The 138,234-nt window shown below is 52.2% G+C and overlaps 8 protein-coding genes and 1 pseudogene across 12 annotated transcripts in view; 4 read left to right on the top strand and 5 right to left on the bottom strand.

Moving 5' to 3' along the window:
- Positions 1–6,599, top strand: part of kdelr3 (KDEL endoplasmic reticulum protein retention receptor 3) — an 8,040-nt gene extending 1,441 nt beyond the window's left edge. The window contains exons 1-5 of one of the 2 annotated variants that reach the window (XM_088930946.1): positions 982–1,485; positions 3,461–3,561; positions 4,173–4,331; positions 4,434–4,686; positions 5,507–6,599. In XM_088930946.1, the coding sequence (XP_088787072.1) occupies positions 1,395–1,485; positions 3,461–3,561; positions 4,173–4,331; positions 4,434–4,686; positions 5,507–5,550 (648 nt within the window). In that variant the 5' untranslated portion in view covers positions 982–1,394 and the 3' untranslated portion in view covers positions 5,551–6,599. Of the gene's footprint in view, positions 1–981; positions 1,486–3,460; positions 3,562–4,172; positions 4,332–4,433; positions 4,687–5,506 lie in introns of those variants that run through there. The other variant, XM_088930947.1, reaches the window with a different exon arrangement.
- Positions 6,600–9,011: 2,412 nt separating this feature from the next.
- Positions 9,012–20,804, bottom strand: LOC148821530 (uncharacterized). Its single transcript, XM_088930753.1, has 9 exons — positions 20,074–20,804; positions 18,754–19,810; positions 17,499–17,685; positions 16,755–16,811; positions 16,189–16,387; positions 14,289–15,298; positions 13,736–13,847; positions 12,566–13,543; positions 9,012–10,568 (listed from the first exon to the last, which is right to left on the bottom strand). Exons 1-9 carry the CDS (start codon positions 20,201–20,203, stop codon positions 9,658–9,660), a joined length of 4,641 nt encoding a protein of 1,546 aa, XP_088786879.1. The 5' UTR covers positions 20,204–20,804; the 3' UTR covers positions 9,012–9,657.
- A 23,027-nt stretch (positions 20,805–43,831) lies between these two features.
- Positions 43,832–48,786, bottom strand: LOC148821529 (GTPase IMAP family member 8-like). The gene is made up of 3 exons (XM_088930842.1): positions 48,745–48,786; positions 47,259–48,023; positions 43,832–46,647 (listed from the first exon to the last, which is right to left on the bottom strand). Exons 1-3 carry the CDS (start codon positions 48,764–48,766, stop codon positions 45,677–45,679), a joined length of 1,758 nt encoding a protein of 585 aa, XP_088786968.1. The 5' UTR covers positions 48,767–48,786; the 3' UTR covers positions 43,832–45,676.
- A 17-nt stretch (positions 48,787–48,803) lies between these two features.
- LOC148821528 (GTPase IMAP family member 8-like) lies at positions 48,804–55,977 on the top strand (annotated as a pseudogene). Its single transcript, XR_016093918.1, has 5 exons — positions 48,804–48,942; positions 49,756–49,836; positions 50,271–51,053; positions 51,487–52,296; positions 54,620–55,977. The product of XR_016093918.1 is annotated as a GTPase IMAP family member 8-like (transcript).
- A 2,090-nt stretch (positions 55,978–58,067) lies between these two features.
- On the bottom strand, positions 58,068–64,191 carry ccdc134 (coiled-coil domain containing 134). The gene is made up of 6 exons (XM_088930941.1): positions 63,650–64,191; positions 62,004–62,125; positions 61,299–61,383; positions 60,707–60,888; positions 59,789–59,860; positions 58,068–59,710 (listed from the first exon to the last, which is right to left on the bottom strand). Exons 1-6 carry the CDS (start codon positions 63,756–63,758, stop codon positions 59,585–59,587), a joined length of 696 nt encoding a protein of 231 aa, XP_088787067.1. The 5' UTR covers positions 63,759–64,191; the 3' UTR covers positions 58,068–59,584.
- mei1 (meiotic double-stranded break formation protein 1) lies at positions 63,783–83,124 on the bottom strand. Its single transcript, XM_088930752.1, has 30 exons — positions 83,116–83,124; positions 82,766–82,871; positions 82,624–82,683; positions 80,590–80,610; positions 80,016–80,219; positions 79,678–79,811; positions 79,343–79,457; positions 77,680–77,796; positions 77,097–77,196; positions 76,720–76,854; positions 75,877–76,044; positions 75,257–75,406; positions 74,452–74,593; positions 73,747–73,858; positions 73,371–73,431; positions 72,683–72,777; positions 71,585–71,765; positions 71,072–71,219; positions 70,506–70,793; positions 70,090–70,261; positions 69,666–69,773; positions 69,073–69,183; positions 68,731–68,885; positions 68,453–68,537; positions 68,032–68,210; positions 67,458–67,539; positions 66,877–66,983; positions 66,448–66,579; positions 65,969–66,328; positions 63,783–63,810 (listed from the first exon to the last, which is right to left on the bottom strand). Exons 1-29 carry the CDS (start codon positions 83,122–83,124, stop codon positions 66,074–66,076), a joined length of 3,732 nt encoding a protein of 1,243 aa, XP_088786878.1. The 3' UTR covers positions 63,783–63,810; positions 65,969–66,073.
- A 7,584-nt stretch (positions 83,125–90,708) lies between these two features.
- Positions 90,709–107,364, top strand: LOC148821525 (ankyrin repeat and fibronectin type-III domain-containing protein 1). 2 transcript variants are annotated; one of them, XM_088930822.1, is made up of 18 exons: positions 90,709–90,944; positions 94,747–94,973; positions 95,200–95,386; positions 96,158–96,349; positions 96,740–96,853; positions 99,594–99,691; positions 99,952–100,042; positions 100,417–100,524; positions 100,789–100,888; positions 101,214–101,343; positions 101,649–101,687; positions 102,667–102,882; positions 103,690–103,856; positions 103,961–104,108; positions 104,756–104,915; positions 105,482–105,648; positions 106,124–106,313; positions 106,613–107,364. In XM_088930822.1, the coding sequence occupies exons 2-18, from the start codon at positions 94,812–94,814 to the stop codon at positions 107,200–107,202; spliced, it is 2,859 nt and encodes a 952-aa protein (XP_088786948.1). In that variant the 5' UTR covers positions 90,709–90,944; positions 94,747–94,811; the 3' UTR covers positions 107,203–107,364. The 2 variants fall into 2 exon arrangements, with proteins under 2 accessions (XP_088786948.1, XP_088786947.1); XM_088930821.1 differs by having other exon boundaries at positions 101,568–101,687.
- A 255-nt stretch (positions 107,365–107,619) lies between these two features.
- Positions 107,620–119,769, bottom strand: LOC148821524 (GTPase IMAP family member 8-like). The gene is made up of 10 exons (XM_088930751.1): positions 119,694–119,769; positions 118,960–119,183; positions 116,221–116,562; positions 115,176–115,281; positions 114,931–115,105; positions 113,250–113,399; positions 112,732–112,845; positions 112,198–112,264; positions 110,308–110,958; positions 107,620–109,608 (listed from the first exon to the last, which is right to left on the bottom strand). The coding sequence occupies exons 2-10, from the start codon at positions 119,144–119,146 to the stop codon at positions 108,719–108,721; spliced, it is 2,682 nt and encodes an 893-aa protein (XP_088786877.1). The 5' UTR covers positions 119,147–119,183; positions 119,694–119,769; the 3' UTR covers positions 107,620–108,718.
- A 3,420-nt stretch (positions 119,770–123,189) lies between these two features.
- LOC148821523 (GTPase IMAP family member 7-like) lies at positions 123,190–136,036 on the top strand. Of its 2 annotated transcripts, XM_088930933.1 has the most exons (4): positions 123,190–123,276; positions 123,914–123,943; positions 126,774–127,441; positions 134,954–136,036. In XM_088930933.1, the coding sequence occupies exons 1-4, from the start codon at positions 123,252–123,254 to the stop codon at positions 135,761–135,763; spliced, it is 1,533 nt and encodes a 510-aa protein (XP_088787059.1). In that variant the 5' UTR covers positions 123,190–123,251; the 3' UTR covers positions 135,764–136,036. The 2 variants fall into 2 exon arrangements, with proteins under 2 accessions (XP_088787059.1, XP_088787058.1); XM_088930932.1 differs by lacking the exons at positions 123,190–123,276; positions 123,914–123,943; positions 126,774–127,441 and adding an exon at positions 133,544–134,055 and having other exon boundaries at positions 134,943–136,036.
- The last annotated feature ends 2,198 nt before the right edge of the window (positions 136,037–138,234 follow it).

The following is a 138,234-nucleotide window of genomic DNA, read 5'->3' as shown; positions in this document are numbered from 1 at the left end:
AGGGGGGGTTACTGGTGCAGAATGAGCACTGTGTGTCTCCCAGGTCGGGCTGCTGGTGCAGAACGATCATTGTGTGTCCCCCAGGTGGGGTTACTGGTGTAGAACGAGCACTGTGTGTCTCCCAGCTGGGGTTACTGGTGCAGAACGATCACTGTGTGTCTCCCAGGTGGGGTTACTGGTGTAGAACGATCACTGTGTGTCTCCCAGGAGGGGTTACTGGTGCAGAATGAGCACTGTGTGTCTCCCAGGTGGGGTCACTGGTGCAGAATGATCACTGTGTGTCTCCCAGCTGGGGTTACTGGTGCAGAACGATCACTGTGTGTCTCCCAGGGGGGGTTACTGGTGCAGAATGAGCACTGTGTCTCCCAGGTGGGGCTCCAATTCAGTGGTGGGTGAAGTCGGTCCCCTCTTGTCTGTAAAACCCTTTAGGATCCTTTTATATAAGTAATATAAATATGAATTTCTTGGAACTTGAAGACTGAAGCATCTCTTAAAGACACAGCGAATACATCGGGTATGTAACACACATACTTATGATATTCCTGTCTGATTCTACACAGTCTTATGCCTTTCGGTTCGGTGCAGTGCCTGTTCAGGGAACTGTAGACACTTGCGGATCAGAATCACACGAGCCAGTCTGTCCAGAGATGCCTGTGCGCCTTACTGCTTGGGCGATCACCTCGTTAACACACACACACACGAAGTCGACCTCAGAGGTCTGGATTCTCCAGGATGCGCTCGAAGAGGGACAAAAAAAAATGAGCAGTCCTGTAAACAAAGCACTCGAGCGTTTAAACCGGACGGCGAAATAAGCTTGACATCTCAAACCGTGTGAAAGAAATCTTTCCGTGCCACTCCCCTTTAAAACCCGGAGCGCGGGGTTTCTGTCGGCGGATCCCGGAGCTGTAACCCGACCCGCGCCGCGAGCGCGCGCGCGTCCCTGCCGGAGCCCACAGCCCTACTGCGCCTGTGAGCCACGTCACCCACTGTGGCCGAGGCACTGGCCGGGCAGGGATGCGCACGACGAGTCGGCAAACTCCTGCAGCGCTGTGTTAGGGGGGAAACGGGGCAGAACTCCTTCGAGCAGACGGCGCGCAAGTTCCGGGCGGCTGTGCATCTCGACACCGGGGGACGGACAGGACTGGTTCGGCAGGACAGAGTCGGACTCCCAGCTCGCGAAACTGCGTGCGGAGCTGCTGCAGTCTTTTCAGATGCACTTTTTCAACTACTTGTGCCAACAAACTTCTGCCACAGTCCGGTGTGATTGAGACAGATACACTCACTCACACACACACACACATATATATATTTGCGGTTCGCTCGAAAAGTGGAGTTTCAAATAAATAAGAGGAAACGCGTGTCTGGACAGAAGGTGGAAGAGATCGAGCAACACGATGAATGTCTTTCGGCTCCTAGGCGACCTGTCGCATCTCCTGGCCATAATCATTCTGTTCATGAAGATCTGGAGGTCCAAGTCGTGCGCAGGTACGTGTCGTGCGCAGGGTGGGGGGTGGGGGGGCGGCTGTCTCGGGGTTCGAGCATGCCCGGGCGCGAGGGCGAGATTACAGGCGTGGGTGCGGGACCGTCGCCCCCGGGGGGTCGCGCATTCCTCAGGTCCAGGTCGCTGTCGGACAGCCCGGCGGAGGGCCAGACGGCAGGGGGTCGGGCGAAAAAGTTTCTGTCGCTTCGAAAGCGCTTCTGCAGAATTTAAAAGACGACTTTTTAAAGAAGGAGGGAGGTTCTGAGAACGAAGATTCCCGTGGATACTGACGAGGGACAGCAGCTTTGTGATGAGGGGGTGCTGAGCTCAGAGGCAAGCGGGCTCTTCCGACCCGAGCGCCGTCTGTGTGTTCACAGCGCGCAGACAGCTCTTCCACAGTTACAGCTCCGGCCCTCAGGAGTCGGGTTTCTGAGTTTAGAAGCGGTTTTCAGCTCGTTTAGGTCCGGCGAACAGCGGGCTTGACTCTCAGGCTTGATTCGCGTCTTGGGATCCGGGGACCCCCGGGACAGACGCGGCTGGAGTTGTCTGTTCCTGGGTCACTGGGTTCTGGGCTGGACCCGGACCCCCAGCCGTGCTCGGAGCTGCGCAGCTGCAGCGCAGGCTGTGAACAGATGTTCAACAGAGCGCTGCTACAGCTCTCTGGACGAAGAACAAAGACGCGTGGACGGAACTACTGTCCTGCGTTTCAGAGAGCCTTGAAAAACAAAACACAAGAGCTTTCAGAGCCTGTAAACACGCGGGCAGGACAGGTGTGAGTGGGAGCAGAGCGACAGGTTTACGACAGGTAGACAGACTCGATCTGACTGCGACGTCCCAGCCGGGAGCCTGCACTGTCTCTACAACAACCAAAAATAAATAAAAGAATCCTGTCATGACGTCACTCCGACTCGAACCAGGATGCTCGTGTCCTCCTTGAGATTATGACGTGGCAGCGGCCGAGGGTTCGCCCTCCGCGCGCCCGCGGTGGAAGTTCCGGGGGATGACGTCGCTGCGGAGCGGCGTGCCCCCCGGGCGGTGGGACCTCCACACCACCCCTTGGAACCTGGAGGTCAGGGGTCGGGATAACGATTAACTGACATGGGGGCTAATTTGCGTGACCCCAGCGTCCCTCTGAGGGCTGTTCCTGACCGCAGTCTCTCTCAACCGCCGCCAGCGGGTCAGAACAGGACCGGTGCAGGACTGGGATGTGAAACAGGAACATCAGAGCAGAGAGACGTTTGTTTAGGAAAGCAGATCTGAGCCTGCTGGGACACAATAGGCCATTAAGAGTCCTGTGTGTTTGTGTGTGTCTGTGTGCACTTGTCTGCGTGTGCAGCTGTGTGTCTGTGTGCACTTGTCTGCGTGTGCAGGTGTGTGTCTGCGTGTTTGTGTGTATCTGTGTGTGCGTGTGTTTGTGTGCACCTGTCTGCGTGTGCAAGTGTGTGTCTGTTGTGCACATGCATCTGTGCACTGTGGGGCTCTGCGCATGTGTCTGTAGAAAAGTGACTCTTTTTGCATGTTAGTGCAGAGTCATGTTAGCACAGCTCATACCAGTGGTCTCCAGCTCTTCAGATTTTGTAGGCGTCCTCAATCAGTAGCTAAACGTTGCCAATTAAGCCGCTAATAAATAATTAATAATCAAGGGAATCATTTACCCATCATTCCTGTTCTAACCACTTCATCCAGTTCAGAGTCGAGGGGGGCTGAAGTCTATCCCAGCAAGCACCGGGCACAAGGCAGGGTACATCCTGGACGGGACGCCAGTCCATCACAGGGCACACACAGACACACACTCACACCAGGGACAGTTTTCCCAGAAGCCAGTTAACCTACCGGTATGTCTTTGGATAGTGGGAGGAAACCAGAGTACCAGGAGGAAACCCAGGTGGGCATGAGGAGAACATGCAAACTCCACGCAGACAGCACCCCGGGGCCGCAGTTCTGTGAGGGGACAGTGCTGACCACTGTGTGTGTCTGCAGGTATTTCAGGGAAGAGCCAGGTGCTGTTCGCTCTGGTCTTCACTACCAGATACCTGGACCTGTTCACCAGCTTCATCTCCATCTACAACACTGTGATGAAGGCGAGTGCAGCACCCCGGTCCTGTCTGCTCCTGACGTGCTCTGTGTCCTGCTCCTGTGTCTGTGATCCCGTGTCTGTGATCCCGTGTCTGTGATCCTGGTGTCTGTGATCCCGTGTTTGTGATCCCGGTGTCTGTGGTCCTGGTGTCTGTGATCCTGGTGTCTGTGGTCCTGGTGTCTGTGATCCCGGTGTCTCTGACCCCGGTGTCTGTGATCCCGGTGTCTGTGATCCCGGTGTCTCTGATCCCGGTGTCCGTGGTCCCGGTGTCTGTGATCCCGGTGTCTGTGATCCCGGTGTCTGTGATCCCGTGTCTCTGATCCTGGTGCCTGTGATCCCGTGTCTGTGATCCCGGTGTCTGTGGTCCCGGTGTCTGTGATCCCGTGTCTCTGATCCCGGTGCCTGTGGTCCCGGTGTCTGTGATCCCGTGTCTGTGATCCCGGTGTCTGTGATCCCGGTGTCTGTGATCCCGGTGTCTGTGGTCCCGGTGTCTGTGGTCCCGGTGTCTGTGATCCCGTGTCTCTGATCCCGGTGCCTGTGGTCCCGGTGTCTGTGATCCCGGTGTCTGTGATCCTGTGTCTCTGATCCCAGTGTCTTTCATCCGGTTGTTTCCAGGTGGTGTTTCTGATCCTGGCGTACGCCACGGTCTACCTGATCTACATGCGATTCCGCGGCTCCTATGACTCAGAGAATGACTCGTTCCGTGTGGAGTTCCTGCTGGTGCCGGTGGCCGGCCTGTCCTTCCTGGAGAACAGCGAGTTCACCCCCCTGGAGGTACGGCTCAGTGCAGACAGGTGTTTCCCAGATCAGACAGACAGACAGGTGTATCTCAGATCACTCAGACAGACAGACAGGTGTTTCTCTCTCCGGCCCCAGATCCTGTGGACCTTCTCCATCTACCTGGAGTCGGTGGCCATCCTGCCGCAGCTCTTCATGATCACCAAGACGGGCGAGGCTGAGTCCATCACCACGCACTACCTGTTCTTCCTGGGCCTGTACCGCGCGCTCTACATCGCCAACTGGGTCTGGCGCTACCAGACGGAGGGCTTCTTCGACCAGATCGCCGTGGTGTCGGGCGTGGTGCAGACCATCTTCTACTGCGACTTCTTCTACCTCTACTTCACCAGAGGTGAGGGCAGCGCGTGTGTGGTCAGGCGTGTGGAGTGCGTGTGCGGTCAGGCGTGTGGAGTGCGCGTGCGGTCAGGCGTGTGGAGTGGGCCTGTGGTCAGGCGTCGGCAGCACGTGTGCGGTCAGGCGTGTGGAGCGCGTGTGCGGTCAGGCGTGTGGAGCGCGTGTGCGGTCAGGCGTGTGGAGCGCGTGTGCGGTCAGGCGTGTGGAGTGCGCGTGCGGTCAGGCGTGTGGAGTGGGCCTGTGGTCAGGCGTGGGCAGCATGTGTGCGGTCAGGCGTGTGGAGCGCGTGTGCGGTCAGGCGTGTGGAGTGCGCGTGCGGTCAGGCGTGTGGAGTGGGCCTGTGGTCAGGCGTGGGCAGCATGTGTGCGGTCAGGCGTGTGGAGCGCGTGTGCAGTCAGGCGTGTGGAGCGCGTGTGCGGTCAGGCGTGTGGAGTGCGTGTGTGGTCAGGCGTGGGCAGCGCGTGTGCGGTCAGGCGTGTGGAGCGCGCGTGCGGTCAGGCGTGTGGAGCGGGCCTGTGGTCAGGCGTGGGCAGCACGTGTGCGGTCAGGCGTGTGGAGCGCGTGTGCGGTCAGGCGTGTGGAGCGCGTGTGCGGTCAGGCGTGTAGAGTGCGTGTCCTGCGATGGCCTGCTGCCCGTTGCTTGCTGGGATAGGCTCCGGCTGCCCTGTGCCCCTGACCTGCACAAAGAGGTGAGAAGAGGGAGGATGGATGTATCTGAGAGCACCGAGCATACCTCAGGCTTGTTGCCAGTTTCGGGGCGCACTGACGTTTCTGGGCGACCGAGTAACCTCACCCGTCTTTTTCCTCTCTCTCCGCAGTGCTGAGGGGCAGTGGGAAGATGAGTCTGCCCATGCCAGTGTGAACTCTGCCACCTGCCCCCACCCCCTCTGCCCCCTCTCCCCCCCACGCCTGGACCAGCACGGCAGGGACCCCCCTCCCGACCCCCCTCGCCACATTCCGGTGACTCTGCCACACTACGACACCCCTCCTTCGCCAGCTGTGCCACCACTGTCCTGTGTGTGCGTGTGCGACCTTCACTCTCAGACCAGAGCTGCTTCACGGAGCCCCCCCAAACCCGTGACAGGGGCAAGCGGACCACCCAGAACTGGGGGACAAGGGGAGCCCACAATCAGTTCCCAGAAGGGTCTCTCCTGCGCCCTCAGTGCCTTGCCCAGTGGGGACGCCTCTGAGTTTGTCTGTGTGTGTGAAGGAGCGTTAAAGGGATTCTTCTCAATATATGCCTGTGGTGCTTTAGCCTGTACTCAGCAGCTGCCAGCAGGGGTCAGTGCCCCTTATTTGCCCCAGGGTGGTTGGTGCTGGGAGAGGGCCTGCTCACTGTTACCAGAGCCAACAGCCGCAGAAGTCTGAAGCTCTGGTCCTGTCCTCTCTCTACAGTGCCTTGTACAAAGAGATGCAGGGAGTCTGCCTCCTCCTGGGGTAAAGGTGGAAGACAAGGGGAGACTCTGGGTGTTTTGAGAGGAGAGTTTTACAAGTTACATGTTAATTGGTTAATTGTGCGAGCTTGTTCAATGGCTGAAATCTGTCACGTTTCCTCCCCCCGTCTGCGCGAGAGTGGGTGCTGCTGAGCCCCCTGCCCCGGCACTCCCAGTGCTGTTTCTTAGAGGTGCTTTTCTTGTATGCGTTTTTAAACTCGTCGGCTGGCGGCTTTCTTCCGCCCTGCCCCTCGATTTTGCGTCGCAGAAAGTATCGCGGGATCTGTTCCTCGCACGATAAGGGAGGGGGAGGAGACTAACCCAGAGCCCCGCCCCCTCGCCTGCTGGGCGGGGTCTGTCCCCGCCCGCCAGCGGAAGGGGCGGGGTCCCCGCGGTCTCTCCGTCTCCCGCGGCTTGCGTGTGAGGTGTCTTACTGCCACTGTGCGTCAATAAAGGTACAGACAGCGTTTCAACCGCCTCCGAAAGCTGGCTTCTTTTTTCTCTGGCTGTGCGGGTATGAAGAGGGAGACGTTCAAGGAGGGAGCTGCGTCAGCGAAGGAACAGGTAAAGTTTTATTCCCTGCTGGAGAGAAGAGACGCAACCGGAACAAGGGCTCCACAGCCGAAAAGCTGTGTCTCTGTTCTTTTCAGCCCGATATAAAGCTTTACGTGTTCCTCCGAAGGGGGCACGCTTGTTTTCATTTCTCCTGATGGCATCTCTGCGGAACACTCACTCAAAAGTATCGCGGCAGGGAGACGTTTCAGCAAGGGCGGCCGTGCGCACCACACTTACAAGTCTGGGTTTAGAGCGCGGCACATGAGGATGAGGTCCCCAGGACAGACACGCGTGTGAGTGCTCAGGCAGCAGGCCAGAGGACAGCGATCAGACGCTCTCCCGTGCTGATCAGAACGTCCCGCGCTGACGAACGGTAGACACTAAAGAGAGCGAGTCTCAGACAGACCGCTGCGAGGAAAAGTTATTTAGGTTTTCAGAATCTTCAGTGGACTTCAGAACCAGGGGTGAAGCCCAACAGACAACACAAGTAGTTAAAGTCAAGGGAAGAATGTTTAAAACCAAGGACAGGAGGTGCTTCCTTTACACCAAGGGTCGCAGGGATGTGGAGCAAAAACACCAGGTTCCAGTACTCATAATGCCAAAGGAGCTGCCAAAGTCAGCGCTAAAGTCTGGACAAAACTCACCTGTTATCTCTAAATACACACCACAGTACGGAACGGATGTGCATTTTGTAAGAACGGCGTTGTGTAAGAATCTGATATCACTGATAGGAATAAAAAAAGGCAGAAGTGACATCAGTGTAGTTTCTGTAGTTTTGCCCACCCCCAGTCAACGCAGAGCCCAGAATCACCGTGCCTGAAAACATTTACCACCGATTTCTGCCCGGCTGCAGGACAGCTTCCCCTGGTGACTGGGCTAGAGTCCTGTAGAGCAGTGGTCTCGAGTCCTGCCCCAGGAGAGCCCAGACTCTGGGAATGATCGCATTCCAAAGTCCTGCAACTATTGAGCTGTGATCAGTTCATTAAGCTCGTCTGCCAGACAGGGTTAACCCCTGTGCCCAGTCAACGCTGAGCTGACTGGATAAGACGAGCACTGTAAAAAGTGTCCCCCGAAATCGCACTTCAGAACAAATCGGGAATATTGATCATTCGTGCACGAGGTCTGATCAATGTCAGGAATAGTGAACATGTGATCAGAAGCATGCGGGGATCTCTGCCCCGCTCGGCGGTAATGAAGAGTTGATTGGCTGTCGGTGTATGGGCCCCTCATCGTCAGAGGGTCCCCTGCGATATCTCACGGGTCCTTTCTCTCCCGAGACGTCACGCTGGTCCCCTGAGCAGCGAAGATCAACCGAGCGCCTTCGTTCTGAGAATCGGCAGCTCGCTCTGCAGTACTTCTCCGGCTCGGGGTTTAAATCAGTCTGGTCCCATCAACCCAGGAAGGAGCTGAGCTGAACTGAAAACCTGCAGGTCAGCGTCTCCGAACCCGACCCGGGCGGTTCTGTCGCCCGTGTAGCCTGACTTTCGGAGCACCTGGAGCAGCGGAACCGGGCTCAGTGTGGCTGGTGAGGCACAGAGAGGATTACTCGATTGTTCCTCGGAGCTGCACAGGTGGCCTGGCTATAAGACCGGCTCGACTGGGGCTCTGCGGAGATCCCCCCACCCTCCCTGGACCTGGGCTGGCGACCCCCAGGGGTTCAGGCGGTGAGCCCGTATGATGAACTCGCGGGTACAGCGGCCTGTGAGGTGCCCGAGGCGGGCGAGTGTCGAGTCGGTGGGCGCAGCAGCAGGACCTGCGCCAGCGCCCGTACGAGGTCTTTGCCGCGGCGCCTCGGGCTGTTACGCTGTCACAGGGACGGTGTCCTGCGCTGGAAACCGCCGGTCTCTCTCCCTCGGAGAGCTCAGGCGGAGGAGAGTCGGGAGTCCACGTCGCTCTGCGCCTGAAACCCGCACAGCGGGACCTTCCAAGGAATAAACTTCCTCCCCGCAGGAAGATCATTTTCCCCTCTGACTGTCAGATCTTCACACGCGTTGGAGCGGGGTAGGTCCTCAGCAGCGCCTCCCGCAGGTTACCCGCGATCACACCTGCGCTCGCTCCGGGGTCGGTCGAGCGGGTTGAGAACGGAACCTCCGGTCCTGCCCGGGTCCGCTCTGCCGCTGGCCATGCCCGTCCGGCCGGTTCGCTGACTTCCCTGTAAACCGGGACGGCGAGGTCCGCTTCAGGAGGGCGGACCGAGTTTCAGCCCACAGACACACCGGTGCCGGTCCTGACGGTTCGGACCCGCACGGGACCGGAATTTTAACCCCAGAAGATGAGTTTTTATCATAGTCGCAATATAAAACCAAACTCGTCAGTGAGACTCTCCCTGTGTCGACACACATCTGCGTACCTTTTAATTGACAACCGTTTTGAAACTCATTCCCACCTTCGATATTAAAATCGATTTCCAAAGATTTCCTCTGAGCGGTTTAACCTCTTTTTACTGTAATCTTAAAATATTTATTATAGCGAAAAGTTCTATATTGCTTCATTAGCGTATCAACCCGTTCTTAGTCTGGGTACCAGCAGATTCACCCAGTACAGTACCTCTCACGTGTCTGCGGAGATGCGATTGTGAATTATTTCGCCCTGAACTTTCTGTGGGCTCTGCGTGCTTGCCTGAAGGTGTCGCGCAATTATCCACCAGCGTCGATTCGTCCCGTCTGTCCGGAAGCGATATCGGGGTGTTTATCGATGTCATGAGTATCGACTATAATATAATAACCCTCTTTCACCTGCAGACCGAATCTGAAGGAGCTGTACTCTCTGCGCAGGGGTGACTACAGGAACGGAGGGCGAGAGGCGGTTTCTGTCCAGCCCCCAGTGCAGGAGGGGGGGGGCTGCAGCAGGACTCCAGCGTCTGCTCGGCTCAGGGCCGCCTGTACTCCTCCCGCCAGCCCCGAGAGGCTGGAGCTTCAGGCAGCGCTGGCGTGTGTCCACCGGGGGGCGCTGGGGAGCCCTCCTCCGGGCGGTCCCGCCCCTCACCGCGCCGCCCGGGTGAGCGGATTGCTCTGCTCCGCCTCCTCCCTGGCCCGCTCCCCCTCCCGGCGCCAGAGCTCCGCCAGCACCTCCCCCTGGACCCGCCCCAGGAAGATGCCCCTCCGCTCCTGCTCCAGCCGCCGGATCTCGGGGCCCCGCTCCCGCAGGATCCTCTCCTGCTCCCAGCGCACCGCCGCCTCCGCCTCCCGGAACGCCGCGCCGGCGTAGCAGCCGCCCCCGTTCTCCCGCAGCAGCGCGTCGACCTTCTCCAGCAGCTCCGCCGCCTGGGCCCTGCTGCCGGCCCGCCGGAGGTCCAGGGCGTGGTAGCGCCCCCCGCAGAGGTGGACGAGGTGGGCCAGGCCCCCGCCCGTCTCGGCGATGGCGTCCTCGAGCAGCCGGCCGCCCAGCTCGCCCTCGTGGGTGAACAGCACCACGGCGTGCCGCACAGCTCCGCTGCCGAAGGTCCTGCACGCCAGCTCCAGCGTCTCCCAGTCGTGCCGAGAGAACCGCCCCAGCCGGAGCACCAGCAGGAACGCGTGGGGCCCCGGAGCGCCCAGGCAGAAGCACCTCACCACCTCGCGCCCCGCCCCTCCCCAGGGGGAGCCCCTCGTCCGGGACAGGGCCGGGGTGTCGATCACGGCGACGGGCCGCCCGCGCACCTCCGCCTTCCCCTTCCGGCAGGCCGCGGTCGCCCCGCGCGGGAACTCCTCCCGGCCCAGGATGGCGTTGCCTGCCGCGCTCTTCCCCGCGCCGGCCCTCCCCAGCAGGACGAGCCGCAGCGCGGACCCCGAGCTCGGGCCGCTCGGCGCCACGGCCCGATCCCGATCCCGATCCCGGAGGAAGTCCGCGGAGGCTCCTGGCCCCGCGCCTGCCGTTCCGGTCCCATCCTGCCTCCGCTCTGGAGACTCACAGCCTGCAACGGGGAGGAAGAACACCTCGCTGTTGTTGTGGAAGCGTTACGGAGGCCGTGTTTCTGGAATTCCCCCCCCCCCCCCCCGCGGAGCCTGAGGAGGAGAGGAGGCCGGGCGAGGCTGCGGCTCCCGTCCGGATTGCGGACACGCCTGCTTTCATCGCTCTCTTCCCAGAATCTCCGGCACCTCCCAGCCCTGGGGGAGAGTCCGCGTGTGTACTGCCCGCGTTCCCTGCGGACGCCTGCGCGGCGCTCGTCTCCCTTCCCTCCGGTCCTCGTGTCCGTTGGCAGCAGGGGCCCGAGACCTCCCGCTCCGTCACGCGGACGCAGACCTCGCGCTACGTGAAGATCCGGCCCGTTTTACGCCGATGTCCCTTTTTAAATAACGGATCGTTTACGTCTCGGCAGCTACCCTGCCATTCCGGTCTCCAGGTTTCCTGAAGGCAGGGCGGCTCTGAAAATCAGCTCTTCTCAGACAGAAGGCAAGCAACGCTATTCAGGCTGATCCACTTCCCGAAGAGCTCACTGGGTCCTATTGATCCAAGGAGCTTATCTGGCCACTTGTCAGCGGACCCCAAGCAATCAATCCATCAATCAATAATTAAGATAGCTACTAATTCTCAAACGAGGTGGGTGGGCTGTATGGCCTCCTCTCATTAGTAACTTTTATCAGCATCAAATGTACAGTTTGTGGAGCAGGAGAACGTTTACACTCCTTCCTCTTCAGAAAGCGTTGGAGTTCTGGTCTCTAGTTTTAAAACTGAGCCCGTGTCAACAGCATTAACACCGTCCTCGCCTGGATCCATCATCCCAATCCCGGATCGTCCCCAACCCTCTGTGGCGCGCAGCAGGTGCTTTCTGGGATAGCACCTGGAAAACTCCACGGTACCTCCTACACCTCCGCCTTCACGCGGAGCCCTTGAGCTCAGGGTGCGAGCGTTGTGCCACCTGCTCCAAGGGAACTGTGAGTTCAGCAGTGAGGCCATGAAACTCAGGACAGACAGCAGACATGTGTTGAAGGAGTCTTTATTCACCAGGTATCTTTAACCACAGACCTGCTCTAAAACAACCCACCACCCAGTTCCGGCCTTTATAGCCCAAATCCTCTGAAATCATCCCCCTGTGAGAATGAGGCTCACATCCCACCACCGATAAACTAGACAATGCCCTTCAGGTGAAACTCCAGGCAGACGTTAGCGGCCTCTAGTGGCAGCTCTGCTGTAACTACAATTCTCATTGCCATGCAGGGATATAAAAATCATCTTGTAGATAAAAATAAAACATACTGCAACACAGAGAAGTGCAGTGGTTGTCACACTCTTGCATGTCACTCAACACACCCACACCCTGCCCTGAAACTCACTCCTATTCTGTTCTTTGGGTCTCCTGGGTGTCCCGTGTTAACGTGCGTGGCGAAGGGGAGTTCGTGCTGATCCCTATATCCTGTGAGCAGAGAGCGCGTCTCGCTCATCTGTATTTTCATCTATCATTAATCTTATCTATAGCGTGTCTTTATCTTATCCCCGCGGGGGAGACACGCGGGCAGGGCTTGCTCCTGTATCTGCAGCCCATCGTTTTCAAGACGCCTGGTCCGTCTCCTTGGAGACGCGCTAGGTACACGCCTTCTCTGCGGCTCCAACCGCAGGGGCGCCGGCGCCGAAAAACAGCCCGTGGGCCGGCGCCCCTGCGGTTGGAGTCCCGCAGCGCGCCGGTCCAGCGGTCCGGGCGGTCCGAGCCCTACTGGATGCTGCAGGCTGCCTTCCGCAGCTGTGCGGCCGCCAGGGGGACCAAGCAGTCCACCAGCTCGCCCAGGTAGGGGCCCGCTGCCCTGGCGGCCGGCGGCCCCACGAAGAACGCCAAGGCCGCGTTGATGGCCAGCTTGGCGAGCTTCCTGACGACTTGGGCGATGACCGCCGGGGACGTCTCGGCCTCCTGCCTGGCCCTCAGGCTCAGCTGCTTCCTGCTCTCCTGCTGCGCCTGCTGTGTCCTGTGCAGCTCACCTCTCAGCTGCTCCAGCTCCGCCTCTCGCTCCCGGAGCGCGGCCTCTGCCTCCCTCCTGCGCTCCTCCTCCTTCTGCCGCCTCTCCTCCTCTCTCCTCCGCTGGCTCTCCTCCCACTCCCTCCTCTCCGCCTCCCTCTGGCTCCTGCCCCGCTCCTCCAGCTCCCCGCGCACCCGCTCCTCGATCTGCCTCATCATCTCCTCCCTCTCCTGCCTCTCGGCCTCCATTTTCTGCCTCTCCTCCAGCAGCCGGGCCTCACGCTCCTGGACCTGGCTCCGGTACCGGGCCAGCTGGAGCGTCTCCTCCCGGGCCGCCTCGTCCTCCCTCTCCTGCAGGATGAGGGCCTGCTCCCGCTGGATGGCCGCCTCCACCTCCCGGAACATCTCGCTGGTGTAGCAGCTGCCGCCGTTGCCCTCCACCATCGCCCCGACGAGCTCCAGCAGCCCCCCGACCTGGGCGCGGGGCCCCGAGGGGCTGTTGTCCAGGACGTGGTAGCGCTGGCCGCACTCCGCCACGAGCTCCCGCAGGTGGGGGTCCCCCCGGCGGAGGTAGTCCTCGATCGGCTCGCCCCGCAGGTCGTCGCCCCGGGTGAAGAGGACCGCGGTGTAGCGCCCGGCCGCCTCGCCGAAGGTGGCCCGGATCAGCCGGACGGCCTCCCTCTCCTCCCGGGTGAAGCGGCCCACGCTGACCACCAGCAGGAAGGCGTGGGGCCCCGGCGCGGCCAGGGCCACGCAGCGGGCCAGCTCGCGCCGCGTGTCCTCCGGGGGCAGCTCCGTGTCGAACAGGCCCGGCGTGTCCACCACCGCCACCCGCCGGCCGGCCGCCACGCCCCGCTCCTTCTGGCACGCCCTCGTCTCCGAGGCCGAGCCCGCCTGGGAGGCGAACGCCGTCCGGCCCAGGATGGTGTTCCCGGCTGCGCTCTTCCCCGCGCCGGTCTTCCCCACGAGCACGATCCGCAGGCAGTCCTCCAGGGGCTCCTCTGGGAAGGGGAAAGAGGGAGAAGGAGCGGTGAGCAGGGATGCCGGAGCGCAGGAACCGAACCGTGAGGGAGATGAAGGATCAGGAAACTCCTCTCTGGACCCGATGTTCGGATTTTCCTGTTCCAATGTTCGGATTCCTGGTAGCCAGGGTGCGGAGTGAAATGATGTGGATGAGGATCGACGTCCCTTACCTGGTAGCTCCCCGCTCGGGGTGTCCTCCGGATTCTCCTTTCTCCGCTCCGGCTCGGCGGGACCAGACTCGTCTGGCCCTCCCTCGGCCCCTGAGGGCCCTGGGGACCCCTCCTGTGAAAGACGGGGAGACAGAGACAGGGGATCAAAACCGCAGAACTCCGGTCAGGGGGAGGTCACGTGTCGTACACTTTCAGCAGACGGACGATTCCGCTCGGGAATCCTCCTAGAGAAGAGCAGCCCGATGCTGTCCTGGGTTTGCCTGGGTGTCCCGCACTGACGGGCTGAAGGAACCGGGTCTCTTTCGTTTGGAACAGAGAAGATTAAAGAGGGTGGCCTGAACAAGCTGCCCAGCCGTGTTGTTGGAGCCGATACCCTGGCTTCTCTCCAGACACAGCTGGGTGAGCTCCTCCAGTCAGGACAGGAGGCGCTACTGTACACAGAGGGTGGTGGGAGTGGGGAACTAGCTGCTCAGCCTGTTTGACAGCCATGTCTGGCCCATGTACATGAAACATAAAAACATGTTGAACATGTTCATGTTGTTGAAGCCCATACCCTGGCTCGGACACAGCCGGATGAGACCCCTCCGAGAGCCAGCTGGCCGAAAAGCTGCGTCACCTCTGCGCTGGCGTCGCCCGGCGCCCCCGGACTCTCCCCTGCGCTGGCGTCGCCCGGCGCCCTCGGACTCTCCCCTGCGCTGGCGTCGCCCGGCGCCCTCGGACTCTCCCCTGCGGCGGCGTCGCCCGGCGCCCTCGGACTCTCCCCTGCGCTGTAGCAGCCCCCGCCGCCCTCCCGCACGACGGCCTCGACCTTCTCCAGCAGCCGCCGGACCTGGCCGCAGCGGCTGGTCCTGCGGTTGTCCAGGGCGTGGTACCTGCCCCCGCAGCGCTGCACGGCCCTCCGCGCGCCCTCCTCGCCGCGCAGGACCTCCTCCACGCCGCGGCCCCCCAGCCGGTCCGCCCCGGTGAACAGGACCAGGGTGCGGGCCAGCGCCCCCTCCCCGAGGGCGGCGCCGAGCCGCTCGGCGGCCTGGCCGTCCTGCGCGCTGACCCGCCCCAGCGGCACGGCCAGCAGGAGGGCGTGGGGGCCCGGCTCGCAGAGGGCCAGGCCCCGCCGGAGCTCGTCCGCCTCGCGCGCGGGCGGGACGTCCCCGCTGAGGAGCCCCGGCGTGTCCACCGCCACCAGGCGCCGCCCCGCCACCGTCGCCTTCCTCTTCCGGCACATGGGCGTGGCCGCGCCCTCCCGGAACAGGCTCCGGCCCAGGATGGTGTTCCCCGAGCTGCTCTTCCCGCTGCCCGGCCTCCCCACCAGCAGCAGCCTCAGCTCCTCCGGGCCGGGCCGGGCCGCCGCCTCGCCTGCAGGCAACACCTCCGGGCCGGGCCGGGCCCCTGCCTCGCCTGCAGGCAACACCTCCGGGCCGGGCCGGGCCGCCGCCTCGCCTGCAGGCAACACCTCCGGGCCGGGCTGGGCCGCCGCCTCGCCTGCAGGCAACACCTCCGGGCCAGGCCGGGCCGCCGCCTCGCCTGCAGGCAACACCTCCGGGCCGGGCCGGGCCGCCGCCTCGCCTGCAGGGAACCACACGGGCAGCCGGTCACTCCGTGTTTACACACGTTTATACATCTACTACTGTATATAGCCTGAACATGACTATATACTGAACACTACAGAGTGTGGGTATTTACTGTATAGCCTGAACATGACTGTATATACTGAACACCACAGAGTTTAGGTATTTACTACTGTATATAGCCTGAACATGACTGTATATACTGAACACCACCGAGTTTAGGTATTTACTATATATCAATCAAAGTTGATTTATCAACTGCACAACAATACAGCAGCAGCAGTAGCAGTTGCAGGCAGTGAAACGTCTTTTCTACGAGCTCAGCGGGAGGGATAAAAATCACAAAATACTGCCTGAACAGGTCTGTCTAGACTGTACCCCCACACACGGAGAAGGCCCCGACCCCGAAACTCACTTCTCTTTTCAGCAGGAATGAACTTTACTGGTTCCTATACTGTTCACTATAGAGTTTAGGTACAGTATTTTCAGAGCCTGATCATGTCTGGATGTAGACTATAGAGTTAAAGTCTCTATAGTCAAACGTGTCTGTTTATAGAGGGCAGAGGTGAAGTGTTTCCGTGTCGGTATGGACCCTATAGAGTATCCACAACTTCCTTGTCTGCAGCTAGATGGGAACACACGGCTCAGTACTCTGTACTGTACTGTACTGTACTCTGCCCTGGAGCGCTGTCTCTCTCTCGCTCGGTCTCTTACTCTGGCAGCGACATTCCGGCCGGTGAACTATAATAATAATGATAATGATAATGTTTCTTTATCAGCCCTATACAATTTCTTGCATTAGGAATTTGTCTTTTCGCAAATCTTTTCGGTTTTTTTTTGTCTTTTTGTCTTTTCGCAAGTCTGTCTTTTCGCAGACTAGCCCCTTACCTCCCGCTGCTGTCCCCTCCGCTGGCCGCAGCGACGCCATGGCTGTGTCCGGCGGTACGGCGGTGCGGAGAGAGCGGACGGCACACAGCTCGACGGCTCCCCGAGTGTGAGCGCCCCTCGGTCTGCCCTGCCCGCAGCGCAGGCAGGAGAGCGCGTCCAGGGGGCGGCGCTGGGCTGACGTCAGCCTTAGGCCGCTGCCCTGTAACTATAGCGACCCTGGGACTGTTTGATGACAGCCGCTCCCCGGGGGTCACGCGCTCCTCCGCCGAGCCGGGCTGTGCAGCCGGTGGGACCGGTGGGACCGGCGTCCTCATTCATCGCAGTTTCTCCCCCCTCCTCACCCTCCTCACTCCTGCATGCCGTTACCAGTCACCGTGCACGGGCTTCACTCGTACCAGGGGCTCAGGAAAGGGAACTTTAAAGCGCTTTGAGAAGCCACCTTTAAAGGCGCTATATAAAGTAACGTTTATTATTATTATTGTAACTGCACCGGCGCAGAGGCGTTCATTTCCAGTAGCTCACCCACACAGGGAGACGCTGCAGTCCCCAGCGCCGTACACTCTCACCCGGTCAAGAGGCACGGGGCGCGGGTAACACCCGCTTGTCTGGACCCTGGGTGGACACTTGACCACCGGGGCAAAAACCGCAGGACACAGCATGCAAACTCCCCCACAGACCGCTGCCCACGTCAGAGCGGAGCCCCAGCGGCCGTGAGCCCGGCGCGTTAACGTCACCCCGCCCGGTGAGATCATGGGACAACATTAAATACACAGCACCCGCTGTTTGTCAGCCTCGGCCCAAGTCATTTACTTTCGCAGTCAAGTGTTTGGAGTGTTTGGAGAGGTGCGCAGCCGCTGAAGACTGAAGCAAAGAAGCGACTGCTTTATTTTCTGCAGTGCAGGGGCGACTCGGCGTGCCTCCTCTGTGTAAGCGCGTTCGTGTCGTGCTGAATGTGTTGTTTACAGTGTTGTACCTGCCTGTACACTTCCCATCCAGGACAATAAAGGGAGCAAAAAGTTTCTTTTTATATTTTTTTTTATTGAAACGATAACAGATAACAAATACACACAAGAGTCCATATAACTCAATCAGGGGTACAGGACAGTTACACATGACAAAAAAGTTAAATGGGGGGTGCACAAAGATGAGGTGCGCACAGCTCTCACAGTCCTGCATTGGGTGACGCGCCCTTGGGTCTGTTTTACAGACCGCTTCTTTTAATGCGCATCCTAACGAGCAAGTATCATGGTCGAAGCCACAACGAGCGATGCAGGCTTAAGTATCGTTTTCAGCCTTTCCGTGAAAGAAACGGAAGTGTAAAAAGAGGAGGATGAAGGGAGGAGCAGTTTCTGCCCGTGTGCTGGCAGGGTGCGCCCAGCGGCCTGCGCCAGTGATGGCCGCGGCGCGCCCCCCCGTGGCCGCCGGTGGAACTGCGCTCCTGCGGCCGGCGGCGGGAATGGCGCCAGAATGGCCACGAAAAGAGGAAAAAGCGAGCGGCTGACGCAGACGAGAAGAAGGGGGAACAGTAAGTCCCTTCTGCCTTTTTTTTCTTTAGCTTGCGAAGAGGGTTTGGATTGGGATGGGATAAACTGGCGCTTTGAGGCGATCGTATGATGACTTTTCTGTGAGCGTCTGGAGAGATTGAGCCGATCAGTGAGGTCAAAAGCAGACGCGAGTTTCTGTGTTTTCAGCACGTTGCTGTTTTATATGCAGTATCCCATGTCTGTATTAGTGATTTTTTTGTATTTTTTTGTTTAAAAAGTGGCAAAACTCCCCCAATTCGCGCCAATGCCCCCCCCCTCCTTGGGGGAACGGCGCGAGGCCCGCCGGGTGCGCTTCAAAAATTAAAAATGAGCGAATAAAAACCAAAAATAAACGAACGAGTCTGTGAAATTTTAGTTTTTTTTGTAACAACGAAGGGAAGGGTCCTATGAGTCCCTCAGTCCAGAACCGACCGGCTGGGTTCGGGATATGTGTTACCCGAGTGGTGTATCGGTTCCGGTTCCGTGTTTGGGCTCTGTAGTCGATGTTTTATTCTTAAAAAAAAACTTTAAATGTGGTCCAATGGGTCTCCAGTGTACGATGGAGGACGATGGAGTTTTTTTATAACGGTGTTTAAACACGTCCCTGTGTAACTTTCTACCTAAATCGTGTACTATTCTGTGTCTTTTCAAAATGCACGTTTACTGCATTGCTATAGCGATACAACTGTGAATTCAAACCTTATATATGTATATTTTAATTTAACAAGTGACTACAGTAACATCCGCACGCTTATAATGCAGACCTACACACTTAAGGTGCTAAAATACTTGGACCAGAACTGCCTGGGCCGTCGATAATGTTTTGTATAGTTTTACTTGTTCGAGATGGTGCAGGTTGTCCTAAACCACACAGGTGGGGTGATATTGATCTGTTCAGAGTGGTTCGTGTCTTTTACAAGTGCCCGTGTGTAGAGAATTACCTGTTGTAACGTGCTGTGGGGCTGAAGAACTTCAATCTGCCTCAGATGTTCGGAGCTAAGCGGTTTGCCGACCTGTGACTGGAGCGGGAGTCGTGCTTTACTGTATAACGCACAGGCTTACCACCGTGAATCTCACATCTGTTTTGATCGATTTCTGCTCCGCTCTTTGCCCGGCCTCGGCGGTTCTCTCTCCTCCTCCAGCTCTGTTCGCCTCCTTCCCGTATTCGTCCTTGAAGGCGTTGAACTCCTCGGCCCGTCTCCGGGCCTCGTCCTCGTATTTCCTGTGGATCTCCTCCATCTGTCTCCGCAGCGCCTGCAGGCTCTCCTCCAGCTGCCGCCTCTCCTGCTCCCTCCTCTCCCGGTCGCCCTCCAGCTCCTGGATCCGCTCGCGCCCCAGGAGGTGCTCCTCCTCCAGCCTCCGCCGGGTCTCCTCGTACCGGGCCCGCATCTCCTCCCTCTCCCGGCCCATCTCCTCCTCCCGCTCCCTCAGCTTCCGCTCCTGCTCCCGCCGGATGGCCGCCTCCGCCCGCCGGAACATCTCGCTGGTGTAGCAGCCGCCGCCGTTGGCCGCCACCATCTGGTCGACCTTCCCCAGGAGCTCCCGGGCCTGGGCGCGGCCGCCGGTCCGGTTGTCGAAGACGTGGTACCTTCCTCCGCAGCGCAGGATGAAGTCGCGGAGGCCGGGGTCCGCCGCGCGGACGTACTCCGCGACGGCCTTGCCGCCCAGGTCGTCCCCTCGGGTGAACGTGCAGATGGTGTACCGCCCGGCCTCCTCGCCGAAGATGCCCTTGATCACCTCCAGCGTCTCCCGCTCCTCCTGGGTGAAGCGCCCCACCTGGATCACCACGAGGAACGCGTGGGGCCCCGGCGCCGACAGGGAGACGCAGCTGGCGATCTCCCTCTGGATCTCCTCGCCGGACAGCTGCGTGTCGAACAGCCCCGGGGTGTCCACCACCGCTATCGGCCTCCCCGCCACCTCTCCCGTCCCCTTCCGGCAGGTCCGCGTGACCGAGGCCGGGCTGGCGTCGGATTCGAACTCCGCCCTGCCCAGGAGGGTGTTCCCCGTGGCGCTCTTCCCGGCCCCCGTCTTCCCCACCAGCACGATCCGCAGGCGCTCGTCTCGCTCCCCCTGGGCTGCGCCTGACAAACAGCGGTCGTCTATTTAATGAGAAAACAATTCAAAACTTTCTGTCTAACAAACAAAACAACTGACTGCATCTTTCTATTCTCTTATCTATTCGAATCCACGTTTTCCAACAAGCTAACTTGTATGAGTGTCGGGGCTTTAATTCTGTATCATGTGAAGGAATTCTGTATCTTTTGATTTAAAGCTGTTGCCCCATGCTGTTTGTCTTGGAGCCCTCCCATCTGCACTAAATTGACACACATAGCAAGAACTCCTGCTCGATTTTATAACCTACCTTTATTATAACTGTAGGTAGGCAGTTCTTCAATGACTGGCTTTTCTCTCATCGATCGGTTTTTGCCAACTTCTGCGTCTCTTCTCTGGCTCTCGGAGAAGACAAAGAAGCCCATGTTGTCGGTGGCCATCCTGTCTATCAGATTCAGCAGCTCTCTGACCTGGGCGCGGTCACTCCTGCTCTTGTTGTTGAAGAGGTGACACCTGCCCCCGCACTGCTGGACCAGCAGCTGGAGGTCTCTGTTCCCCCGGACAAACTCCTCCAGGCTCTGCTGCTCCAGGTCGTCTCCCCGGGTGAACAGAACCACGGTGAACCTCAGAGCCTCCTCTCCAAACAGCTCCCGGACCCTGTCTGCCGCCCTCCTGTCCTTGTCTGAGAACGGCCCCACCTTCACCACCAGGAGGAGCGCGTGGGGGCCGGGGTCACTCAGGGAGAGGCAGCGGTCCCTGAGGAACCGAGTCTCCTCCGGGGAGAGCCGAGTGTCCAGCAGTCCAGGCGTGTCCACCACAGTGATGCGCCTCCCCTTGATCTTCACCGATCCCCTCTGGCAGTGCCGCGTCGTGCCGGAGGCGCTGGTGCGAGATGGGAACTCCTCTGCTCCCAGGATGGTGTTCCCTGTGGCACTCTTCCCCACTCCGGTCTGTCCCAGCAGGACGAGCCGCAGCTCCGACGGGTGACTGGGATCTGAAAGACAAGCGCTCTGTTGTTCCTCCAGAACACGTTCTACGCACCTCTAACAGACGAAGAAATCTCGTTCATCTTCACCTGGTTAAATCTAATTCAAATGGGGAGACATCTAAGAACGGTCCATAGCAGAATATTTTAGTCAATAAAAAAAACAACAAAACATATTGGCAAAGAAGGGAATCACATTCTCTGAACATTTACAAGCACAATTCTCTCATCGTTCCTGTTGAGGGCTTCAAGGACAATTCAAGGACAAAACATGGAACCAAAGAAAACTTGTCAGGACAGAAATGAAGGTCTGTCCCTTTAAGGGCAAAAAGGAAAAACCAGCACTGTGGCCTTGATCAGAGCACAAGCCCGAGAGATCTGATTTCGGCTGTTATCTGTAACCAGGGGGTGCGGACTCAGCACTGTAAGGCATCCACCCAGCACAGCAACTCATTCTGCAATTGTGGCACAGCTCAGGGTGTGATACTGCATGTTCACAGACTGCTGGCGCCCTGTTTGTCACTCGGAACCCCTTCCTACAGGTGTGCAGGTGGTGGGAGGAGAGGCCGGGGCTGGTGCGGTGCTCTGCAGGCGTCGGCCCCGATGCCCGCTCCTCTAGAGGAGGTTGGAGCGTGCTGACTAAAGAAAAAACAGCCCCCTTAGCTTAGCTGAGCTTTTTATTTTTATTTCTGGCTGGAGCGAGATATATAAGCAGGTTAACCTGATTGTACAGAAAGGCATGTCTAATCTTGCCTCGCCTGGTTTCAGGAGCGGGAAAAAAAATTGTAGCCATGGGGGGAGCATTTTTTTAAAAATAAACTTTATTCTACAATATCCATCAATTGCCTTTCAGAGTACAGCCGAGCATCGGTGATGCCGACCGGCTCCTCGCACCCGGGTTTGCCTGAATGCTCTGTCCATTCATGACTCGCCTTAATGCGCCGTGTCTGTTTTTAACTATTCGCACCTCCCGGGATTGGGTTTCAAATTCTCAGCACGAAACCGGGCAGAAGCCTGTCTCTGCTCAAGGGGAGGAGGAGTGTACGACGTTGTCATCTTGATCAATTGTCCAGGCCCTCCAAACTGGGCCCGTTCACACTCGGACTGGGACATCTCGCCCGCTGAGCAGCGTCTCTTTAAACTGGTACAGCCCTGTGCCGGATGTCAGAGCAGCCATTTCTGAATCTGATTCTGCTTTGAGATCGGCAGATGTCGAGCCCAATGCAGGAACCCCCCCAGAACCTGGCGGAGCGTCCAGTGTGGCTGTAATCTCTCTGCACACCTCCTCTCTGCGATTATATTCTCTGCAGCGTCTGTGTAAACTTTAACCGAATCCCCTGTGAGACAGGCAGGAAGAAAAACAGGAGAGCTTGTGGCTCTCACTTCCTTCCTGGAACAGCGCTGTTTTCAGTACCTAAGCACACAGAACTTTGAATGTAGCAGGGACTTCACACTTTTTAATGACTCATTGCTCTGCATGCAGGGATGTTTTATTGTGTGCTAATCAATAGTGTGTGCCAGGCTGTGCCCTGTGCAACTAGTTCTCAATCTGCACTCACAAGCTGTTCCTGTAGAATGATCTAAAGACTGATCCTTATTATTCTAGAATCGTCCTATAACTCTTCTGCATATCTGTGTTATTTGATTTCTCGCCTCGGATCTCCTACTGTCATTCTGAAGCATCGAGCGTCATTCTGTGGCGTCAATCTCTGTCATGTCTTTCTCCTTCTCGGGACACACAGAAGAATGCGTGTGACGTGTTCTTGTTTTGTAGTGTTTATTTTGCCTGTTGCGGGAATGTTGTTAAAAGGAGTGGCACAGGTGAATTATAATCTGCGACATGACGGCTTTTGTTCTGCTGAATTACTTTCGCTTTCGCAACATCACCCCCAACGACCCAGCCCCCCTCTCCCCTTGCAGCTTCGTCCCTTTAGGTGCGAAAGACCTAAATGTTTAAAAATACTCACCCATTGTCGGCGGGATCTGGGCAGAGACGCTCGCAGTCGCCTCTTCAGAAGCTGAGCAGAGGGAAGTCTGCCCCAGGGCGCGAGTCGAGCAGTTAGGCGGGTTCCTGGAATCGGCTGCCGGCCCGGACAGCGCAGACACGCTTTCGGTCTTGCTGTGCGTGCGAGCGGCACAGCTCCTGCCCTCGTGTGCGGTGAGGGCTGGGTGTGAGCCGACTTGCGGCAGGGTCACAGCTTCCTGATAGAACTGCGCTGTGCCTCTCGGAGACAGAAGCTTTCGCTTTCGAAGGCGCGGCATAAAACAGTTGATTGTGTCTGGGGTCTTCAGGACTTGTGCGGTCGTTATCAGATTGCAGCACTGGGTTCTGGGTGGGGCTGTGGAAAAGTAGCCCTAGCAGCACGGGTTATCAGAGCCTTGTTACGACAGGGTGGAAGAAGCAGAGGGCCGAACTGCCTCACCTCACAACACCACGCAGGTCCTCATGTGCTGTTTGCGAAGCACAGTGTAACTCACTTTACACCTTCAGTAGGGTCTTCAGCGAGTGGACCTGGTCAAGTGGCCCGTGACTCCTGACGACAGTGTGAGAACGAGCTCTCGGTCTCGGATTGTCGGCACCACTGAACCGCACCTGCAGCTGCCTGCAGCGCGGCTAGGTTATAATTCAGAGGCCCTTGTGCAAAGACTAACCAGCCGGATCTTGCAGAACGTCCTTTTCCATTCAGTGCTGCGAGGTCTCTCGTGTCACTGGTGACACCGCTTCTTGTACATGCAGTTCTGCAGTGCAGACTTCTCCAGTTGTCCTTTTCTTTGAGAGTTTTTATACTCTGTTTGGGTTCAGTAGCCTTACAAAATAAGATCAGATAAGATCACTTTATTGGCCATATACTGTTCAGTTTCTTGCATTAGGAATTCGTCTTTTCGCATGTGTGTCTCGTGTGTCTCTCCATGAGACACACAGACAGGGAGAGAAGCTGGGGGTCAGAGCACAGGGTCAGCCATTGTACAGCACCCCTGGAGCAGCTGGGGTTAAGGGCCTTGCTCAGGGGCCCAACGGAGTAGGATTCCTCTGCCGGCCTCAGGATACGAACCGGCAACCTTCCAGCCCCAGGCGCAGATCCTGAGCCACAGGACCACCGCTCTGCCCCTCAATAACTGGGTTGCTTTACAGGGTATGTTCATGTATCCCCCTTTGCTAAAGAAGGTGTTTATCGCTGTGCTCTGGAGGGATTTAACGCCCCTCCTCCGCGTCAGACAAGGGTCTACTGTACAAAAATATTGCTCAGTAGAAAAGGGCTTGGGACATTGCAGCCTGTAACAGGGGTGGTTAAAATAAATCTGTTCCCATCACCGTGAGATCAAGGACAGGAGCGCCCCATTTCTCCCATTTCCTACACAGCTGTCCTTAGCACACGCGTGTGCGCCGAGGCTGTGCTGGGTGTAAATGGGCGAGGAACGTGTTTTGGGTTTGGCCGACCGAACTGGTTAGGAACAGCCAATTGGCATCCCCAGATTAAAAGGCCAGGGTCTTACTGTTGTGTGTTTGGCAAAAATATAAGCATGGAAAGGGCGCAGGGAGCAGGAAGAAGGCCTGCATTCGTGTTTTATTTAACAACTGCCGAACTTCCTCTGCTTAGAACCGGGACTCCTGTTTCAAGCCCAGCTGGGTGGCTGAGAGGACAGAAGGCCGTTCGGTTCTGACTGCAGTGGAAAAACAGAAGAACGTGTCAGCGTCGCAAAGGAGAGGAGCCACCAGATTCAGCCCACTGAGCCTCTTGGGTAGTCAGTTAGAAACAGATTGATCCCAAGATCTTGTACAGCTGTGTTCTGAAAGAAACCAGGGTGTCGGCTTGTTCCACCCTCTCACCGCCCTTTGTGTAAAGGCGCGTTTCCTGAGCCGATCGGAAGGTCTCATCCAGCTCTTTCTCGAAAGAATCCGGGGTATCAACTTCTACAGCAAGGCTGAGCAACTTGTGCCACGCTCCCGCCCCTATTTGTGTATAGACACACCCATTCATCGTCCTTGTACTCGCTGGAATGCCGTTTGTCATAGTTAAATGCATGCGATGTATGACGCAAATGTGAATGTGATGTTTGCCTGGGGAGAGCCTGACGTAAAAGAGAAAGATATTTTCATGCCTTAAAACAGGTTTTTGCAGTTGGTGCTCACCTGGCAGAGTTGCTCACTCCTGTTGCTAAAATGCCAGCTGTTGCCTCAAGGGGACAACAAACGTTTTTTGCTAGAGATGTTACAATGGGTCCGAAAAAAAACAACTCATGCCTTTTTTTCCCCAGAGATACTAGACTGGGACGCGTAGATTTGGAAACCAAAGGGTCTTAATGTCTCTAAAAACATGACAGTGTCTATGTTCACCACAAAAAAATCCCTATCGGTTTGTAAAGTATTTTTTTTCTGACATCTCTGCAGTCTTATTCTTTCTGGTTATAGGACCTGAAAAGACTCTTGACAGTTCGTCAGACTCTGACAGCTCACTGGGACCCTGTCTGGGCTGAGCAGTTACTGAAGATGGAGGAGTGAAAGGCCTCATTGGCGGCCTCTAGTGGTCAAGCCGTTGTAATTACACTCCACTGCGGGGAGTTCCACTACAGCACAGAACTACAACCCTTAATTCAGTCATCTGCCCTCCCCTCCCCCACCAGTGTTCATGGTGTTTTGATTGCCTTTCCTCCACCTTTATTAAGGTGGACGAACAGATCAGTCCGCGTTCCCGCAGTAAGTGTATCACTGTGCATGGCTTGCACATCTGCAAAAAAAACTTCTATCACCAACTCGTTTCTGGTTTCTGTCACACACACTGACGGCAGACACACGGAGTGCAGACAGCACTGCCCCCTCTCCCCCAGAGCCCAGTCAGGAGCTCGTAAGCCCAGCGGTAGAACTGTGTTTAAATAATTCCTGTTTCAGTGGAAGAGGTCACCTTGTGGGGAATATTCATGGAACTCCAGGATCGAAGGAAAGTATTTCCTGGATATTATTTATGTGTGATTCAAGTATTATTATTATTATTATTATTATTGTAGTTGTGCAGTGAAGAGGGTCAGTCTGTGGATCAATAATGATTGTTATATATATTCTGTATGTTTCCAGTAACTTAACGAAGTCCTCCTGAAATTCACTTCTCACGGTGCAGTTTAATACTGTCAGTCTGCTGTTTCACATTCCTGCCCAGTCCCACATAGTGGGCTAAATGTAATAGTCTACTGCAGCAATCTTAAATAACAGACAAGCAAAGGCCATCTTAGTTCTCACAAATTTTATTCATCCCAGTTCACATTTACAACATTGACAACAATTAACCAAGGAATACTAGTATGTCTTTCTTACCTGTTGGGCTGTAAGATTCGGCCGCACGTATACTGGACCCAGCCCATCCTACACGGGCCCGCTGTGGTTCTGCTGTGGGTCCGCTGGGACTCAGGCCGGGTCATCAGTGAGGGGATGATGGGACAGACCAGGAGAGCCAATCCGGTCCTCCAGGGCCGCTGTCCAGCCTGAAGGATCCAGCCTGTCTAATTAAGAACATAATAAGTTCAAAGAGGCAAATGCAGAATGGGCTCATGCAGAAGGGAAACCAGAAACGTTTGGCCGTCCAGCGCTGGCACTGTAGCCCTGGTCTAGAAGGAAACTGGTCTTCGTTCTTCGGGATGAAGACGACACCTGACCTCTGACCTCTGGCCTGCAGCGGAGCTCCTTCTCTGTAAGACACTGGTACAGCAGGGCTCACTCAGCACTCAGGGCTCTGTGTGCAGGAGAGAGACTGAGCCCTGCTGAGACACCAGCAGGACTGTGGGGAAGACCACAGCAGGGCTCTATGTGCTCTGTGTGCTCTGTGTGCAGGAGAGAGACTGAGCCCTGCTGAGACACCAGCAGGACTGTGGGGAAGACCACAGCAGGGCTCTGTGTGCTCTGTGTGCTCTGTGTGCAGGAGAGAGACTGAGCCCTGCTGAGACACCAGCAGGACTGTGGGGAAGACCACAGCAGGGCTCTGTGTGCTCTGTGTGCTCTGTGTGCAGGAGAGAGACTGAGCCCTGCTGAGACACCAGCAGGACTGTGGGGAAGACCACAGCAGGGCTCTGTGTGCTCTGTGTACTCTGTGTGCTCTGTGTGCAGGAGAGAGACTGTGGGGAAGACCACAGCAGGGCTCTGTGTGCTCTGTGTGCTCTGTGTGCAGGAGAGAGACTGAGCCCTGCTGAGACACCAGCAGGACTGTGGGGAAGACCACAGCAGGGCTCTGTGTGCTCTGTGTGCTCTGTGTGCAGGAGAGAGACTGAGCCCTGCTGAGACACCAGCAGGACTGTGGGGAAGACCACAGCAGGGCTCTGTGTGCTCTGTGTGCAGGAGAGAGACTGAGCCCTGCTGAGACACCAGCAGGACTGTGGGGAAGACCACAGCAGGGCTCTGTGTGCTCTGTGTGCTCTGTGTGCAGGAGAGAGACTGAGCCCTGCTGAGACACCAGCAGGACTGTGGGGAAGACCACAGCAGGGCTCTGTGTGCTCTGTGTGCAGGAGAGAGACTGAGCCCTGCTGAGACACCAGCAGGACTGTGGGGAAGACCACAGCAGGGCTCTGTGTGCTCTGTGTGCTCTGTGTGCAGGAGAGAGACTGAGCCCTGCTGAGACACCAGCAGGACTGTGGGGAAGACCACAGCAGGGCTCTGTGTGCTCTGTGTGCTCTGTGTGCAGGAGAGAGACTGAGCCCTGCTGAGACACCAGCAGGACTGTGGGGAAGACCACAGCAGGGCTCTGTGTGCTCTGTGTGCAGGAGAGAGACTGAGCCCTGCTGAGACACCAGCAGGACTGTGGGGAAGACCACAGCAGGGCTCTATGTGCTCTGTGTGCTCTGTGTGCAGGAGAGAGACTGAGCCCTGCTGAGACACCAGCAGGACTGTGGGGAAGACCACAGCAGGGCTCTGTGTGCTCTGTGTGCTCTGTGTGCAGGAGAGAGACTGAGCCCTGCTGAGACACCAGCAGGACTGTGGGGAAGACCACAGCAGGGCTCTGTGTGCTCTGTGTGCTCTGTGTGCAGGAGAGAGACTGAGCCCTGCTGAGACACCAGCAGGACTGTGGGGAAGACCACAGCAGGGCTCTGTGTGCTCTGTGTGCAGGAGAGAGACTGAGCCCTGCTGAGACACCAGCAGGACTGTGGGGAAGACCACAGCAGGGCTCTATGTGCTCTGTGTGCTCTGTGTGCAGGAGAGAGACTGAGCCCTGCTGAGACACCAGCAGGACTGTGGGGAAGACCACAGCAGGGCTCTGTGTGCTCTGTGTGCTCTGTGTGCAGGAGAGAGACTGAGCCCTGCTGAGACACCAGCAGGACTGTGGGGAAGACCACAGCAGGGCTCTGTGTGCTCTGTGTGCTCTGTGTGCAGGAGAGAGACTGAGCCCTGCTGAGACACCAGCAGGACTGTGGGGAAGACCACAGCAGGGCTCTGTGTGCTCTGTGTGCTCTGTGTGCAGGAGAGAGACTGAGCCCTGCTGAGACACCAGCAGGACTGTGGGGAAGACCACAGCAGGGCTCTGTGTGCTCTGTGTGCAGGAGAGAGACTGAGCCCTGCTGAGACACCAGCAGGACTGTGGGGAAGACCACAGCAGGGCTCTGTGTGCTCTGTGTGCTCTGTGTGCAGGAGAGAGACTGAGCCCTGCTGAGACACCAGCAGGACTGTGGGGAAGACCACAGCAGGGCTCTGTGTGCTCTGTGTGCAGAAGAGGGACTGTGGGGAAGACCACAGCAGGGCTCTGTGTGCTCTGTGTGCAGAAGAGGGACTGTGGGGAAGACCACAGCAGGGCTCTGTGTGCTCTGTGTGCTCTGTGTGCAGGAGAGAGACTGTGGGGAAGACCATAGCAGGGCTCTGTGTGCTCTGTGTGCAGGAGAGAGACTGTGGGGAAGACCACAGCAGGGCTCTGTGTGCTCTGTGTGCTCTGTGTGCTCTGTGTGCAGGAGAGAGACTGTGGGGAAGACCACAGCAGGGCTCTGTGTGCTCTGTGTGCTCTGTGTGCTCTGTGTGCAGGAGAGAGACTGTGGGGAAGACCACAGCAGGGCTCTGTGTGCTCTGTGTGCTCTGTGTGCAGGAGAGAGACTGAGCCCTGCTGAGACACCAGCAGGACTGTGGGGAAGACCACAGCAGGGCTCTGTGTGCTCTGTGTGCAGAAGAGGGACTGTGGGGAAGACCACAGCAGGGCTCTGTGTGCTCTGTGTGCAGAAGAGGGACTGTGGGGAAGACCACAGCAGGGCTCTGTGTGCTCTGTGTGCTCTGTGTGCAGGAGAGAGACTGTGGGGAAGACCATAGCAGGGCTCTGTGTGCTCTGTGTGCAGGAGAGAGACTGTGGGGAAGACCACAGCAGGGCTCTGTGTGCTCTGTGTGCTCTGTGTGCTCTGTGTGCAGGAGAGAGACTGTGGGGAAGACCACAGCAGGGCTCTGTGTGCTCTGTGTGCTCTGTGTGCTCTGTGTGCAGGAGAGAGACTGTGGGGAAGACCACAGCAGGGCTCTGTGTGCTCTGTGTGCTCTGTGTGCTCTGTGTGCAGGAGAGAGACTGTGGGGAAGACCACAGCAGGGCTCTGTGTGCTCTGTGTGCTCTGTGTGCTCTGTGTGCAGGAGAGAGACTGAGCCCTGCTGAGACACCAGCAGGACTGTGGGGAAGACCACAGCAGGGCTCTGTGTGCTCTGTGTGCTCTGTGTGCAGGAGAGAGACTGAGCCCTGCTGAGACACCAGCAGGACTGTGGGGAAGACCACAGCAGGGCTCTGTGTGCTCTGTGTGCAGGAGAGAGACTGTGGGGAAGACCACAGCAGGGCTCTGTGTGCTCTGTGTGCAGGAGAGAGACTGTGGGGAAGACCACAGCAGGGCTCTGTGTGCTCTGTGTGCAGGAGAGAGACTGTGGGGAAGACCACAGCAGGGCTCTGTGTGCTCTGTGTGCTCTGTGTGCAGGAGAGAGACTGTGGGGAAGACCACAGCAGGGCTCTGTGTGCTCTGTGTGCTCTGTGTGCAGGAGAGAGACTGTGGGGAAGACCACAGCAGGGCTCTGTGTGCTCTGTGTGCTCTGTGTGCAGGAGAGAGACTGAGCCCTGCTGAGACACCAGCAGGACTGTGGGGAAGACCACAGCAGGGCTCTGTGTGCTCTGTGTGCAGGAGAGAGACTGAGCCCTGCTGAGACACCAGCAGGACTGTGGGGAAGACCACAGCAGGGCTCTGTGTGCTCTGTGTGCAGGAGAGAGACTGAGCCCTGCTGAGACACCAGCAGGACTGTGGGGAAGACCACAGCAGGGCTCTGTGTGCTCTGTGTGCAGGAGAGAGACTGTGGGGAAGACCACACAGCTCCAGCTGAACAGCAGGGCTCAGTTTGCTCTGCAGGCAGTTGTAGCGGCGAGGCTTAATAATAAGGCAGAATTAAGTGTTTCTGAGCTTCCCAAATGAGGCCCCATTTCTCTGTTCATCTCTGTGGTGCAGCCACAGAGAGACCATTAGGGTGATTTAAGGTTTCCTAGGACAGCTCCCAAAGGGGGGTGCACTTAGCTAAGCCTGGCTATCATGATCAATGGTCATCCACTGGCGCCTATCAGTCTAGGGAGTGCCGGATGGACATCTGGACTGCATTACTAAGTGTCAGGACTAAGTGACTCATATCTCACCTTGATCAACCAATCAGGGACTGGTAGGGCTGAGTAACCCACGTGGGACTCTGATGCCCATGGAACTTTCAGCCAATCAACGAGCTGAAGTTCCTCCAGGTAAAAACAGGCAACACAGAGAGCCTGTAAGATTCAGATTGAGATTCAGATTCAGTAAGATTCTGGAGAGGATTCTGTGGACTGTTCTAAAGGGAATTCAAAGGAGAATTCCAGGGCAGGACGGCCCAGGAGCAGAAGGCTCCCAAGGGCAGGACATTCTCGCAGCGCGCCTCCTGACCATCCTGAGACTCAGCCCGGACAACCACGGAACGGCCAGTGTGTCCGAGTGCCAGAACTTTCCTTTGTTCTAAGAGTCTAGAGTGGAGGTTGCCAGAGAGTAACCAGCAGCAGGCCTCGTGAACAGATCGGAACTGTGGACAGCTGAATCACTATTCAGAACTAGTCTTCATCAGGAACGAACCGGTCCTCTTCCTGACTTGCTGGGACCCACAGTCATCTTTTCTCCTGTGCACAAACTTTGCTAGTTAAAGCCAACACTAACTAGCCGGTCAGTGAGCATCTGCAGCGCACCGTCGCAAGCCGCACAGCACAGCCTGGCACCGAGCCAGACAGCGCGGATTGGACAGCAACAGCCTGCAACTGTTTCTTTGTGCCCGCAGGAGATCTGAATCCCCAGAGATTGGATGAGTATTCAACTTCAATGCATTACAGCTCGAGGATTCAATTGTTATCCCAACCAGTTGATATCAATTTAATTCCTAAGAGTTATGTACTTGTTTTGAGTATCTAATGTAGAAGTTGTAACCAAGTTCACTTTACGAAACGGTCTTAATGAATGATATACTGAACGTATGTCCTCTTGATGTGTAACACTTCGTAACTGATTGAATATATACCTTTTGTATTCTGATAACCCTCACGATAAGATCTGTTAGGTTTACATGCATATTCTATGTATTAATAAATGTATCCTCGTGTATTAGTACCTGTGTGTGTGCGTTGTTTGAGTTATATCGCATGGTTGGATTCTAAAGCCATCAAAAGAATCAACTTTGTGATTTACTGCTACAATTGATAATTGTCTCAGTAAATGCCCCAAACCCTACAGAACTGGTGCCTTCAGAGAGCCACTATGATTACATATTTGGCGTCCCTGAACGGCTATGAAACACTACATTTATGGCGTCCCTGGGTGGGCGTGGCAAGACTGAAATGAATCAACCAAGCGGAATAATTCAATATAAAACGCCGCGGGTTTCATACACGACAATACAGTGTGCTGAAAGCCGAAAGGAAAAAAGTTCCCCTTGCTCTTTAAGCAGTGCTTGATTGTTTTGTGATCTTTTGCAATCTACCGGGTTGATTGCATACTTGATCTTGTGGTTTTCTGTGGTAAAACTGTGATTTCGTACTTAAAAGTAATACTCTTTAAGTTTAACGATGGTTGCTAAAAGGTCTGAATTCGAGTCGCTATTAAGCACTCTCTCTAGCAGCGGCAAGTCTGACCACGATCTCTTCCATATCTCCGTCAGCGGAGAAGCTAGAAGGATAAATCTCCATTCTCTGAGAGAGCTAGCGAAGGACATAGAGAGATTTGACCCCGCAGTGTCAGAGAATAATATCGAGAGTTATATTCAGGACCTCAGGTATACCCTGCAGTACCTGCCAAACGCCACAGAACAGGAGAAAGTGTTTCTGGTCAGGAAAACTACCAGCAGAGCTGTACATGAGTGGATGGCTAGGCAGATGAAAGAAGTCTGTAATGACTTTGAGCAGCTATGTCAAGCACTTATCGAAGAATACAGTGCGTTTATTGACCCGACTGCCGCGATAGCCGCCGCCCTTAACATTAAGCACGAGAGAGCAGAGTCCCCTCGCGAATATTACGAGAGACTTAGACGAACTTATTTTGCAGGGCGAAATGATGAGGGTTGCGAAGAGAACACACATTTCAAGGGTTTATTCATTGCGAATCTCCACCCATCAGTCAGAAAGATGATCTTAATGCATACAGATGCACAGACCATGAAAATGACTGATATTAAGAGATTCGTGCAGAAAGCCTGGGAGTATGATGTCCAAAGTCGCTCTGAGCAAAAAGCTGCTAAAGCGACCGTGTTCGCCGTCAGAGCCAGCAGGGTTAATTCCCTCCTGCTCGAAGGAGCACAGGCTCCTGAGCTGGCTAAGCCCCGTTCCAAAGCACTCACACAGGACCGCACCCAGCGTCCTAAGTACCATGAGAACACCGGGGGAGGGAAAGGGCTAGAAAAAGCTGAACAAAAGGATTCAGTAGCCGCCCGCCTGGCCAGGCTTGAACAAGCTTTATTAGGACAGGGACAACCGCTCCCCAAGGCTGCCGGAAGCGTGAATGAGCTGATACTCTCCACTGGAGGAGGCGGAGACCCGCCCCCTCTCCCTCCCTCAGTCTATCTGATTGAGCGGAAGGGTTCCTGCCTGGATGAGGTCAGCCACTCCCAAGTGAGTGCTGACTCCACCCCTGAAGTCACAGAGCAGGCAGTAAAACACAGAGGAAAAGCAGGAAGCTTTTACCTCAAGGCTGCCATGGGAGATGTCTTACCCAGTGAGACACTGATTGACACTGAGGTTGAAAGGTGTTTGATGTCACACGGCAAGCTCAAACGGGTTGAAAAAGAAAAGGGCATGCGACTCAGAGTGGAACCTTTGGTGGATCACCAGAAAGGCAAAGTGTGGAAACAGGTCAAGGCTCCTAAGCCTTCTGTACAGAAGGAAAGGGGGGCCAAGAGGCAGACTGTGCTCACACAGTGCCCACCGAACACAGAAGCCTATGTGGAGATTCCTTCTGTTCCCTCTGGACAAGAAATAAAAATATTTTCTTGTTCCCCGGATATACAGGGAAGTCGTGCCCTGGCCAAGGTCCCAACAGCCTCCATGCCACAGGAGCAGTGCTCCGAGCAGCCGCCTGATCCACCAGGTAAAGCACACACCTTTTACATCCCTAAAGAGGAGCAGATCTCCCCACCTGGCGATGAAAAGGAGCTTTCCCTGTGCACCCTGGCACCCAAGAGGGGTCAGGACCACCACCCTGCGGTGGTGGAAGGGATCCAGATGGCAGGAGAGCAGGTTGGTGATGTAGCCCTCACCCTTAGCCCTGAGAGGTCCTCTATTAGTGAGGATCTGCTTGAGCAGCTGTCACGGGGCCACCGCCAGGTGCCCCTGGTGCAACATTCACAGGTTAGACAGGAGGTCCAGCTGGACGCTGAGACTACTGCGCTGTGGACACACCTGATCCCAGATGCCGATTCCCTCTGCTGTGACCCAGGGAACCTGCAGTCAGGTAACATTATTTCTCACAACTACCAGGTAGTGAGTGAGACTGACCTGATTGTTCCTGCCTCGACAGCAGGGTTGCCAACACACCCAGTCCCCCAGAAGGGACAGGGAATGAAAGCCGAGCCGGTTTTCTTACAGCCACCAGCTCAGTCTGTCAGTCTGAGTCTGACCAACAGTGGTTCACCCAGACTGGAGCTGGATGGTCAAGTCACCCGCCTGCCAGTGCAGGACATCGCAAAGAGGGGTGTCAGAATCCCCGCCTGCACTGACATGGGCCTGGTGGGTGATAGCGAGTTCGAAGACAGTGAACTAGCTATCCCAGTGCTGGGGCAGCTCCCTGAACCCCTAGCGAGGGAAGGGGGGAGCGAGCAGGTGTCCTACACCCACGCCCAGCGAACGATTGTAAACATGCCAATAGAGGGATTCCTCAATCAGGAAGTGTGCAGGGTGGACCTGAACAGTGAGAATGGGATAACAATCCCAGATCACTCAGGTGCTCCAGATGACCACTCAGCCGAGGGTCAGGTATGCTCCACCGCTGCACCGCCCCCTGCAGGGTTCCTAGAGCACAGGCATGAACAAATCGAAAAAGCAGATGCCCTGGAAAAGGAGGAGCAGCATCAGCAGCTGTGTCAGATCTCCCCAGATTTCCAGGATGTTGGTGCCCAAGATGCCACATGGCATACTGAGAAAGACACCATGTACACGCTGCGCCAGCTTAGAAAGGCAACAGTCACTCAGAAGGAGATGACTGGGATCAGCCACCCGAAAAGACTTTTGGGAAGACTGATTGCTGCCGCCACTGTTGCACGTTTGCTTTTTCTGGTAGGTTTGTGTGCTGCTGGCACTCTCATCCTGACTGCCCCAAGAAGGCAGGTGTCAGAGATACCAGAGGGTAGTGACAGACTGTATCGACAGCATCAAAAGTTGGAAAGCTTAGGGAAAACCCTACAGGCAATTTCCTATGCAACAGGGTTAAACCTTATTCCCCAACCAGTGGACATGATTGTTGGTGTTATACAGTGGGTTTATGCTTGTGTGCAACAGGCCAGAATGTTGACACAAGACCTGTTAAGGGAGCTTAGTGCCACTGTAGCCAGTCTAACCACGGCACAATTCCCAACCCACTTGATTCCACTCTTCTCAGTAGAGGAGTGTGTGACATTAACCCCATCGTTCATAGCTCACCCAGAAGGCAAACCAAGATTGAATTCGGTTCCAAATCTTGAGATGGGTATGGCTACCAAAGCTATCCATTGGCTGTGTCTAAACGATTCACCAATGAAGGGTGTAAAGCTACTAACGAGCAGAGGAAGGTTAATGAACCCCATGAAGAGCAGGTGGGAAGTAAATGGCTGGTCAGCACACCACGTTTAACTGACACTGTGACTTGTGACAGGCATGATGCAGCTACCTAATAAAACAGTTCCTTTAAGTTCCTGAGGAGGCCATAGTACAGCATGGTAACTTAACACTGTACGGTCTAGAACCAGACAACATAAGACCAAACTTGAGGTCATGGATGCCTTCAGATGCCACACTAAGGAATTGGATAGAAATCCAAGAAACAGTAAGCCCTGAAGAGGTACAGGTAGTTTAGTTTGCTTTAATGGAACAAACCTCCAAACCACCCTAGCAGATACCCAACACAGGTGTTGTGGTTTATCGGGGGGCTGGGAACAGGAACTGTTGTTATTGTAACACTACTGCCAGGTAGCTGGATCATGACTGACAGTGTACTCTGAATGATGTACTCTCACATCAAGATGTACTCCGGGTAGCATGAATGAGTCAAAGGTAGCATGACAAAAGAAAGGAAGTGACTTCTCCCCAAATATCTACCACAGAGGTATCAGATATTGACAGTGAACTTCCTGATGTGTAATTCCTAGACTTAGATAATGTCTCCTACCGTGTTTATACATACTCCAGATGTTATTCATCCTGTTTGTATCCAATGCTGGTTCTGGTATGAATTCTCGAGGAGTAATGTGGACATTTAAGATTAATGTTCTAATGGCAAGGGACATCACTTAACTCTGTTTTTGTTTTGAAGGCAACAACGCCTCAGGACCTCGTGACCTTCAAAAAGGGGGGATATGTAGCGGCGAGGCTTAATAATAAGGCAGAATTAAGTGTTTCTGAGCTTCCCAAATGAGGCCCCATTTCTCTGTTCATCTCTGTGGTGCAGCCACAGAGAGACCATTAGGGTGATTTAAGGTTTCCTAGGACAGCTCCCAAAGGGGGGTGCACTTAGCTAAGCCTGGCTATCATGATCAATGGTCATCCACTGGCGCCTATCAGTCTAGGGAGTGCCGGATGGACATCTGGACTGCATTACTAAGTGTCAGGACTAAGTGACTCATATCTCACCTTGATCAACCAATCAGGGACTGGTAGGGCTGAGTAACCCATGTGGGACTCTGATGCCCATGGAACTTTCAGCCAATCAACGAGCTGAAGTTCCTCCAGGTAAAAACAGGCAACACAGAGAGCCTGTAAGATTCAGATTGAGATTCAGATTCAGTAAGATTCTGGAGAGGATTCTGTGGACTGTTCTAAAGGGAATTCAAAGGAGAATTCCAGGGCAGGACGGCCCAGGAGCAGAAGGCTCCCAAGGGCAGGACATTCTCGCAGCGCGCCTCCTGACCATCCTGAGACTCAGCCCGGACAACCACGGAACGGCCAGTGTGTCCGAGTGCCAGAACTTTCCTTTGTTCTAAGAGTCTAGAGTGGAGGTTGCCAGAGAGTAACCAGCAGCAGGCCTCGTGAACAGATCGGAACTGTGGACAGCTGAATCACTATTCAGAACTAGTCTTCATCAGGAACGAACCGGTCCTCTTCCTGACTTGCTGGGACCCACAGTCATCTTTTCTCCTGTGCACAAACTTTGCTAGTTAAAGCCAACACTAACTAGCCGGTCAGTGAGCATCTGCAGCGCACCGTCGCAAGCCGCACAGCACAGCCTGGCACCGAGCCAGACAGCGCGGATTGGACAGCAACAGCCTGCAACTGTTTCTTTGTGCCCGCAGGAGATCTGAATCCCCAGAGATTGGATGAGTATTCAACTTCAATGCATTACAGCTCGAGGATTCAATTGTTATCCCAACCAGTTGATATCAATTTAATTCCTAAGAGTTATGTACTTGTTTTGAGTATCTAATGTAGAAGTTGTAACCAAGTTCACTTTACGAAACGGTCTTAATGAATGATATACTGAACGTATGTCCTCTTGATGTGTAACACTTCGTAACTGATTGAATATATACCTTTTGTATTCTGATAACCCTCACGATAAGATCTGTTAGGTTTACATGCATATTCTATGTATTAATAAATGTATCCTCGTGTATTAGTACCTGTGTGTGTGCGTTGTTTGAGTTATATCGCATGGTTGGATTCTAAAGCCATCAAAAGAATCAACTTTGTGATTTACTGCTACAATTGATAATTGTCTCAGTAAATGCCCCAAACCCTACAGAACTGGTGCCTTCAGAGAGCCACTATGATTACATATTTGGCGTCCCTGAACGGCTATGAAACACTACACAGTCAAGCAGAGGAAGTATTGTCAACTTTCTCTGGGAACAGGAACTGCACTGCTCTTGTAATGACATGATTGCATGAAATCATTGTATCTAAAATCAGCTGCACACACAAATACAAACACACACACAAATACATATACATATTCACACATAATATACATATATACATAAATAAATACATTAAATATAAAACTAGAACTTTCTCCAATCACAGCACTAATAAGGCAATCTCAGCTTGCACGTTCAAAGTGTTTAATTTTTAATTTCCTTTCTGCACAGCAACAAAGCGAAATGTACACGATAGGCTACCTCAAACTGTCGAGCCCACACGTATTATGTGTGGAGAAAAAGCTGCTAAACAGCTCGACCTGCTGCCCCCCTCCCCCTGAAAGACACAGTCACTCGCAGAATTATCGATATGGCGGATGATGTCAAAAGTACGCTGATAGAGCACGTTAATATGAGCAGACGCTTTTCACTGCAATTAGATGAGTCTGTAGTCGATTTGGCCAATTTGCTCGTTTACGTTAGGTATGAGTTTGAGGGCACGTCCCGTGAGGACTTTCTGTTCTGTAAACCGCTACCAACAGGAACTACAGGAGAGCACGTATTTCAGCTTCTGAATGAATTTATCGCAGAGAATGGCATCGACTGGATAAAATGCGTCTGAGTTTGTACAGGCGGTGCTAGAGCAATGACAAGCCGACATAACGGTGTAGTTGCACGAATTAGAGAGGTTTGCTCCAGAAATTAATGTACGCATTACAACATCCACCGCGAGACCTTTGCCGTCAAGAAAATGCCTGACGATTTAATATCTGTTAGACTCTGTTGTGAATTGTATCAAGGCTCGAAAAATTAATTCACATCTGCTTTGCTCGACTAAACAGGCTCACCCCTCTCACTGAAATGGTGCTTTTTTATTAGTTGTTGTTACTGTTTTTTTTCTGTAAAACACTTTGAGAAGCCACCTTTAAAGGCGCTATATGAAATAACGTTTATAATTATAATATTTATTATATGTATGTGTGAGTGTGTGTGCACGCGCGCTCATGTTGGTCATTGAGACTTTCTGGGGTTCCTATGAGATGATGACTTGTAGGTGGTACTTGGATGCTTTGGTTGGATTAGGGGTGGTGCTTGGTCCAAAAAGTTTGAGAACTACTGAAGTACAGTAATGCGGTGATCAATAATAACAGTTGTAGGACAAGAAACAAAAGATAGAGAAAACTGAAGCTTTTTAAGGCTAAAACTCAAATTAATTCTACAAATTAAGGCAAATGAAAATTCAGGACGTTGAAGTGTATTTTAAACGTTTATTAAGAAGTAAAAACCTTACAGTGTACACAAAGATTCTGAGCTGATCACGATGAAGAAAAATCACCCATTTTTTGCTCATAAAAAGTGGTTTTTAACTCTCGAAACCTGTTTTTATAGGGTTTAAAGTCGTGCAATGTCTAAGTTAAGCCGGAACACATCATTATATCTCATTTTTTATTTCTTTTTAAAAAATGTTAAAAATCGTTTGCCCAGCCTACCTCTAGTGGTGAACAAGGAGGTGGACATGAGGATAAGACCTGATGACTGATGACTTCAGTTAAACAGATGCATTTTTAATGATTCATTATTAAATGATTAAATGTTAAATGACAACATGATGCACATTTTAACTTTTTTTTATTTGACTCGGCTTCAATAAAATCGAACATGTAATCGGTTAATTCCTTGCTGAAAACGTGAGAAAAAAACGTTTCGGCCGTTGAGCCTTCTTCAGTTATCGTAAAAGGTGTGAGCCAGACCGGCTTTCGAGCATGAGAAATGTATTCTTTGTCAGGAAACTCCAGATATTGTACTGTGGGAAAGTTACCATTCCTCTCCAGATTTCACTGATGTTTCTGTTATTGATATAAGATGGCTCTAAAACTAGATATGTGGCTCCCAAAATCAGAGCTGCAATCCAAACTCGCATACGTAATATTTTGATCATTGCGTTTAACCAACGAAACAGGGCGAAAAATCATTCACATGTCTTTGGGGCAGAGTTTCGAAAGCTTAACCTATCAGCAACAAAGCGAAATTTACACGATAGGCTACCTCAAACTGTCAGTTTGGGTCACTTCCCAAACTGTCAGGACCACGGTATCATAACACTCCGGATATTGTACTGTGGAGGGCTACCATTCCTCTCCAGATTTCACTGATGTTTCTGTTATTGATATAAGATGGCTCTAAAACTAGATATGTGGCTCCCAAAATCAGAGCTGCAATCCAAACTCCAGTCTCCTTATATAGAAATGCAAGGACTATAACTGCTAGGACACACAGGCATTTCAACACAGGATGATCAATAATAGAGCTCATCTCCATCGGTAATTTTATCAGCCACGAATTAGTTGTATTTTTTATGTAAATCTCAGCTCCTGCCATTGCCCACCACATAAATCTAGTTATTACTCCTCTCCAGATATTGTTGTGTGGGCTTCTCCTTGACTCCTGGCTGAGTGTCTCATGTGTGACTACTGAGGAATCTGCTACATCACTGCTCTCTTCCTCTATATCTATCACAACATGTCCTACCTGACCGCACCCCAACTCTGACTGCCTCTGAACATCTGATCCAGTGGCAACCATTCTTGTTCTATCAATCTGTAATCTGTTATTGATATAAGCTGGCAATAAAACTAGATTTGTGGCTCCCAAAATAAGAGCTGCAATCCCAACTCCAGTCTCCTTATATAGAAATGCAAGGACTATAACTGCTAGGACACACAGGCATTTAAACACACGATTATCAATAATAGAGCTCATCTCCATCAGTAATTTTATCAGCCACGAATTAGTTGTATTTTTTATGTAAATCTCAGCTCCTGCCATTGCCCACCACATAAATGTAGTTATCACTCCTCTCCAGATATTGTTGTGTGGGCTTCTCCTTGACTCCTGGCTGAGTGTCTCATGTGTGACTACTGAGGAATGTGCTACATCACTGCTCTCTCCCTCTGTATCTATCACATGTCCTACCTGACCGTACCCCAACTCTGACGGCCTCTGAACATCTGATCCAGGGGCAACCATTCTTGTTCTATCAATCAGTAAAAGAGCACAGAGACAGTCAAACATGTACTGTATACCTCACTCCAGCAGTGAGATCTGTTCATTTACTGTATAAGTGATTTTTGTGGACTAATTTGTAGATCATGTTTGAAATGCAGTTATTACCAACACACAACGAACAAAATTAATTGAATTTGTGGATCGAGCCTCATAGGGAGAATGAGTGTTAAACTGTCCTGTCAGGCAGGCATTCATAAGTGCATCATATTATTATTATTATTATTATTATTATTATTATTATAATAACAACAATGATTATAATAAAAGTTCAGTTTTGTTTCATCTCTATTGATTGACATTGCAATATATATTGACACTCCAAATTGTGTTTCTCTATCACAGATTGTGTGCAGAGGTTATTTTGTGTTAGTTTTAAAAATTATAATTAGTGTTATTAACCTTATTACTCTTCGAGTATAGTCCTGTACTGTCCCCCTGTTCTCCACATAAATTCAAAAGGCAATTTAACTCCTTTTTGGCACTTTACTTTAAAAACAAATATAACAGAATAAATTGTGTTTGTGTGCCCCTCTTTATACTGTATATAGGACAACATTTTCGAAATTCAGTTATTGGTTATTGTGATGGGTGCATTTCTGTGATACATTGAAGTTTGCGGTGTGTGACGCACAGCAGCGCGTTTCTTCTGGAATGTCCCTGACGTTGTGACAGCACTGTTACCAGAACAGCTGAAACAGCTACTTCTTCCATCAAACTAGCTCACAAACACCGCAAATCGCGATTTATCATTATTTTGTGTAATTAAAGTTAGTTTTAAAAGAAAACAAGTTGAAAACTTGTTCAAAATGGATAAGCACAGGTTCATCTTAAGATAAGAAGTTGTGTGGTTTTTCCAGCGTTCATAAGTTTTGGTTCTTGTTTTTTTTTGGATTGGTTTCACATGTAGTTCGCTACAGCAAAGAGTTGCAGGAAATCAGAAAAGTTACAATGAATTCAACTCACCAATGGGGTCTAGTCTTTCGGAGATCAGAATTCAGATAATTTGGGAGAATTGTTGATGGGAGGTTGTGTGTGTGTCGGAGACTGAGCTCAGCCTGTCCGCCTCCTGCTCTTTATACAGGTGCAGACACAGCTGGGTCAGCCCCCTCCCAGCTGCGCAGTGCAGACACAGCTAGGACAGCCCCCTCACAGCTGCGCAGTGCAGACACAGCTAGGACAGCCCCCTCCCAGCTGCGCAGTGTAGACACAGCTAGGACAGCCCCCTCACAGCTGTGCAGTGCAGACACAGCTAGGACAGCCCCCTCACAGCTGCGCAGTGCAGACACAGCTAGGACAGCCCCCTCCCAGCTGCTCTAGTTTTTTGGGGTTCCTAGGCAAGACCTTGGAAAGGATCCCCTCCAGATCACAATTTGCGCATTCACTGTTATTATCAGCTCCAACACATCCTTATTTTACTGCTTAGAACAATTAAATACATGAATTCTATAAGAAGAAAACTTATTAATCAGCTTTGATGAACACCTAATAAAAAAGTTACAAACAGGAACACAAGGCACGTTCTACAATGAGGACGTATTTTAACACTGAAAGTATTAGAAAAGAGCATCGATAATAATAAATAGTGATACATAGGGTCTGTTACTTCAGAATTATAGCAAATCATGACTTAAAAAGTACTGCGCTGAAACCTTTGGAATTGGAGAAATAAGTATGACATTAAGTAAGGAAATAAGTGCACTCAGTAGCAAGAGAGATGAGATCAGTAAGACTGAGCAGATGGGAAACATTTTCTAAATGTTCACTGATCGATGGTAATGCACAGCGTGCCCTGTGTGCGAATCCTACCATGAGTCTGCAGGGGTGGACGCCTTGAACTCACAGCACTTGCTAGTGAGAGGAACATACATACTGTACATACATTCCAGCAACACTCTGAGCCTGCTGGAAACCCAGTCTCCTTCACACACAAGAATCCAAAGTAAAGTGCAATCTGACATACTATGGAAAACATACAGGCAGTTAAGGAAAGGAGACTGTGATAATAGCAGAATCGATGCTGGAACTGTTTTTGTGGTACAGGAGACCTTTGGAGGGCTTTAGAGAGCTCTCCACAGGAACAGCAGCCTGTCTTCAGCGCAACTTCCTCATTCCTTGCTATCTGGCCTGAGCTGAACTGTAGTTGCGATTTCTGCTGTGCAGCTCGCCGTAGGTTTCGATTTCCCAGAGTGGGAGCCGTGTTAACAACCCTATTGCTTCTCTGCTGCTCTGAGATGAACAAACACTCACTGCTCTCAAGCTAAGCAATCTACAGTCTGGGTAAAGGCTCATATACTGTCTGTGAAAAATATCCAAATAAGTTTAACATTTTTGTTTAAAATTAGTAGGCAGCACAGTAGTCAGCATTGCTGCTTCACAGAGCTGGGGCCCCAGGTTTGATTCTGGACTTGCAGTGCTGTCTGTGTGGAGTTTGCATGCTCTCCCCATGTCCTGTGGGATTCCACTGGGTGCTCTGGTTTCCTCCCACAGTCCAGGGACATGCTGGTTCAGTTCTGCTTGTCAGTGCTGCTCTGGGGTTCAGGGTAAAAAAAAATTGCTGAAAAAAAGATTGCTGTGTAACGGTGGGTCAAATGGCTCAATTTACAAAAAGGTTTCGCTTATTGGTCACTCAGAGACACTGGACCGGGACACATCAATTTGGAAAGAGTATCTCTACAAAAAGTTTAGTGTCTATGTTCTACACAAAACCTCATGGTCTTCAATGCATCCGTTTCACTACTTCAAAACCAGTTTAGGTTAGTTTTGCGGTTGCTAGCATCCTCCAAATAAGGAGTTGTTTTTCAGCTGCACAGAGCTGGTACTTCCTCCTGTTGTCTTATGGAAACCCCCCGACTCGCACTTTGTCTAGTATTCTTAAACGCAATATAATAATTTCTTTTACATAGTCTGTTACATTCATTAAGCAGTAAAAAGATCTGTAATAAAATTCTTAATGTATGCAGATGCATATAATTAAGCATTTTAGAACTTGCTAACATTTTGCTTTGAAGTAGCTCCATACACTTGTTTCTAATCATGCAGTTTCTTCAATTCTTCAAAGAAGAATTATTATTACTATTATTAGGCCTGCCTATTCCCCCTCTCCTGCCCCTCATTTCGGTCTGGGAGCTCTGCCCAGGAAGGGGAGATATGGGCACAGGAGGGGACCTGGGGACGAGGCAGGAACAGCAGAGGAAGGCTCAGGCATCGTCTTCCTCCCCCCTGCAGTTGTAGACGGAGAGACAGGGCAGGGGGCAGCAGAGCAAGAACATGAGCAAGAGGCTGCTTGGCTCTGACGCAGGTGAGGAAGAGGAGTTTCGTTTCTCTGCCCTCTGGGCCAGCAGGAGGCGAGTCAGGAGACCGGAGCGCGGCTGGGTCTCTTTTCCTGGGACAGTGGTTTCGGGTTACTGGACACTGCCAACCTCATTGGGGTCTGAGTGTGCCCCCCTCATGGATGACTTTCTGTTCTTGTGTTAAAAGACTCCCTTAAAAGACAGGAGTCCGTCTCAGAAGTTAGAAGAAGTTTTAATTTCGTGTGTGTGGGAGCGAAACACACAGAGACGCGTTGTGTATTTTTCTCAAGGTGATTAAAACGTCTTAGTGCAAACGTGGCCACATGCGGTTACTGTCTGAGAAACTTGACTTAAAGGGAGCATCTCACTTCATCGTTTTACGTCGCCAAAACCACAAAACCCTTTATAAATCGAAAAAGGTTCAACTAGAGCTTCACAAAATCGTTTTCAGAACCGAAAAAAAAACGTTCATTTCATCAAACCTGGCCTGTGCTTGGCGTAGTCGCAAGCATCCATGGTGTAAATCAATATTTACTTTTGATTCCTGCATCATATTTAATTGTTTTTTTTACCAACAAAACCACAAAAACTTGTTATCAATTGAAAAAGGACAACCGGAGCTTAAAAAAAAACATTTTAATTTTAAAAACAAGACATTCAATCACAAAGTCACTTTTTATCTGATGATGCACTTCCAAACTTCCAAAGTGCATCGATAAGGTAATCAATAAGCCAGCAAAACAAGACCGCAAAAGCAAAAACCAGCAAAAAATATATATTCCATGTTTTTACCTTGTTCTGAAGAACGATATATTGTATATCCACAAAAGGCTAGACTAACCCACCTCCAGACCTGGAGGAAACTGAACGTTATTGACTTGAAGCAGGACCGCCAGAAAACAGGCGATCTGATTGGTAAAAAGCGCCGTCATTCATTGAATTTTCAGGGTGAAACCTCCTCTAGAAGCCTCAGTCTGCATTCGCCTGCCTTCTAGCTGTCAGTCATTGACTCAGAAGGGTAATCAATCAGTTTCTTATCAGTGCTCCTTTTTCACACCAGAAGGCAACTCTGAGGTTTTTTTTCCAATGCCTAACAGCAGAAAAAGGCTCTCTAGCAGTGTCTAAAGGTTTTTATAGCAATTGCAATGGTTTTTATTGTTATTGCTTTCCATATTTTTTATGATTTATTTATTATATGCGAGAAATTTCTTTCCAGGTCCAGTCTTCACAAAACATTATGTAGAATTTTTTCAAATTGATCAATTTGTCCCAGATTGTTATCCAAGCTAGTAGACACTTTGAACAAGCTTTTCAAATCATTTCTACCTGACAGGCCTAGAATAGAAAATTCTGACCTCTGAAGACCAAAACAAAATTTCCGCCTGCTGTTTTGTTTTTTTCCATATGTTTGTCTGCTGAGGTGACACATTAAGAAATACAAGAAATCTGACTCACACTCAAAGCCAAGGGGGTTTGCCTTCAATTTAAGACCTGAACCAGGCTCCCGCTATGTTCTGCTGCAGAGATATAACAAAATGTTTAAGGGGGAAAATTCCAGGCGGACACTGGCTAAAGGGGTCTTTGACAACATAGAACAGTCCTTAAATATTTTCCTGTCATCATTAACACTTCCCTGTGCTTACAAGACTGGCAGGATTCAAAAATCACGCACATCTTCCTACCTCCCTTTTGCTTTTAATACAAGTGGTTACGTAGGTTCGTAGCACACATTACTATGTGACAGAATAGAATTACAAAGTACCCTTGTGCCCAGCATTCTTCCAATCCACTTCAAAGCAGTTCTGGATGTCCACCTCATGAAATATGACATCTTCTGCAAGGAAAGTGTGTACAAAGTTCCCAGAGACCCTCTCAACAGGACTGCCCTGTGCTGGTGGCTCTGGGAGATGCAACAACCTGTCTGTGGGGACAGGGCTCCTAGCAGCCTTAGAACTGGTAGATGGCAGAGGCGCCAGCCATCCAAGTTACCTAATGTCAAGACAGGACACGTTTACATGGCTCAGCTTGCTGTGTGCTGCTGTGAGCAGTCCTGGATCTACTCTACGCACGGACCCCCAATCACCATCTTCCTGAACTGCTCCCACATGCCCACGATGAAGCTGTAGGTGAAGCCCGAGTTCTCGGCCTCTTCCCGGGCGCTCTTCCTCTTCTCATTGTAGAAGCGCTCGAACTCCGCCCGCTCCCTCCTGTGCTTCTCCTCCAGCTCCTTCATCCTGGCGTCCCTCTGCCTCCCCTCCTCCTCCAGAGTCTCCAGCTTCTGCTCCAGGCTCCTCCGCAGCTCCTCCACCTCCCGCTGGAACCTGGCCCGGAGCTCCTGCTCTTTCTGGCGCATCGCCGCCTCGTACTGGTGCCTCAGCTGCCGCTCTCGGTGCTGGATCATGCGCTCCACCTCGCTGTACATGTCGTTGGTGTAGCAGCCGCCCCCGTTGGCCGTCACCATGGCGTCGACCTTGTCCAGCAGGCTGGTGACCTGGCCGCGCTCCTCCGGGCTCTTGTTGTTGAGCACGTGGTACCTGCCCCCGCACTGAGCCAGCAGCTGCTGCAGGTCACCGCCGGCCTCCCCAAAGCACTCCTCCAAGCTCGTGTCCCCCAGCTCGTCGCCCCGGGTGAACAGGACCAGGACGTAGCGGGACGCCCCCCCCCCGAAAATCTCCTGGATCTTCTCCACCGCGCGCCGCTCCTCCTGCGTGAAGCGGTCGGGCTTGACCACCAGCAGGAAGGCGTGCGGCCCCGGCGACGAGAGGTTGACGCACTTCCCGATCTCCCGCCGGATGTCCTCGTCCCTCTGCTTGGTGTCGAAGAGGCCCGGCGTGTCCACCACCGCCACGCTGCGCCCGGCGATCAACCCCCGCTGCTTCTCGCACCCCGCGGTCACCGAGGCGAAGCCCAGGACAGACCTGAAGGCCGGGCGCCCCAGCAGGGTGTTCCCCGAGGCACTCTTCCCCACGCCTGTCTTGCCCACCAGGACCAGCCTGAGCTCCGGGGGCCCAGGCAGGGGCTCCCCCACTGCAACACGAAGGAGGACATGTCGAGATCAGTGACCGTTAACACCGACAGGCAGGGAGCTTCACTCGCCACACGGCACACCACACACATGCCGACGGGCCGAAGAAAACTAAGGTGAAGTCAACCAGCAGACTTCTTCAGCACCAAGAGTGAATCACGGACCAGGAGAGGCTCAGGTGGAAACTGTGAGGAAACGCATGGAATACTGAGAGCAGGGGGCACTTCTGTACACAGAGGGGGGCGGGGGTGTGGAATAGGCTGGCCAGCCATGTTGTTGAAGCCACAATCCTGGCTTTGCTCAAGCAACAGCTGGATGAGTTTCTGGAATTAATGAAGTACTAATTACCAGACCGGCCAGATGTTCATACCGTGGAGACTGGGCCTCACATTAAAACATCTGTCCAGCTTTTAAGCTGTTAATGCTTTTATGAGCATGTGTGACGTACAACTACATGGTTGCTGTCAATGTTAAATTTGTCCAGCCAATCAAAGGTTTTTAGTGAAATTGAAAGCAGGTGACAGTATTTCAGACATGAGGACTCGGTGCTTCTGAGACTTCTGATCTCCTGTCCTGCCGTCCTGCAACGAAAGCACTGTTCTCAGGGACTTACGGTTTGGGGGTGTAAATGGATTGCTGTTTCTCCTCTTGGCTGGAAGTGAAGATCCATCTGCTCCCTGGCCTTCACCCTCCTCAGCCTGCGTGGTCTGTGTTCCCTGACTCATTGCTCTGGTGTAGAAGCCTCCACTCTCCTGCACCACCCCGTCGATCTTGTCCAGCAGCTCTGTGACCTGGGAGCGGTCTCCTGGGGTGTCCCTGTTGCTGAAGAGGTGGTGCCGGTCTCCACACTCCCTCACCAGCTGGCGCAGCTCGGGGTCGGCACTGTGCAGGAAGGACTCCACACCCTGCCCCTCCAGGTCCTCTCCGCGGGTGAACAGCACCAGGGTGTGCCGGACCGCTGCCTCCCCGAACAGCCTCCGCAGGGTGTCCAGCGCCCCCCTGTCCTGGTCGGAGAAGCGCGTGACGGGCAGGACGAGCAGGAAGGCGTGTGGCCCCGGGGCCGACAGCTGGACGCAGCGCAGGGCCTGCTGGGCCGCAGCGTCGGGGGGGCACAGCCGGGTGTCCAGCAGGTCGGGGGTGTCGATCACGACCAGTCTCCGGCCCCCCAGCTCCGCCTCGGCCCTCTCGCAGGCCCGCGTCACGGCGCGGGCGCCCAGCCGCGTCTCGAAGTGCCTGCGGCCCAGCAGGGTGTTCCCCGAGGCGCTCTTCCCAGAGCCCGTCCGGCCCAGCAGCACCAGGCGCAGCTCAGGGGGGGCAGGGGGTGCCCGGGTCCGGCCCGCAGAGTCAGGAGAGCCCTTTTCGTCATCCCGTCCGCCTGCTGGAGAGACACAGCCACTGCCTACTCTCCCCGTACAGTACTGCCGCTCCTGCGGGTGCTACCCATGACTCCCAGTGCCGTTCAGGGAGAGCTCTCGCTCAGAGCGGCGGCATCCAGTGCTCATCGAAGTCGTGTCGGGACCCCTTTCGTATTTTCTGATTTTTTGCAATTTTTTGCCACTGGGTGTTTTCAGGGCTTCGGGGGGTTCCAGCGGTATATACTGTAGAAGGAGTCGGACTGAACCAATAATACTGAGGTGATGTGCTTGGTTTACTTATTTCAGAAACAAAGTCATCCAGTCAGTTCAGACAGTTCATTTAAAGAGATAAGTAAGGCCCGCTGTGAGGATATTTTATTAAACACTCAGGGCTGATTTGCGCCTGCCCTGCGCTATGTAAAATCACAAAGTTCGGCTCTCACCACCCCAGAGAAGTTCTCATCACAAAAGAATGGTGTTTTAAGGAAGCACACTACGTGTTGACGACTTAAAATACGAGTTTATAATATAGTTTTTTTTTATTAATTCCTGATATATAATATCGTCCGTAGTTGAAAGTGAAAGTATTTTTTTTTCTTAATAAAATCAACGTGTACAACGGTGTTTTTTCTTTGATTTTAATTGATCAAATTCCGTAAATACATACTTTGAAGTTAAAACAGTTTTGAATCGGAGAATAAAACAAAGGAAAAATTCTGGAAGAAAATGAACTCTGTAACTCACCAGAATGGACGTCGGTCTCCATCTTGTCATCTGTCACAATCGATGTGCAAGACGAATTCAGAAGTGCGGAAGCACTCTAGAGAGCCCATTGCGTGCTTCACTGTGCGTCTGGAGAAGAGGAGTGATGTGCACAGGACAGTACTCTCACGGCGAGCGTCAGAGTACTCAGTTACATTACTTCATGTTTTATTGGTTCAGGTGTGTTTGATATCTTTATTCGTTATATATTCTTATGTATTATACCTGTATTTAATTTGTTTCTCGATGGCGAATGTTAGCACACGTCTTTAATGTTTTACTTTCGTTTTCAGCGGAGGGTAAGTTTTTTTGTTTTTCGGTCGGTAAAGATATCACAGCGGCACTTTTAACAAATTTTATTTCTGTAAGGACAACTTTAGAATCATGTTTTTCGGACGGCGACGCTCCAGCGTTGCTAATTGGAAGCTGAGAGTACGAGTTTGTGTAGCGTTTGGGAGGTCGTGCTCCTACTTCATGTTAAAACCTTTTATTCCAAAGTGTGTGTACGTATACGTCTCCCTAATATTGGCAGGTATACTGCAGCTGTGGCCTCCTTTTGGTTTTTAATGAAATGTGGTATAATATAACGTGGTAATTCTCGACACTTATTAGTGATCTCTCAGTGGCGTGAGACCGTTGATTTGTGTGAAGAGATGTGCAGTATTCAATGCAACGCATTGACTTCATAGTCATTATAATGAACTTCGTCCATTATAATGGAGAGAAATGAGCAAACAAGATTGCACATCTCAATCAGCAATTTAGTTAAGGTGAATCGGCTACAATATCGTGTATTTCTGGTTTGATAGCCTGAGGTTCAATGCTTTGAATTGACAGTGTTAATAGTAGTAATAATAGTCTTTTGGAGGTGGGTTATCCAAATGTGTACTACAGTTCTTTTGTTAACTTTCCGAATAGAGAAGCACTGCGCTGCTATGATACGCTAAATGGTTTTGTGAGGTGTGTTTATATTAAGAGACTTTATCCCCCCAGGTGCCCCCAGGTGCGAGACTGAGACGAGGCTGGAGGAACAGAAGTCACGTCAGTCACTGTGAATGGAGATCGGTGTATACTGTGAGTCACGGCCACTACTGCTCCTCACAATGCCTCTAACACTCCTCAAACACCCCAAAACTCCACCCAGCTGGTGTGTCAGACACTGCAGTGTGATTCAAGTAGGTACTGTAGCTGTGTCAGCATGCGTAGGGTGAAGAAACATTTCTTTTCTTCTCTTCTCTGCATGGAAAAAGCCGTTACCTGTTCCTTCACGGCGATGTGATGTCATATACATGTAGAGTACACATTGGAGCTGTCAATCGGATATTCATTGTCAGGTGAAATGGTCAGAGAGTTCCAAGTTATTCTAAATTGTCAGCTTTTATGTGACCCAGAAGGGCCCCACCAGTGCTGATGAAACTGTGTGTCTTGTACAGTAGGTACAGTATCTGCCTGCGTGTCTGGGTGTGTCTGTCCTCACTCCTTCCTGTCTGTCTCCCGTGTCCCTGCAGTATGTGAGAGTGGCAGCAGGCGGCCAGTGTCCACAGAGGAGGCTGCTGCCCCCCCTGAGCTGCGCCTGGTGCTGCTGGGCCGGACGGGCTCTGGGAAGAGCGCCTCGGGGAACACCCTGCTGGGCCGCAGGCACTTCGAGACGCGGCTGGGCGCCCGCGCCGTGACGCGGGCCAGCGAGAGGGCCGAGGCGGAGCTGGGGGGCCGGAGACTGGTCGTGATCGACACCCCCGACCTGCTGGACACCCGGCTGTGCCCCCCCGACGCTGCGGCCCAGCAGGCCCTGCGCTGCGTCCAGCTGTCGGCCCCGGGGCCACACGCCTTCCTGCTCGTCCTGCCCGTCACGCGCTTCTCCGACCAGGACGGGGGGGCGCTGGACACCCTGCGGAGGCTGTTCGGGGAGGCAGCTGTCCGGCACACCCTGGTGCTGTTCACCCGCGGAGAGGACCTGGAGGGGCAGGGTGTGGAGTCCTTCCTGCACAGTGCCGACCCCGAGCTGCGCCAGCTGGTGAGGGAGTGTGGAGACCGGCACCACCTCTTCAGCAACAGGGACACCCCAGGAGACCGCTCCCAGGTCACAGAGCTGCTGCAGAAGGTTGACTCCATGGTTGCTGAGCTCGGGGGGGGCTGCTGTGTGTGCGCTGTGCTGCAGGAGGCACTGCAGGAGCTCAAACAGAAGGAGCAGACGCTGCAGAGGGAGTTTGCTGAGTTCTGGAGGCGGAAGACCGAGGAGCTGCAGTCACAGCTGGAGGAGTGTCATCAGCTGGGGGGAGCAAGCTTCAAGAGTGAGAAAGATAGCTGGCACTCATCTCCATCAGTGTGTGACTTGTCCAGCGGAGCACAGTTCGCTCTGCTGTGCAGACAGGAAAGGATCATCTAAGTTCAACAGGTGTTCAAACATGGCACCTGCCAGTCTGGGATTAACCCAAAGTCTGGAATTCTGGATCCAGTTTGCAAAATTCCTCAGTCCAGATCGTTCTAACTGGTTTCCATTTGGTGTACATGATGGTGTATGAAATTTGACTTAAGGACTAAATCTATGTAAAATAGACTAAAAACCTTGATTTTGGCTTTAATACAACAGGAATGCTTGACTAGTAAATGACAGTAATAAGCATTTCAGTACAAGCAAGCTGATTCAGGTGTACAGTATGTGCCGTCATTGCTGTGTGGCATCTTGATTCAGGTGTATCGAACCCGTTTTCCCCTGTTTTTCAGAGGCTCCCAGGTCTTGTCTGAGGATCGTGCTCCTGGGGAAGACGGGATCAGGGAAGAGCTCCACAGGGAACATCATTCTGGGCAGAGTGGAGTTCAGAGCTGCACGGGGTCATTCCTCCCGGACTGCTCAGTGCCAGAGAGCAGAGAGACAGGTGTGTGGCAGGGCGGTCACTGTGGTGGACACGCCGGGCCTGTTCCACACGGGACTGTCCCAGGAGGAGGTGCTGAGGGAGACTGGGAGTAGTGTCTCACTCTGCGCCCCGGGACCCCACGTCTTCCTCCTGGTGCTGCCCCTGGGCAGGTTCACCAATGAAGAGAAGGCAATTCCTGAGCTGTTCCAGGAGCTTCTGGGAAAGAGCTCGCTGAGACACACCATGATTCTGTTCACTCGAGGAGACGAACTGGGCAGCCAGACAGTGGCAGAGCTGATTCAGGACTCTCAAGAGCTGCTTAAACTCACGGACAAGTACGGGAGCAGGCATCATGTTTTCAATAACAGAAATCCGAGCGATCGCACCCAGGTGAGGGAGCTGCTGGAGAAGATCGACAGCCTGGTGAGAGAGAACGGAGGAGGATTCTACACCAGCCAGATGTTCCAGGAGGCAGAAGATGCCATCAGACAAGAGCAGGAGAGGATCCTGAGGGAGAGAGAGGAGGAGATTCAGAGACAGGAGGAGGAGATGAGGAACACGTTCATGAAGGAAGCAGAGGAGATGAAGAGGAGGATGGAAAAGCAAATAAGAGAACGAGAGGAGCAGAATACAAAGAAGAAAATGAAGATCAGAGAGCTGGAGGAAGAGAAGAGGAGAGGTAAGTGTTGAAATACCTTTACCAGCTCTCCCGAGAGTATACTACAGATCTTTCCCTGGTGCGGGTTTACAGCTTTATGCACTGTGACGCGCTCTGAGCTGCTGAGTTAAACATTTGTATTTGACAAAAATAATGACTGCTTCCTTATACCGAATAGTTTGTTATAGTGCCTACTAGAGTGATACCTGTACTGATCTTATCTTTCCGAAGAAAGTAGAGTGAGGAAAAAGTAAAGGTCAGGAAAACAGCCCGAATTGTTTAATAATTTAGTCACATATACAGAAAAAGGCACTTGATGAAATGATCCAAGTAAAGTAAAGCAGTTTAATAAATTCTAAGCAGCAGTAGAAAATATTAGAAAGGGTGAGAGAGAGACAGATACGTTGCTATTGGGGGTAAAATGAAAAGTTTTTTTCCAGTATTAAAACAACAAGTGAACTGTAAAGAGTGAAATATGGTGTCTCAAAGATGGGAAAAGTTTAGGTGATTAATGTGGCTTATATTAAAATAATATATCATTTAATGTATTACATATGAATTTAATATGATGACATTAACTTCTTCCTCAGTGAACACCTGAGTGAAATACAGAACATATTTAGCATATCAGTCATTTCTCTTGCATTGTCTACAAGTCTTGCATTATTGTCCCAGACACGTTTTGCTTCACTTTGCTTCGTCCATTACTGTTCTTGTGCTTTTGCAGTGTTACCGTTTTTATTTTTGTTTCCATTGCAATATTTCTTCCCAGTCTCTTCTTGGCCTAAGTCTGCCTATCAAAAGAAAACCCATATTAAAAGCTTCTTAAGTCCTTTTTATCTCGTCCAGTTGTATTTTTCACTACTGTCTGAATTTCCTGTGCAAACGAAGCCATTCCCAGTCAGGAGTGCACCTGCTCCTCAAGCCCACTGCAGATCTGGCTCATACTGACCCCTAGTGGCCCATCAGGGCATCTTCACTCCCGGTATGCAGCCTGGTTTCCACACTGTGCTGTAACCTGAGGGCAGAGCTGCAGAGCTCCTCCCAGAACCCCAGCAGTGTCTGTAGAACCACATCGCCCCCCTCTGGGTCACCCTGGAGCTGCACTAGAGTCCTCCTGCTCCAGTGGTTCAGGAGTCACACCGAGTCCTGCTCCTGATCCTCCTGTCAGTCTCTCTGGACACGTCCCCTCCTGCCAGCTGGCCCAGTTACTGACCAGCAGCACGGAGAAGCTCAGAGCATCAGACATGCTGCTCCAGGACAGGGAAGAGTTCCATTACTGTTTACTCTGTTTCTGAACAAGCGACAGTGAAATGTATATATTGTCACTGTTGTAACGTCTAAACTAAGCAATAAACAACATTGCTTCATTCAGTATTTTTTAAAGATACACCAAATAGTGGATCCTTTCTCACAGCAAAGGGTATCTGTATTTGTTTTTCTCATTTTCCAAATATAAATAAGATTTCATATCACCAGTGGTCAGCGTTGCTGCCTCGCAGCGCTGGGCCCTGGGTTCAGTTCCTGGGTGCTGTCTGTGTGGAGTTTGCATGTTTTCCTCCCACAGTCCGAAGACATGCTGGTAGGCTAATTGTCTTCTAGGAAAACCGGCCCCAGTGTGTGTGCGTGCGTGCGTGCGCTCTCCAATGGACTGGTGTCCTGTCCCAGGTGTATCCTGCCTTGCGCCTGTTGCTTCATGGGACCGGCTCTGGCTCTCCTGCGACCCTGACTTGTATAAAGTGGTTAGAAAATGGATGGATGGTTCTTGTAAGAGTGTGACTGTGGTGACAGGCAGGCAGATCACAGACAGAGAAGGGATGTTTAAAGATCTGGGGAGACAAATTCACCTACACAAAACTACAAGAAACAGGATTCCTTCATTCCTTCTCACTGGGCTTCTAACCTCATGACTACAGTAACACAAACTGAGAAAGTTACACAGCCCCTGGGATGAGGAAACAGTGTCTGATGATCAGTTTCTCATCTGTTTCCACATCTGTCTTGACTCTGAGCTTTCAGTCAGTTTCCCTCTGTCTCTTCTGCCTCTTCTCTCACTACTGGAGGAAAAAAAGTTTAAACAGTTATCACCCTGAACACATATTGTACAATGATGTATTTTCCACATATTTTTTTAATTAGTCCTTAGAAAACTATATTTAATTTGACTGAATGTGTATATATAGGTTTTCCATCTGTACGTTTTCTTGGTAAAACAGTTTGACAATAATACTCACACACATCCCTGAACAGCTGTAACTGTTCTATTTCAATTTATCAGCCAACATCTGACTGGCATGAGGACACCAGCAATCATGAGTCACAATCATTCATGTTTTCTCATCAGGACAAAACTCAGAGCTGAGGATCCTGCTGCTGGGGAAGCATGGAGTGGGGAAGAGTGCAGCAGGAAACACCATCCTGGGCAGAGAGGCGTTCAGATCTAAGCTCTCTCCCTCCACAGTGACTAAACAGTGTGAGAAGGGGAAAGGAGAGGTGTCTGGGAGGCGTGTTGCTGCGATCGACATTCCAGGCCTGTTTGACACAGAGCTGTCCAATGACAAGGTCATAGATGAGATAATGAAGTCTATGTTTCTGTCCTCCCCGGGACCCCATGTGTTCCTGGTGGTCCTCCAGCTGGACACAAGGTTTACACAGGAGGAGAAGGAGACAGTGAAGCTGATCCAGAAGACCTTTGGAGAGAGAGCCTGTAAATACACCATGGTGCTCTTCACACATGGAGACACACTGAGTGGAATAACTATTGAGAGTTATATTGAGGAAAACAAAAACCTCAATGACTTTGTCAAACAATGTAACAATAGACACCAAGTCTTTAACAATAAGAATAAGGAAGACCGCTCCCAGGTCACAGCTCTGATCAACAAGAGAGCAGATGGTGAGAGAGAACGGAGGAGGCTACTTCACCAATGACATGTACCAGGAAGCAGAGAGGGCCATCAGGGAAGAGAAGGAGAGAATCCTGAGGGAGGGGAATTGGGATTGGCATTCAGATGAGGAAAGGCTTCTCTGTGAGGAGAACGCCAGAGATCGAGCAGAGAGAAACAACTCATTTCTGCGGAGACTGGGTATTGTGGCTGGTGCAGGAGTAGGAACAGCAGGGATAAGAGCAGAAGCTGCAGCAGGAGTAGAAATAGGAGCAGCAGTGGGAATACTGGGGGGGCCAGTAGGAATAGCAGTAGGAGCAGCTGTAGGACTGGCTGCAGGGACAGCAGCAGGAGCTGTGAAAGCCAACATAGAGAAACTGAAAGAAGAAGCAAGGAAGTGCAGAGTGCAGTGAGAGGAGACAGAGACACAGAGTCCCTATTATTATTTATTAAAGGGAAACTGCAGTACTGATTTCTCAGATGGAATATTAATTCTCGACAACAAAGGTTACAAAATTCAAACTGAGTGTAAAATCCTGAGCTCTGTGCAAGAACTGTATGGTTGCCAAGTTGTTGCAGAGAGATGAGAAACTGCTGGTCGGCCCACAGGCAAGAGCTTGCATGAATTGTGATCATTATCATGTCTTTAACAATGTGAATCCAGAGAGCTGCTGGAGAAGATCGACAGGTTGGTGGAGAGGAATGGAGGAGGTCAATATACTAATAAAATGTACCAAGAATCTCAATTTGAACACAGAGTCCAGTGGAGGAGGGTAATCCTGCTGAGAGAGTCTTCATGTTTCCCCCATACCGTTACCTCCTGTGGACGCCCTGTGCCCCCTGTGGACTAGCTGTGGACGCCCTGTGCCCACTCCACTGCCTGTGTACACACTCACATGCGTCTGTGACAGTCTGGAGTTCCATCTAGGGTGCAGTCTCACCTGATCCTCTCAATGTCTGGGATAGTCCCCATGTTGCCATGATCCTTACCAGGAGAAGCAGGCTTCTGATGAGAGATGGGTGATTATGATGAAAATTGCTCTGCTCCTTTATTACAGACTGAGAGGAGGATCAGGACAGCAGCCCAGAGGTCCAGCTCTAAACTGACAGTTCCTCTGCTCACAGCGTCTCCTTCTCTGTCTCTGGGAACACTGTCTGTCACCTGGTCAGCTGTCTGTCTCCCCCTGGTGTTCAGGCAGGGAAAGGGCTGCTCATGCAGCAGAGCACTCTGGGGGGCTCTGCTCCAGCAGGTGGGGTGATGAGCTGGGAGGATGATGGGACAGCGATCACAGTCAGGGGCTGGTGCTTCAGCTAATGAGGACTAATTCAGACAGGTAGACAAGCACCAGACTGTGTACAGCACACCTTGTCTGCAGTACAGCTCCCTGACAGAACCATCGTTTCATAAATTTGGCATGCAGTGAACTTCAGCACAGGGAAAACTGAGTAAATTAAACTGGGTACATTTGGAGATGTAAAATGTTTTATGGAAAACGTTAAAGGTCAGGAACAAAAGTCAGACATTGTTAAATGAAAAATCTCAGTGTACGTGAATCAGAAACTGTACCTTTACTGAAGGTACACTGATGAAAATATTTCAAATAAGCACATGATGAACAGAAGGAATTATCATTAAGGGTTTCATCAATACACACAGACATACATCCCTATTATAAAACTCACACGATGTATGTGTATAATAACACAACTGTATAATACTGTAAATGTAAAGGTTGTTCAAGTGAAATAAAAGCACAGAGGAAAAGACACTTCACTGCATGAGTTGGGTTGTGTTCAAGCTCTCCACCTGTGTTTCTGACTGTGAGAATGGGTATGCTCCCAGACAGCTCTGTGTCTGCTCGTAAAACACAGCAGCCCTACAGGAGGTCAGGTGTCTTGTGGAGCCAGCAGCTTGATTCCCAACAGCATCTGCTGTTTCCACTGCAGCATCCCTTGGCCTCTTAGTGAATGTGGTAAGTACCCCTCTCCCAGCCCCTCCTGAGACTCTGCCTTAACCTGCACTGAGCTCACCTGCTCTCCTCCCGAGACTCAGCCTTAACCTGCACTGAGCTCACCTGCTCTCCTCCCGAGACTCAGCCTTAACCTGCACTGAGCTCACCTGCTCTCCTCCCGAGACTCAGCCTTAACCTGCACTGAGCTCATCTGCTGAACTCCTGAGCCTTAGCCTTAACCTGCACTGAGCTCACCTGCTCTCCTCCCGAGACTCAGCCTTAACCTGCACTGAGCTCACCTGCTCTCCTCCCGAGACTCAGCCTTAACCTGCACTGAGCTCACCTGCTCTCCTCCCGAGACTCAGCCTTAACCTGCACTGAGCTCACCTGCTCTCCTCCTGAGACTCAGCCTTAACCTGCACTGAGCTCACCTGCTCTCCTCCCGAGACTCAGCCTTAACCTGCACTGAGCTCACCTGCTCTCCTCCTGAGACTCAGCCTTAACCTGCACTGAGCTCACCTGCTCTCCTCCGGAGACTCAGCCTTAACCTGCACTGAGCTCACCTGCTCTCCTCCCGAGACTCAGCCTTAACCTGCACTGAGCTCACCTGCTCTCCTCCCGAGACTCAGCCTTAACCTGCACTGAGCTCACCTGCTCTCCTCCTGAGACTCAGCCTTAACCTGCACTGAGCTCACCTGCTCTCCTCCGGAGACTCAGCCTTAACCTGCACTGAGCTCACCTGCTCTCCTCCCGAGACTCAGCCTTAACCTGCACTGAGCTCACCTGCTCTCCTCCTGAGACTCAGCCTTAACCTGCACTGAGCTCACCTGCTGAACTCCTGAGACTCAGCCTTAACCTGCACTGAGCTCACTTGCTGAGCATTGTACCTGTTAAAAGAGGAACATTTTATGAATATACCATAAGTACAAGAAGCATAAGAGCACAGTGCTTTTCAGTTTAAATGTTATTTAATAAGTATGTGTTTTTCTTCCTCCTCTTTGAATTCAAGTAAACAGTAAGGTCCCACAATACACATCATGGTATACAATAACAGTCAAGGTTAGAAGACAATCCATATTTTACCTTTAAAATATACAAGAATGAACCAAACAACAAGTACCTGTGCTGAACTCCCATGAAAAGAGTACAGTACTGTGACCCCTAAATAAACCATTTCTGCCCAAGAGTCTCAGCAGTGTCACCTGGTGGACAGGTAAGGTAAAAACAGGCACTGCAGTAGGATACAGTGCAGGGACTTGATCACATTCTTATGATAATGTCACATTGCTGCTATTTTCCTCAAAGTGCCTGCAATGGACACTGCACTTCTGCCAGCAATACACTGCCGAGAGCCACTCAGGATTACTGCTGGGGTTTACAGAGCCGGACACTGCTGTCCGTCCACCTCTGGCCAAAGATGCCACAGGCTCATCGTTAATCACAGTTAAGAATCAAAGGTATGACAAAGTAAAAAAATAAAAAAAGCAAAATCAAAACGGCAGATTCTAGAGCATGGGGACTGGTTTGTCTGTGTTAATTTACAATTAAGAGAAAAAACACAACATTTTGAATCCTCAGGAAGTGCCGCACCTTGAAGTTCTGGTCAGTAAAGCAGGTTTGTTGATTCTGTCTGTTAAACAGCCAGTAACGGGCCAATCTTCCACACGACAGCCTTGTCGCTCTGCGTCGGCCCGTCTGTACGGGTCTTCAGCAGCCCTACAGACCCGGCCCCTGCTGGGTCGAGACAGCAGGCCCGGTGTGGGGGCCGCAGCTGGATCAGAACCACACAGATCGAGTCCAGCTCCGCTCTCTGGGCAAGCGCTGGGGCTCGTGAAGGCCTCCCCGGGGCCTGCGACGTGCTCACCTTTCCGACAGCCTCGTCTTCGCGGTCTCGGTGAATCGATTTCTCCGAGACTTAGCGGCGTGGCAGCAGTCTGTCAGCCCTGTCACGGGTGACGAGTACAATCTGCGCTTGTGAGAAGGATGACGGGGCGTGTTGTTCTGCAAGGTGCTCTTGTGTTTCCGGTCGTCGGTGGTCATGGGTTCCAGTGTCCGTCCAGGAGCAGCTTCAGTCACCACCTCTGCGTCCGGCTGGAGCAGAATTCCAGCGGCAGGAACAGCACCGGGACTGCCGCCACTGAGAACTGGATCAGTTCTGTTCAGCCCTACACACTGCCCTGCCCATCTGTCCCCTCCCTCTGTCCCCGCCCACAGTCCCCACCCACAGCCCCCCCAACGCTCTGTCCCCACCTACTCTCTGTCCCTGCCCCTGTTCCCACCCACAGCCCCCCGCTCTCTGTCCCGGCCCACAGCCTTCCCCAACACTCTGTGGTCTCTCCCCTCCCTCCATCTCCACACAGCGTGCTGTCTCCCCTCCCTCCATCTCCACACAGCGTGCTGTCTCCCCTCCCTCCATCTCCACACAGCGTGCTGTCTCCCCTCCCTCCCGGTGCCCCAGTGCCAGTCTGTGCGCTATAGCTCCGAGCGGGAGCGAGAGATGCGCGGCCCCTTCCTGATCTCTTTCCTCTTCTCCTCTTTCCTCCGGCGCTTCTCCTCCTCCCTCAGCACCCTCTGGAAGGCCTCGGCCGTGTGCAGGACCTGCAAGAGGGAGCACCGTCACAGCTCCCCGCCCCACAGGGCTCTCCACAGCCTGCACAATGTGTGTCCTGTACTCACATCGTCTCTCTCGGTGCGGTAGGGGTTGGTAAAGTCAGGAGACTTCTCGATGATGCCCAGCTCCTGAGCCATCTGAAACACACAAGACAAGTGTGAGCTCACAGCAGAGTCCCACTGACTGGAGGAGAGACCCAGCTCTCACAGAGTCCCACTGACTGGAGGAGAGACCCAGCTCTCACTGAGAGCTCACAGCAGAGTCCCACTGACTGGAGGAGAGACCCAGCTCTCACAGAGTCCCACTGACTGGAGGAGAGACCCAGCTCTCACTGAGAGCTCACAGCAGAGTCCCACTGACTGGAGGAGAGACCCAGCTCTCACAGAGTTCCACTGACTGGAGGAGAGACCCAGCTCTCACAGAGTCCCACTGACTGGAGGAGAGACCCAGCTCTCACAGAGTCCCACTGACTGGAGGAGAGACCCAGCTCTCACAGAGAGCTCTCACAGAGTCCCACTGACTGGAGGAGAGACCCAGCTCTCACAGAGAGCTCACAGCAGAGTCCCACTGACTGGAGGAGAGACCCAGCTCTCACAGAGTCCCACTGACTGGAGGAGAGACCCAGCTCTCACAGAGAGCTCACAGCAGAGTCCCACTGACTGGAGGAGAGACCCAGCTCTCACAGAGAGCTCTCACAGAGTCCCACTGACTGGAGGAGAGACCCAGCTCTCACAGAGAGCTCACAGCAGAGTCCCACTGACTGGAGGAGAGACCCAGCTCTCACAGAGTCCCACTGACTGGAGGAGAGACCCAGCTCTCACAGAGTCCCACTGACTGGAGGAGAGACCCAGCTCTCACAGAGTCCCACTGACTGGAGGAGAGACCCAGCTCTCACAGAGTCCCACTGACTGGAGGAGAGACCCAGCTCTCACAGAGTCCCATGCCTCAGTGTGGTTACGGAGGCTGTGTGTGCCCAGGCTCACCAGTGTCAGGACGTGCTGGTGGGCGCCCCCAGTGAAGACCCCGGTCTGGTTGCAGAAGCTGAGCCCCCAGCGCAGCAGCAGGTTCCAGTTGGCGTTGCGGTCGAAGTAGTGGTGCACGATGCGCGGGAAGCGCAGGGCCACGTCGCCGAAGAAAGCCGTGTTCTCCACCACGTGGGAGTACGCTGTGGGCAGAGCCGCAGGGGGTTAGCGCCAGGCCGCGCGGCTCGGGGCGCACAGCGCTGGGAGCACCCCGCGATTTACTGCCAGCTGCTCAGACAGGACCCGGCACCGCCGGCCGGGCAGCAGGGCAGCCCCCACCCCGAGACCCCCGACACGCCCGAGACACCGACAACCCGAGACCCCTGACACCCTGACACCCAGAGACCTCTGACATCCAGAGACCCAACTCCGAGACCCTTGCACCACGAGACCTGATACCCCAAGACCCTAACACCCTGCCACCCCAAGACCCAGAGACCTTGAGACCCCAGCACCCTGAGACCCGGTACATCTGACACCCAGAGGCCCCGAGACCCCAATACAATGACAACCTGTCACCCCGAGACGGCGCCCTGCGCAGGTGGCGTCTGACCTTCCTTGAGCTTGTCGTCCAGGGGGAAGGGGTCGTCAGGCTGCATGTTGGCGGCCATGAGGACAGCCCTGGAGTCCTCCAGCACCTGCAGGAACAGGGGACTTGTGTCCACATGCGCGTGTGGGTACAGCACCCCACCTCTCACGTCACGCATCTCCCCGACCTCACACATTTCACAAATTGAATAAAGACAGAGCTCTTTACTGACTGTCCCTACAGTCTCATTCTCAGTGTCTATACAGGCTGTGTGTCAGTGTGTCAGTGTCGATACTGTCTATACAGGCTGTGTGTCAGTGTGTCAGTGTCGATACTGTCTATACAGGCTGTGTGTCAGTGTGTCAGTGTCTCTACAGGCATTGTGTGTCAGTGTCGATACTGTCTATACAGGCTGTGTGTCAGTGTGTCAGTGTCTCTACAGGCATTGTGTGTCAGTGTGTCAGTGTCTATACTGTCTATACAGGCATTGTGTGTCAGTGTGTCAGTGTCTATACTGTCTATACAGGCATTGTGTGTCAGTGTGTCAGTGTCTCTACAGGCATTGTGTGTCAGTGTGTCAGTGTCTCTACAGGCATTGTGTGTCAGTGTTTATACTGTCTATGCAGGCTGTGTGTCAGTGTCTCTACAGGCATTGTGTGTCAGTGTTTATACTGTCTATGCAGGCTGTGTGTCAGTGCCTATACTGTCTATGCAGGCTGTGTCTTATACCTTGAACAGGCCTTTCAGCATGATGTCAATGATCTTGTACTGCTGGTTAATGTCATTGAGCTCCACCAGGTTCTTGAGGGCCGTCAGCTGATCCTTCCTCTTCGTCTCAAACAGACGCTTATCTGAGCAGGTGGGTCAGGAGCACCAATACCCTTATATATATACACACACACACAGACAAACACACTGGTGCACCAATACCCTTATACACACACAGACAAACACACTGGTGCACCAGTACCCTTATACACACACACAGACAAACACACTGGTGCACCAGTACCCTTATACACACACAGACAAACACACTGGTGCACCAGTACCCTTATACACACACAGACAAACACACTGGTGCACCAAGACTCATATACACACACAGACAAACACACTGGTGCACCAAGACTCTTATACACACACAGACAAACACACTGGTGCACCAAGACTCATATACACACACAGACAAACACACTGGTGCACCAAGACTCATATACACACACAGACAAACACACTGGTGCACCAAGACTCATATACACACACAGACAAACACACTGGTGCACCAAGACTCATATACACACACAGACAAACACACTGGTGCACCAAGACTCATATACACACACAGACAAACACACTGGTGCACCAAGACTCATATACACACACAGACAAACACACTGGTGCACCAAGACTCATATACACACACAGACAAACACACTGGTGCACCAAGACTCATATACACACACAGACAAACACACTGGTGCACCAAGACTCATATACACACACACAGACAAACACACTGGTGCACCAAGACTCATATACACACACACAGACAAACACACTGGTGCACCAAGACTCATATACACACACAGACAAACACACTGGTGCACCAAGACTCATATACACACACAGACAAACACACTGGTGCACCAAGACTCTTATACACACACAGACAAACACACTGGTGCACCAAGACTCTTATACACACACAGACAAACACACTGGTGCACCAAGACTCATATACACACACAGACAAACACACTGGTGCACCAGTACCCTTATACACACAGACAAACACACTGGTGCACCAAGACTCATATACACACACAGACAAACACACTGGTGCACCAGTACCCTTATACACACACAGACAAACACACTGGTGCACCAAGACTCTTATACACACACAGACAAACACACTGGTGCACCAAGACTCATATACACACACAGACAAACACACTGGTGCACCAAGACTCATATACACACACAGACAAACACACTGGTGCACCAAGACTCATATACACACACAGACAAACACACTGGTGCACCAAGACTCATATACACACACAGACAAACACACTGGTGCACCAAGACTCATATACACACACAGACAAACACACTGGTGCACCAGTACCCTTATACACACACAGACAAACACACTGGTGCACCAAGACTCTTATACACACACAGACAAACACACTGGTGCACCAGTACCCTTATACACACACACACAGACAAACACACTGGTGCACCAGTACCCTTATACACACACAGACAAACACACTGGTGCACCAAGACTCATAAACACACACACTTGTCACTACGCAGAGACAGCTCTAGTTGTGCTGAGAGACACAGACCACTCGAGAGGATACAGATCTCCAGGTTGGAGTCATGCCTCTGCCTTTGTGACTCTGAGGAAGAGGAGGAGAGGGCAGTCCCCACCAGGCCCAGCAGCACAGCGCACAGGCACAGCACGTCCATCAGGGGGCGCTGATGAGCACACGGTCAGGGACACAGGCAGGAAGGACCGGTCCTGCAGTAACACAACAGAGCACAGAGGAGACAGACTCAACCGCCGACCTCACTGGTCCAGAACCTCCCAGCTTCTCTTCCAGTCGTCAGCACACTGGTACAGGAGGCTCCCGGTGCACAGCAGTCTGATCCGCTCCAGGTTTTACTACCAGCTGGAGGATCACTATATATATATGGTATATACAGGGCAACACCAGGGCCTGCAGATTTCACTCTTTATACCTGCTTTTGCTTGTAGGCAGACGTGTAGCTAGAACAATACTAAGTGCACTTGCTCGGATTCTGAGCTGGCGAACCCGCACAGGAGTTCTAGCCAGGAAAACACGAAACAGATCAGACTGCAGATTATGAGAGAGAGGGAGAATTATCCTCGATAAACAGAATCACTTGAGTTCAAGTCTGTACCGACAGACTTTGCCAAGGGAAAACGCAATATCTTGCGTTCGGCCTGCAGAATCAACACCAGAGCAGGAGAGAGGCGGAAACAGACGCTGCACAGACAAAGAGGCCCGACCAGCGAGAGCGGCTCTGGGGCTCGGTGAGTTTTTTAATCTTCCACCAGGTGACAACAGGTGCCCGCGGTCTCCTGCACACACACACGCTGCTCGCTCCCCCTGGCGGAGAGGAGTGGTACTGGGTTTCCGGCGGCTGCTCAGCCGACACGGTGAGAGAATTTCAAAGAGATTCATTCTGATGGTTCAACTGCTGTCGCGCAGCCAGCGAAAATATGAGGGGCTCATTCAATATCTCATCACGGTGTCCCCCAAGACACCACAGCTCATGCACAGACACACATCCTAAATATTTTCAGCAACAACTCACAGTCCTGTCTGCCCCTGTGCTGAGCGCTTTCTGCATTTTTTCCCTCAAAGTCGGAAGACTCGGTCTGAGACATTCAAGCCCGCAAACCCCACTACAGCTCAAATGATGTGCTTTTATTGTACCCACCTACCGCTTTCAAATCAACGAGACGTCAACGAGAAACGAATGCATTTCGAAACTCACAATCTCCCCCTGCCCACAAGCTCTGCCTGAGCATATCTGAACCCAAAACAGTACAGCAGCCAACGTCCCTGAACACCATCAGCCTACACGACCTGCAGTAAATATCCGAACACAAACACGCATTCATACACGAATACTCACGGGGGGGGTCATCTCATCTATACCTCTTCATACGAAGTCGGTCTCATTCATTGGCCGCAGGCGTGAGACTCGCTTTGAACTCGACGCCGGGTTTCTGCTCGTCCGTGATGATCGATTCCCGCAGGACACCGCATCGCGCTCCGCGGATTTTTGAGGACGTCGTGCAAATTCTGACACGCGTGATAGCGGGTTTTGTAATGCAAGAAGCCACCTCACAGAGGAAAAGGACGATCGGAGCCGAAACCGTGCGGCGGTCAGGTCAATGCGAGCCGAGACAGTTTCGGCTCTCATCGGGTCAGGAATTAAAGCAACGACACGGCTTCTCCTGCGGGACTAATCTCGCACATTTACACTTCCACCAGCCGGCTTCCCGACCGAGCAAGATGCATGAGAAGGCATTGTAACTGCATTACAGGAACCAGGCACAAACTCACCTTCTCCGAGCCGGGGGGGACGCAGGGCGAACAAAACTGAAGAGCCGATATTCAGATTCGCAGATGCAGTATCGCCGTCTCTGCATCCAACCTCGTGTTAGAGTATCATGTATAATTGATACTTATGAATCTTCGCCCCAGGCGCTACTGTACTGCCGAGACTAGAAAATGACAGCTCAGAGGTAAATGATGACGCGGTTTCCACACGGAACATTAATAGTGGTACGCAGCTCTTAGGGACCCGGTGCGCGACAAAATACTTCCCCCGGAAACACACAAGTGCGTAGGATTCATTGCTTCACGGACAGACAGATGGAACGACAGATTTTTATTGTGCACAAAAAAAATTTGTCATAAATGATACAAATGTAGTATATAAATAAGAAAATGGCAGGAGCCACAAAGTGGAAAAACAGGTATAAAACCTGAAAAAACAGAAATACAGAGCAAAGCAAATAACAGCCCCCTCCCCTCCTCCTACACATTTTCAGAACAGTTTTACAGAACAGAGAGAGGAATAAAAAGGTGAAAGTTCTGTTCTGAACGGACAGTGGACTGACGGGGCACACAGGTCCTTACAGCCAGCAGCACACTGTGGAAATCAGCAGTCCGATGGTGGACCAGCCAGAGTCGATTTCAGATCTCACCGGCCAGCTCTGCTCCCCCCTCAGCGCGCGCGGGTCTTCACCTGGAAGTGGGACAGGCAGACGGACACCCCCCCGACACAGCTGGAGCAGGCGGGTTAAGGACAGGGAGAGAGGGGAGAGGCCTGCTCACAGGCGGACGGGAGGCACGGTGTGTCGGTGCGTCAGTGAAAGGATACAGCGTCTCCCTGCGGCTCCTCTGTGAGGGAGCCAGCGCCTGCAGAGTCTCCAGCAGACTGCGGACCGCCTGCTGCTCCTTCGGGCCCGGAGGCTGTGGAGATCCTGAGCTCTGCAGCTGAACACAGACACGCCGTCACACTTCAGTCAGTGTGAATGTCAGTGCTCGAGCACAAACACACCCTGCAGCCTCCGGCTCCCTCACTCCTGTGTGTGTGTGTGTGAGTGTGTGTGTACCTGTATTATCAGGCCTGTCAGAGCCTGTGCAGTACAGTCTCCCAGCTCCCTCACTCCCCTCCTCTCCACGGCCTCGAAGATCCGAGCCAGGTCTGGCTGCCACACCACGTTCGTGCTCCCGTGCTTCAGCAGCTGTGACACAGGTGGGCAGAACACACCCCCCTGCTTTACCACTGAGTCGAGCGCAGGCTGGTCTTTCAGCTGAGCTGACGACATTAGAGGAGGGTGTAAACGCCCTCAGCTGTTGCAGCCCAGTGGGGTCTAGGCAACACTGCCCACACACAAGCCCTGCAGCGTTTCCTCTGCCTGGGTAACCACAGCGGAAGCTGGATGGTCCTAAAGGAGACGCCTGGCTGTAGCAGGTTGGGTGAATGAAAGGAGTAAATGCAGCAGGCCGGCCTGTGTCGGGGTGACCGCAGGGCGCCTCACCAGCGTGAGCAGCGTGAGCAGGGCGGGGTGCAGCAGGCAGCTCTCTCCCGAGCTGAGCAGAGTGTAGAGCAGGAACCGTGTCCAGGGCTGGGACACCGCATGGAGCGCTGAGGAGAACAGGAGCACAGCTGAGAGAGAGAGAGCAGAGCCACACCCACTCAGGACAGTGTCCGACTCACAGTGAGAGAGCAGAGCCCTCACCCACCCAGGACAGTGAGAGAGCAGAGCCCTCACCCACCCAGGACAGTGTCCGACTCACAGTGAGAGAGCAGAGCCCTCACCCACCCAGGACAGTGTCCGACTCACAGTGAGAGAGCAGAGCCCTCACCCACCCAGGACAGTGTCTGACCCGCAGTGAGAGAGCAGAGCCCTCACCCACCCAGGACAGTGTCTGACCCGCAGTGAGAGAGCAGAGCCCTCACCCACCCAGGACAGTGTCTGACCCGCAGTGAGACAGCAGAGCCCTCACCCACCCAGGACAGTGTCCGATCCGCAGTGAGAGAGAGCAGAGCCACACCCACTCAGGACAGTGTCCGACCCGCAGTGAGATCGCTCGCGGTGTGGGAGCCGAGCCGCGGTACCTGTGGGGGGGCTCCTCCGGTGCAGGAAGTGCAGCAGGGAGTCCAGGCAGCCGACCGCAGCGCTCAGCAGCAGCTCCTGCCTCTGGGGAGAGGAGAGTGTGAGAGTGAGGAGGGCCGGGCTGTGCTGTTTCTCTGAGCATGCCTCTCTCTGATTCTCTCTGCCTCCGGTATCAGACACACCGGCCTCCCCAGCAGCTGTGTGTCCAGGTTTCATCAGTTTTTACAAACTATCAGCAATCACCAGATGAAGGAAACAGCAGAAATGTCCACCAACAACTTTAGAACATGTTCCTCTGTTTTAGCGGATACCTATAGGCTTAAGAAACTGCACAAATATGAGAATAATAAAAAGATGGGAATATGCTACTGCGAAGATGTTTAATCAGGCTAGCCACACGCTGTCCAACTGTCTTATTTAACAATAACACACAGTGGGGTATTATAATAACAAAGATAAGACTCAGAATACCACTAAGACAGTGCTATGTTGGTTCAATATATAATTGTAAAGGTCTCCTGAAGACCAGCGATAGGAGGGCTGAGCTCGATGGGGGACGGGTGGAGCTGTACCGACCTGCAGCAGTAAGGAGTGCAGTGCCACCATCAGGCAGCGTGCTCTGGAGAGGCCCAGCGGGTACAGCGCAGCCTCTGTCTCCTCCAGGGGGCGCTCCCGCTGCTCAGCCAGGGACAGGGTCAGCAGGGGCGACAGGAAGTCCTGGTCCAGAGCAGTCTGCAGCAGCTGCAGGAAACAGGCTGGAAGACACAGGGAGGCTTGTACGGTACCTGCTACCTGTATTATCCTGCTTTAGCTATAATTCCCCTATTCTGTCACAGCTCTTTCTCCCACACTGCACCCAGTGAGACACTGTTCATTCTCATCCTATAGGTGTGCACACCGTACCCAGTGAGACACTGTTCATTCTCATCCTATAGGTGTGCACACCGTACCCAGTGAGACACTGTTCATTCTCATCCTATAGGTGTGCACAACGTACCCAGCAGGAGACTGTCAGTCTTCTGCTTTCTGAAGCCGAGCAGGAGAAGAATTCTGTCCAGATCAAGGGTGATACTCTTGTGGACCTGAAGAAAAAGAGATGGGGAGAGGTGAGAGATTAGTAGATTAGGGGAGACGACCCGGGAGAGGGAGAGTCCAGAAACAAACAGCAGATGGAAGGCGAGAACGAGAGACTGTACCTGAAAAACAAGAGAGAGGACAGACAGTACAAATTCCTGGAGTACAGAGTGTCTGCAGGGAGCCGGTGGCCCAGCGTACCTGTGCGGAGTGAGTGTGCTGCAGCCGGAGCAGAGATTTCAGCAGCAGGCAGGCGCAGCAGAGCAGGGGGCTGGCAGAGGGGGGGCCGGGGGGCAGCTCCAGTGTGGCCTGCAGCAGCTCCATCAGGCCGGTGTTACACAGCAGCACCGACACCGCTGGCACAGAGAGGAGAGCCAGACAAGCCTCCATTCGGACATGAGAGACTACTTACCAGTTCCTACAATATTTGTGTCAGCTCTGTGTTGTGCTTGGTGTTCAGTGCTCAGACTGTAACACCTGTGTGTGGAGGTATCTTCTTTTATTATGTCTCTATTAGCAGTGCCCTGACCCCAGGCCTCTCACCTTTGTTAGTGCAGGTAGCTGGGGACAGCGCCAGGCACAGGTACATGTAGTTGAAGGCTGGCTGGAGGACCTCAGTACTGCAGGACGTCAGCTTCCCAGCCAAGTTACTTACTGCACAGAACAAGGTGTACAGTTTGACTTAAGTGCATCCTGCCAAAAGCACAGTACAGCTCAGTAGAGCCCAGTGAAATCAGGGTTAAAGGGCAGTACAGTACAGTAAAGCCTAGTGAGGACTAATGAGATCACGGTAAAAGCACAGTAAAGCCCAGTGAGATCAGGGTAAAGGAACAGCACTGTGCAGTAACGCACAGTGAGATCATGATAAAAGCAAAAAGCAAACTCTGCTGCCTGAACGATAAAGCATTAAACATACTGTACCACAGGGACTGTGTAGTAACGCCAAATTAAAGCACAGCACAAGCATGAAAAAAAGGAATAAACTCAAACGATCCCTAGAGGAATACACAGGGGGGTGTGTTAAGTCCACAGTCTCGGAGGGGTGCCCTGCAGTACTCATTCTTCTTCATTGGCGTTCCAGCACTCTCCGAGCCCCCGCGGTTAGCCAGCTTGTGAACGAGCGCGCAGACCCGCACCGTGATAGAGCAGCTTGACCGCAGTGCTGTCCAGGTCCCGGCCAGCGGAGCCGCCTGCCGCGTGAGTCAGGCACAGCAGCCGCAGCACCAGCGACAGCGGCCTGTGAGCTGCGGGGCACAGGAAGAGGAAGGGGGAGCTTCAGCACAGGAGCACTGGGGCTCACAGGCTGGGACAGCACATTAACTGTCTTTGCCCTTCACTCTGAATATCACTGCTGCAAACGGTGGCTGATTGGGGATAGCGTTTCACTATCAATTCATGTTGCTGCATAAAATCTGTATCCATGTGGCACTGGCCTAGCAGACAGGAAGTGAAGGAGAGCCTGATTGCCAGCAACTACTGCTGCACACTGTATTGTTGTGCATTTGATAAATAAACTTTGATTTGATTTGTTGTCTGTGTTTGCTGCTGTAGGAGTGTTACCTCCCAGTATCTGAGGGTCGCTCTCGATGGACAAGCACTGCAAGATCTGCAGCATCCGGGGTCGCAGGAGGTCAGAGGCCAAGGTGTCGCAGCTGTCGCAGCCCTGCAGGTAGGCTGTCAGCACCAGCAATGCATTGTGGGCTAGTTTGGCCTCCCCAGTGCAGACGACACCCTGCAGGAGACAGGAAATTGCAGCGTTATACTGACGAACAAAGCCTCCTGGCAGGACCGGACACTGCGCAGGCCTTTGAAAATACAGAAAAAACTAGCAGGGCAGCTTTCAGCACTGTTTGCTAAACTTTTTGAACAGCCCCACCTAGTGTTACAAAAACATCACTGTGTTTCAGGAGACGGTGAGCTAATCTGAGCACGATACTCTGAAACAGGGCCCAGCTGTCCTCCCCCCTCCCGCTCACCAGCAGGGTGAGGGCCGCGGCGGGGCTGCTGTCGATGACAGCGAACAGGGTCGCGTGGCTGCCGCCCTGCTGTGGCTCTGGGCCCGGCGGGCCGGGCGAACCAGGCCCGGCGTCTTCAGCAGCAGGCCCGGGGGCCTGGCCCAGCCAGCTCTCGAGCGCGGGCAGCCCGAACTGCTCGGTGAGCTCCGGGTAGCGGAAGAGGAAGTGCAGGACGGCGGGGTGGTGGGTGTAGAGAGAGGAGAAGGTGGGCGCCGCCGACAGGGCCTTCCTGATGGCGTGCACAGAGTCCTGGGGAAGAGGAGGACAGACCACTCCCGACAGTCCTTCTCACAGAAAGCCAGAGAACACCATCACTTTCTGCAACCGACAAGTCCTTCTGGTTTCTGTAACTGTAACTGATGAAAAAGCACACCCCAAACTGATTAAACTTCATCACAAAGTAGAGAACATGTCCCCTATTCCCTGGTGCAAAGTGTTTTGTTTTTTGCAAGCCTGCTGTACGGCCCCGAGCCCCTGCTGCCCCCCCAGCCCAGCCGAACCCCGACAGCCGCGCCCAGTGGCTGTACCCCGTCCAGGGCGGGGCTCCTGTCCTGGGTCGCCGACAGCAGGAAGAGGGCGGCTCTGAGGGCCCAGGCCGGGGGGCAGTCACCCCGATCCTGCAGGGAGCCCAGCAGGGTCACTACGGCCGGGAACAGGGCCTCGTCCGGCAGAAGCCTGAGGAACACATGGAAACACATGGAAACACACGGAAACACATGGAAACACACGGGACAAGCCATGCTGCCCCAGATCTTCCCACCGCAGACCAATGATACAGAAATGTCAGATCTTTCAGGAAACCGCTGGATGAGACCCTGAGATCATAAACTACCAAACAGGCGGGCTGTGCCGAATGGCCTCCTCCCGTTAATAACCCCTCCAACGTTCTCCGAGTTTGATCACAGCGTATGTACAAAACTGCAGGAGTCCGGCCGGACTCGAGATGCGAGGGAAAGCCGAGCCGATGAGGCAGCCCGCTGGAGTGAGACTGAGGCACACCCCCGACGAGCGGGAGCGCGCGGCCCAGAGGGGCTGCCCACCGGTCGCGGTGCAGGAGAGCCAGGTGCAGCAGAAGCAGCAGGGTGTACTGTGCGGCTCTCAGCCCCTGGCGCGCGGTGCCCGCGGGTCCGGGGTCCTCGCGCAGCAGGTCCGGCCACTCCGAGAGACGGGCGCACAGGCCGGGCAGGCTCCTCGCCAGCACCCTGCCCACCTGCTGCAGGTCTGCGGAGACACACACACCCACTCACACAGGCACGGGAAGCGGTACCTGGAACCCAGGGGCGGTCCAGCAGAACGGTGTCACGTCTCGCCCTCAGCCTGTGTGCAGGCTCACGTTCAGCTGAGCGTGAGGTACAATACATGAGGAGCTCCTGCCCTGTCAAAGACCCACCCCTGGTGACTGAGCTGGACCGAGGCGTGTGCAGGACACTGTGAGCTGCACTCACCCACTGTGGCAGAAAGCAGGGGCTGTAAGACTTGTGTTAGGTTTTACTGGACATACAGTACTATCCTCTCACGGGTACAGCAGGCTCAAGGGCTCTGGTCCAACACCATTGTGTACAGAACTATAAGAATATAAGAGAGGGTTTTCAGCACCCACACTGTGGTGAAGACTCTTTTTAATGTCCAGGCTGGAGGTTACTGTACATTAAACTGCGATGTGTTATAATATAAGATCACTTTATTGGCCCTATACAATTTCTTGTATTAGAAGTTTGTCTTTTCACAGACCCCAACTTGCTCACCGTGAGACACACAGACAGGGAGAGAAGCTTGGGGTCAGAGCGCAGGGTCAGCCAGTTATACAGCACCCCTGAGCTGTTGGGGTTAAGGGCCTTGCTCAGGGGCCCAACGGAGTAGGATTCCTCTGCCGGCCGCAGGACACGAACCGGCAACCTCCCAGCCACAGGTCCAGATCCTGAGCCACAGAGCCACAGCTCTGCCCCACATGTAACATGCAGGGTGTTGTTTGTTGTGCTGTACAGATTCTGTGACTCCCAGGGCGGACAGAATAACGCATTCAGCTCCAATGCAGTGTGGTGAATTACATTCCTTTCTTCGATGTGTGATGTCAGCGATGTCCTGGTCAGTCTGTAGCGAGCTGTACTCAGTTAGAATACAGTGCCTGTGTCACTCACCCTGCTGAGCAGTCTCCGCTGTGTCCTGGTCAGACAGCAGACACAGACACATCCTCTGCAGCAGCTCGGAACAGGCTGCATTCACAGGGGTGTTCCTGGGGAGACAGGAAGGTCACGCCTGCCCACACCTCCCAACCCCAGTGATGTTTTCCACTGTGCCCCCAGACAAACACACGAGCCCTTTCAAGCCCTCACAGAGCTGGGCTTTGGCACAGCCTACATGGTAACTTTGTCATTGAACTGATCAGCAACTAATTAACAAATTTACAAGCTGCACGTCCACACAGTGAGAAGCGTTCCTGGGCCCAATATAGGAACAGCAACCTGAGTACTAGGATAAAGACAGGGCTTCACTAAGCCAGCTCCTCCAGAACCCACCCAGAATCCAGTTTCTCTCCAGCAGAGGTCGCAGGTAACCCACTGATCCACTGGCCCATGAAGTATACAACCGTTCAAGGAGTTCAAGCAGCTTGTTGAGTAATGAAGCCAGCAGGTTGGCGAAGTAAGTTGAGTGCTATTCGTGTTTTTATGTTGTTAAAACAATGGCATGGCAGCATGGAAACAGTAAATCAATCTAAGAATAAATATACATTTGTGTATTCTCACACGTCTCGTTCACCAAAATAAAGATCAAAGATACGGTAATTATTAAGTGTGGTGTTTAAAAACAAGCCTTTAGTGTCCCCACCTCTCTCCCGAACAGAAAGCAGCCTTCAGCTCCACCGTCAGTTTGAAGAACGAGCACGATGCTGTGAATTACAGACGTCAAGCCAACAATTCAAATCCACACTCCCAAAATCCCCAATCCCAAAATCCACACTCCCGAGAACCCGATTCGCCCCTGCCTGTCCGGCAACAGGAACTGCTGAGCGAGGTCTTTAATGTCAAAGCTCTGTCGAAGGGTCAGTGGGACCCTTGGCATGGCCAGCGCTTGGGCACAGAAGCTGCTGTAGAGCAGTGGACTACGAGTGTGGTCTGGCCGTGGACTCTCATTAAAACCTCTATGCTATGAAAGCAGAAAAATAAACAGCGCCCTCTCTGTGGTGGTGGTCGGCCTATCTCACCCAGTCTGGCGGAGAACTGGTGCATCATGCTGGGAACGAGGGTGTACTGGGCGCTGAGGATGGAGAAGAAGACCTGCAGCACTGCGGGACTGGGGCCCCTCTCACACAGCCTCTGGGGGACAGGCATGAGAATACGACAAGAAACACTCGCTCACATTCTTACTATTCCTTTCCCAGACAAATCCGGCTGGCCTGTGCTACACGCCTGCTGCCTACAGGGGTTAGAGACAGGTATCCCACCTATGAGAGGGTAGGGTTATAGTACTCTACCTGTAGCGGTTAGGTACCCTGCCTATGAGAGTTTAGGGTTAGGGTACCCTACCTACAGGAATCACGATTATGGTACCCTGCCTATGAGAGTTTAGGGTTAGGGTACCCTACCTACAGGAATCAGGATTAGGGCACCCTGCCTATGAGAATTTAGGGTTAGGGTGCCTTACCTACAGGAATCATGATTAGGGTTCCCTGCCTTTGAGAGTTTAGGGTTAGGGTACCCTGCCTACAAGAGGTATCCCCAGGCGTGAGGCTAGTCAGGACACAACAGAAGTATGGGCACGAATTAAGCATCATGTGATATAAAGTATCTGAAACTGCCGGTGTCAGACAGGTCTTCAGTGCTGTAAACGCTGAGCAGTGAGCTGCCTCCCCTTCCCTGTGCCTCTGTTTTATGTGCGTGTGCGTGTGCGTGTGCGTGTGCTGACTCACAGTGACCGCGGGGACGCAGACAGCGTCGCAGGTCTCCAGCAGGAAGAGGGAGAACGTGTCCAGGGTGTCTTCGCTCGGCCCGCCTGGGGCCGTGAAGGCGTTCTCCTTCAGAGAGGGCTCGCTGGCGCACTGCTCCACCAGCCTGTGAGGACGCACACCGGAGACGCTCGCACACCAGCTGGGCTACACCGGTCTGTGCAGCGCTGTCTCGCACTGTGGCACTCTGTTGTATTACAAGATGCTGGACTCTGCTGTACAGCTGTGTGTTGTACTAAGAAATACCAAGCTGTACTATATTATACTACAGTTTACCACACTGTAGTGCATTCTGGTATTATACAGAGCCAAGGGCCTTGGCCTGCAGTGGAACTGGAGAAGCACTGTGACTGACGGGACATGATCAAACATTCAAATGAATCCCTTTGTCTGCACACCCTCTTAAACATAGTTTAGTTTGTTTAATTGTATGTAACCAAAAAAGGTTAGACGTCTTTTAAATCTATTTTAATGCATCTGGGCATCTGCAAATATGTAAGACCTGACAACAAATTAAAAAAGTTGAGTGAGCCAAATTATTTCAACCAACAATTCCATAGGAATAAACACTGGCAGCCACAGTACAGGAAAACTCTGTGTTGCGCTTTCACTGTGCTGCATCTTTATGCTGTACTTATCATTGGGCAGATGCTTTTAGCCAAAGCCCCTCGCGATCTCGCGCGGCCAGGGTGTCACGGGTGCAGAGAGCAGTGTCAGCGCACAGTGCCAGAGGGGGCCGAACTCTGTACTGTTGAGAACGGGGCTGTACCTGCAGGCCGTGTGCACAGTCACCAGCGACTGGAGCAGAAACTCTTCCGCGCTGCAGGCCTGGCTGCTGGGCTGAGCTCCAGGAGGGGTCACACAAGGAGTCCGCGGAGACCATCGGACACAAACACCCGATACAGGAAAGACGAGATGCCTTCAGAATTTCTACAAATGCATACTGTAGCACATACCACCCCCCTGATGTCGGCGCACTCTTGTCTTAATTTAACGACCACTTCCGAGACAAACGAGACATGGAAGGGATAACACAGAAAAGTAAGAGCTGATCAACAAACAATACATTAAGTACGCCTGGTAAAGTAAGCAAATCTCATTGTCTGGCTGTAACTCCAGGTTATTAATCATGTATTAATATCCCAGGGACACTAGTGACACCAGTCTGACTCCTAGTCATGGGTGCAACAAGCCAGGCAAGTCTTTCGTAGATTACCCCTCGGATGTCACTGTTTCACCGGTTTCCCTTGATTATCGCACTGGGAATTCACTGTTTTCTCCATGATCATACTGTGAGCTTCATTCGCTTTTCCATGACTTCCCACCTGAAGCACGATTCCAGTTTGCTTCGTGATAAATCACCCTGCTTGTACCCCAGTAACCCATCACCTCTTCCAGGGAGAGGAGGCGGGGGCACGAGGCTGAAACAGCCCCACACTCACACAAGCTCTGCGCGGTGCTGCGGACGGCCAGGGCAGGTCTGCCGCCCTCCTCATCGCTGCCTCTATCACGCCCTGCAGCTCCCGGTACTGAACTGGAGTGGCCATGTGGTTCAGCCTGGCAGCACACAGAAAAAGAGAGTTCTGAAAGGTGGAATTTGATGTACTGAGCTTATTACAGAAAGCCTGACTGCTGCTGTTAGGTCTACAGTACTTAATACTTGTAGCGAGTGAAGAGTATATTGACACAGCCCAGCCACAAGGCTGAAATAGCACAGTCACAGGGCTCAGGAATGCCTTGTTCCACACCTAACCGTCTTACACTAGTAGAATATCATGTAATATACTCTAAATATATACAAATCTCATTTCTGTTTTGACACCGAGCGACGATGAACTGAAGCAAACTGACACAAGCAGGTTTAATTTTCTCTTCGCTACAGTTTATTACGGCAGGCTGGCCGCACGCCGTGAACTGCCAAAACACGGTGTTTGTGTATAAACAGACCCGAAGGACGCAGAGCCTCGTGCACGCTACCAGTGTGGACTGACGCTCTCTCACTACAACAGACACGTAACAAGAGAGGCAGACCGATGTCAGTCAGTAGAAACACCGCTAGCATAGACAGGCCTTCACAGCATTATTTACATAATTTTAAATGACGTACAAAACTGTCTGGAGGCCTAGCCTCAAAACCCTCTGTTTAAGTGCAAAGGATTTATGTTTTGACAGAAGGGGCGGGGCTGTGACATGAGCAGTGCCGCAGGATCATGAGACTTGCACCCCTCGAACCTGAGCAGGGCAGCCGCAGCGCAGGCGGCCTGTGTCGCCACCTCCAGGCTGGACACGGCGACGCCCATCCGCACGGCCTCCGCTGCCTCTCTGAATGCACTGCAGCTGGAGAACAGCTGGATGCTCGCCGGCTGCCTGGTAGGACACAGGGGACAGACACAGTGTGAAGCAGACGGGTATTCCACAGGAACAGCGACAGAGAAACAATTCATCTGGCACATCTGTGAAGTACAGCAGTAGAATCTGCTCAACTAACAAGGCACGTCTGGGAGATAAACTGCCTTGCAGTCCGACAGAGACACAGGCCAGTCTCTGGGTCCAGCCCCCATGCAGAGCGCGAGACAGGATGGTCAGAGGGTCAGGCCCCCCTCCCTCACCTGTCCAGGATCTCCGTCAGCAAGACCAGCCCCTCTCTCTGTATCTCCTGGTTGTTCAGCTGCAGCGCCTCCTTCAGGCTGCGGATCAGAGGCTCGATACCTGCGACACAGCGCGGGGGGCCGTCAGACGTACAGACTCCGAGCCGCATCGCGCCGCTCGTTCAGAAATAGACAGGAAGACGGACACCTGGGTGGGTCGCACCCTTGTGCACTGCCCCGATGACGGCACTGCTTTCTGACCAGCACTCTGCCGTGAGGAGAGATTCCTCCCAAAGCAGTGGAAGACAGTTCTGAAAATATCTGCCAGCTTCTCAGAGGATCTGCAGCCCTTTCACACCCAGCTGGGAGCACACTTCGAGCAGCGGCCCCGGGCAAGACGGTGCTTCACACCACGCAGCGAGCTGCCCCAGAGGCCTGCCAGCCATGTGGTTTTCAGTGACTCAGTCGCGCCCGTGTTCATCTGCGATGAGCTGCCGCGCCGTGCGAAGAGCTGAGCTGTCTGACCACAGCCCTCCGAGAAGGAGCGTCACCGGGCAACGCGTTGTGAAATCGATCCCCGCCGCCGTCCAGCGGGTTTCCTTACCGTAGACCGCGTGGCACTTGGAGAAGAACAGCGCGTCCTCGGTCAGCAGCCGCAGGCAGCGGTACACCGACCACAGCAGGAGCTCGCTGGTGCAGGAGAGGCGCTCGAACAGGAACTCTGTCGCGAAGACACACCGCGCTCAGCCACGCGTCTCCCGCCGGGCATCTCCCTGCTCCACCTGTAGTCGCACCTGTGCGTGCGTGTGCCTGAATGGACGCGCTTCGCCTGCCCGCGAGAGCTGTAAGTGCAAGACTGTGGATGGCTGCGAGCCCCGGTCCGTACGAGCGCGGACACAGATTCGCCTGGTAGACCAGCAGTGGAAGAGATCAGCCGATCATTTTCAAAAAGAATATGAGTTCTGCATAAGAGCTCAACAGTGTGCACTAATCCCAGCACTGTGTGTCAGGACTGCCTCTTGTTGGTCAGACTTTGGCCTCCTCCCAGTGAAAACCCACTATCGGACCCGTCACTCCAGCTCGAAGATGGGCTTAACTTAGCCAGTGAGCCAGTGTCTTTAAACAGGGGTCATGCACCTCTCTGTCCAGTAGAGGTCACCCTTTACACTGCGCACTGTACAGTATCGATGTGTGTGCGGTCTGGCAGGCTGAGCCGGACTGGGCTTCCTTACAAATCCTCCGCTGTGTACCACAGTGAAAACACACTACAGTGCCCATGGTGCACAGACTCACTAGTGTCGGCTAAGGCTACTCCCTGTGTGCTGTGGTGTCCCAGTGCAGACTCACCAGTGTGAGCTAAGGCTCCTCCCTGTGTGCTGTGGTGTCCCAGTGCAGACTCACCAGTGTCGGCTAAGGCCCCTCCCTGTGTGCTGTGGTGTCCCAGTGCAGACTCACCAGTGTGAGCTAAGGCCCCTCCCTGTGTGCTGTGGTGTCCCAGTGCAGACTCACCAGTGTGAGCTAAGGCCCCTCCCTGTGTGCTGTGGTGTCCCAGTGCAGACTCACTGGTGTTAGCTAAGGCTACTCCCTGTGTGCTTCGGTGTCCCAGTGCAGACTCACTGGTGTGAGCTAAGGCTCCTCCCTGTGTGCTTCGGTGTCCCAGTGCACAGACTCACTAGTGTGAGCTAAGGCTCCTCCCTGTGTGCTGTGGTGTCCCAGTGCAGACTCACCAGTGTGAGCTAAGGCTCCTCCCTGTGTGCTGTGGTGTCCCAGTGCAGACTCACCAGTGTGAGCTAAGGCCCCTCCCTGTGTGCTGTGGTGTCCCAGTGCAGACTCACTGGTGTTAGCTAAGGCTACTCCCTGTGTGCTTCGGTGTCCCAGTGCAGACTCACTGGTGTGAGCTAAGGCTCCTCCCTGTGTGCTGTGGTGTCCCAGTGCAGACTCACCAGTGTGAGCTAAGGCCCCTCCCTGTGTGCTGTGGTGTCCCAGTGCAGACTCACCAGTGTGAGCTAAGGCCCCTCCCTGTGTGCTGTGGTGTCCCAGTGCAGACTCACCAGTGTGAGCTAAGGCCCCTCCCTGTGTGCTGTGGTGTCCCAGTGCAGACTCACCAGTGTGAGCTTAGGCCCCTCCCTGTGTGCTGCGGTGTCCCAGTGCAGACTCACCAGTGTGAGCTAAGGCTCCTCCCTGTGTGCTGTGGTGTCCCAGTGCAGACTCACCAGTGAGAGCTAAGGCCCCTCCCTGTGTGCTGTGGTGTCCCAGTGCAGACTCACCGGGGATGTCCGCCTGTATGAGCTGGGGTGCGTACTGGCAGGGGGCGTGGACCAGGACAGCCGCCATGCACTGGGAGCTGGCGACCTGCAGGGTCTCGTCCCCACTGAGCAGCAGCTGCGGGAGAGAACAGGCAGACAGCAGGCCTTCAGCAGCTCACGTACCCACCTCACATTTTCAAAGGAGATCTTCCCAAATCGTTCAGTGCATAGCGACAGCATAAAAACTAACACGTGCAGGACTGACGTCAGGTTTTGGGTATTTATGATGTGCTGCACATTGCTATGGACGTGATTGCGAATTGCCTTGTGGGAAAAGTCACTGAGCAGTTTGTCACCTTCTTGAATATGAGGGGCAGGGAGCTATCCCGCTTGTCGAGCCCGGCGCTGCTGTCTGCGGTGTGCTCTGGGCTGGGCCAGCTCATCAGCACCGACACAGCATCGCTGAACCTCAGGAGCTGCTTCAGGAGACCTGCCTCATCACAGGGGCCACAAGCATCACAGAAACGCATCAGATCACAATGACAGGAGCTCAGCAGAGCGGAGAGCAGCAGGGCAGTGTCTGAGAGAGCCTTCTGCTGCCATCTGCCCTGTAATCACTGACATCGCTGTGAAGGATACAGCTCGAGTTCGCTCTGAGTGGTAGGTGGGGGGCGCGAGTGCCACCTGCTCTCACCCAGGCAGTTGATGTGCAGCTCTCTGCTCTGAGCGTGCGAGAGGGCGGAGAGCAGCAGGCGGCACAGCCTGTCTCTCAGAGCCGCCGGGAGCCTCTCCACCGCAGCGCCGCAGCTCCACAGGCGCCCGTACAGATAGCAGACCGAGGCCTTGACCGCCTCGTCCGGGAAGAGCAGCCCCGCACACAGCTTCTCCAGCAGGGACCCTGCACAGCACAGACACACAATTACACACAGCTGCTCCAGCAGGGACCCTGCACAGCACAGACACACAATTACACACAGCTGCTCCAGCAGGGACCCTGCACAGCACAGACACACAATAACACACAGCTGCTCCAGCAGGGACCCAGCACAGCACAGACACACACAATAATACAGCTTATTACTGCAGAGACCCTGCACAGCACAGACACACAATTACACACAGCTGCTCCAGCAGGGACCCTGCACAGCACAGACACACAATTACACACAGCTGCTCCAGTAGGGACCCTGCACAGCACAGACACACAATAACACACAGCTTCTCCAGAAGGGACGCTGCACAACACACACACAATAACACACACGCACACGCAGCCATCCACAGGGACCCTGCATAACACAGATACACACATTAATACAGCTTATTACTGCAGAGACCCTGCACAGCACAGACACACAATTACACACGGCTGCTTCAGCAGGGACCCTGCACAGCACACACAACCCACACTGCTGTTACTCTGAATAAGTAACTATACACGATGAAGGTCTCCCATGCCAGTACTGAGCAGGCCTGGCCCTGCTGAGCTCCCGAGACCTGGCAAAGATCAGGCTACAAGGTGGTTACACTGCTCTCTAAAGCACACAGTTTACTCTGTCACACACACACACACACCTCAGACGGCAGCCTTCAGTCGTACAGGTGACAGCACCCTGGAGCTCAGCCCCGAGCGCTCTAACCCGTGAAGCGTGATGAGCTCTATATTCAGCATCTGTTACGGTCTACCTGCAGGGCACTCATCACAGGCGGTGAGCACAGCTCATTGCCATTGAGCTGCTTCGCCCAGAAAACACACAGAGCTTCACTCTCAGCCAGGCTCAAAGCCCTTCCAGCCGGCCTCATAGAAAACCAGTCTGGAGTTGGAAATGTACAGTTTTCACTTGATTCGATCATTCGCCACCAATCGACATTCACAGACAGCACTACTGCAACGCAACAGAGGTACTATTTTGAAAAACAAAAAGAAATTTCTCTTCATAGTGTATTACCAAATATACTACAAGGCCGTTAAGCCATGATGCTCAATAAACTTCAAGGTCTGTTTTTACTGAAACAAATCCCAGGGGGATAAGCGTTCAGGCGCCGAGCACATTCTAATCTCTTGTTTCTTCTACATATCAGTGTGCTAATTCTTCAAAAGCACAATGTAAAAAAGTACACTAGCTGCACCCTTCTGAGAGGGACGTCTGTGATGAGTCACAGAGCACAGCAAACTGCAGAGCATGCAACAGGCAGCCCAAGCGGTTTCTTAAAAGCTCGGATTTTGATCCGCAAATCCTCAGTAATCCCTTCCCCAGTGACACAGGCATGTGCTGCAGAATCAATGGAGCCAGTCTCCCTCGGCCGGTGGCACAGATTATCCGGAATCCGGACGGCTCAACGGGATCAGCGGTTCGCCTCGCACACACACAGCACTGCCTCCCCCACTGGGACACACACACACACACACACACACACACACACACACACTCTGCCACGTGGGGCCGGAGAGCCTTCAATCCCGTGGGAAAGAGCTGGCCTGGAGCGTGCCAGGGTGCGGTGGGTGTTCTTTCAGACTGCCTGTGTGGGCTGCTCGGTAATCTTCTCCATCAGAGCCAATGATGCAGTCGCTGGTTATTACAGCGCTGCTGGGAGGCTGTGCTCAACTCGTGCCTGAACCCCGTCAGCGCACTGCTGCTGTCGAGGCTTAAGATCGTACCACACTCTCGGCAACAGGCCGGTTATTATTGGCGTTTCCTGACATGCAAAGAGTGCTCTTAAATCAGACTGCAAACAGACCCCGGTCGCGCTTGCATTTTCATGTTATCAATAATAAAATATAAAATAAATAAGAAATGTTCTCGTTGTTTTTCCCTTTTTTAAACTGATGCTTTAAAGGCACAAAGTTCACAAGATAAAGCATTTTTTGAGGACGTTCAGAAAACCGTGTCTCTTTTTCGCTTAGTTACTTTGTCTGCATCTCGCTTTGCAGACACCGCCCCAGTCTCTCCTGTGGGGTGACTTCCTGGTGAAACGAAGGGCCGATCCCTTTGGAGATCAGAGATAGCCGAAGGAAACCGGCTGGGAGTGGGGGAGGGAGCCTGGCGTCGGCAGACAGGGTGGGCCAAGCCAAGGAACAGGGATGGAGTCAGGGCTAGGGGGCAGCGAGGCCCGTGCGCTCGGAGCTGGGACTCCAGCAGCAGGCGGCTGAGGGGGAGTTCAGGGAAACTGTGGGGGGAGGAATTTACTTGCACCACTTCAACCCCAGCACAGCTTAGACCCCCCAAAAGGCGCCCCCAGAAGGCGAACGAAGTCCATATCTTCAAACCAGATCGCAGAGTTAAGGGTCAAAAGCTCAAAACCTGCAGCCATCTCCTGCAGCGCTGCGCCACCAGGCTGCCGCCTGTCGGACCTCTCCTCACCTGGAAGCCGCCGTGGGGACCCTGCTGAGCGGAGCAGGGCGGGGCGGGGGTGTCACCCGGGGCAGGAGCAAGGCAAACTCACCGTGGTCGGCGGCCAGCGTCTCGGCCAGTGTCGGCACGGCGCCCATCAGCTTCCCCAGGAAGGTGAGCGTGGGCAGGCTGCCCCGCAGGCTGGCTGTGCTGGTCAGCTGCGGACAGGGAGGCCAGACAGGAGGACAGGGGTGCTGGGGTCAGCGGGCGGGCAGCACTCACCGCCTCCTCTGACCAGTAATCTCCAGCTAGCTCTCTACAACTGTGCGTTATAGCTCCCCAAAAATAAACACTCCTGCCCAAGAGCTGCATGGTGCCTTTCTGGATTTGGATAGTTCACAACTGCTCACAACTGCTTCACAGAAGAGAGGAGGACACCCGAGTAGAAACACTGCGCTGTACATGTTTCATAGACCAGTTTACTCCGCGCACCTCTGCCCCACCATGCCGCGTGCAATTCCCAACCGCCCCCCTCACCTGCCTGTCGCACCTGTCCAGCACGAAGCCCAGGAACTGCTCGCTCTTCAGCTCCGCCAGCAGCTGCACCAGCACTGCAAGACAGGCAACAGCACCCAGGCCACCGGCCTGTCAGGCCCCTTCACAAGGGCTGTACCCCTGCAGGTAAGTGAATAACTGACGCCAGTACCTAATGAAGAGCTCAAGCGGACAGGAAGCCCGGAGACTCTGTGGTCTCCACTTCCACGCAGACTGAAATCACACGCCCGTGCTGGAGTGGGACAGCCCGGAGGGTCCCGGGGGTCGGCCTACCTTGAATCACCTGCTCCAGAGCGTCCGCGTCCGCGACGGTGTGCAGCATCTCTGCAGGGAGAAGGGCAGGCAGGAGCTTCAACAACAGCGCAGGGAGACAGGGAGACCAACCCACACCCAGCTCTGATCTTACCACACCCGGCCTGCGCTGAGATACCCACCCTGGTTCACCTGGCCCCAGCAGAGGAACCACACCCGGCCTGTGCTGAGATACCCACCCTGGTTCACCTGGCCCCAGCAGAGGAACCACACCCGGCCTGCGCTGAGACACGCACCCTGGTTCACCTGGCCCCAGCAGAGGAACCACACCCGGCCTGCGCTGAGATACCCACCCTGGTTCACCTGGCCCCAGCAGAGGAACCACACCCAGCCTGCGCTGAGATACCCACCCTGGTTCACCTGGCCCCAGCAGAGGAACCACACCCAGCTCTGATCTTATCACACCCAGCCTGTGCTGAGACACGCACCCTGGTTCACCTGGCCCCAGCAGAGGAACCATACCCGGCCTGCGCTGAGACACGCACCCTGGTTCACCTGGCCCCAGCAGAGGAACCACACCCGGCCTGCGCTGAGATACCCACCCTGGTTCACCTGGCCCCAGCAGAGGAACCACACCCAGCCTGCGCTGAGACACGCACCCTGGTTCACCTGGCCCCAGCAGAGGAACCACACCCGGCCTGCGCTGAGACACGCACCCTGGTTCACCTGGCCCCAGCAGAGGAACCACACCCGGCCTGCGCTGAGATACCCACCCTGGTTCACCTGGCCCCAGCAGAGGAACCACACCCAGCCTGCGCTGAGATACCCACCCTGGTTCACCTGGGCCCAGCAGAGGAACCACACCCGGCCTGCGCTGAGACACGCACCCTGGTTCACCTGGCCCCAGCAGAGGAACCACACCCAGCCTGCGCTGAGACACGCACCCTGTTTCACCTGGGCCGACCCGGGCTGACCCATGACATGACTGTGACACCCCAGCAGAAGAAGTCTGCCTCCCAGCAGTCAGTGAACTGCAGGCTTCACAGCAACCTCACGGCTCGGCTGACATACCAGGGCAGCTCCACCAGGACCGTGGCCGTGACGCAGCCCAGCGGCAGAGCTTAGCAAAGGAGCAAGGGCGCTGCGCCCTGGGCATGACTGTCCGACTGGGAAACCCCAGACGGCGCCGCCGCGGTCCGCACGCCTGGTGCCCGTGCGCAGGCGTCTTACCCAGCAGGGTGCCGGTGACGAGGGTGCAGGCGCCCTCCTCCTGCAGCAGCAGCTGGCACGTGGCCGTGGGGAACCGCGCGACGGCGCGGCGGAGGCGGCAGAGGGCGTGGCTCTTCCGCACCACCTGCGGGGGCCGGGAGAGAGACGGGAGCCGTCACGCGCCCGCCCTGCCCGAGACTACAAGCACCAGCATGCATCACTCTGCGTGTTAAGAAAACAGGACACATGGAGCAGGGCAAACGGACTCCGGGACTGAACTGAGCCCTAATCAATCACCCGACCCTGGGTGCCTGGACTGACCCCTAATGGGCGGAGTGGTGGCTCTGTGGCTCAGGGTCTGTCTCTGTGGCTGGAAGGTTGCCGGTTCGTATCCCGCGGCCGGCAGAGAAATCCTACTCCGTCGGGCCCCTGAGCAAGGCCCTTAACCCCAACAGCTCAGGGGCGCCTTACAATGGCTGACCCTGCGCTCTGACCCTCAGCAAAAGATCTGAAGGTCCCTGGTGACACGTTTGCGGAGGCCTGGGTGAAACAGGTAAGGGGGGAGCTGCCATGTCAGGAACCTTCGTGTTGTGAAGAATGAGAGTTAGTCAGCAAGGCTGTCTGTCTGTCGGGAGCCTTTCGGTGAGCTTGTGATCTCGCAGCTGGAGGGCTGGCCTCCACGCGCCATCTTGGTGAGAACCAAGCACAGCTGCTCCTATTGGCCGATCAGCTGGAGATCCTGCACGGTTTCCGCTGCGATGCAGCGAGTCCACAGGCTACTGAGCTGACCGAGAGCATCTCCATTGGGGGCCACAGACACAGCCGCTGCGGTCCGACAGTTCTTATCTACAGTTTGGTGACGAGAGCCTCAGCAGAAAGCCCTCTGTGGTTCACACAGATAGCAGACTGTGAGTCTGAAAGCTGAAAGGCAAACTGTTTTTTTTTTCATTTTACATATTTTGCAGGAGGACTACCCCACATCTCAATGCTTGCACTTACTTAACACAGGAACTGAACACCAATGTAACTGTATGGAATTAAGATGTAATTGTATTTAATCGCGCTACTGTGTAAAATACAATATGTAGTACTTAAAGCCCCCCCCACAAGCACACGCACGCCTTAAACCAAAACAGAAGCCCTTTCGCTCAGCTAAATTAAGGCAAACATTTTCTAAGCAAGAAACAAAACATCATCGTGCAGATTTTCTTGACCTGTCGGAACGAGAGCAGTCGTGCGAGACAGGCTATATGAGAAGACAGCACAGAGCTGCACAGCAATAAGGAGTTTTCTGCAGGCGCAGGGCCAGCACTCGCCCTCAGCCCGCGGCTTCCTAACCGCACACATGTCAGATCTGCACCCCCGCGTGTATTCCGCTGCGTGCACACGCCTGATCAGCTAGGCACCGGGGCTGCACTTCCGAGCCGAAGCTGCAGAGATCCGTGCTCTTTGGAAAGGCCGAGTTTCAAGGTTTCCTTCAAGCCTGCCTGTCGTTACAACATTATAGTCTAATAAGAACTGATTAACCCTTAGATGTTTTCCGTCTTTGTGCACTAATTAATCTGGAGATGAAGCAGGGTTTTATTCCAGCCCTGATACGCGTCCCCGGTGATTTCAGCGCGTTACCCCTCGACCTGAGGGACTGTATCCATGCACACGCACGCACGCACGCACGCAGCGTGCGCGCCCCCGCTCACCGCCAAGTCCGCGTCCCCCAGCAGCTCCACCACGCACGCCACGCACAGCGCCACGCCGCCGTCCGCCGGGCCCACCCGCGCCGCCCACCGGGGATCGTGCCGGTGGTGGGTCTTCTCGTACACGACGTCCACCTCCGCCATCGCCTATAGTCGGGCCCCTCAGGCCTCCTGGCGGCGTTGGGAAGTCTCCAGATAGCAGCAGTTAATCTGCAAGTTGAAAAACCGACAATCCAGCACAATGCGGCCCGGCCGCCCCTCGGGCCCCGCAAGAGCTGTGTTTACACTCCCCCTCAGATACTGAAACGTCCGCTGACCGGTGGCTGCCGACACCCGACTCGGAGCGTCTCTGTCCGTTAGACCCGAGCCCGCGTCAGCACGCCTCTCGTCTGGTGCCGAAGCCTCTTACTTTTATTCTTATTCGACGGTGTGGTGACCGAAATGAGAGTCGTGGTCAAGCACAGACCTCGCAAACTAACGGCTATCCCAGGGTCTGGACACAGATACCAGCAGATCCCTCTTGCCCAGAGGGATGCCCAGTAAAATTGTAACAGGCATAATAATATTTAATATTAATTAACCATACTACTTTTTAACCACACTATTTTTTTTTGCACTGTTCCAAGAATTACCTTGCACTGTTTTTGTCCTGTTAAATTTTCTCTGTTTGCGGAATTTTGCACAGTTTTCGATTACATGTTATTTATGTTATGTTATTACATGTTGTTACTATTATTGCTATTCTGTAACTGTCTATTGTCTCATCTTCTGTCCTATTTATATACTGCACCTTAGTGACTAATGAGAAACACTTTTCACTATACTATGCACCTGTGTAAGTTTAATGACAATAAAGTTGAATTGATGAATTGAATCCCTCGGGGATCTACAGTCGGCCCGCGGGCCGGACTCGCACCAGTCCTCCGGCTCAACGGTTCACCGTCAGGATAAAAACCCCATTCCGCGTCTTCAGATGTCACTTAGGCAAAGCAGGTCCCTCACGAAATAACCTGGACGACTCTCCGGTTTGCTGGGTGTGGGTCACGTATTGAACGGAATCGCTTCAATATTCGACAAATAACGACAAGATACTCGGGAATTAACGGTTAGAGCGCGCACCGGCCGGAAGGAGCCGCTCTCGCGCGCCCCGCCGGCAAGAGGGATCCGGCGTCAAATCCCGTTCGACCAATCAGAGGGGGGCGGCCCGAGCGCGAAGGCGGGGACAGGCCTGATTGACGTCTCCTCGGCCCAATGAGGCTTTCACGTGGGCTCGCCGGGTGTCTGCGTGCGTTAGGCGCAAGAGCTCCTGTTGTTTGGGGTTTTTTGCTTCCTGTTTATTTGCATCTTTTTTTTGGACACCCTTTCACCCCGAGTCAGTGTTGTGTGTGTCGTTCAACAGAAATGTAAAAAAAGAGCCAAAGATTTGCGTTTTACGCCTCCAGTGTGTTGATCTCTGCGCTACGCGACTGTTTGCTGGCCGTGAGCGTGTCTGTTCGTGCGCTTGTTTATTTATTTTGTCTCTGCGGATTGATTTCATGCTTAAGGTCACAATTTGCTTATTACCATGACGACGCACACCACTGCTGGGGGGGGTAATTACAAGAAAAACCACAGCAGCTCAGCGCGCACGTCGGCAAACAGCCCCCGGGCAGCCCTGCTCCGGCAGGGATCTGCAGATAACGGGGTGCACACGCACTTCAGTCTGGGGTGACACTAGGCTCAGTCCACTGTGGGGGGGGCACGGAGAAAGACGCTTCAGTACGTCTAAAGAAGTAGTGGCCATCCTGGGGCTCTCGCTCGCGGGCGTGTGGGACTCCAGCGCTGTCGTAGACGAGGTCTCGTGTGATTTCCTTTCCGATGTCCGCAGACTGCAGACACGACTGACCTCCTGCTTCATGTGCGGAACCCCTCAGTGATGTTCTTCAGCTCCCCGAACCCGTGTGCATTGTTTGTTTTTAATCGTTAAGGTGAAACGATTTGCCTTGTTCTGTTAGAAAGACGACAATGGTCAAACTGGAGTGCTTGGCGTTGCAGCGCGGGGCAGTCGGCAGGTGTGAGGCTGGACAAGCACAGAGGCTGGAAACTGCACAGTTTTGAGCAGATCCGTCTGCACAGAGCACAGATGGACACAGGCAGTATGCAAAGCGCACTGATACACAGGCACAGGCTGCCCAGAGGAGCACAGAGCACAGATGGACACAGGCAGTATGCAAAGCGCACTGATACACAGGCGCAGGCTGCCCAGAGCAGCACAGAGCACAGATGCACACAGGCAGGATGCAAAGCGCACTGATACACAGGGGCAGGCTGCCCAGAGCCCTGATCTACAGGCCCAGACTGCCCAGAGCCCTGATTTACAGGGGCAGACTGCCCAGAGCACTGATCTACAGGCCCAGACTGCCCAGAGCCCTGATCTACAGGGGCAGAAAACACAGACAGTTCAATTACAGGACTCCTCCTGCGAAGGTTCAGAAGGTTCACCCCGAGGTGCAGGGAGCTGCAGACAGCCGTCTCCCTGCTCCAGTCCCTCTCCCGGGCAGGCATGAGCACACTGACATCGCCGTCATCCTGGGACCCTGGGCCACGGCACGTGTCTTCCCACAGGACCCCCGCCGAAAGGTCCCGAACGCGTGATGTCCTTTCCCTCCTTCGACAAAGTGAAAGATCACCCCTTTCTTTCAAAAGCAGGTTCTGCGTTTATGTTTTTTTTCGCTTAGCAATAGAAACCACATCCTGAATGGCGTCAGAGGCCGAGTTCTGCAGAAGCCGTGCCTGTTCTTGTACGTGTGGCGGGGAGTTTTCTGTAAATACAGTCTGGCCGGGCCCACACACACACACGCAGGAGAGATAGACCGACGTCACAGGCACGCTCGCGACCCGACCCCTGCAAGCGGAGCCGCCGCGTTCCGGCACGCGGGGCGGCCGGTTCGGGTGGGTTCCGACCCGCGCCTCGCGCCCGCAGACAGCCCTCACACCGACCGGAAACCGGGAGGCGGGGGCCGGAGGGGGGGAGGAGAGGCAGACAGGTGAATCCCCGAGCTTGCGGAACATTTCCAATACTTAGAAACGCGCTTCTATTCATAGACGCATCGAAAATAAACATCACCCCCCGCAAGCACGCGCGCAGCCCACGGTCTGATCGTCTCCGGCGCTCCCAGCAGGGCCGGCCTGCGTCTGAGTCAGGCCCTGCAGAAGGATGCTTGAGTGTTCATACCAAACACCGCTGTGTGTTTATAAACAATACTGCACATCACCGCGCCCAGCCTGGACAACAGAGACAGTGTTACGGTGTGCTGTTAGAAATATTTCATCATCAGGACGGGTCAGGTTGGAGTGTTTTCTTACTCAGCTCCGTGTTTCATCCAGCGTGGTCGTGTCATTCGACCCTTTGATGCAGAGTTTCAGTGCGCTGCGTACTGTAGGCTTTCTTGGTGTTAGGATTGAATTATTCGGCTTGTTCGCTTATTCCAGGGGTTTAGGAAGGAGTAAATGATCAAATTAAATAAAATAACAATATTAATATAATGTATTAATAAATAAACATCCATAAAACCACAGGGCCTGGCAAATGGCATTTCAGAACCGGATGTCTGTCTTGCAGTAATTATTAAAGGTACGTACTGTGTAAGACAGTGTAGCAGAGTGCCTGTCTTGTAGCCACAGTGGCTGTATTTTGTGCCTGTGTTACTGGTTGTCTAACTGGGTTGGGATCAAAACACTGTTATTCTGCACAGAATGTGACCCAAAATGTCGCAGGATGTCACAGGTCTAGTGCAAGTGATCACATCACTCCTGTCCTGGAGTCCCTGCACTGGCTGCCTATCGGCTTTCAAAATCCTCCTGCTCACCCACACGGCTCTGCATGGCACCTGAACACCTGTCTGAGCTGCTATCGCCCTGCTCCCCACCTCACAGCCCTCGCTCTGCTAACTCTGCTCTCCTGTCTGTCCCCCAAGTCCGTCTGCACTCTAGGGGTGACAGGGCTTCTCCTGCTGCGCCCCTGCGCTCTGGAACTCTGTCCCCAAGGGTATCAGAGAGGGGCGTGCAGGGCGGAATGTCGGACTTCCGCAGTCCTGGACATCACAGGTGTCATTGCTGCCTTTATTACAGCTCCGGCACGGCCGACTCCTGACGGGTCTCGCTTCGCAATCCGCCCACGACCCTCCGAGGGCACGGACCCCGGGGGGACGAGGTGCCGGACGAGGGCAGGTGGGGTTGCGGCACCCGGAGCTCCTCCAGCCCCGGCAGGGGGTTTCAGAAGCGCGCCCCGCCGCTCCCCGAGAGAGACCCCTCCCTCCCCGGGGTACCTCCGGGTTCCGGGAAGACGCGGGCGATTCACATCGCGAGTCCGGCGCCAGCAGCGCGCCTGCGGCTTGCAGTCACCACAGGCGCAGCGTCAGAGCGAGAGAGAGTGCGGGCTTGCTCTGCGCCTGCCTCCCCGCCCCTGTCCTCACTCGCCCCCGGGAGAGAGCGGAGTACAGCGGCCACCGGGGGCATTTCCGCGCGGGCTGGTTCGGTTTCCAGTTCGGGCCCGGCTGGGGCGACTACAGGAGCAGCGAGCAGAGGGTCCCTGGGCGAGGGGTGAGTCCGCCTGTGTGCCGCCTGGCTCCGGGAGTCAGACTCGACAGAGACAGAGACGGAGACGGAGAGAGGAGGACACCTGCGTGATTCCTGTCCGCCGCGCACAGCGCTGCATCTTAAATGCCACGACACGTCCACGCGCCACAGCTCGACAGCACCCGTGCAAACGGAGGGAGTTTGTTAGCGTGAACCCCGATCAAGCTGCAACCGTATTGTACCGCGCTTTACCACAGTACAGCTTTAAAAAAGTACGGCATCGTGTTCTCACGGGGTCTTCATCGTTATTGCGGTGTGCTGTGTTACACGGCGCCTGACTGCAATACGACATCAGGTGCAACAGAATGTTCTGTGGGTTTTAATCATGGTCGCCGAGTACCATAGTTTACCACAATACACTGTTACAGCACACTGTAATTCCTACGGTCGAGAGCAGTGTACCCTAGTTTACTTTATGACTGCAGAGCGTCTTCCTTAGTCTACGTTATTGCAGTAGGTCATCGCGTGTCCGTTATTTTAGCGAACAGTGTACCCCGGTTTATTAGAGAGAACTGTGTACCACGGGGATAATCCAGCACAGGTTACTGTACTGTAAGTCAGCACGCCGCCTCGTCGTCATCTGGGCATGAACGCTTCATTCGGGCGGAAGGGTCACCGTGGACCCCACGGAGGTGCCGTGACAGTCACGACGAGACCCTCTCGGGCTGCGTGTTTGTGCTCTCGGGCTCCCAGCGCCACACGGCTGTCTTACATAACGGAATGCGTTTCGTCTGGAAACAGAACTTCGGCGGAGGGCTCCCGAGTGCTGCCCCCTGCTGGCGCGGGCGGGTACAGCAGGCAGGCGGGCAGAGCCTGTAGTCGCCTGAGAGGACTGGGTCACTCAGCAGCTGATCACTCCCGGCTGGAGGGAAGTGGTGTGTTAAGGGCTGAGGGAGTGATGTGGTGTGTTAAGGGCTGAGGTGTGAGTGATTGGACAGGTGTAGCAGTTGTGTGTGTGATTGGACACAGGTGTGTAGCAGGTGTGTGTGTGTGATTGGACAGGTGTAGCAGTTGTGTGTGTGATTGGACACAGGTGTGTAGCAGGTGTGTGTGTGTGATTGGACAGGTGTAGCAGTTGTGTGTGTGATTGGACACAGGTGTGTAGCAGGTGTGTGTGTGTGTGTGATTGGACAGGTGTAGCAGTTGTGTGTGTGATTGGACACAGGTGTGTAGCAGGTGTGTGTGTGATCGGACAGGTGTACCAGGTGTGTGTGTGTGTGTGATTGGACAGGTGTAGCAGGGATGTGCAGCAGAGCTCTGCTTGAGGCCTGTTGTAAGTCCTATTCTATGTGCTGTGTGCTGTGGTACAGTTAGCAGACGAGTTAAATTTGCAGATGACAGATGAGTAGGTGGAGAGGCAACAGCACAGCAGATTATACCTGGCAAGTCAAACACTCCATCAATCTGTACCGCTAGAAGAAAGAGGCACTATGGGAGATTCAGACCCGCAGGATGATGGCCACCAGGAAACACTTCTTTACTGGAAGAGGTGTGGGTGTGTGTAACAGGCCTCCCCTCTGGGGCTTCTGCAAGAGAAGGCAGGACAGAGTTCTACAGCCTCTCCGCTGCCAGAGAGCCAGAGCGGTCAGGTTGAAATGAAACCGGCCAGAGCTCACGAAGGTGTCCCTGCCTCTTCCTCTTCCAGCATCCTCTTCCTCGTGCCGCCCAGCTGTATTACCCTAGCTGGGGTCAAAATTTTAACTGTGTTGGGGGGGGGGCAGCTGTCGGTGCACGACCACAGCTCTCTCGGAGCACACTGCACGGATTGTGCCTCCTGCAGGTTTGAGGACGTGCCCAGTACCCCCCCCCCCCTCCAGCAGGAGAGTGCACTGGGAGGCGCTAGGAGGCTCTGCACGAATATCGACTCCCCTTCCTCCTCCTCCTCCTCCTCCTCCTCCTCCTCCCTGAGTCATTTCCAGCCCTGCTCAGCAGCTGGAGATACAGCTCGCGGTTTCCTGCGCAGCTCAGGGCAAGAGGCGAGTGGGAGAGAGCTGGGGGGGCTGTCGCTGCTCGGAAAGCGCAGAAGCCCAGCAGCGGTTTCGGAAACAGCTCAGGGCCTATTTCTGTGCTCCGCAGGCGGCTGTAGACACAGGCTGTGTGGTTTCGCAGCGCGCCTCAGACAATAACAGGTGGGCTATTGTCTCTTATCGAGCGCTGCGGCCCCCCCCATGGTGACGTCAGGGAGCGTCTCCGCGGCAACCCGCTCGCTGGGCCATCCGACACCAGGAGAGGCTCCGAGATTCCCAGGACTCGGGAGCGGGAGCGGGCAGTGGGTGGGAGGCGTGTCCCGGGACGAGGGCTGGCTCAGGCTGTCAGCCCTGCTGCAGGAGGCGCTATCCCGACGCCGGCCGGCTGGAGTGTCTGTCCCGGCGCAGGTGGCCCCTCCCAGCAGGAGCACAGGGCTAAAAATCCCCGCTGTGTGGGCGCTGCCCGCAGGCAGGCGCGGCTCCAGCACGCCGGGCGACTGGCCCACAGATTGCTCGTCGACGCTGCCCCTTGCCTCAGTCCGTCGGGTCCGCCAGCCCGCGGCTCGGTCGGAGCTGGGAGCCGGGGCCCTGAGGCCCCAGCCAGGGCTCGAACCCGGCACCCTGGCAGTCCCAGCACCAGCCTCCTGCTGCGTGGAGGTGTCCCACAGGGAAGGAATTCCCCTTCAGCAGGAGAATCCCAGTTTTCCCTGGGGATGTTGCCCTTTTCCTTGTCTTGACACTCCAAGAGTGGTCCGGAGGTGGCCCCCCAACCCCCCCCACCCAGGAGGAGCAGGTGCTCAGAGACGCAGGGGGTCCCTGCTGCAAGCCTGCGGGGAGACGCCATCACCCTCTCCTTCCTCTCCTTCCTCTCCTTCCTCTGCTCTCTGCTCTCGTCCTGATGTCGCCTGGGTGGGGATGTGCCTTCTAACCCTTCACCAGTCAACCAATCCGTTACTCAGCTTCACTGGGAATACGGTCTCCTGACGGGATAAGGGGGTGTCTAGTGACCCCGCTCGACTGAGGTTGACCTCCTGGCCAGAGCGCGGTCGTGTGGTTGTGCCTCCTGAACAGGCGTTATCAAACTCCATCAACCCACTGAGGTGCAGGACTGTGTACAGCGAGGAGGGGCCTGGACACAGGCTGCAGTGTCGCTCGTCCCTGCCCCTCCTCCACACGAGCCCAGGGCAGGGGGGCTGTCTCCTCTCCTCTCCTCTCCTCTCCTCTCCGTGTGCAGACCGGCAGCTGGGAGCCCTGCTCTCCCCGAAGCACCTCTGTCGTCGCGCCGCACCAGCTGGTCTGCTCCCCCGAGAACAAAGACTTTTCCATGTCGGGATCAACACCAGGCAGGATCTATTCATGAGCGCGTTCATGCCGAGCCCCTGGGGGAATCCTAGCCTGGTCCCCGGACGGGCGGAACGCCTTTCCCAGGCTCTGCAGCTGTTGCCCATCAGCACAGGGACTCGTGGGTATTGAGAGTGCGGCCCGCAGGCTGGACCGGGCCCCACCTGGGCCAGAGAGCTCCGCCTGTTCGGTTCTGTGTTAAACCCGTGATGCCCGCCTCCCCAGGACTGGGTCGGTCTTCCTGTGCTCGGACTGGGCGGTTCTGGACGGGTCGAGGTCGTTCTGCAGTTCTGCAGCTGTGGTGATGCAGAGAATCCCACATCCTGTAGGAAATCCTGCCGGGCTCTGGGTTTGGGACCGGGTCGGCGCTCAGGGGTCACCGCGAGCACGCTAAGCTGCAGACAGGGATCGCCCCCTGCAGGCCGCTGCTGGAATCACGGTCTCCTTGCTGTTCCCAGGAGGAGAGAGGGGAGTGTCCCGGTGTCCCCGTCGGAGTGCCGAGCCGCTGTGCTCCCGGAGCACGATGGCCCTGCCGGCCCGAGAGCCCCCCCTGCGCCGCCGCTCCCTGGGGCCCGTCTCCCCGAAACGCATCTACCGGAACCTGTCCGTCAGGCTGAGGGGCGGGGAGACCTCCCAGGGAGACCAATCGCAGAGCTCCGGCCGGCACAACAAGGACACGCCCCTGGTGAGAGCCCGCCTCCTCTCTCTGCTGCTGTCGCCTCCTCTCTCCCTCCATCTCCTTTCCCTCCACATCAATCTCCTCTCTCCCTCCTCCTCTCTCCCTCCACACCTGTCCCCTGTGTCTCTCTGCTCTGTGCCAGTGTGTCTCTGTGCCCCAGGCCCTCAGGGACGGGGTGGACAGTGGTGTCCAGTGAGACAGTATTGACCTGCTCCTGCTCTGCCCCCCCCAGTACCCGTCTCTGTGGGAGGCGGTGGAGAACGAGGACACCCTGGCGGTGCAGGAGATGCTGTCCCAGCAGAGGGAGGTGAACGCGCTGTCTCCCCAGGGGCTGGTCCCCCTGGACGTGGCCGCCCTCACTCTGAGCACCCCGCTGCTCCGAATACTGATCCGAGCCGGAGCCCGGGAAAACCCACTCTGTGAGTGACAGTCTGGCCCTGTGTGCCGGAGTCGCTGCGTCTTAATGGCTCTGTGCTTGTGCTGCTGTGTATCAATGACTCTGTGCCTGTGTTAATAGCTCTGTGCTTGTGCTGCTGTGTATCACTGACTCTGTGCCTGTGTTAAGGGCTCTGTGCTTGTGCTGCTGTGTATCACCGACTCTGTGCCTGTGTTAATAGCTCTGTGCTTGTGCTGCTGTGTATCACCGACTCTGTGCCTGTGTTAATAGCTCTGTGCTTGTGCTGCTGTGTATCACCGACTCTGTGCCTGTGTTAATAGCTCTGTGCTTGTGCTGCTGTGTATCACTGACTCTGTGCCTGTGTTAATGGCTCTGTGCTTGTGCTGCTGTGTATCACCGACTCTGTGCCTGTGTTAATGGCTCTGTGCTTGTGCTGCTGTTTATCACTGACTCTGTGCCTGTGTTAATAGCTCTGTGCTTGTGTTGCTGTGTATCACCGACTCTGTGCCTGTGTTAATAGCTCTGTGCTTGTGCTGCTGTGTATCAATGACTCTGTGCCTGTGTTAATAGCTCTGTGCTTGTGTTGCTGTGTATCAATGACTCTGTGCCTGTATTAATGGCTCTATGCCGATTCTGATGACTCTGTGCCTGTTTTAATGGCCCTGTGCCTGTGTTAATGGCCCTGTGCCGGAGTTAATGGCTCTGTGTCTGAGTTAATGGTCCTGTGCTGATATTAATGGTGCCCGTGTTAATGGCCCTGTGCCTGTGTTAATGGCCCTGTGCCGTGTGCCAGTGTGCAGCCCAGCGGACTGGTCCGTGAAGCTGCAGGCGCTGGTGCGCACGGCGGGGAGGTGTGTGGCCGAGCTGAAGGACGCCGTGTGCACGGGCCCCCCGGAGGCGCAGCAGGACACCCAGAAGCAGCTGCGGGTCTGGACCCTGAGGTACCAGCTCTACTGCCGCATGAGGGAGAACTTCGCCCGCACAGGTACGGGGCTGGGCCGGACCGGGTCGCACCGGGCCCTGCTGCTACAGGGTGACGGGTTTAGTGGATTGGACTGGACTGGTCTGAGCTGGACTGGACAACAGTGGACCTCAATGAGCCTGATGTGGGCTGAGCGGACTGGGCTGCTCTGGGCTAGATCAGAGTGGACTGGGCTGATCTCCGTTCAGCTTGACTGGGCTGGGCTGCGTTCAGCTTGACTGGTCTGGACTGCGTTCAGGACTGTGACGGACATTGTGTCGCTGGACAGGACTACGCTGGGATCATGTGAACTGGACCGGACTGGAGTAAAGCTAGTTTTAATGATTAGATACAGATTTTTTTCTGTTGCTGTAGCGCATGTAAACAGTGTATTGATCTCTCTCTGTCACCCAGTGCTGCCTGGCCCTCCCAGTAACGTGAGCTTGCTGGTGTCCAGTGCCACCTCGCTGACCGTGTCCTTCAGGGAGCCAGAGGGCACCGTCACTGGGCTCATCACCCACTACAGAGGTGGGGTCTACATGGGGAGAAGTGTTAATAATGTTAATAATACACAGCCCAGTCTGGGTCTATAGCAGAGTCAGTGTTGATGTGTTAATACACAGCCCAGTCTGGGTCTATAGCAGAGTCAGTGTTGATGTGTTAATACACAGCCCAGTCTGGGTCTATAGCAGAGTCAGTGTTGATGGTGTTAATACACAGCCCAGTCTGGGTCTATAGCAGAGTCAGTGTTGATGGTGTTAATACACAGCCCAGTCTGGGTCTATAGCAGAGTCAGTGTTAATGTTAATAATACACAGCCCAGTCTGGGTCTATAGCAGAGTCAGTGTTGATGTGTTAATACACAGCCCAGTCTGGGTCTATAGCAGAGTCAGTGTTGATGTGTTAATACACAGCCCAGTCTGGGTCTATAGCAGAGTCAGTGTTGATGTGTTAATACACAGCCCAGTCTGGGTCTATAGCAGAGTCAGTGTTGATGTGTTAATACACAGCCCAGTCTGCGTCTATAGCAGAGTCAGTGTTGATGGTGTTAATACACAGCCCAGTCTGGGTCTATAGCAGAGTCAGTGTTGATGTGTTAATACACAGCCCAGTCTGGGTCTATAGCAGAGTCAGTGTTGATGTGTTAATACACAGCCCAGTCTGGGTCTACAGCAGAGTAAGTGTTGATGTGTTAATACACAGCCCAGTCTGGGTCTACAGTAGAGTCAGTGTTGATGTGTTAATACACAGCCCAGTCTGGGTCTATAGCAGAGTCAGTGTTGATGTGTTAATACACAGCCCAGTCTGGGTCTATAGCAGAGTCAGTGTTGATGTGTTAATACACAGCCCAGTCTGGGTCTATAGCAGAGTCAGTGTTGATGTGTTAATACACAGCCCAGTCTGGGTCTACAGCAGAGTCAGTGTTGATGTGTTAATACACAGCCCAGTCTGGGTCTATAGCAGAGTCAGTGTTGATGTGTTAATACACAGCCCAGTCTGGGTCTATAGCAGAGTCAGTGTTGATGTGTTAATACACAGCCCAGTCTGGGTCTATAGCAGAGTCAGTGTTGATGTGTTAATACACAGCCCAGTCTGGGTCTATAGCAGAGTCAGTGTTGATGGTGTTAATACACAGCCCAGTCTGGGTCTATAGCAGAGTCAGTGTTGATGTGTTAATACACAGCCCAGTCTGGGTCTATAGCAGAGTCAGTGTTGATGTGTTAATACACAGCCCAGTCTGGGTCTATAGTAGAGTCAGTGTTGATGTGTTAATACACAGCCCAGTCTGGGTCTATAGCAGAGTCAGTGTTGATGTGTTAATACACAGCCCAGTCTGGGTCTATAGCAGAGTCAGTGTTGATGTGTTAATACACAGCCCAGTCTGGGTCTACAGTAGAGTCAGTGTTGATGTGTTAATACACAGCCCAGTCTGGGTCTACAGTAGAGTCAGTGTTGATGTGTTAATACACAGCCCAGTCTGGGTCTATAGCAGAGTCAGTGTTGATGTGTTAATACACAGCCCAGTCTGGGTCTATAGCAGAGTCAGTGTTGATGTGTTAATACACAGCCCAGTCTGGGTCTATAGTAGAGTCAGTGTTGATGTGTTAATACACAGCCCAGTCTGGGTCTATAGCAGAGTCAGTGTTGATGTGTTAATACACAGCCCAGTCTGGGTCTACAGCAGAGTCAGTGTTGATGTGTTAATACACAGCCCAGTCTGGGTCTACAGTAGAGTCAGTGTTGATGTGTTAATACACAGCCCAGTCTGGGTCTACAGTAGAGTCAGTGTTGATGTGTTAATACACAGCCCAGTCTGGGTCTATAGCAGAGTCACTGTTGATGTGTTAATACACAGCCCAGTCTGGGTCTATAGTAGAGTCAGTGTTGATGTGTTAATACACAGCCCAGTCTGGGTCTATAGCAGAGTCAGTGTTGATGTGTTAATACACAGCCCAGTCTGGGTCTATAGCAGAGTCAGTGTTGATGTGTTAATACACAGCCCAGTCTGGGTCTATAGCAGAGTCAGTGTTGATGTGTTAATACACAGCCCAGTCTGGGTCTATAGCAGAGTCAGTGTTGATGTGTTAATACACAGCCCAGTCTGGGTCTACAGCAGAGTCAGTGTTGATGTGTTAATACACAGCCCAGTCTGGGTCTACAGCAGAGTCAGTGTTGATGTGTTAATACACAGCCCAGTCTGGGTCTACAGTAGAGTCAGTGTTGATGTGTTAATACACAGCCCAGTCTGGGTCTACAGTAGAGTCAGTGTTGATGTGTTAATACACAGCCCAGTCTGGGTCTATAGCAGAGTCACTGTTGATGTGTTAATACACAGCCCAGTCTGGGTCTATAGTAGAGTCAGTGTTGATGTGTTAATACACAGCCCAGTCTGGGTCTATAGCAGAGTCACTGTTGATGTGTTAATACACAGCCCAGTCTGGGTCTATAGCAGAGTCAGTGTTAATGTTAATAATACACAGCCCAGTCTGGGTCTATAGCAGAGTCAGTGTTGATGTGTTAATACACAGCCCAGTCTGGGTCTATAGCAGAGTCAGTGTTGATGTGTTAATACACAGCCCAGTCTGGGTCTATAGCAGAGTCAGTGTTGATGTGTTAATACACAGCCCAGTCTGGGTCTATAGCAGAGTCAGTGTTGATGTGTTAATACACAGCCCAGTCTGGGTCTATAGTAGAGTCAGTGTTGATGGTACGAATACACAGATAGCTCCTGTAACTCAATGCTGTGTCTCTGTCTTCTTTGGTACAGTGGAATGGAGCTCGTCAGCGACCTTTGACCCCCTTTGTGGCTCAGTGCTGGTTCACGACACAAAGAATCTGCACTTCATCATCACCGGACTGACCACAGTAAGACACTGTCACTGGGACTGTGAGAGTCCAGTCAGTATCACTGGGCTGACCACAGTAAGACACTGTGACTGGGGCTGTGAGAGTCCAGTCAGTATCACTGGGCTGACCACAGTAGGACACTGTGACTGGGACTGTGAGAGTCCAGTCAGTATCACGAGACTGACCACAGCTGGGACTGTGAGTGTCCAGTCAGTATGTCTGTCTGTGCATGTGTGTGCCTCTGTGTGTGCGTCACTGTGTGTGTCTGTGTGTTCCAGGGAGGACTGTACTTCGTCAGGGTGTCGGCCTACAATGTGAAGGGATATGGTCCAGCTCAGAGCTCCAGCCCCCCCAGTGCTGCCCCCTCCAGTGAGTATCAGGAAGTGCAGGCTGCCTCTGAGACTGAGCCTGATCAAGATATGGTCAGATACCGTACATCTTAGAAACCTGATTTTCAGAACACTGCAAGGATGTTGTAATTGATTGATTTTTTATCTGAAATTTAAACTGAGAGGGGATCCCTCAAAAAGAACAGAGGCTCCATATTGCCAATCACTCCATTGATCTGTTACAGTTACAGGGACACTGAACTGTATTGATATTGTAGGGTCTGTGATAACATGACAGGGACTCAGCACTCTATCTCTGCTGTGAGTGAGGGCTCTGTCGGTATATTAGTATTGCAGGAACCCCAGCAACAGTGTGCATGTCGTAAGCATGCTGTGCTCTGTCGCCCCCTACAGGCTGGACGCAGTGCTGCGGTGTGAAGCAGAGGAGCCGGGAGCAGGCGACCGGAGTCAGGAAACTGCTGGAGCAGATCCAGGACCCGCAGTACCGGGGCTACTTCATAGGTGACACTGGGCTGGCACATGCTTACACATGCTTTCACACACGGTTACACTTACACACGCTTTATACACATGCTTACTCACACCCACACGCATGCTCATATACTTGAATACACACACGCATGCACACATCTACACACTCGCTCACATTTGCTCACACACACACTCGTGCACAGACACACAGGTGCGCACAGGCTCACACAAACACACACTCGTGCACAGACACACACACTCACACTCACTCACACACTGTCCCTCTGCCTGCAGAGACGTCCAGGGTTCACACCCCCAGCAAGAAGCTGTCTGTGTCTCGCAGCCTCAAGCACCTCTTCCAGTCGGCCACCAAGTTTGTGCGCAGCCTGCAGAGGTGAGTCCTCTCTCCACTGAGAGTGACCACTGACCGCTGTCCCCACTGAGACTGACCCCTATTCCCACTGACCCCTGACCCTTCCCCACTGAGACTGACCCCTGACCCCTCTCCCCACTGACACTGACCCTGCTCCATCGAAACTGATCCCTCTCCTCATTGAGAAATTAGGGGTAAGGAGTTGGGATAAGGTTTAGGGTTACGATCACGGGTTTAGGGTAAGGGTCAGGGGTTAGTGTTAAGGTTAGGTGTCAGGGGAGTGATTAAACCCAGGCTCGCGGATCAGTTCGTTAATTCGGGGCGGTAACGTCAGTCTCTGTCTCAGGGGAGTGTACCTGGCCGCTGTCTTCTACCACAAGGACAACATCCTGGTCACAGCCGAGGAGCAGATCCCATTGGTGGAGATCCACAGCTGCTCCACCTCCGTCACGCAGGACTTCCTCTGGTTCGCCAAGGTCAGCTGTCAATCACAGGGCCACGCAGGAGGAGCTGTCTCAGTCCCTGTCTGTCTTTCCCTGGCTCTCCTTCTCTCCCTGTGTCCAGCCCTCTCTCCTCCTTTCTGCGGCTGGGTTGTCCCAGACAGTAGGGAGCCGAACAGTGAGCGACTGTGGACAGTGAGTGACATTTCCCGGCTGTGGGCTTGTAGTGACTACTTTGCCTTCCTCCTCCCTGTCCTCAGCTGTCCTGCGCCTGGAAGGACGTCTCCTGGCTGCAGCAGGCCATGACCTCTTCCCTGTCCTCCTCCTCCTCTCTCCTGCAGACCCGACAGAAGATCCTGCTGGCCGTCTCCCAGCTACAGGTCAGTGTGTCTGTATTAACCCCTCTCTCTCTCAGTGCAGTGTTCATGTACTGGAGTGTCCAGTCAGTGTGTCTGTATGAACCCCCCTCTCTCTCTCTCAGTGCAGTGTTCATGTACTGGAGTGTCCAGTCAGTGTGTGTGTATGAACCCCTCTCTCTCTCAGTGCAGTGTTAATGTACTGGAGTGTCCAGTCAGTGTGTCTGTATTAACCCCTCTCTCTCTCAGTGCAGTGTTCATGTACTGGAGTGTCCAGTCAGTGTGTCTGTATTAACCCCTCTCTCTCAGTGCAGTGTTCATGTACTGGAGTGTCCAGTCAGTGTGTCTGTATGAACCCCTCTCTCTCTCAGTGCAGTGTTCATGTACTGGAGTGTCCAGTCAGTGTGTCTGTATGAACCCCTCTCTCTCTCTCTCAGTGCAGTGTTAATGTACTGGAGTGTCCAGTCAGTGTGTGTGTATGAACCCCTCTCTCTCTCAGTGCAGTGTTAATGTACTGGAGTGTCCAGTCAGTGTGTCTGTATGAACCCCTCTCTCTCTCAGTGCAGTGTTAATGTACTGGAGTGTCCAGTCAGTGTGTCTGTATGAACCCCTCTCTCTCAGTGCAGTGTTAATGTACTGGAGTGTCCAGTCAGTGTGTCTGTATTAACCCCTCTCTCTCTCAGTGCAGTGTTCATGTACTGGAGTGTCCAGTCAGTGTGTCTGTATGAACCCCTCTCTCTCTCAGTGCAGTGTTCATGTACTGGAGTGTCCAGTCAGTGTGTCTGTATGAACCCCTCTCTCTCTCTCTCAGTGCAGTGTTAATGTACTGGAGTGTCCAGTCAGTGTGTCTGTATGAACCCCTCTCTCTCAGTGCAGTGTTAATGTACTGGAGTGTCCAGTCAGTGTGTCTGTATTAACCCCTCTCTCTCTCAGTGCAGTGTTAATGTACTGGAGTGTCCAGTCAGTGTGTCTGTATGAACCCCTCTCTCTCTGGGTGACACAGAGCTCTCTGGGCACGGTGGACTTGGGCCAGGTGTACCATGAGCCCATTAAGGACCGGCAGGGGAACGTGCTGCTGGTGACCTTGAGGGAGGGCTCCTCTCTCTCGCCCCCTGACCCCCTGCGCTGGACCCCCCTGGCCCGCTTCCAGAGAGAGAGGCAACGCAGCCACCTGCTGCCCGACCCCACTGCCATCGACACGCTGACCGAGCACCTCAAGGTGTGCCTTTCGTCTGACCACTCGTCTGCCTGCCTGTGTTACTGAGAGCCTGTCAGTCTGACTGACTCGGGCTGAATATCCTGTCTGTCTGAAAACCCTCTAGGTACTACCCTTCTGTCCCTCTGTCTGTCTCTGGAAGACTAAATCTCAGCACACGCACTCTCAAGCTCTGGTTCTGTCATGCCCGTGTCACCACCATCAAGGTGGATGCTGCACATTGGTGGTGGTGGAGGGGATCCCCATTACCTGCAAAGTGCTTTGAGTGGAGTGTCCAGAAAAGTGCTATATAAGTGTAGGCAATTATTATTATTATTATTATTTTGACAACTGAGCTGGTCAATATTAAGTTGTCTCTCTCTCCCTCTACAGGAAAACCTCTGCTCTCACAGTCAGTGATGTTGGCTGCAGTGTCAGTGTTTATATAGACTTTGTCTCCCTCTACAGGGAAACCTGTGCTCTCACAGTGTCAGTGTGTTAATATTAAACTGTCTCTGTCTCCCCCTACAGGAGAAGCTGTGCTATCACAGTCAGTGATGTTAGCCACAGTGTCAGTGTGTTAATTGCTTCTGTCTCCCCCTACAGGAGAAGCTGTGCTATCACAGTCAGTGACGTTAGCCACAGTGTCAGTGTGTTAATTGCTTCTGTCTCCCCCTACAGGAGAAGCTGTGCTATCACAGTCAGTGATGTTAGCCACAGTGTCAGTGTGTTAATTGCCTCTGTCTCCCCCTACAGGAGAAGCTGTGCTATCACAGTCAGTGATGTTAGCCACAGTGTCAGTGTGTTAATTGCCTCTGTCTCCCCCTACAGGAGAAGCTGTGCTATCACAGGCGCAGCGTGCAGACCGCCCAGCCGGGGCTCTACGTGGGGGTGCTGAAGCTGTGCAGCTCGGTGGATCAGATCCGAGTCCTGGTGCCACACAAGCTGCCCAACCTGCTGTACCACGCCCGCGTCCGGCACAACCCCCACGTGTCGCGGTACAGAGGCCGTCGCAGCACATCCCAGCAATCAGTAAGCAGGGCAGTGAGTGCGCCGGCCCCAGCCCTCACCTCTCACCCCTCGCCCTCTGTTCCCGCCGCAGGGAGGAGTGGGCGTGGCTGCAGGGCCTGTGCGGGCGCGGCGCGGCGGAGGGGCGGGGCCCACCGGACCCCGGGCTGGGGGAGTTCGTCAGGTCCCTGAGAGCAGCCGTCTCCCACCTGCTCACGAAGCTCAACATCCCGCTGCACAAGGTACGAGTCCGGGGATCCGGGGAGGGAAGAGAGGGGGCGCGCACCTCCCTCTCTCTCTCTCTGATTCACTGGGGTCACAGTCACCCCACTAACCACTTCTTTACTGGAAGGGCTGCACACCTCTGGCCAGCCCTGCCTGCTGGTGGGTCCCAGCGCAGAGCTGTGTGGCCTCTGCCCCTGACACTGCTGTAACGACAGGCGGCGCTCGGGGCCTCGATATCGCCAGTCTCCAGCGCAGCAGCGCAGCACAGGCACAGCTGCGGACCGACAGACCAGCGCTGTTAAACTTCACGCCTGCGTGTTACTCCATACTAGGCTGCCTTCTGTGTGGAGTCTGCATGTTCTGCCTGTGTTCGCCTGGATTTTCGCCAGGCGCACCCGCCGCTCAAAGACGTGCTGGCCCAGTTCGTGGCGGCCTCTGCAGCAGACTGGCGTCCTGTCCCGGGAGCTATCCCGCCTTGTGCCCCTGTGTATCCAGGATGCCAGGGCTCTGACCAAGAAGAAGCTCTTTCCTGGCGATGGGCTGACATTACCCGACCGGACCGTTCGGACTGTGACAGGCGGCTCGTGCTGCCGTGTTCGGGCGGCGCTTGTGGCCCCGGGGCCCTGCGCTCAGAGAGGCCCTGACAGCTCCTTCCTCCCCCCAGGCGCAGTGCTACCGCCTGTACACACAGGAAGTGCTGCAGCTGGGCCAGCAGGTCTCCTTCCTGCTGCTGCTGCCCCCCTCCGAGGACTTCTGCGCCTCCCCGGGGAAGGACGGCGCGCTGTCCGGCTTCCTCACCCTGCCTCTGCAGATCTTCGAGCTGGGTAGGACACCACGCATATCACACACAGCACTCACACTGAGCACACCACGCATATCACACACAGCACTCACACTGAGCACACCACGCATATCACACACAGCACTCACACTGAGCACACCACGCATATCACACACAGCACTCACACTGAGCACACCACGCATATCACACACAGCACTCACACTGAGCACACCACACATATCACACGCAGCACTAACACTGAGCACACCACGCATATCACACACAGCACTCACACTGAGCACACCACGCATATCACACACAGCACTCACACTGAGCACACCACGCATATCACACACAGCACTCACACTGAGCACACCACGCATATCACACACAGCACTCACACTGAGCACACCACGCATATCACACACAGCACTCACACTGAGCACACCACGCATATCACACACAGCACTCACACTGAGCACACCACGCATATCACACACAGCACTCACACTGAGCACACCACGCATATCACACACAGCACTCCTTAACTTACTCCAAATTCTCTGCCTGTGCATCTGACCGTACTGCCCCTCTCTCTCTCTGCCCCAGTCCACTTCTCAGCCTATGAGCAGGAGTTCTTCTCTCAGTACTGCCAGGCCTCCCTGCTGCTGGAGCTGGATGCCCAGCTGTCCCAGCAGGCCCTGAGGGAGGCGCTGGACAGGCGGGAGGTGCAGGAGGCCAAGGACAGGCTGGACCAGGTGCTGCAGCTGACCCAGGTCTGTCTCTTCATGCAGCGGTTTCCTAGACACTCACCCAGACTGGGCGGAACGACCCCCTCATAGCTTCAGTACACAAGTCCGATGACTCCCACAGTAGCTTCCTGAAAGATTTCTGTGGTTCTGTGGTTCACTGTGCAGGAAGAGCAAAGTGGGTAATAAATACAGACCAGAGTCTGTGTGTGAGAGAGTCCAGTCCAGTCCAGTGTGAGAGAGTCCAGTCCGGTGTGAGAGAGTCCAGTCCAGTCTGGTGTGAGAGAGCCCAGTCCAGTCTGTGTGTGAGAGAGTCCAGTCCAGTCCAGTGTGAGAGAGTCCAGTCCGGTGTGAGAGAGTCCAGTCCACTCTGGTGTGAGAGAGTCCAGTCCGGTGTGAGAGAGTCCAGTCCGGTTTGAGAGAGCCCAGTCCAGTCTGGTGTGAGAGAGTCCAGTCCGGTGTTTGACAGTCCCCGTGACTGTGCCCCTGTCTGTCTCCGCAGCACCTGGACTCCCTGTGGCGCAGTGTGCGCTGGATCACGGACGCGCTGCACTGCGTGCGCCACAAGGAGAGCGCGCGTGGCGCTCCCCTGGGCCGGGTCATGGAGGACCAGGAGAGGGGGGAGCCCCAGAGCCCCCACGGCAGCAGCAGCGTCCCGGACCAGGGGTCAGCGCCCGGGTCGACCTGCACAGGTACGCCCCCCCAGCTGGTCGCGACTGAAGCCACAGTGTCGCGGGGTGGACCGGAATGTGCAGGGAGTGTCATCTGGTGTCCTGGTGCAGAAACACTGACAGAAGCCACCAGTCATGCCGGTGCACTTCACTCAGAGAGCGTGCGGCGGGCTGTCGTTACAGTATTAACACACTGCTCACGTGGCCTGGCTGAGCAGGGTGATGGGCGTGGGGACTGGCCAGTCACGGCCCTGAATGGAAAGTTGTGGGCGGGGTTTAACGAGCTGCTGAGCTATTGACCCTCTTCCTCTCTCTGTCAGACCGCCGGCCCAGTCTGGGGTTGGACAACGTGCTCTGGACGGGCAGCCGTGTGGCTCCGGACTCCTTCCATCCCAACATCCCCGTGGACAGTGAGAGGTCGGGGCTGCTGGGCAAGAGCAGCAGCCAATCAGGAGCCAGCAGGAGGAGCCCACCCGCATGCAGGGACCAATCAGCGGCGCGGGCCTACGGCGTCGGCCAACCAGAGACGAGGGCTGGCGGCTGTGTCACGGCGGGGGGCGGGACGGACTCCTGGCCGGGACTCGGGGAATCGGGGGTCGGACTCGGCCAGCAGGAGGCGCCGGAGGTTGGGGGCAGTCCGAGTGACCCCTCAGTGCTGGAGGACAGCGCCTGCGCTCCGTCGTGGCTGCGGCTCAGAGACTCTGCCCAGGAGGAGGAGCCGCCTCCCTGGGAGCTCCTGGACAGCGTCGGAGCCCCCCTGCCCCAGGACGGCCCCCCGGGGCGGGAGCCGTTCCCCCTCCTGCCCCGCTGCGACAGCCGGGGCGAGCCGCTGAGGCCACAGCCCACCAGGGGGCGCTGCCTGCCCGAGAGGAGCCTGGTGGAGTGGATCAGCTCGCCGCCGCAGTCCTGAGGCTCCGCGCGGGGGGGACTGGACAGCGCCCGTCTGCAGCGCTCGGGACCGGGCCGGAGTTCAGAGCCCGTCGGTGCGCCTCTGCGCCTCTGTGTGTTTGAGCCCTTTGCTGTCACACCACTCTGTTGCCTTACTGTACATAAACTCACACACACTCTGAAACAGAAGCGTCCGCTGTCTTCACTTAACCACCGCGGCGGTGTGTGTGTGTGTCATATGTACTGTATGTGAGCGTGTGATTGTGTGTGATTGTTTGTGTGTTTGTGAGCGTGAGTGTGAGTGTGAGTGTGATGTGTGTGTGAGCATGAGTGTGTGTGTGTGGTGTGTTTTTCACATGCAGCTGCTGCCCCCCTGTTCTCTTTCCCTCCTCGATCGTAGGCCACACGCTTGCGCAGAGAGCCAGCCCTCAAGGTGAATGAACGCTGCTTTTATTTAGAACGCGCAGAGCAGAGCGATCAAGCTAAGAGCCCCGAGTGCAAATGTAACAAGGAAGGGAGCATTCGTGACACTCAAACATGCCAACGTGCTGTTTCAGTTCTTCTCTCGTGCAGGAATGTCCATCCTTGGGTCACACCGACTTAAAATATAATCGAAAAGAGGAATGATTTAGTGAGGAACTGAACCCTCAACCGCAGGATAAGGACCATTGAGGCGATCGGGTCGTCTCAGAGGATGAAGGATGAAAGAGCAGGACTCGCTTTTTTAAAAACGCACACTTGGCAGAAACGATGCACATCGGTTATTGGCAGGGCAGTGAAAAAACGTCTCCTTCTCTGAAGATCAGCTGACATCTGCAGGAGGCTGTGAAAGACACAAGGCTCGTGGTCTGGACAAAATGACACCTTTTTTTTTTGCAATTGTAGATATCTGGCCCTGGCCTGTGGTCACTGTCCTGGTCTCCTGACCTGGCTGTAGAGAATTGTGAAATAGACACCTGCTGTTGTACGAGACGCCACAGAAACAGCAGAGAGGCTGGACAGTATCTTCAAGAACAGCCACAGGGCCAGAAGTAGAACGTGGGCTCCTAAACCCCCATTCATGGGAATAACATGGCTGGACTCAGACTTCAAAAACTGGTGCAGTTCGGGGCTCTGTGGGAAATACACCTGGTGTGTGTCTCCCTCAGTGGTATCGGGTAGAGGCCATTTTCATGACAATTACTGTAAGCTCATCTCAAACCTTCACTGGACTGAGCGACTCCTTGCATCCCTACACTAATAAGCATAATCCTAGTGGGGAAACCAGCTACAGTTTGATTCCAGGACACGGATTAGAAAGCAGCAATTTAACCGCTGCTGCTGTGCTGGGCGCCTGTGTCTCAGAGGCCCTGATATGTGATCTGAGGGCCGATAACTGCTGGTGACAGGAGATAGTACGGGTGGAACAAACACACCCTTTATTTCAGAGATTATATAGACAGTAATCTGATGAGACCAGATGAGAATCGTAAGGATCTTGTGTGTCGTCTTCTTTGTCCAAATCCTTGTCCTTTTGAGTTCCCACCCCGCCTTTGCCTTCAGCGTCGACGCCTTGTCCCTGAATCTGCTCCTCGCTCCCTCATTTCTATACCCGTGCTGTGCGAATCATCACTGAACAGTGTCTGCCTGCTGTCGTCGTCTCCGTCGTCGTCCTCTGTGTTTTGCATGACACAAGGGAAACAGCAAAGGAACAGCACTGCCAGGTATCTTGCTTTCTCTTTCAGCCACCGCCAAAGCATTGCTGCACAGCCTGTCATTCTTGGCATATATAAAACAAGCTTTTTGAGTATCCTCTCTGCCTCGGTTCTGATGAGATTTTCTACCTCCTGGTACTTTCTGTTTGTGTAGAAGGCGTCTTCGTTCTGCTGCACCATGGCCTCGATCTTCTCCAGCAGCTGCCTGACCTGGGTGCGGCTGCTCTTGTCCTCGTTGTCGAAGACGTGGTAGCGGCCCCCACACTTCTCGATGAGGCCTGTCAGGTGATCGTTCTTCTCAAAGAACTCTTCGATCGTGGTCCCCTTCCCGAGACTGTCTCCGTGGGTGAACAGGACCAGAGCAAACCTCAGAGCCTTCTGGCCGAACAGCCTCAGGATTTCTCTCACCACTTGTTTCTCCTCTGGCGTTTGTCGCCCGAGCTGTATGACCAGGAGGAATGCGTGTGGCCCGGGCGAGGACATCGCGATACATCTACCAATCTCACGCCTCAGTTCTTCTTTAGGGAGCTCAGTGTCGAAGAAGCCCGGAGTGTCCACCACAGTCACCTTTCTGCCTTCCACAGTCCCTGTGCCCCACTGACATTCATGTGTTATTGACTTGGGACTGCATTCATGCTGAAACACATCCTGTTTCAGGATCGTGTTCCCTGTCCGGCTCTTCCCACAACCGGTCTTTCCCAGGAGCACAATCCTCAAGTCTCTGGGCTCGGACACTGCCAAAGAGAAGGACCATTAGCTGGAGGCACTGAATTCACATTCGCTCAGTTCAAATGAAGCACAACTATGCTCAGGTACAGTTATATAATCTACTAGCTGGGCAGGAGAGGGAACAAGAACTGAGATAAGGACTAGAATTTCTCAAGTTTTCCTCTATCAGCTCTTTGACCCTTATTAGTACTGTCTGAACAAAACATATCTCATTTTACATTTCTGTTGCTGAACAGAGAGAAGGAGCCCCAGGGAAATGTGTTGTATAGAATGCTTTGGTTGGGTTTAGCCTGAGATTTCTAGAATTTTTCTTGAAGAAGTAGCATCATTATTAGACCTGACAGCGCTGAACAATTGTAGTACATTCAACCCAGCACCAGTGGGAAAGGGAGACTTTGCATGAGAATCGTGGGATTGTATGAATTTAGGAACAAATCTGTTCAGTCAAATAGTGAAATTTTGTACTGTATGGCATCAACTTTTGTCTGCTGAGTGGCATGGTGCCACAGTGGTCAGCAATGCTGCCTTGCAGCACTGGGGCCCTGTGTTCAATTCTGGACTGGGGGTGCTGTCTGTGTGGAGTTTGCATGTTCTCCCTGTGTTCTCATGGTTTGCCTCCGGGTGCTCCTGTTTCAGCCTATAGCCCAAAGGTCCACTTAATTAGCTTGACATGTTGACATGGCCTTGTTTGCTATTGAACTTACACTCGATTGGTGAAACAGGGGTCCTGGAGTGGAGTCCTCCTCCGTTCTCCCTCACCAGGGCCTCAATCTTGTCCAGCAGCTGGGCGACCTGGCTGCGGTCAGCAGTGTTCTTGTTGCAGAAGACGTGCGTCCGTCCCCCGCACTGCTCCACGAGCGACTGCAGCTCCCTGCTCTGGCTCTGAACGTACTCCTGGAGAGTCTCCCCCTCCAGATCCTCTCCCCGGGTGAACAGCACTATCGTGTAGCGCAGGGCCTGCGGTCCGAAGAGATCCTGGATCATCTCCTGCGCTCCCTGATGTGTGTCTCTGGCGTCCCCTACTGGGAGCACCAGGAGGAGCGCGTGGACTTCCTGAGCCCTCAGGAAAACACCCCGAATATTCTGAAGCGTGTGCTCCTCATTAAGGAGCTGTGTGTCAGGGGTGTCCAGCACACACACCGGCCTCCCCGCAACCTCCCCTGTGCCCAGCTCACACTCCCTGGTCACCAGCTCGGCCCGCGGTTTGGACCTGAAGTGCCCAGGGCCCAGGATGGTGTTTCCAGAGGCACTCTTTCCCACTCCAGTCCTCCCCAGGAGGAATATTTTCAGCCCCGATGGATCCTGTAGGGCCGCGTCAGTGAAACATGTGGGAAAGTGGGCTTCTATATCAAAACCTGAGACAGAAAGAACACGGGAGTTAGGAATTAGAGCAGAGAGCCTTCAGGGATGGAGAGTTTCCAGGTATTAGAACATCTTGATGGGCTTTGTGTAAATTCCTACCTAATGCTTAAAGACATTTTATGTCTTCTGCATAACTAACCCATTTTAAATTTAACCCAGTTGCTGCATTTAATGTGAGATCTCCTGAGCCTGCAGAAGCAGGCAGAGCAGGTGTCAGAGTGTGTCTGTGTTGTAATGGAGACTGAAATGCCCCCACTGGCTACCCACTGCTGTAATCACCAAGCTACTGGAGCAGTGCTGTTTGTGCATTTTCAATTCCCAATTCAACACAGCTGCGTTGTCTCGTGCTTCACACCCCTCCTTCGTTTTCCCCTAAATTTCAAGACATTCCGGTCGAGGCTGCAGGAGGGAGAAACTCTGCACATTGACACCATGGAGGCGGAGGCAAGAGACAAGCAAGAGAGAGAGGGATCTCGTAGATATTTATAGCGTTTGGGAGAGAAATGTATTGTCAGGAGCGATTGCTAATTACTGACAGCTGAGTCTGATTGAGCTCGGTTGTTGTCATCCCTCCCGAACTGTCATTATAAACTCCATTTAAAAGGTAGTGCATCACAGAGTCTTATAAAAAGCATTTCCTTCTACCATAGTTTCAAAAAACTGACTGACTGCACCTGCTGTTATACTTTCTACAACCATTAAAAGTTTCCTGTGAAACGTGTTCTACAGAGGATGTGGTTAAGAGCACATTGTCATTTCAGAATCATTTCTCACACTACACAGAAGTTTCCAGGTACACCTTAACCTGTCTTCCTCTTTCCTCTGACATTCAGTATCAGACGTAAAAAATAGATTTCCATTTTAGGTCAAGGGCTACCAAACGTTTACAGCACAAATTCTGTTCTGAAATTGTTTTTTAAGTCTATTAACGTTTACCGATAGCAATTTTCTTAAGAATGTGTGTCAGTGATAGAAAGTGTTTAAGAGCACTGATTACAACACGGTGATTCTCCTGGCCTGAAGAATGCATTTATTTCTGAAGTTCTTATTTTCACAGATCTTATTTAACAAATCTTATTTGCTAGAATTCCTGAATTATACAATATATTATAAGCCATTACATTTGCAATGCACTACAAACCATTCCATTTTTATTAGTATCACCTGCATTATTAAAACACTTTCAGATTAATTGTTTCTGCTGAAATGAATAGAAAAATGAGCAGAGTTACCGGTCTCTGTGTAAATGTCTTCCATCATCTCGGCGGTGAGTCTGTCTCTCCAGTACGTACTGTAGCTCTGAGAGTCTTCAGCTCACTGCCTGTCTGTATAAGGAAGTGGGGACAGAGCCCGGGCCCTACAGCCACACCCACAGAGACCTCGCTGATCCAATGGGCTGAGGACTCGGGACAGGACAGGGGGATACGAGAAGGGGGGGGGGGGAGGTGTGGGATGCCAGAAGGAACACATATCATGTCCACATGTTCATACAAAACAGCCACAAATCGAGGCTGGCTCTGACAGCAGAGAGCCTGAGCCTGGGATTCAGGCTGTACCTCCTCAGAGCCACCAGTGTCTTGGGAACATGTCACACGCAGAAGAGGAAATGAAAGGTGTTTAGTCGGGATAATTATGGGCACCTGAAAGTGAAAGTTAAAGAGCCTGATGTGGACTCTCCTTTGGCTGGGTTTCCTGTGCTGCTCTCAAGGTTATTAAGTTGTTTCGCTAACAGGGCTCCTGGGTCTTTCCTCCTCTCCCTCTCAAACCCAGGTCCTGTGCTCTGAGAGCTGGGTTCTTGTGCTCTTGGCAAGCAGGAAGTTGTGCCTCAGTTGGGAGCCGGGGTCCAGAGTGAGGAAGCTGCAGCTACAGCAGGCTGGAGACTGCAAGGGGTTCAGAAGAGATTGCAGGGAAGGTGTCCAAAGGCCACGTTGCACATGAATCTTGTGATGGTGCCAGGGTGTGCAGAAATAGCCCCTGCTCCAGACACAGAGAGCACAACTGGACAAGTGGCATGGTCTTCCACCACACCGGCCTCTGTAGAAATTCAGTTTTGGTTCCAGCCCTGCCGACAGTCTGCCTGGGCGCGCCTCTCAGTCTTACCCTTGTGAGCGACAGCAGTGTGAACTGGATTTCTGCTAAGTCACGTGATCACAAAGCACCTGGGCTCCTGGTCTTCCCCCATGTGCTGCTGAGATGATGTGGGAATCAAAAAAACCATTATCTGATGTGTACAGCAATCCTACTTGTGCAATATTATGATTTAGATGACTCTTCTCCCACACACCTCTCCCTGTGCCTCCTGGCTCCTCAGAGTGAGTGAGGAGGGGCTGGTCTCTGATCTGAACTCCTCTCTGCCCAGGATGGTGTTTCCTGCTGCACTCTTGCCCACTCCAGATACACCCACCAGCACCAGCCTCAGAGTCTGCTTCAGTATCTGTAACATAAGCAAACAAGATTGTTAAAGTCCATTTTGACATCCTTAAATAGGAACTCATCTTACAGATATTCAGTATAGGTATGCCCTGTAGTCTGTGAGTGTTTGTTCAGGGGAACACACCTTGATTTCTACAGCTGTGTGAGAGACATAGCTCTGCTTTCTTAACTTTATATTGAGATTATATTTATACAGATTCCCCAGTTCCCTGTCACCAGCTTTGTATTTTGTGCACACAGGCACGGAACCGAAGCCAAATTGATTCATGGTCTTAAATTAGTAATCCTACTCAACGTGGTCCTACTCAAGCTTTTTTTCTGCATCAGAAGAGACAAGGGAGTGTCCCTGTTGAAACATCTAAATACACATTTCTAAAATAAAACCAGTTTGATCTGTTCAGATAATGGAGGTCTGTACGGATTCCAGTTGAAGTGCTAGAAATTTGGCAAGGATCTTAACGTCCACATTAAGAAGGGAAACAGGATGGCAAAGTAGACAATCGCCTCAATTATCTCGTTTGGGGTAATGGGGGCTCTAGAACAGGTTTAGAATTCAGCTTATGGTCAGTATATTCACATTATTCAAAAATCATCAAGTGATAAGAGATCTGAGAACAACTCAGATTTCTACAGCTCTGCATAAAGAGCAAAAATCGGTCATTCATTTCCATTTGGTCAAACATACAGTAAACCAATTTCTAGCTTTTGCAGCTCACATTCCCAGGCTGTCTCAAACATATTGCTGAAGTATTTTCTCACTTCCAGTTTCAGTAGTTTAAGAACTTGGCCCCAGATGCTAACCAGGATTCCTGTCCAATTCCTCCATATTCAGGTCTCATTTCTGTAAATCACCCTTTCCATCACTACCACCAGCTGGCTCGAGAGCTATTCCGCACTGCAGGAGCAACAGTAGGAGCAGTGATCCTGCATCCCACAGGCTGTGCAGTACAGTACTTAGCTCTGAGGACAACATGAATGCTGTGCCTGGATCAAACTGTTATACTTAAGCATGTTGAAATCTTCTAGCCTTTCTTGCCAAACGCTCTGAGCATGAACTCATTCTCATGAAGCAGGACAAATATACTGTACATTACCACATTCAGTTTTCCCATATTACTGTCTATTTACATTGGGCAGTCATCTTAAGCAGCTCCCTGCACCTGCCATGATGCCTGCTCTTTCTCCTGCTCTCCTGAAGTCAGTTTTCTCAGGAACCTCAAACTCCAGAACATCAGCTGAAGCTTGCTCCTTCCTCCACACCTGCCATGCTGGTCTGACCTCCATATCTCACACAACTTGTTCACTCATGTCTTCACAATGGCATCTCTTCTAGTTCCACATGACCTCGCCTGGGCACTCTAATCTATCCATCTAACCTAATCTTAACAAGCTGCATTTTCTCACTACAAGGCATTCCCCTGTCATTGATTTGACTCTTGAAGCATTATGTCTTCTGCTCATCCTTGGTTTCAACTGCTGGCCATAACTGTCACCCTCGTCAACATCCCTGTTTCTCAGACCTCTTTTCTTACGATAAAGTTCTCAGTAGATCTTCCCATGAGCTTGTCTCCATGGGTAAACAGCACCATCGTGCAGTCAGAGGCTCTCTCACCAAAGATCTCCTGGATCAGTGTCACTGTCTGCTTATCATCCTCTGTGAAGTTCTCAGGGTTGATCACCACCAGGAAGACATGAGGTCCCAGGGAACTGCACCATGTGCACATCAGCATCTCAAGTATGGCATCATCATCAGAGAGATTTGTGAGTGAGGAGGGGCTGGTCTCTGATCTGAACTCCTCTCTGCCCAGGATGGTGTTTCCTGCTGCACTCTTGCCCACTCCAGATACACCCACCAGCACCAGCCTCAGAGTCTGCTTCAGTATCTGTAACATAAGCAAACAAGATTGTTAAAGTCCATTTTGACATCCTTAAATAGGAACTCATCTTACAGATATTCAGTATAGGTATGCCCTGTAGTCTGTGAGTGTTTGTTCAGGGGAACACACCTTGATTTCTACAGTTGTGTGAGAGACATAGCTCTGCTTTCTTAACTTTATATTGAAATTATATTTATACAGATTCCCCAGTTCCCTGTCACCAGCTTTGTATTTTGTGCACACAGGCACAGCAATCATGTTGTCCTCAGAGCTATGTACTGTACTGCACAGCCTGTGGGATACAGGATCACTGCTCCTACTGTTGCTCCTGCAGTGCGGAATAGCTCTTGAGCCAGCTGGTGGTAGTGATGGAAAGGGTGATTTACAGAAATGAGACCTGAATATGGAGGAATTGGACAGGAATCCTGGTTAGCATCTGGGGCCAAGTTCTTAAACTACTGAAACTGGAAGTGAGAAAATACTTCAGCAATACTTTTGAGACAGCCTGGGAATGTGAGCTGCAAAAGCTAGAAATTGGTTTACTGTAAATTTGACCAAATGGAAATGAATGACCAATTTTTTGCTCTTTATGCAAAGCAGTAGAAATCTGAGTTGTTCTCAGATCTCTTATCACTTGATGATTTTTGAATAATGTGAATATACTGACCATAAGCTGAATTCTAAACCTGTTCTAGAGCCCCCATTACCCCAAACGAGATAATTGAGGCGATTGTCTACTATCCACTATCCTCTTTATCTTCTGCAGCATCTCTTTGACCTGAGAGCGAGTTTTGAGATCTCTGTTGTCAAAGACATGATACCTGTTGTGGCATTGCTCGAGGAGCTCAGCAACATCGTTTCTTTCGATAAAGTCCTCACTAGATCTTCCCATGAGCTTGTCTCCATGGGTAAACAGCACCATTGTGTAGTCAGAGGCTCTCTCACCAAAGATCTCCTGGATCAGTGTCACTGTCTGCTTATCATCCTCTGTGAAGTTCTCAGAGTTGATCACCACCAGGAAGACATGAGGTCCCAGGGATGCCAGCCACACACACTTCAGTATCTCCATTGTGGCTTCATCAGAGAGATTCGTGAGCAGTGAGCCTGGAGTATCAATGACATCCATGCGTGTGTCACCCTCCAGATGTCCTTTAATTTGAGTTGAACTTGTGGGAGAAGTGAACTCCTCTGTGCCCAGGATGGTGTTTCCTACAGCACTCTTCCCCACTCCAGGCTTCCCCACTAAAACAATTCGCACATGAAGGTTTTGAGTTGGGGTTTCATCTCCTGCGAAAGAAAATGTTTAGTTATTTATTTTTACTGAGTGTCTACCCAGGCCAAGTATTGAATGCTAACAGGTCAAGTGATTTTCACATGGGGGCAACGCAGCTCTCTGTTGCACCTGTTGCTGGTTAAGATTTGTCTTCAAATTGTTTGAAGTGGACAATCATTAGATAGTGTCTTGGTTACGTCAAGATCAACCTTGGAGAGCCCACATGAATGGTGTATTCTCAGACCAACTTGTTTTAAATACAGGTGCTCCCCATGGTTGTGTATGGTCACCTCTTCTGTTCTCAATATACACTAATGAGTTAAAGATTCAGAGTAGCACAGCCAGTCTGATTAAATATGCAGATGACGGTTCTTGTGGGACCTCTGGGTGAGCAAACTTACTTTAAAAAATCAGAATCCTTGAAAACTGGTGCCAATGCAGTGCATTGGAAATAAATGTGGTCAAAACTAAAGAGCTTCTTTTCAGTGCTAAAACTGGCGGATTTTTGCAGACAACAGTCCTCAAGGGTCAGTCTGTAGAGGATGTGGATAGTTTTAAATATCTGGGAGCACATTGATCTGAGGCTGAGCTACACAGAACATAGACAACATTTTTTAAGAAAGCAAGTCAGAGGCTGTTTTTAATCCAAACACTCAGGAACTTTAATGTAAGTCAAAATGTCCCAGAGATGGCATCTCTCTCCATAAAAGCACAGATGTGAGCATCCTGTCATCTAACACAACTGTTTGGTATGGAAACCTGGCGTTGAAAAGCAAAACCAAACTGTCCAGGATTGTTGGCAGGACAAATAATTGTCCTGGGAAACAGCAGCCCCAGCTCTGCGATTGATATCATAATACAGGTCTCAGAACGGCCAGGAACATCACAGAGACACTCCACTCTCCATTTATAACACTCCCATCAGGGAGACGGTACAGGGGACCAAATTCAAATGAAAACATTGATACGTATAAGAATCTTCTGTTCCTTCTGTAATAAAACTACTTAATGTGTGTAAATGCAGTTCCCCCTCTCCCTGTTTATGTGTCCACTGATTCTGTATCACACACTGCTGTTGTGATTTCATGTGATTTTGTGGCTCTTGTGTTTTGCGTGTGTGTTCTGTACTTGTGTAGGAGCAGCCAAAGACATTTCCACAGCAGTGGACAGTACAGAATCTATCTGAATAGTAAAGATTGTTTTAACCAGAAGGAGGGAGAGAAGAGACGGGGAATTCTCACCCCAAGTAGCGGACTGCTTAAGGTTTCAATCTTAAGGATTCAATCTCTAAGTCAGTGGCCTGGGGACAGGAAGCTCTGTCAGTGTTTTCACCTGGACAGTGAAGTGGGACACAGACACAGCGATGTGAAAAAGAAAGTACAGCCCCTTACCATTCGATGTTTCACACATGAAGACTTTTCTGACCTTCACCTAGTCCTCACCGAGTCCCAACAGTAGATCTATCTCACCTCATGTGACAGATACACACAGGTTTTACTTTATCATTATTCAAGTACATTCAGAAGCAAGTGCGCCCTTCCTGCTTCCATACCAGTTACAAAGGTGGTTAGAACCGGCTGCTGCTGAACAAGTGCAGATGACTACTCGATCGGGAAGGGCTTCCACCTGTTCAGAAAATCTCCTAAGTGTTTCCTGTTAAGCATGGGTAACATATTTTTATCCCTAAAAAAGACAGATGGTTTTCCTGTAAGTGCTCAGTAGGATAAACTGCTGTTATAGCTATACATGTACTGTATGCGTGTGTTATGCAACAAGGTACCTCTACAACACACTACATGTTGTTGGGTCACTACAAATGAAGCACGTCATCAGGGCTTCTCCTGCTGCGCCCCAGAGCTCTGGAATCCTCTCCCCAGGAATATCAGAGAGTCACCTTCTCTAAACTCCTTCAAATCCAGACTCAAACCCTTCTTTAGAACTGGTCCCATTCTTCACCCCTCTGCTCCCACTGCTTAGTACCACCACCTAGTGCCTCCTCCGGTCACGGTCGTCATCCCTCCTCTAGAGGGCGCTCCCACTTCTCTTGCATTTACTTTTTCGTCACATGCATCTGTCCAATGTTACCCTCTTAAGTCTGGTGTCTTCGTGGTTCCTGGCTCAGCTTTGGCAGCCAAACGCCCGAAAGCCCTCCTACCCTCGGGTCCAGGAGTGGCCCAGGGGCACAGGTTTCAGGTTCTTATTCACGATGATCTCTCGGGACACCGTAGACAGCACATTATAGACACTAATAACAGAAGAATAAACATGTTGTAGTGAAAAACAAACATGGCAGACCATGCAAAAAGCACAGACGTGTATTAAGGAACTGCTGTTAGCTGTGGAGTATGTGTACTGCAGCAGGAGAGGAGCTATTTTCAAGGCTAGTGCTCTGTGCTTTAATAGTGTGGTACCTTTGGCAGAGAGCAGGGGGGAGAACAGTCTGTGGCGAGTGTTGCGAGACCAGGCCAGGCCAGTGGAGACCTGCAGGCCGAGGAACCTGAAGCAGCTGGCAATTTCCACTGCTGTGCCATCGATGTTGATGTATGTCTCCCACCAGGTCTCCTGAATCCACAATGATCTCTTTTGCCTTGTTGACATTCAGGGTCAGGTTGTTGTCAAGACACCACAGTCACTCCTAGTATATGCAGACATATCTTTGTTATTGATCAGCCCAATAACTGTGGACGATGTAGTTGCTGCTGTATGTGGCTGTACAGTCATAGGTGAACAAGGAGTGTAATCTAGGATGGAGACAGCAGCCTTGTGGGGCTCCAGTGTTTAGGATCGCTGTAGAGGAGATATTGTTGCCAATTTTCACCACCTGAGGTCTGCCCATCAGGAAATCCAGTTTCCAGTTGCAGATGGAGTTACATAAGACCAGATTCCTGAGTTCTGGCACAAGTTTGGTGGGAACAATTGTATTAAAGGTTAGCAAAATCAACCTTAACACAATTAATGCCTTTAACTTGTTAGTTTTAATGTGTTTTTATCGCTCTAGCTGGAACAGTTTCGATTCTAAGCTGAAGCCTGAGCTCTGGTCCCTGAAACAGGTACATAACCCTGTGACACCACACAAGAAGCAGCAGCTCTCATACAGGAAACTGGTTTCCTACTGTAGTGGTATAATAAAGGGAAACATATTTACCGAATCTGGAGTACTGGCCACCCATGTCTGCAGCGTGTTGATCAGCTCAGTGAGTCAGTGTGCTGTCCTTATCTCTGTACCCACAGTGTGAGAGACTGCTCCTCTGCACTCAGACTTTATTACCCTGAGTCCTCAGACACACCCAGTAACCGGCTCAGCCAATCACTGCAGACAACTTCTGAAGGGGGTGAAACTGAAACTTCAGGATGATGTGATGTAAACTCTCACTAAGATCCACTTTTATTACAGTCTTTCTGACTCACTATATACAGTTGTGAGATAGAGTTTGTGAACCCTTTGGAATCATCTGTATTCCCGCATTAACTATTATTTGTGATCTGATCTTTATCATAGTTATAATAAACACAAACTGATTACACAAATAACACAACCATACTTTTACTTGTGTATATTGAATACATTGTTTATTTAAACATTCAATGTCTGTGCTGGAAAACATATGTGAACCTTTAGATTTAGTAACTGGTAACCTCCTTTATCAGTAATGATCTCAACCAAAAGTTTCCTGTAGCTGCTGATCAGTAAAGATGATTCCAAAAGGTTCACAAATTTTTATTTGAGTATTGAATGAATTATTCTATGGCCAGTCGTGAACATTTAAAGATTCTAGTTGTGCCAAAATACTGTGGTCAGCAGTTATTGCCAGATTTTACCCACTTTCAAATTGCCCATCAGATCTTATTAGTTGTGAATTCTAACAAAGTTATAATAAAAATTCTAAAGTGCACTTGCCTATTTACACATGTACAAGTCTCACGCCCTGTAGCACATCACTCTGATACAAGCATTCAGTATTTCTCCATCATAGTCAGGTGCATCTTGCATTTGGTGTTATCATAAGCTCACCATCATGCTCATCCAGGACCAGAGTTCCTCTCGCCTCTCCAGCCTCAATCTTTCACTCAAAGACGGCAGCTCTGCGCTTCAGACTGCGTTTTTCTGTCAGGTTTCCTGATGTCACCAAGCCCTCAGCCTCAGCTGCAGTGGCTACCCCCTGGCAGAGTCATCCTCTTTCTTCCTCTCCATACTCTCCTGCTCCATTCTCCCTCCCGCTGCAATAAGGGCCCAGTTTCTCTCTGCTGTTTTGCCTCTCCCCTGCCCACCCCTCTTTCCCCGTTCACGGCAGGAGCCCCTGTCTCTGTCCCACTCTGCCCCGCAGGCAGATCTGGGCTTCCTTGCTCACCCCCACGCTCGGGCCGAGCGGCTACAGCAACAGGATACTTCCCTCCTTTTCCCTTTGTCAAGGTGGAACTACGCAGCGCGCGATTCGTAAGGTAAGCACAGGTGGAGGATGGGTGTTGAGAAGGAGGATGAAAATTTATGCACTTAAATACACAAACACTTGCACACAGGTACAGGTGTGCAAAGCAGATTGCAGAAAACGCAGACAAAAATCTCACTATTATTGAACAGTCAGGAGGCAAGTCTTAGGGTTATTTGTGAGAGAGTTCAGAAAACTCAGTTGATGAGCAATAGTTGCAGATTCATAGGTACATCAATATAAAATAAAAGCAAAGAAATAAACTTTATAGTATGTCTTTCCTGTACAGAGCCTTTTCTGTATCAATAATGAGAGAGAATAATGTGTGACAGTGGGTGTGTCAGTCTCACACAGGACAGTGTGGACAATGGGTGCACCAGTCTACATATTGATCGTGTGGACAGTGCAACAGAGGACAAATTCCTATAAAGGATCCGTATTGTTGGTCTATTAGTGGATATAAAGCACTGACATTTCTCAAATGTATTTCATTTCTCTACCTTTTTCACAAGAGAATTTAATACTTTCATTCTTTCATGCAAAGAAAAAGGAGATCAACGTGTTGGTTACAGATTTTACCACAACGGCCAGCGTCTTCAAACTAGTTTCTGCTCATGATCGCACTCACCCTTCAGCACCAGCAGAGACAGGAAGGCAGACCAGCTGCAGAGCTTGTTCTTCACCTGACTTGAGTGCTGTGGTTTCCTGTTTGTTCTCTTCCTGACCACGTGAGCTCAGCTCATCAGCTTCACAACCAGTATACAGGCTGCTTTACATGTACTGAATTTTGAGAGCTAACAGATCACCCCGTCTGTGTTTTCATCAGCTCTTCAAATAAAACAAGAGGCTTTCATCCTCTCAGATAACTGAGAAACTGTGGTGATGTTAAAATGGTGCGTACAGTACTTAGATTTGCAGAAGTGTTGTAAGCTCTGTTAGGACCGCTGCTCTGCTGTTGCTTGTTTGACTAACAGATTAAAACAGATTAAACCTGCTTTTTGTAAGCCTATGACGTGCAACCAGAAAGAATAAGACAGTTAAGGTAGCTGAAATATTTTAAAGAATAAGAGACCTTAGTGCAAAGGGACAGATATGAAATCAATATAAAAGTGATCTAAACACTTAAAATATTCTGCTTAAGGACAGAATGGATGTATCCCAGGGAAGAGTAAAGGAAAGGTGTGACCCCGATGGTTTAACAAATCATTCAGGGAAAATGTACAGAGACAAAAGCACTTTATACAAAGAGTTTACAAAAAGAACAGAGTCCAATTAAAAACAATGAATTGCAAAAGGTCAAGTGAGGCAAAGAAAGGAAGGGAGTTCTGTTCATCCTGTTCCAGATGATGCTTTTCTGGTTAATGAGGACTACAGCGTTAATTTATTATTTGTGCAAGTCCCTTTTTTCTTGTTTTTTTAAAGTGCGAAGAAGGCTGCAGGTGTAAACTGCAGTGGTGGGTATGATGTCATTAATTAATCCCTTTATACTGCCAATAGGTGCTGAAGCCGAAAGATATGGAAACCGAAGATTCTATAAATAGGTTAAGAACTTCAGTACTTTAAAAGTTCCTGCCCTTATTGCTGCACTGTTTTTAATCTGGGTGATATACAGTAGTTAGTGGAGGAATCTGTACTTGTAGTCTCACTGATTTAGATTAATAATCTAGTTTCTGGCATCATCAATAAACTTGGGTGCTTTGTAGACGATACAAACTAAGGCAAAGGGAACAGCGAAGAAAATTCAAGCTTTTTTCCCCACTTTTAAGAAGATCATCTTTTTACAACTAGAGTTCTTCAAAGAACAGAACTTTTGTACCTGTGCCTGGAGTGTAAGATTGTATTCTAGATTAAGATGAATACCTGTACATCTGTACAAGAGAGCTGAAGCAGGTTTTCATCAATCTGTACCCCTTCACAGTGTAACTGCTGCTGTGTGAGTCCAGGAGACACTGCTGAACACTGCGGCTGTGTCAGAGGGTGTGTTTATCGCTGGTTCAGGGCGTGAGAGCAGAAGGACAGTCTCACACAGCTGAAACAGACACAGGCAGCAGCAGCACTCTGACTGATCAGCACAAGAGCTGGAGACATGAGCGGACGTTACACACGCCTTGGTGAGTCTGTTTAGTCTGTTTCCATTGGCCTCGGTGTGCCAGCGGGTGTGTTCAGGGCTCTCAGAGGTTCAGGTATAAAGACAGAGGGGAGGTAACTCTCCACAGTGTTGAGACACAGGCAGCAGCAGCACACTGACACCCTGAGCACGTCGACACCCTGCAGTCATGAGTGATAGAATTCCTCTACTGGGTGAGTCGGTCTTGCCGTTATTTCTAAGATTACAAATTAAGCAAAGAGACTAATAGTCTATTTCTGTCAAGCACACAAATTACTGAGGGCATCTTCCCAATGCAAGAGTTAGGAAAGTGCAAAAAAACATGACTACACTAAAGGAGATAGGATTATTTTTAATTGCTTAAGAAATAACTATCTGCAGAACAGGACAAATGTGCCCGTTTCTTCCATCATATGAAGACAGTCAGTTCTGCTCTGCTGTTTTCACCATGTACACTGGATATAGCATGAGGATTCTGTCACTACCAGTCTTCATAACACGAGCAGGAATAAATGTCACACAGAAGGCACCAGCCACTGTGCGAACAAGTCAATGTAAAATGATATCCCATAAAAGTATTAAGATTAAAACGTTTTTGAAATATTTTAATTTAAAAATGTAGTTTTGTATTTGCTGTCATTTTTTTTAATGAAATTGTTTAGAAAATTAAAACTACCAGCAGTAGTAGAAGCAGTACAAATAGTTCAGACCCCAGTCTCTCCCACTTCTGTATTTCCTGCATCTTGGTGTAGACACTATCGCATTATATTCTGTGACAGTTGCTTGTGCTGTGTTTGTTCTGAACCACAATACTTCTTATACTCTTCACAGCTGGTGGCAGTGAATTAAACTTCTGTTATGGTAAGTAGAGTAGAAACCTAAAACAATAGTTTTACTTTCACGACTGACATGTTTTGTGAGTGTGTGTTCCAAGATGGAGTCATCATACATTACTAAGTGATATGCTATTTGTGTTAAAGTTATGCATCAAGAGCTCCTGAACTTGGTAAATAGAAACAGCTGATATATAAATACCCCATAATACAGTAAGAAAAACAAATAAAAAAAGTTCAAATACAAAGTAAAATCAGATCAGCCCAATAATTATCTTGATGCTTGGAAGAAACCTGCAGACGATTACTGTTTAAATCAATATCTTTTAGATTCATGTGAATGAATTCTTGTATTTTTCTTTCTGTATTCCTCATTTTATATCTTGAATCAAACATGAAATGTACATTTTTTCCCAAAAATTTTACCAGACGGTGTCCATAAGATGTAATTACACCCCAATACAGCTCCACTCCCCACCAGTATTGAACTGGTGCTATAAATAACTAATATACTTTACAGTCACAGCCATCTCAATATACTGTACCTACAGTACATTCCTGGTCAGTACAGTTAAAACTAGGCCCTGGAAAGTCAGCTAATAGAGAAAATTGATGTCAGATCAATCATCTGGCATATCAAGGTCTGCAGACTAGGAAGCTTACTGAAAAGTCGGTAATAAACTATTCAGGACCAAGAGAACGAAAAGGAAACATCCAGTACACAGAAACTGGGCTTGCTCCCACACAAAACACAACATGGGGTCAGTATTGGGATAGTAAGCCACGAAACCTCTGCGCATCAAAAATACCTGCAACACCCATGTTCAAAACATTGTACAAAAACAGAACTTAAGACGGGCTAGATTCAAAACTAGAGTAATTTATTTTTACGGTTGCAAAAAACCAACTTGGCCCTACAAACGCATGTACAGAAGCCACTATCGAATTTCGGCCTCTTCAAAAACTTTTAACACCGCCACAGACGGTCTTCTCAACAAACACAAAGCTCATTCCTACGTTATGCGCAGAACAGACTTGACCAATGCCCACCTGGAAACAAGCACTACTACAAAGAATGCAGTTAAATAACACAAATTGCACAAAATAACCTAGAATGCAAATAGGTATTTTACTCCTCCGCAGTGGGACAATGGCTGGTAGCCAAGCTGATACAACCAGTCAAGACAACGTGATCAGTTTGACCAGTGACGAATAGAAATAATGGTAGAAGCTCATGTTCTGTGAGAAAAAACATGTATCATAACAATAAGCCTGTCAATGCATGTATTTCAAAAGTTTGAATATCAGCATTTTATTCATTGGATGACACAAAAGGTTTCAAATCAATATTTTTTTTGCAAAATGGAGGTGGGCAGGGAGATGACCCAACGGAATATTTGATTGAGAAATATTAATGGTACCGCTACTTAGTGATACATGGATAAATTACAGTAATCTGTTGTTGTGTCCTAATTATACCCCAAGTTCCCCAGTGGGACCCCCCTCCCCAGCCTGGGCAACCGGGGCTTGAATCTTCTCAGAAAACTATAGGTGCTCTCGCCACTCTGGAATTTTTGGATGTCTCATTGGATACAGTTACACACACAGTGGCGTGAGGACCTATAGTTGTCTGGGGAGACAAGGGAATGCCAAGGGAAGAAATAAACATATTCGCCACGGGTCAAATGTTTAAGAAGAAGCGAATCGTGGGATTTAAGAGTAACAGCACGATCTCCACATTCCAGTACTCTGTGATCAATAAACTCAGAGCTGGGTAAGAAGAGAGAAATGAGATTGACATCTTTACCTTCGAGAATTTGGTGGTGCAAATGAGGAGTGAGAGAATGACGATGGACTGTAGCTGCAGCCTGAGATCCTGAAGCAGTAGGATAAAATCTGTCAGGGGGACGGGTAGAGGGAGACTGGAGCCTTATGGAGCACATTTTCATACTAAAGAGATTCAGTTCCTCCAGCCTGTCAGTGTGGGACGCTCCCTTCAGACTGAAGAGACTCAGTTCCTTCAGCCTGTCAGTGTGGGACACTCCCTTCATACTAAAGAGACTCTGTTCCTCCAGCCTGTCAGTGTGGGACACTCCCTTCAGACTGAAGAGACTCAGTTCCTTCAGACTGTCGCTGTCGGATGCTCCCTACCGCCAAGGAATGCATGTAGTTCCTCTTCCCTGGATTGACATCAGAAATATATTTTCTGCAGAAATCCAACTTGTACACATTATTTACAATTATATTGTCACGCATTCCACACGCTCTCACAAACGCCGTCACATTCCCACGCACACCCGCTCACACACCCACACCGCAACTAATCTTCCTATTGCCTTTCACTCCCATCACTACTGTAACCCTCCTCTTTTCCCTGACTATCGCTCCCTCTTTCGTTTTGATCTGGTTTTGATTTTCGCCTGCCCGTTGGTTCTTCGATTATGAGGACTTGCGTTCTTGCAACATTGCAGCAGCGCAGGGGAATCACCAACGTGTGCCCCGCACAGGGTCCTTATTTTTATCAGAACGATCGCTAACATATCTGATGAGGTCTTACAGGCATGTTATGAAATTTTCAAAAAACATTCCTAGGTTTAAATTCTATTATTATAGAATAATATGTATCACAACATGTTGTCTTTTTAACCGTTTCCACACATTGTGTTAAATATACCAATGATGGGACAACACATGACTCAGTCTGTTTCATAAGTAGCCTCTTTTCTAGGGAAACAAAAGTGAGTGAAAACCCAGCTCCTACATTCCAATACACTGATTAACTTTGAAGAGTTATGTATCATCTAAGACTGTTGTTTGAATAACATCAAATACACAACCACAGTTTACTTGTTATTCAGCAGGAGAGGAAGATTCAACAGAGATCAGGATCCTGCTGGTGGGGAAGACTGGAGTGGGGAAGAGTGCAGTAGGAAACACCATCCTGGGCAGAGAGGAGTTCAGATCAGAGCTCTCTCCCTCCACAGTAACACAGCAGTGTGAGAAGGGGACAGGAGAGGTGTTAGGGAGGAGTGTTGCTGTGATCGACACTCCAGGCCTGTTTGACACAGATCTCTCCAATGATGAAGTCATACGTGAGATCGTGACCTGTGTCTCTCTGACCTCCCCGGGACCCCATGTGTTCCTGGTGGTGATCCAGCTGGGCAGATTCACACAGGAGGAGAAGGAGACAGTGAAGCTGATCCAGAAGACCTTTGGACAGAGAGCAGCAGATTACACCATAGTGCTGTTCACACAGGGGGATCGACTGAGGGGTAGAAGTATTGAGGATTTTCTCAGGAAGAGTGATGATCTTGAGCAGTTTGTCAGACAGTGCAGTGGGAATCGTTATCGTGTGTTTAACAATGAGAATCCAGAGGACCGCAGTCAGGTGACAGAGCTGCTGGAGAAGATAGAGGAGATGGTGGTGTGGAATGGAGGAGGCTGTTTCACCAATGACATGTATCCAAAGGCTGAGAGAGCGATCAGGGAGGAACAGGAGAGGATCCTGAGGGAGCGAGAGCCGGAGATCCGCAGACAGGAGGAGGAGCTGGAGAGGGAATACAGGGGAGAGGAGCTGGAGAAGAAGAAGAGAGAGATCTGGAGAGAAGAAGAGAAAAAAGCCAGAAAGCAAGCAGAGAGAAACAACTCATTTCTGCGGAGACTGGGTATTGTGACTGGTGCAGGAGTAGGAGCAGCAGGGATAGGAGCAGCAGTAGCAGCAGGATTAGAAATAGGAGCAGCAGTGGGAATACTGGGGGGGCCAGTAGGAATAGCAGTAGGAGCAGCAGCAGGACTGGCTGCAGGGACAGCATCAGGAGCTGTGATAGCCAACAGAGAGAAACTGAAAGAAGTAGCAGAGAAGTGCAGAGTGCAGTGAGAGGAGACAGAGACACAGAGCCACACTCTCACAGAGTTACTATTATTATTTATTAAAGGGGAACTGCAGTACTACTTTCTCAGGAGTATTAATTCTCAACCGCAAAGGTTACAAAATTCAAACTGAGTGTAAAATCCTGAGCTCTGTGCAAGAACTGTATAGTTGCCAAGTTGTTGCAGAGAGACGAGAAACTGCTGGTTGGACCACAGGCGAGAGCGAGAGTTTGCGTGAATTGTGATGTGAAAGCAGCCCTTCCTGCTCACTACTCACTGTACGGAAACATGGTCTCCTAACTACTGTATGTTAATTCTTTTTTTGTGTTTTTAAACTCATGTATATATTTTAAACAATGCCTCACTGTCAAGCAGTTGGCTGTTCAGAACATGACACACAAAACAGAAGACCAGATCAGCAGAAAGTCAGCCTGTTTCCTTTTCCAGGTGAAACTCAGCTAGCCAGGAGATGGGTAATAAACATGGGCACTGACGTTGGTCCCATCGACAAGTTTCTCAACTTGATTCAGCGTGATGGACGAGCGAATAAGTACAGGTTGTGCAGAGACATTTCACCCAGGAAATGTTTGAACGTGATCTGAATGCTGAGTAGACAAGTAGTATTTGCCAGTAAAACTACAGTAGTCTTGAAGTTGATATGTTGAATTGGTTACAGCTGAACTCATTCAAATCAGCTGTTCATTTAAATCGACTACAGCACAGCCACTCCTCCATGAATATACATCCTGCTAGATTATTTCTTTTAGCTAAAGATTTGCCATAGAATAACCACCAGTGTAAAGGATAGAGCACTTCTGCAAAACTTGAAAATGAACAGGAGTGTGTTTTAGTTGGTTGGCAGGCTCTTTTTTAAAATACTTAGATAAAGTATCTAAAAACACATTGCCTTGGACGTGTCGGTTTCATGAAAATATTTAAGAGTAATATAGCAGCAAAAGTTGTTTAGTGTAAACCATGTTTACAATTTAACTGGCCTACTTTTGTGTCACCAGAAGTTTTGTTGCTTTGTTCTAAATCGCACACAAGGGAACTACACACACACTGAAACTTCATCTATTTTGTGATACAAACTAGAGGTTGTACACATGAACACACATAGTAATTTCATTGTGGTTTGAAACACACTCATCACTGCCGATTCATCATAACAACACTGCAGTTCTCCTTTAAATTGTAAAATACAAAATGTTTGCTTTTTTCTTGCAATTTAGTCATTTTTATATTTTGTAATTACCAGTAAATCTGACCTACCTGTTAAGAGCTTGGCATTAAAGGTGTTGTCAGTGCGTTACTAACCCAAGAATCATCTGCACACAGAGATTTTACTGTTTTATTTTTGTTTAATACATATATTTGCTTGCTGACTTGTTATCAAGCACTGAGCTAAACCAGAAGTAAACAAACTGTCTTGGTGAAATGGAGGACAATGGACAAATGGACAATGGACAAATGGAGGACAATGGACAACTGACGGCCTTTGAGTCTTTTTCTGTTTGTCTGAAACCTTAAAATAAACCTCTTTTTGTCTACACTGTGTCATCTCCTCACTGATTAACGCCATCAGAGGTCAAGTTTGTGTACAAGTTCATATTGAGCTTTCAAGGGAAAGACAGCAGCCTGACAGCAGCCCCAGTCTCCCCAGTCTTGAGTGACTCTTGTACACGGCCAGCCTGCCGTCTCTCAGGAGCGCCGTCTCTCAGGAGCGCCGTCTCTCAGGAGCCCAGTCTCTCAGGACCGCAGTCTCTCAGGACCGCAGTCTCTCAGGACCGCAGTCTCTCAGGAGCCCAGGGCTGTACCTGCTTGTTCCAGAGCAGATCTACCGGACGTCTGTGTGTCAGTGACGTGCAGAAGACAGGAGCTCACAGCCAGTCCCCAGAGCTCCTCTCTGAGGAAAGCAGGGATGAATTAATGTTCAACTAGTGATCCACCTGTTAGTGTGGTCCTGTGACCAGGAGCAAGGGCAGCTGTTGAGTCATTTGGTTCGGATGGCTCCTGCGTCTCAGGGATTATATTCTAGATCGGCGGACCTGTACAAACACTCTCTGCTGGTTTACTTTCCAGCTGAGCTCTGCATCTCCAGTGCTACAGTAACTGAGGACTTATTCGACCTGCTTGCAGGTTTAGACTTATTGAAGTTGTTTCTTCTGTTACTCCTGAGTGTGACAAATACCTGACTTCAGGGATATTGTTTCCACCACCTTCTGAGTGTTTGAAATACCCGTCTACAAGAGCACACAGAGCTGCACACAGCCTGCGCTCAGCAGGAGTGACACAGTCTCAGACACTCCCACTGCAGGAGTGATACTGTATCAGACTCACTCACAGCAGGAGTGACACAGTCTCAGACACACTCACAGCAGGAGTGACACTGTATCAGACACACTCACAGCAGGAGTGACACTGTATCAGACACTCACAGCAGGAGTGACACTGTATCAGACTCACTCACAGCAGGAGTGATACTGTATCAAACACACTCACAGCAGGAGTGACACTGTATCAGACTCACTCACAGCAGGAGTGATACTGTATCAAACACACTCACAACAGGAGTGACACTGTATCAAACACACTCACAGCAGGAGTGATACTGTATCAAACACACTCACAACAGGAGTGACACTGTATCAAACACACTCACAGCAGGAGTGACACTGTATCAAACACACTCACAACAGGAGTGACACTGTATCAGACACTCACAGCAGGAGTGACACTGTATCAGACACTCACAGGAGTGATACTGTATGAGACACACCCACAGCAGGAGTGACACTGTATCAGACTCACTCACAGCAGGAGTGACACTGTATCAGACACACCAACTGCAGGAGTGATACTGTATCAGACTCACTCACAGCAGGAGTGATACTGTATCAGACACTCACAGGAGTGATACTGTATCAGACGCCCACAGCAGGAGTGACACTGTATCAGACTCACTCACAGCAGGAGTGATACTGTATCAGACACTCACAGGAGTGATACTGTATCAGACGCCCACAGCAGGAGTGACACTGTATCAGACTCACTCACAGCAGGAGTGATACTGTATCAGACACGCCCACTGCAGGAGTGATACTGTATCAGACACACTCACAGCAGGAGTGACACTGTATCAGACACTCACAGCAGGAGTGACACTGTATCAGACCCTCACAGCAGGAGTGACACTGTATCAGACACACCCACAGCAGGAGTGACAGTCTCAGACACACTACATTGGGTCAGACATGCCTGTAAGACTGACACTTCTAGACACACCTGTAATTTTCTGTTGCAATAAACACAGAAAAGTATAATATAGTAAGGCTACAAATCTCAAAGTGTGCCTGAAAAATATAAACTTGGGACACATAAAATATAAAACAATATAACATTTTAAATATACATCTTCAGTAAAAGAGAAATCTAATTTTTCCTTTCAGTCTAGTACTACTAATCTAGTATTAACAATATATGGATTTGAAGTGTTGTGTTTTTTTCTTCTCTTTTCAGCAGGGAATAAACCTCTTACTTGTTCCTTTGCAGTCTGCGCATGCTGACGCAGCTCCCCTCCTGAACTAGGATTAAATACTCCGTTTTCCAGATACTGAAAGACTTGCCTGACTTAAAGAAACTAAACTTTCAAAACAGGTGCAGAAGAAAGAGAACAGACACTGAGAACGAACTCTGGTGCTGCGTGCGAGAGACCAGGTCTGGGTACGTGCTGTTTGGCTCATGCAGTGCAGTTAGGGGTTTCTGTTTGCTCGTCTCAGGATGCTCGATTTCCTCTCTGAAAAACACATACTGTACCACAGCCTGTGAAATGAGAAGCTTTAACTACACAAAAACGAGACGTGAGCTGTTTTCTCAGGTTTGTGGGGTATTGTACACGGTGTAAAGGCACTTTCATAAAACCCATTTCGATGCCTTGAACTAATACACTGGAACCACAGAAAGACTGATCAGACAAGGGCAGTGCGTCCGCAACAGTCTGGGACCGGGCTGCGCCTGTATCTCTTAGGATTTGAATTATTTTCTGGTCTACCTGTTAGCGAAACCAATCCTTCCATAATAAATGGTTCATAACTAGAGTCAGGGGGATTGTTTTCGCTGGATGAAGGAATAGCAGAATGGGAAACAGTCTTAACAAACCCAGCACGCTAAGATTGTTGCTGCTGCTGCTTACGGTTCAAAGACATGCAATCAGCAATAACATGACCTTTTATTGTGGCAGTAAAAACATTCACGCTCCTCTTTAGGACGTGGGGGACTAGTTTTTACTGGGGGAGACCGAGCTTGTGAACTGGGGTAGACAGTCTTCTCCGCAGACACAGACATGAAAACGTTTCTGTGCATGAGCACAAACTCATCTGCCAAAACAGCAGCTTGCGTTAAAGAAGTTACTTTGTTCGTTCAGATACACAACCACACGTTCAGGTAAACAACCTTTAAACTCCTCCAGCAAGACTAACTCACATAACGAGTTAAAATCATTCACTTATCAAAGAGAACGCCCTTCTCTCTAGCAAATTCAACGGAAGTGTGGCTCAACACTTTCTGGTGGTTTCGAAATCTTTATCTATACGCCTCAGGAACCAGTTTGTATGCATGTAGGATTGCAGCCTTCACAGTATCATAGTGCAATCTTTCTTCTAAAGAAAGTGTAGAGCAAACTTCCTGAGCTTTGCCCACTAACCTACACTGACCAGACCTTCTCAGGCCAGCAAAGCGATGTAGAAACGCCCGAATGCACCAAAGTACGAGTCAGCTTCCGTCTCCCTGAACACAGGAACTAAAGCACTGTGCTTACTTACATCGAGGGTGGTCGAGAGAGGATCGTGCACAAGAGACACGCTAGAGGCCTCGGAGTGGGGCGGCTGCGCAGCAGGAGCGTTCCCTCTAGCTTCTAGCTCAAGCTGTCGGAGCTTAACGTCTTTCTCCGCCTCGATCTCCATCTTACGATTTGCAAGGCGCAATTCAAATTCTGCCTAGTGCTCCTGGGCTCTTTCCTGCGCCCCCATGTGCAAGCGGGCCGGACGAACTTTCAGGCGAGTCTCTCTTTTTGACCCAGTGGAGACGGGAGAGAACGGATCAAAGGGAGGCAAGGTGGCCTTGACCTCAGCCACCCCCGGCACCTGGTCCTGTTCTTCTACAACCATAGCAGGGTTAGCACCGGCCCCAGGAGAACCGGCGTCCTCGCTTGCTAGTGCAACGACCTCTAACTCCTCCACCTATCCATCACGGCTCTCTTGATGTTCCTTCTCCGATGCCTGAATCCGGAAGCGATCGGCAACTTGGAGCAAATCGTCCTTCCTACACCTGTCCAGCTGCTCAGAGGAAGGTTCCTCCACAAACGTTCGCAAATCGAAAGTAGCCATAACTACCTTGCGTGAAAAAAACTATCCAAATCTCTCAATCCAGTCCTTATTCCACAAAATACCAAATAACACTAACCAGTCCAAAAACGTACAAAAGTACAGTGTGATAACAAGGGTTGGTGCAAAAAGTCATTATTTTAAGGTGAATAAGTGACTGGTACGTAATAAGACACGATAACACACAGGGGTAGGGAACTAGAGTGGTGCCGAAGAAAAAAAAACAAACAAAATGGAGCTGGCTAAGAAAGTTATGAAGGTCTTCCCAGCGGATATTGAGGAACGACAGAGCGATTGTACATCTTCCCAAGAACTGCCTTCCCACGCGTGCTGTGGAGCCCGGTGCGACACCCTGTCCGCTCACTGGCGCCCCCTGGTGGCGGTGGCAGATCCGACCGGTACCGGGCGGCTGGCAGGTGTGGTCGGAAGCGGCCCGGTCCAGTATCTGGTCCGGAACCGGGGAGCTGGGCTTGCTGGTTCTTCTGCACTGGGTTTTCAGGGAAGGAGTAAGTAAACGTTGAATTAAACGCTGAAGGGTGAAAAGAAGAAACGCAACTTTCGGGCGTCTCCGCGGTCGTCTTTAAAAACGAAAGCAAAAGCCGTTTTTATTTCGCGATTCTGAAACCCCAGAAGAACAGACAGTGCGCTGCTGCCTGGAGCCGGAGCCGTTTTTATTTCTTATTTACCGTCTTTTTAAAATCGCTCCCGGGTTTCTGTCGGGAGATCGGCTGTGACGGGACTTTGCTCAGGGGCTGGTGTTCAGCGAAGAGGATTAACACCGTTTTCACCAAGGTTCCAGTCCAGCACCCGAACCGCAGAAACACACACACACACCGGTTCAAGACGGGAGTCCCGGAGTCCAGCAACTGAGGCGTGAAGATGACCGCGGGTGAGAGTCTGGCTTCTCTCCTCAACCTGCGCTCTGAGCGGACCGGGTGTTAATGGCGCTATTGAAAATAAAACGGTGACCGCTGTAAGAACACGATTAGACATGCAGATGAAAAGGCTCGTTTAGGAACGCGCGTTCTTCTTATGTGCACTGCATATTTCTAAAAGACAGACTGAATGTAATATCGGCATGGTCCATCGTTTAATCTAGAGTGGATTAATGTCCCGTCTATTACTTTACCAAACCGGCCTCTCTCCTGATGTCTCTCTTATGTCTTTATGTCGCGATACGCGAGTTGACTAGTTGGAGCCGCATTTCTGGTTAGACTCCACAGCGTACTACACAAAAACACACGTTCAAAGTCAGACTGCAGGGTCGGATCTCTAGCTCGGGTCGACCGACAGCAGCTTTGTCTTGGAAAAGTGTGTTCAAGCTGTAAAGAGAGAGTACAGAAAGATTGAGCTGAGCTCAACTGTGACGCGTTAACAATCGCATAAAAACTTGGTGAGGAATGAAAGTTGAATGTCATTCCCAAATGCCTTCGAACACATTTTAACGTGTAGGACTTTAGCGCCTTTTTTCTACCCAGAGTGCTGTGGAACAAGCTACTCAGCCCTGTTGTTGGAGCTGACACCCCAGCTCCTCTGGAGGCACAGCTGGATTCGAGCCAGTCCAGTGATCTGACTGAAGGACAGTCAGCAGCGCTTTGATCTGACCAGCTGTTTCCTGAAAGATGTCAGTTTCACTATCTTCCCTGGGCAGCTTGTTCCACTCTCTCACCACCCTTTGTGTAAAGAAGTGCCTCCTGTTTTTCTTTGACCCTGTATTCACGGTGTGTCCCAGTTCTCTGCATGAATTTGACTCATTGTAAACGGCCTGTTTTTCAGTGGCCTCAGACCCTCTCAGAGTAGTGCTGGTTGGGCTCAGCGGAGTGGGGAAGAGTGCAGCAGGAAACACCATCCTGGGCAGAGAGGAGTTCACATCAGAGACCAGCCCCTCCTCACTCACTCTGAGCAGCCAGGAGGCACAGGGAGAGGTGTGTGGGAGAAGAGTCACTGTGGTCGACACCCCAGGCCTGTTCAACACTGAGCTCTCTGACAAGGATCTGAGAGGAGAGATCCAGAGAGCTGTCCCGCTGTCGGGCCCTGGACCCCACGCTGTCCTCCTGGTCATCCAGCTGGGCCGCTTCTCCCAGCAGGAGCAGAGAGCAGTGGAGACCCTGCAGGAGCTGCTGGGAGAGGGGGTGAGCCGGCACACGGTGGTCCTCTTCACTCACGGAGACAGGCTGAGAGGCAGGAGTCTCCAGGAGTTTGTCCAGCAGGATGGGAACCTGCAGAGCATCATTCAGAAATGTGGGAACAGGTGTCACCTCTTCAACAACACTGACAGGGGAGACGGCTCTCAGGTCAGGGGGCTCTTGGAGACGGTGGAGCAGCTGGTGGAGGAGAACGGCGGGGCCTACAATCCCATGACCTCACCACGCGCTGTGGGCAGGTGGATGCTGATCCACCTGGTCTCAGTGCTGGCAGGGATGGCGGTAGGGGCTGCCGCAGTGCCCAGGGAACAGGCAGGGGTGGCAGGGGCGGCACTGGGAGCCCTGATTGGGGGATTGACAGCTATCTGCCTCTCCAGCCTCTCCAGCTTCCTTCTTGACCTGGGAACACGGAGATCTGCCGGCTCTGAGGAAGACCGCCGAAAAGACCGCTGAGGATCGCAGTGACCGCTAACAGGCCTCTCCGGCACAGCTCCGGGGTCTGCAGGAGGTGACCGCTGGGCTGGACAGGCAGCACATAGTGGTGACCATTGTCCACTGTGCAGCATGTTCAACACGGCAACAGGACCAACTGGACAGTTCGGAGACCCAGCCCGTCTGTGAGTCAGTAAACCGGACAAGGTCATCGCTGTCCCTTCTGTCCTACAGCATAGTGACACTGGAAAACTGCTGCACAGCTGAATTTCAATAAAATACAGCAAAAATAAATGTCACTGTTCCTCATTTTGTTCTCTTTAACATCGTTATTGAATCACCTCATAAAACACACAACTGAAAGAAATATAAAGGTGTAGTTTAAGCACTGTATAAAAGGGATTGTACTCGTTTTATCTGCTCCACGTATTCCCTTCATCTCATCCCCAGCTGTACTGTCCCTATGGAATCACAGTGCGACTTCCACTACTTCTTCACTGAGCAATTAGCGGTTCGTTAAGCAATTGATTTCTTCCTGTTATAGCCCTGATCTGCCTGCAGGGTCAGGTGTGTATGTTGGGTCTTGATTCCTTTACCGACACAGTAAACACAATCACTTTCTTCTTAAATCCCTTTTTTAAGAATCCATATGAATCCATATGAAGGCAGTTCATATTCACCTAATTGAAGTGGGACACATATACATGTTCAGGGTAATAGTGCTTCATTCCTTCGGGGAATGTCTGTAATACTCCCTGGAAAATGTTCCTTTAGCTGCGTCCTGCCAGTCACCCTAAAGGGCTCAAGGTCTGTTAAAGTATGAGAAGAACTCTTTCTAAAGCCAGCAGTATTTTGTTTTCTCCTTAAGAAGCTGTTTAGATCAACTTCAAGGAACAGGATGAAAACCATCTGTCTATAACAAAACCACCCCCTTTCATGTACTGTATAGTACCATGTGTATCTACTGTATACTGCATATAATAATAATAATAATAATTGCTTACACTTATAAAGCGCTTTTCTGGACACTCCACTCAAAGCGCTTTACAGGTAGTGGGGATCCCCTCCACCACCACCAGTGTGCAGCCTCACCTGGGAAACTGTAGCAGACTTGTAGGGCAGTCTCTACTCTGTGCTGTGTGCACGGATATCCGTAAGACTCTTTTCTGTTCTCTACAGTACGTCCATGGCCGTGTCCCCGTTCCCGTGTGACGTCACTCGCTGGGCGCACGGCTCAGGCTCAGAATGCTGTCTTTATGTCGGCAGATCATTTTTCAGGAGAATTTGTCATTCTCCGCTCGCAGCTTGATGAAATTGAATTTCTTCTCGTCCCTCCCTGCACAAAAGTAGCGACACGTCGCGCTCCTTCATGCTCGACTCGAAACGGGCGGAGTAAACGCAGGAAAACCTGCCAAACCTTCTCTCTGTTTATTCAAAGCTTTATGCTAATAAATACTGTATTTCATATCGTCTGTCCCAGTTCAAAGTACGCGTTCTTTCACATTCATGCAAAATCCGGTCAATTTGGCAACGCCTCAAAGCTGTGTACTGTAGCGCCCTCATCAGGCGGCGATGGGCACTGAGTTGACGAGCAAACTGAAAACTGAGGTTTAGCGATATTAACGCGTGTATGAATCTCATGGCTGGGCTGGTTCTTCCTCCTCCGGCGGAAGACGAAGAAGGAAGTTGAATCGTGAGAGTAGTAAAAATAATTCCCTTCCCCCTCCCGGAAGAAGAGCGTTTTGCGATATGTGTAAGTATGAGTATTTAAACGCCAGAACTACAAAAAAAGGAGACAGAATATTAAAATACAGAAATAGACACTCCACAGCCAGAGGAATTCACAACTGTAAATTAGAAATTATACTTTTTACATATTTCTATTGTATGTCTTGCCTTTTGATTTGAATTTCTAATAAATTCCTTTTTTATTTAAATTATAATTTTAAAAAGTATAAATATTATTATTATTATTATTATTATTATTATTATTATTTGTTAACTTCTTCGACTGCAAGCTGTAAAAGTGCGTTTTCGCCGAGGCTTCTTGGGGAATTTTCTAGAAACCTGTTGCGCTTCTTTGCCGTGTGCTGACTTGGCTCGGTTGTAGGTATTTCGGACGTGAAACAGTATCTGTCCATTTTTTAAAAATAGGGGGTAGTCACATGTGCGCTAAGTTTGCATCAGAGCCGAAGTATTTTTCGAAAAGGAAAGATTAGGATCCGAAATCGGGCTTTTGTCAAGTGGCTTTCAGTCTTGATCCTGGAGGTGGGGTCTGATCACCGTTTCGTCTCAACTTCATACGAAACGTCTGTGTGTGATACTGCCTCCAAATCCGGAAGCCCAGGGAGTAAAAAAAAAGAGAGCTATGGTATCTCGCAAGTCCAAATTTACATCTCAGAATTGCGACTTAAAAACACAGAATTTCGACTTTTTATCTCACATTTGCGACCTCGAAATAGCCCATATTTCACTGTCTCCTCTTGTTATTG

Source organism: Atractosteus spatula, chromosome 13 (genome assembly GCF_055471065.1).
Source record: "Atractosteus spatula isolate fAtrSpa1 chromosome 13, fAtrSpa1.hap1, whole genome shotgun sequence".
NCBI classification, from domain to species: domain Eukaryota; kingdom Metazoa; phylum Chordata; class Actinopteri; order Semionotiformes; family Lepisosteidae; genus Atractosteus; species Atractosteus spatula.
The sequence above is the reverse complement of the archived record's forward strand: the minus strand, read 5'-3'. Positions and strand labels throughout refer to the sequence as shown.

Coding starts and splice junctions, on each gene's coding strand:
- LOC148821530 (XM_088930753.1), bottom strand. CDS start 20,203: ATGGCCACCGACAACATGGGCTTCTTTGTCTTCTCCGAGAGCCAGAGA. Junction 15,299..16,188: donor GGAGGGGACAGCAGCGGGAG/GTAAGGGGCTAG, acceptor GGTTCCCTGCAG/GCGAGGCGGCGGCCCGGCCC. Junction 13,544..13,735: donor CCCGAGCGGGGAGCTACCAG/GTAAGGGACGTC, acceptor TCCCCTTCCCAG/AGGAGCCCCTGGAGGACTGC.
- LOC148821529 (XM_088930842.1), bottom strand. CDS start 48,766: ATGGAGACCGACGTCCATTCTG. Junction 48,024..48,744: donor GGAGACCGACGTCCATTCTG/GTGAGTTACAGA, acceptor GTGTCTCTCCAG/CAGGCGGACGGGATGACGAA. Junction 46,648..47,258: donor TCCATTTACACCCCCAAACC/GTAAGTCCCTGA, acceptor TTCGTGTTGCAG/TGGGGGAGCCCCTGCCTGGG.
- ccdc134 (XM_088930941.1), bottom strand. CDS start 63,758: ATGGACGTGCTGTGCCTGTGCGCTGTGCTGCTGGGCCTGGTGGGGACT. Junction 60,889..61,298: donor GGACGACAAGCTCAAGGAAG/GTCAGACGCCAC, acceptor CTCTGCCCACAG/CGTACTCCCACGTGGTGGAG. Junction 59,711..59,788: donor ACCGCACCGAGAGAGACGAT/GTGAGTACAGGA, acceptor TCCCTCTTGCAG/GTCCTGCACACGGCCGAGGC.
- mei1 (XM_088930752.1), bottom strand. Junction 70,794..71,071: donor GGAGCCCCGCCCTGGACGGG/GTACAGCCACTG, acceptor CCTCTTCCCCAG/GACTCTGTGCACGCCATCAG. Junction 69,774..70,089: donor CGACCCTCAGATACTGGGAG/GTAACACTCCTA, acceptor TGTGCCCCGCAG/CTCACAGGCCGCTGTCGCTG.
- LOC148821525 (XM_088930821.1), top strand. CDS start 94,812: ATGGCCCTGCCGGCCCGAGAGCCCCCCCTGCGCCGCCGCTCCCTGGGG. Junction 96,350..96,739: donor GGAGAACTTCGCCCGCACAG/GTACGGGGCTGG, acceptor TCTGTCACCCAG/TGCTGCCTGGCCCTCCCAGT. Junction 105,649..106,123: donor AGGTGCTGCAGCTGACCCAG/GTCTGTCTCTTC, acceptor CTGTCTCCGCAG/CACCTGGACTCCCTGTGGCG.
- LOC148821524 (XM_088930751.1), bottom strand. CDS start 119,146: ATGTCAACAAGGCAAAAGAGATCATTGTGGATTCAGGAGACCTGGTGG. Junction 115,106..115,175: donor GGAGTTCAGATCAGAGACCA/GCCCCTCCTCAC, acceptor CACATGGTGCAG/TTCCCTGGGACCTCATGTCT. Junction 109,609..110,307: donor CCCTGTTTCACCAATCGAGT/GTAAGTTCAATA, acceptor TCTCTTTGGCAG/TGTCCGAGCCCAGAGACTTG.
- LOC148821523 (XM_088930933.1), top strand. CDS start 123,252: ATGAGTGATAGAATTCCTCTACTGG. Junction 123,277..123,913: donor TGATAGAATTCCTCTACTGG/GTGAGTCGGTCT, acceptor TACTCTTCACAG/CTGGTGGCAGTGAATTAAAC. Junction 123,944..126,773: donor TGAATTAAACTTCTGTTATG/GTAAGTAGAGTA, acceptor CTTGTTATTCAG/CAGGAGAGGAAGATTCAACA.